At 37.9% G+C, this 122097-nt stretch overlaps 2 protein-coding genes across 12 annotated transcripts; both read right to left on the bottom strand.

The window, feature by feature from the left end:
• Nucleotides 1–3389: 3389 nt before the first annotated feature.
• On the bottom strand, nucleotides 3390–94771 carry LOC106087600 (uncharacterized). 11 transcript variants are annotated; one of them, XM_013252698.2, is made up of 29 exons: nucleotides 94728–94771; nucleotides 93487–93925; nucleotides 62356–62512; nucleotides 62044–62210; nucleotides 61384–61419; nucleotides 38063–38245; nucleotides 37702–37845; nucleotides 37489–37622; nucleotides 37082–37262; nucleotides 36622–36936; nucleotides 35737–36051; nucleotides 35018–35662; nucleotides 34759–34941; nucleotides 34389–34526; nucleotides 34146–34328; nucleotides 21211–21342; nucleotides 20384–20707; nucleotides 17436–17624; nucleotides 17059–17196; nucleotides 15782–15994; nucleotides 12574–12756; nucleotides 12377–12508; nucleotides 11897–12088; nucleotides 8006–8162; nucleotides 7774–7940; nucleotides 7538–7694; nucleotides 7301–7467; nucleotides 4748–4930; nucleotides 3390–4680 (listed from the first exon to the last, which is right to left on the bottom strand). In XM_013252698.2, the coding sequence occupies exons 2-29, from the start codon at nucleotides 93704–93706 to the stop codon at nucleotides 4493–4495; spliced, it is 5523 nt and encodes a 1840-aa protein (XP_013108152.1). In that variant the 5' UTR covers nucleotides 93707–93925; nucleotides 94728–94771; the 3' UTR covers nucleotides 3390–4492. The 11 variants fall into 11 exon arrangements, with proteins under 11 accessions (XP_013108152.1, XP_013108151.1, XP_013108155.1 ...); XM_013252697.2 differs by having other exon boundaries at nucleotides 94677–94763; XM_013252701.2 differs by lacking the exon at nucleotides 11897–12088 and having other exon boundaries at nucleotides 94677–94763.
• A 16440-nt stretch (nucleotides 94772–111211) lies between these two features.
• On the bottom strand, nucleotides 111212–113119 carry LOC106087585 (leucine-rich repeat neuronal protein 1). The gene has a single exon (XM_013252677.2). It carries the CDS (start codon nucleotides 112722–112724, stop codon nucleotides 111309–111311), a length of 1416 nt encoding a protein of 471 aa, XP_013108131.2. The 5' UTR covers nucleotides 112725–113119; the 3' UTR covers nucleotides 111212–111308.
• Between the last annotated feature and the right edge of the window lie 8978 nt (nucleotides 113120–122097).

Raw genomic sequence — 122097 nt, 5'->3', positions numbered from 1 at the left:
AGCTATACCCAATCTGAACCGATTTTTTCCAATTTTAATAGGCTTTGTCTCTCGGCCGTCTAAACGTACCTGTACCATATTTTAGGACAATCGGATGAAAATTGCGACCTGTAGTTTGTTCACAAATTAACATGGAAAGACGGACCGACAGACGGACATAGCTAAATCGAATCAGAAAGTGATTCTGAGTCGATCGGTGTATTTATCAATGGGTCTATATCTTTTCCTTTTGGGTGAAACAAACAAATGCACTAAGTTATAACACCCTGTACCACAGTAGTGGTGTCGGGTATAATAATACGAATAAAGAAAAATCTTAAATTTTGAACCAAGTTTTTTTAGTACACTTTCCGCTACCACCACACATACAAGCCGCGGTCTGAGCTAGAAATTACACTGTAGTCGAACCGTAAATCTTTTAAAGACATTTGATTCGGCCAGTCACACAACACTTTTTAATGACATCATCGAGTTTGATCTTCCAAAATTGACGAAGGGGTGGAAGAGGGGAGGAGTGAACATCATGTGAGCAGTCATACGTAGAGTTTACATACAGGAAGTCGAAGGCCCATAGAGTTAAATAGGTATTTTCTCCCCTCTCCTGTTTAACTTCTGCCTCTCTAAGTTCCCACTACCATAGATTTATAGAGGAAATTGTTGTGACAATTTTGAGAAAATCGGTTGATAAATGCGCTTGAAAAAGCTCTAGAAGTGAAAATCCGTGGGCACATATAATTGGGAGTTATATTTATATCTAAGACCCTGGAACCCGCAATTTTCATCCGATTTGGCTGAAATTTTGAACATAGCATTTCGTTATGACCTCTGTGTCAAGTACGGTCCAAATTGGCCTATAACCTGGTATAGCTCCCATTTAAACTGATCTCCCGATTTGATTTCTTGAGCCCCTGAAAGCCACAAAGTTCATCCGATTTGGCTTAAATGTTGCAAATAGCATTCTATTATTACCTTAAGTACGGTCCAAATCGGTCTAGAACCTGGTATAGCACGCATATAAACCGATCTCCCGATTTGACTTCTTGAACACCTGAAAACCACAATTTTCATCCGATTTTACCCAAATTTTGCACATGATGTCCCCTCTGACCTTTAAATACTGTGTTAAGTGCGGTCCAAATCGGTCTATAACCTGGTATAGCTGATATAGCTGAAATTTTGCACATAGCAATCTGTTATGACCTCCAACAACTGTGTTAAGTACGGTTCAAATCGATAGCATATAAATCGATCTCCCGATTTGACTTCTTGAACACCTGAAAGCCACAAATTTCATCCGATTTTACCTACATTTTGCACATGATGTCCCCTCTGACCTTCAAATACTGTGTTAAATGCGGTTCAAATTGGTCTATAACCTGGTATAGCTTCCATATAAACCGATCTCCCGATTTGACTTTTTGAGCTCCTGGAAGCCTCAATTTTTATCCGATTTGGCTTAAATTTTGCATGTAGTGTTCTCTTGTGACTTCTAACAACTATGTCATGTAAGGTCCACATCAGTCTATAACCACATGTAGCTCCCATATAGACCGAGCTCTCGATTATCCTTGTTCGGTTCGTAGAAGCTTTAATTTTGCTGGTTCGACACAAGTTTTGTATGTAGCATAAAATTATGCCCTTCAACTAAATTTAGTTTGCATAAATTTTTAACAGAATTTATGATGATGGGTTCCCAAGATTCGGCCCGGCTGAACTTAGCACGCTTTTACTTGTTTTGTTATAAAAGCATATTGGTAGTATTTACTCTATTTTGATGAACTCTTGGTCATCCTTGCCCCATAGAGTTTAGATCGAACCATATTTGGATATACCAGTTATGTTAAATGATCTTCCGATAAAAAATGTCTTGAATGATGGCCCATTACTAAGCTAGATCGAGTCTTGTTTGAATATCATTTCCATATAGGCCGATCCCCTCCTAAAAGGTCTTGAACCTATTTGCGTACGTTACAAATTCAGGACAGTAAATACGCGGCACCCCTTGCCATTTCTGCCTAAGATAGGCCACAATAAGTAAGACCGTGCTAAGTTCGGCCGGACCGAATCTTATATACCCTCCACCATGGATCGCATTTGTCGAGTTCTATGCGCGGTATCTCTTTAATTTAAATTATCGTCCGATTCGGACTATAAATGAATGCTGAACATTGTAGAAGTCATTGTGTAATATTTCAGTTCATTTGGATAAGAATTGCGCCTTGTAGGGGCTCAAGAAGCAAAATCGGGAGATGGGTTTATATGGGAGCTGTATCAAGCTATTGATCGATTCAGACCATAATAGTCACGTATGTTGAAGGTCTTGAGAGAAGCCGTTGTACAACGGATGAGAATTGCGCCCTCTAGAAGCTCAAGAAGTCAAGACACAAGATCAGTTTATATGGCAGCTATATCAAAACATAGACCGATTTAAACCATACCTTGCGCAGTTGTTGGAAGTAATAAAAAAAACAACACGTGCAAAATTTCAGTCAAATCGAACGAGAGTTGCGCCCTCTAGAGGCTCCAGAAGTCAAGACCCAAGATCGGTTTATATGACAGCTATATTAGGTTAAGTACCGATTTTCGCCATACTTAGCACAGTAATTGGAAGTCATAACAAAACACCACGTACAAAATTTCAGTCAAATCGAACGAGAATTGCACCCTCTAGAGGCTCAAGAAGTCAAGACCCAAGATCGGTTTATATGGCAGCTATATCAAAATATGGACCGATTGGGCCAATTTACAATCCCAACCTACCTACACTAATATAAAGTATTTGTACAAAATTTTAAGCGGCTAGCTTTATTCTTTCGAAAGTTAGTGTGCTTTCGACGGACATGGCTAGTTCGACTTTAAATGTCATGACGATCAAGAATATATATACTTTATGGGGTCTTAGACTAATATTTCGAGGAGTTACAATGGAGTTACCTCCATTCTATGGTGGAGGGTATAATAAAAACAACTTCGTGATTTATAGTTATGCCGACTTTATGGGAACGTTTTTAAATATTTTTCAATTTTAAAGATAAAAACTTGCCAGTTTTTATGCAAACACAAATCTATGGCATATATCATGTGCAAACCCATAAAGACTTCCTGTAACTTACCTTGCCAATACAAATTTGCCCACGAACATCCCATTAAGGAATGGAGGAAAGACTTCTTTCTTAGAAGCTATAACTTACCTTAATTTTTAATTCAATAGATGAGTTTACAGTGACAAGCGGAAACGGAAAACTCTTATAAATGTCTACAATCGTATGCTTGTGTGTGTGTATGTGTGTATTTGCAATGTATAAAAAAAGTCGTATGTTCAAAGGACAATAGGAGAAGGATCATCAACCAGCATTATTGGACTCCCTAAAATCTCAAACACATAGTCATTGTAATGGTATCGGATAAATGTGTATTGTTTGTTGTTGTTGTTGTTTTTGGTTGTTATTGTTATTTACCATATTTATTTTATATTGAAATTTTCTAAATCGTTCTTTTACTTTTACAATTTTTTTGATGTTTGTTTTTTGTTTTGTTTTGTTGGTTTTTTCGGATTTCCGGATATCGAGTATAGGGAATACAGAGAATTCCATTGGCTTTTCTTCAATTGAATGTATGTATTTCAGTATGTTTGTTTGTATTTTCATTTGATTGTTGGTGTGGTGGTGTTGTTGTTGGTGGTGGTGGTGTTACTAGATTAACTTTTCGCCTAGTTTGACTTCGAAAACATTTAAGTGAATATATGCGTGATTTGCATGAATCGATGAATGAATGACTGAAAGAATGGGCGAATGAGCGAATGAATGGAACACATCAATTATTCAAATGGTAAGCACAGCCCCCAAAAGGACTATTCTTCAGGACTTCCGAACTCTAGGCTCTAGGCAAAGTTTTCTTTGGGGGTAAAAATTCTTAGAATTCGTATAAAAAATAAGGGTCGGTGTAGCGATCAAAGGATACTGAAACGGTATAACAGGCAAATTCGTTCGTAGACATGTCGTTAGAATTTTTCTCCTGAAGTTCTGAAGCAGTAGTCCCCTTTCTACGTTGGTCTTTTGGTATTTTTTTTATGTTGGCAAATTCTAAATGAGATTAAGTTCGCAAAATGAAAACAAATTTGTAAAAATTATATAAAAAAACAATGAAATTAAATGAAATCGTCATACATAAGTTTAAGAGAGCTATATGCATGTATATGTAGAGACAGACATAGAGAGAGAGATAGCGATATAATACATAATATAATTATAGTGTAATGTCATCATTGTAATAGCAGTAGTAGTAGTAGTAGTGGTCTCACAAAAAACAGATTTACACATAAAATCCATTGTCTTGTTTACAAAGATAAATAATTTGGCTAAAAAAAGTTACTCTTGGAGTTGTGGCAAAAATCAAATCCAAAACCAAAGAAGATTGCAAAAAGTCTGATTGATCTCTTCGCAACGCATCGCATCTCCTCGATCGATCGAGAGTCTTTGGTGTTTGAAACATATCACGATTGTTTGGGATGTTGTGGTGGCGGTGCTGGCGCTGGCTTAAAGCATTGCAGCAAAAAGGCGGTATAGAGTACAAAGGCCACTGCCAAGGCTATCAGGGCATACATGAAGATGTTCAATTCGGGTTGACGGAAACGATTTTTACGAAGCCATTCCAGCACTTCGTCCTCAGACAAGAGGTCACCTTTGTCAAGAGAGAAAAAATAAAAATTTTAATTATGTATAAGCTGATGGGGCAATTGGACTTTTACCTCTGTATATGCTGGGGAATCTTCTTCTGAAGTAAACCATGGCGGGCAGTTTGGTTACACCCCATTTCTTGGCATAACGAGAATCGGCCATTTTTACAAATGTTATGTCCAAGTTATCGGTTTCACTATCAATGTTTTCTAATTTCTCCAAAGCGGCTATGGATTCTTGTTGATTGTGTTCATCTAAAACAAAGAAGAAATTGTGTTAACTTTTGATTTGACCTAAGAACAAATGGCAGAATGATTTTCCAAGAAATGCAAGAATACCAATTTATTTAGTTTGATAAAAAATTGCAAAAATTTTATATAATTTATGTTTGTCGGTTTGTTTGTTTGTTCCGTATAGACTCAAAAACGGCTGAACCGATTACCTTGAATGTTCAGAAACTGTGTAGGTTGATCTGGAAGGAAACATAGGCTATATAACTTTTTAATATCGGAAGGGGACGGACCCTCCCCCTTACCCTAAATGTACAACTAAAAAATAAAAGTGAACGGGACAATATGGGACTCAAATGAAAGGTATTTAGGAGTAGAGTACGAAATTCATATTAAAAATTGGGTCCAAGAAACTGGGGACCCGGCCTCAAATCTCCCTATAATAGGTTTATTGGACGATAATCACAATATGGGACTCGAATGAAAGGTATTCGGGAGTAGATTACGAATATGGTCAAGAAGGAGGAATATATAATTTGTTGATATTAGAAGGGGTCGGACCCTCCCCCGTTACCCCAAAAACACGACCCAAAATCAAAATGGATGGATAGGAACAATATGGGTATCAAATGAAAAGTATTAGAGAGTCGTTCAAATTTGTCATTTAATTTGAGGGTTCCTATAGACGCTCTCACCAAACGCTGCATACACCAATCATAACAATATGAGGTTCAAATGAAAGGTATATGGTTATGGACTGCGAATCTGATATCTTCACTCTCTCGGACTACCTCACTCCTAAACAGTCGATCAATCATAACGACTTAATAGGACACTGTGTAATTTAATTCATGTGAGTACACAAATAAATGTTGGCCGCCATTGCCTCAAAATTATGATGTTCTGTGTGATAGGAGGAGTTGCATCGTCGATAAGGGGCCTGCTTTTTCTAAACAAGACTCAACGAAGTGCTGCCGGGCAAGACCCCCAAACGGATTTATATGGACATATTTCTCGGCCATGGAGATGTGGGTCTTAAATGAAAGGTCTTTGGGAGTAAAGCACAAAATTGGCTTTCACTTTGGAAAATTGGAATACATTTTCAACTGAAATTAGGCAGAAATTTTCAAATTTAGAGTATTCCTCTCCAATATAACATTATCAGGACTCAGCTAGTTATTCATATAGGTGTTTTAGCCCAATCGTTTTTTATACTCTCCACCATAGGATGGGGTATACTAATTTCGTTATTCTGTTTGCAACACCTCGAAATATACGTCTGAGACCCCATAAAGTATATATATTCTTGATCGTCATGTCATTTTAAGTCGGACAGACAGACGGACGTCTGTCGAAAGCCCGCTAACTTTCGAAGGAGTAAAGCTAGCCGCTTGAAATTTTGCACAAATACTTCTTATTAGTGTAGGTCGGTTAGGATTGTAAATGGGCCATATCTGTCCATGTTTTGATATAGCTGTCATATGAACCGATCTTGGGTCTTGACTTTTTAAGCCTCTAAAGGGCGCAATTTTTATCCGATTGGAATGAAATTTTGCACGACGTGTTTTGTTAAGATATCCAATAATTGTGCCAAGTATGGTTAAAATCGGTCCATAACTTGATATAGCTGTCATATAAATCGATCTTGGATCTTGACTTCTTGAGCCTCTAGGGGGCTCAATTCTTATCCGATTGGAATGAATTTTTGCACGACGTGTTTCCCTATGACTTCCAATAACTGTGCTAAATTAGGTTCAAATCGGTCAATAACCTGATATAGCTACAATATAAACCGATCTTGAATCTTGACTTCTTGAGCCACTTGAGGGCGCAATTGGAATGAAATTTTGCACGACGTGTTTTGTGTTTATAGCCAACAACTGTGCCAAGTATGGTTGAAATCGGTCCATAATTTGATATAGCTGCCATATAAACCGATCTTGGGTCTTGACTTCTTGAGCTTCTAGAGGTCGCAATTATTATCATATTTGCCTGACATTTTTTACGACGGATACTCTCATGACCATCAACATACGTGTTTATTATGGCCTGAATCGGTCTATAGCCTGATACATTTCCCATATAAATCGATCTCTCTATTTTACTTATCGAACCCCCAAAGGGCGCAATTCTTATTCGAATTGGCTGACATTTTACACAGGTCTCCAACATATAATTTAATTGTGGAACAGGACCATATCTTGATATCGCTCTAAAAGCAAAGCAAATCTTTTCCTATATCCCTTTTTTTGCCTAAGAAGAGATGCTGGGAACGAACTCGACAAATACGATCCATGGTGGAGGGTATATAAGATTCGGCCCGGCCGAACTTAGCACGTTTTTTTCTTGTTTTACTTATTTACTTTGCTATTGCTTTTCCCTTTATATACTTACAGAAGAATACAGTGATGAATTCGTTTTCTTCCAATAATTTATCCAACATTTTGCGATTGACCTCTTCAATTTCGTTCTTGATCTCAAAGACATCCTGAGATGTCAGCCAAGTGATAATTTTGTCGTGTTGATGTAAATCACCGTCATACAATACAGGAACTTGTTTTCTAATAAAAAAGAAATAAAAAGTAGTAACAGTTAAAACTATTTACTTTAATTGACATTGTATAGAACTACCTAAAGTATACTAATGATGGTATGTTAACAACTTCATAAGTTTTGGCAGCTTCAGCACTGGCAATCTTGACAAAATCAATGCCAAACATATCAGCTTCGCCGTCAATCTCTTCTAATTCTTCCAAAATCTCTTCGCATTCCGCACAGTCCTCGTCATCTTTTTGGGAAATTTCAAACAGTTGTCCATAAATTATAGTGAACACATAGTTAATCTGCTACTAAATATGAAAACTTACAAAAGAATACCACCAATAGGGTGGACTCAGCCATAAGACGTTCCAACATGCGCTCATTGACCTCTTCAATCTCATCGGCCAATTCGCGATTATCATCATCGATCAACCACTCCAGGACAGATTGTTCATTTTGTAGATCACCCTCGAAAAGCAAAGGATTTCCATTTCTTGGAAAAACAATTCAAAATAGAGATAACTGTTGTTGTTATTGTGAATGATTGTTGACATTTACCTGAAGTACACTAAGGCGGGGAATGTTTTGATAGAATAACGTTTGGCCAGTTGTGGATCTTGGATTTTAACCATGTGTATGCCAAAGACATCACACTCGTCATCGATCAATTCCAAACCTTCCAAGATCTGATCACAAATGTTGCAATTGATTTTGTCTGCAAATCCATTTCAGGAGTAGGGGTAGATTGTTTTTCAAGTAAGATCATTATTACTATTAGAAATATTTATTCCATTGAATTAGATTAGCATGCTACAGATTGGTAGTTTTATTTGTTGATGTTGGAAAATTAGTAGATGTGAATACATATTTAGAAAACGCCAAAAATTAAGGTATTCGTTTCCAAACTAAGTTTAGTTATAAGAGATTTTTCTTTGATATAATTGATCTGATTTTATTGCTTTTTCTAATTGGATGTGTGAGTGATGCGTTTCGAAAGAAGTTTGACATTGTTTACTTTTTCGAAAGGACGCTTGATATTCTTAGCTTCACAGTAGGATTAAGAAGACATACCAAGTTCTTCATTTCTTTTTATAGCAGCTCCAAATTTTTTTTGTAGACCCTATTCATTTTAAATTTTTGATCATCCATCCATTTGACCTGAGCTATTTTCTTCCATTTATACGTTCGAAAAGTTTGTGGGCTGGAATTGTAAATGGGCCGGATTCTTCAATGATCCCTAGCCCTCAGTAAAGACGGGTTATATTCGACTTGGCATGATAAGTTTAGTAACGAGTTCCAACAGACGTTCCCGAAATGCTTATGACTAGATCATTTTATGATTGAAATACTTCGAGAACATTTATCCGTAATTAGAGACCTGATTATTTGAATATATAGAGCTAGCAATACAATATTGTATTTTGGAACAGCTCTAGATTGGAAGAGCGTATCGAAATAGATTTTGACTCAACCAATATGTAAAATTGAGGATATGACTCTCGTCAATCTGATTGTTTGGATTTGATGAAGTAGGTTCATTGGCAAATTCTGCATTCTCCTATCAAGGAAGGTGCATCATGCCGCTATCTCTACCGAACAGTCTGAAGCTAGAAACTCCGAATCTTGGTTATACCTATCGTTAGCACGTTTCATTCGTGGATACCTAAAAGCTGCATTAATTAGCCGATATCGCTGATATTTTAAACAGTGAATTGTATTTAGACTCTCTCAGCCGAGAGATTGGATTGCATTTAGATACAGCTGCCATATAGATTGTTCTGCCGATTAAGGGTCTGAAGCCCATAGATGCTTTTTTTATTACCCGATTTCACTGTAATTTGAAACAATGGGTTATTTTAGGCCTATATTAAGATATAGTTGCCATATACGCCGATCTGCCGATTAAGGATCTAAACCCATTAAAACTGCATTTATTATCTGATTTTGCTGAAATTTCACGACTTTCGACCCAAATATGGATTAGATCGAAATTTATTTAGTTATAGCTGCCGCATAGACCGATCTTCCGATTAAGGAACGGAATGAAAGAAAGAAATCGTGCGAACTCCGCGATAGTTTAAGCGTGTTTCAGGTGGAGATCTGAGAAGACTGGCAGGAAGCTTAGGGCCGCTTTGGTTTCATTTATGTAAATTCAATACTTGATTTGGTGTTTATCACACTTGTTCCCAGGTAGTCGAGGTATTTACCTTATTATACCCTCCACCATAGGATGGGGGTATACTAATTTCGTCATTCTGTGTGTAACTCCTCGAAATACTCGTCTAAGACCCCATAAAGTATATATATTCTGGATCATCATGACATTATAAGTCGAACTAGCCATGTCCGTCCGTCTGCACATCCGTCCGTCTGCCCGTCCGTCCGTCCGTCCGTCTGTCTGTCGAAAGCACGCTAACTTTCGAAGGAGTAAAGCTAGCCGCTTGAAACTTTGCACAAATACTTCTTATTAGTGTAGGTCGGTTGGTATTGTAAATGGGCTATATCGGTCCACGTTTTGATATAGCTGCCATATAAACCGATCTTGGGTCTAGACTTCTTGAGCCACTAGAGGGCACAGTTGTTATTCGATTTAGCTGAAAGTTTGAATAAGGTGTTTTATTAAGACCTTAAACAATTGTGTTAACAATGGTTCAAATCGGTTAATAACCTGATATAGCTGCCATATAAATCGATCTTGACTTCTTGAGCCTCTAGAGTGCGCCATTCTTATTCGATTGGAATGAAATTTTGCACGACGTATTTTGTTATGATATTCAATAACTGTGCCAAGTATGGTTCAAATCGGTCCATAACCTGATATAGCTGTTATATAAACCGGTCTTGACTTCTTGAGCCTCTAGAGGTCGCAGTTATTATCCGATTTGCCTGAAATTTTGTACGATGGATCCTCTCATGACCATCAATATACGTGTTTATTATGATCTGAATCGGTCTATGGCCTGATACAGCTCCCGTACAAGTCGATCTCTCTGTTTTACTTCTTGACCATCCAAAGGGCGCAATTCTTATTCGAATTGGCTGACATTTTACACAGGTCTCCAACATATAATTTAATTGTGGTCCAAACCGGCCCATATCTTGATATCGCTCTAATAGCAAAGCATATCTTATCTTATATCCTTTTTTGCCTAAGAAGAGATGCCGGGAAAAGAACTCGACAAATGCGATCCATGGCGGAGGGTATATAAGATTCGGGCCGGCCGAACTTAGCACGCTTTTACTTGTTTATATATCGTATCGTACGGATGCCATTGTAGCGCAGAGGTTTGCATGTCCGCCTATGATGCCGAACACCTGGTTTTGAATCCTGGCTAGACCATCAGAAAAAAATTTCAGCGGTGGTTTTCCCCTCCCAATGCTGGCAACATTTGTGAGGTACTATGCCATGTAAAAATTCTCTGCAAAGAGGTGTCACACTGCGGCACGCCGTTCGGACTCGGCTATAAAAAGGAGGCCTCTTATCATTGAGCTTAAACTTGAATCGGACTGCACTTATTGGTATGTGGGAAGTTTAACCCTGTTCCTTAGTGGAATGTTCATGAAAAAATTTTGCAATTTGCATATACCGTACTTTTGTATAGACCTAACATATGTGCTGCGAGAAAAATCTTTTTCGTTTGTTCTTCATAAACTATTCTTCATTTTGTCTTCAGTGTCCACGTTTATTCTTAACAACCTTGGACAAACCCAATGGCCTTAGGGTCTTTGAGTGCGGAGTTTTTCATCATAACCTATCAGAATCTTGGTAAAACAGGCTTCAGTATTGAATATATTTTCCATACAAACCTATCTCTCCAGTTGCCTACCCATGCTGAGCATGGTTTAAATTGACCAATCATCAAAAATAGTCTCCATATAGATCGATTTCCCGACTTCTTAAGCCACAATTTAATAACACTATTATGGCCTATAAGAAAGTTTCTCACAAAACCTAAGGTAAGCGGTTCGCTGGTAGGTTGCTTCAGTCTGGTTGTTTTGTTAACATTGGAACCCCTTCAAACTATAACTGTATTTATCACAAATGTTTTTCGTTTGTACCAAATATATTTCGTTTGTTCCAAAAAATACAGGAAAATCTAATGAATCCAAAAAAGAATGAATAAAAACTGTTTTCATTTTTTTGAGTCGACACACATCTAATGGAAAGCATTGTTCTTTTACACTCACACAGGCAATTGTGATAACAACCGGTGTTTTTTACATTATTTAGTTTGGACACTATTATATGTACATTAGGGAGGATTAATACGAACGACAATCAATGTTAGATCAACTGTAGGATCAATTTTGTACACTTTTTGCAGGAGCAAGTTATATGGGGGAGTGGCGAGAAGAAGTGACAGTGAAGAGTAGACATTTACATTTAGGAGAACTTTTTACAAAGACGTTTTGCATAACGAGTTATGATTGATTTCGGATTTGGAATACCTTGATTTTGGATACGTTTTCTTTTGCGCGACATATAGTTTGTGAGAAATTGTTTAGGTTTGTGGGTGTTGGTAGAGGAATTGGTACGACTGGCGGTGATTGTGGTGGTGTCATTGGTTTCGCGTTGGCTTAAAGGAGAACAAAAACTGCGGCAATAAGCAGGCGATTTTCCATCACTACGTTCGGGTGGTACTAAATTGGGTGGGTGGTGTGGCATGGCATTCATGATGAAGGGCAGTGGATGTCAAAAACATAAGTGTAAGTGAATACATTTGAGTGTTTGAGAGGGTGTGCATTGGCAAGGTAAGTGTTTGTGCAATTTTATGTGAATCAAAAATAAAATGGGGGAAAATAAATTCAAAGGTATTCAAGTGGCTTTTAAGGAAAGCCATTCGAATTTTTTCTCTTTTTTGTTTGCTTTTAAAAAAATCAAAAACCAAATTTGTTTAGAATGACAGTGAGGCATGCTTCATTACTTACAGAAATACACAGCCAAATATTGGGTTTCCTCAACCATGGTCTCCAACATTTGTCGTGTTATCAGTTCAATGCGATCTTCGGTCTTTTGTGTGATAAGCCATTGCAGAACTTCCTCCTCCTCGCCAAGTTCACCTTAAATTAATTTGTTAAAGTGTTTGTTTGTTGTTTTCGACTTGAGAGGACTTTTGGCGACTTACCTTCGAATACATTGGGAATGCCACCCTCAAAGTATACCAGGGCTGGGTAATCGTGCACACCATAACCATCGGCCACCGAAAAGTCCTTGGTCTTTACAAATGTAATGCCATGCTTGTCACAATCGTCGTCTATATTTTCCAACTCTTCCAAAACTTTGGTACATTGTTCGCAGCCATCGGAATCTGATTTCGGTTTTCCAGAAGAAAAACAACAAAAAAAAAAAACAAAGGAAGAAAAGAACAAAATTCCTTTAAAATCCTGGCAACTTGACAAGAACTTCTGGTTAATTAACATTGAAAGCCAAACATGCATTGTTGTTTACTTCACTACTGTAAAAAGGAGAAGAACATAATGGGGGCGGAACTACGGGCTACAGCAACAAGATGCCAAAAATATGTTATGCTTAACCCTTTGTGGTAGGGAAATAGAATGGACATTTTTTCACAAAAATACTTATTAAGAGGAGAAGTTGTTTCAACTTGATTTCACCTGATATAGTTATCAAGAATTCCATGAAGTAACCATAGGTGGCTAGGGCGTAAGGCAAGTTTTTTATTTAATTTCAAGTTCCTTAAAGACTCACAAAGACTTTTTATCTAAAGTTAATGTTGTACAAATTCAACCCAAATTTGGGATAATTTCCCTAATACAAATTTGAAACAAATTGTCAGGGGTCATTTTTCTAGAATCTCTTCAAATCAGCGATTTTTATTTTTATACCCTCCACCATAGGATGGGGGTATACTGATTTTGTCATTCTGTTTGTAAAAGCTCGAAATATGCGTCGGAGACCCCATAAAGTATATCTGTTCTTGATCGTCATGTCATTTTAAGTCGATCTAGCCATGTCCGTCCGACCGTTTGTCTGTCGAAAGTACGTTAATTTTCGAAGAAGTAAAGCTAACCGCTTGAAATTTTGCACAAATACTTTTTATTAGTGTAGGTTGGTTGGGATTGTAAATTGGTCAAATCGGTCCATGTTTTGATATAGCTGTCATATAAACCTATCTGGGGTCTTGACTTCTTAAGCCACTAGAGGGCGTAATTCGATTTGTCTGAAAATTTGCACGTGGTGTTTTGGAATCACTTTCAACAACTGTGCTAGGTATGATTCAAATAGGTCCATGTTTTGATATAGCTGCCATATAAATCTATCTGGGGTCTTGACTTCTTTAGCCTCTAGAGGGCGCAATTCTCATCCGATTTGTCTGAAATTTTGCACGTAGTGTTTTGTTATGATTTCCAACAATTTTGTTAATTATGATTCAAATTGGATCATAATCTGGTATAGCTATCATATAAACCGATCTTGGATCTTGATTTCTTTAGCCTCTAGAGGGTGCAATTCTCGTCCGATTTGTCTGAAATTTTGCACGTAGTATTTTGTTATGACTTCCAATAGCTGTGCTAAGAGTGGCGCAAATCGGTACATAACCTGATATAGCTGCCATATAAATCTATCTGGGGTCTTCACTTCTTTAGCCTATAGAGGGCCCAATTCTCGTCCGATTTTTCTGAAATTTTGCACGTAGTGTTTTGTTATGACTTCCAATAATTGTGTTAAGTATGATTCAAATCGGTTCATAATCTGATATAGCTGTCATATAAACCGATCTTGGATCTTGACTTCTTCAGCCTCTAGGGGGCGCAATTGTCATCCGATTTGGCAGAAATTTTGTACAACGGCTTCTGTCATGTCATTCAACCTACGTGTCTAATATGGTCTGAATCGATCAATATCTTGATACAGCTCCCATATAAACCGATCTCCTGTTTTGCTTCTTGAGCCCCTACAAGACGCAATTCTTATCCAAATGAACTTCAACATTACACAATGACTTCGACAACGTTCAGCATTCATTTATGATCCGAATCGGACTAAAACTTGATATAGCTCCAATAGCATAATAGTTCTTATTCAATATTCTTTGTTTGCCTAAAAAGAGATACCGCGCATAGAACTCAACATATGCGATTCATGGTGGAGGGTATATAAGATTCGGCCCGGCCGAACTTAGCACGCTCTTACTTGTTTTTTCTTGGAGTGGAGACCACAGTGACTCGGAGATTAGCATTATGACGCTGAACGCTTCGGTTGAAGTCTTGGCAAGAACAGTTATTCCCCACTAATGCTGGCTACATTGCATCAGTAATGTGTAAAACTTCTCTACTAAGTGGTGGCGCCTTAAGAGATGCCATTTGGATTAGACAGTAAAAGGATGACCCTTATCATTGGGATTTAACTTCAATCGGACAGTAAGTACAGAACTTATAACTTATTGATCTGAGCTTAGAAATGGCTGTGAACTGTTGTAAAGAAGGTCATAGGCTTGCAGTAACTGGTTATTATTTTAAACACAAGTCGAGATACAGGGTGTCTACAATAAATACGCCACGGACCCAATGTTCACTTCGCGTCATACAAAAGAGTAATTTTAAAATTTTACTTTGGGTCTACTTATACCCTTTATTTGGGATCCCGAATCGATTAAAAGTCCTCCTAGCCTCCCTAGACCAATGTTTGTTATGAGTTTCATTGCCTCCACTTGAATCCTTGATTGATCCATTAGCCTACTATTATAGATATCTAAAATTTCAATAACATTCAAGTTAAGATTTCAGAGTTTTTTTCATCATTTAGTTGCTTTCGTTAGTCTCTCAAAGGGTTAAGCATATTCTACAGCGTACAACATTTGGGAGGGTTTAGTTGTTGAGGATATTTAGGCCATGTCAACGAGTGGAGATTTATGTTTATGTTCCTCAAACAACACGAAACAATGAAGAATGTCTCGTCTAAGAGGGTGTGTGTGTCAGAAGTGTAGGTGTAGGCGGACATATGGACGTTAAGATTTTTTTTTGGTCTTGTTTTGGGTGGAGGATCTCAACAGAACAGTAAAAGGGTGTTGTAACAAAAAGGGTTCTGGATGCTGGAGTATTTAAGTCATGTTCATGTTGCTTATGGTTTTCTATTACACTACTCTGTCATAAGGAGTGGGGGGTGGGGGTGGTGGCGGGGATAGTACGAGCATGAAGTGGGTTGCACTGGTTGGTTGTGGCGGTGTGCGGTGTGGTGGACTGGTTGCTTGCTGGGTTGTTGGGTTGGTTGACTTAGCATTCATTCCATTTAACATGTAACATCACTTAACAACATCATCATCAACAATGACAAGGTTCACGACCATTTTCATGGCGCATTCTTTGCTGTACCGTCTTCATGTTTTGAGGCTGCCGAGGATGAGGTTGCCTTCGAGTCGCTCGAGACGTCTGCAGCCTCAGCGCCCTCGCCACCTTCCGAGCCTTCGCTGGCAAAGGCGGCTGCTGCTCCAGCTCCTGGATCTTGGCTCTGTTGTTCCTTTTCCTTTTTGAGACGGGCCTTGCGAGCTGCCTTCGAGTTGCAGATGTCGCACTGGGTTTTATTCCCTGTTTGAAGTGGTCGTCATGGTTGGGGGTCGTTGTGGTGTAGTGGTGGTGGTGGTGGTGAAGGTGGTCGGTATTGGTTTGTGTGAGTTTTTGAGTTTAAAGTCGTTGGCCAGACACAATGTTTAGGTTGTTTATATATTTCATGGTTGTCGAGTTTGAAGAGCGAGAGCGAGAGAGAGAGCGAGAGTTTTGGTGTTGTTGTTTGGTTTTGGGTTTTCAATTATGTTTTTATTTGAAAAATAAAATAAGAAATTTGTGCTTTTATAGACCTCATCATAAGCTAAAAACTTTAAGAAACCAAAAGTTACAACAAAAAATAAAACAAAACAAAACAAAAAAGAAATACAAAGGAATCGCACACAGTTGCTTCGCTTTGGCTTTGTTGGTTGTTAGTCATACTCAAATTTGTTATAACACGATAATAATTATTATTGAAGACTCTGGCCAGCTCCAACTGATTTCGCATTGCTGCCTGCTGATTAGAAACTTTTTCCCCAAAAGTTTTTTTCTTGCTTTTTGTTTTTGTTCTTTTTTGCGGAGGGGAAAATTTCTTCAAGAACTTGATGGTTAATATTGAGACAAGTTTTGTTTTTGTTAAAGATATTATTGAAATTGTTGTTGTTGTTATTATTGTTATTACCACGACATAGACGCGCACACACAAACACACACACACACTCAAAGTTGTAACCTTTTTGCGCAAAAGTGTAGCAGGGTGGTAAATGGAAAATGTTGGGCAAAGTTTCAGCAAAAACCCAAAGCATACAAAGATTGATGCTTTGAAAACTCTTTGTTAAATTGAATTTAAAGAAATTTTCGAGTTTCTAAAATGCTTTCATAGTTTGCAGAGCAAAGATTTGGATGATATAAAGTGAACGTTTAGATAAAGAACCAAAAGAGTTAAAAAACTAATTTGGAATTTCGTTTCGTTTTTCCGCTGCCCTTCTGCATTTTCCATTTTTCCTGCCACCAAAATGATTACAACCCATTCCAGTACCTCTCCTCTGACAAAGAGATACTCCCGTCTTACTCTGCTAAAGGCAATTTGTTTAAAAAAAACTTACAGAAGTACACCGCAATTGAGCCGGATTCTTCAATCAAATTCACCAGCTTGTCGCCTTCAAGATCTTCAATGACATCTCCACCTGGGTCCTTTTGCGTAAGCAACCAAGTGAGGATTTGTTCTTCTTCATAAAGATCTCCTAGAGATGGAAAAGGTAGAAAGAAAAGCACAAACAAAAAAGATGTAAAAGAAAATCAAACCAAGAATGCTTGTGGTATCATCATAAATATTTTAAATGCTTTTATGGATTATGCTATAGGCTTGTCTGGAGTTTTTTCGTTCGTTTGGTTTGCTTTTCATTTGTCTCGGCATGCAGGCAGTTAAGCAGGGCATCATCAATCATTCCAAGCTCTAACACTTGCACGCTATCACACATACCGGCGTATATGACTGGTTCCTTGGAAGTGGGCTTAAAGAAGACAATGGCTGGCAATGCGAATACGCCCAACTCCTTGGCCATTAGTTTGTCATCGATTTTAACGAAATCAATGCCAGCCTTGTCGGCCTCATCGTCAATATGCTCCACTTCGGCCAAGACACGTGGACACTGTTTGCAATCTTCACTGTCTGCAAGACAAAGGAGCACAAAAAAATAAACTGGGTTAAGGCTATTTCAAAATGAATGAATGAGGTAAACGAGTACCAAAATGCAATTATAGAAAACATCATTTATCACTATCAGTCAACTGAGTCTCAGTAGTTTTATCACAGAGCAACACACATACATAAATCGAAAACTTTAGTATTAACAAAGCTAAATATTTTTTTGATATAGGCTTAATAATATACGAGTATCTAGGTTCAAGATATTTAATATAGGAAAGATATTAAAGATTAGAAAACGTATCTGATATCCAATTGTCGGACCAAGTGTTTGGGGGACTACCCCAAAACTCCCCTAAATCGGACATATTTACCATGGCAATATGGGACTCAAATGAAAGGTATATGCAAATAAAATACGAATCTGATATCCAAATTTGGGATAAAGTTTCTGGGGGTCCACCCCTTGCCCAAAATACCCCCCCAAACAGGACAGGCAGTCTGGGGCTTAAATAAGAGGTATTTGAGTGTAGAACACGAATGTGATATCCAGATGTGGGACCAAGTGTTTGAGTTCCCGCCTAAACCCGAGAACATCCCCCAAAGAAGATAAATTTGCGACCAAAGCAATATGGGACTCAAATGAAAGGTCTTTAGAAGTAAAGCATGAATCTGATATCAATGTTCGGGAAGTGTTTATGGGGCCACCTCGACCCCATAACACCACCCAAATAAGAAGTATTTGCTGACCATTGCAATATGAGGCTCAAATAAGAGGTATTTTAAAGTAGAACACGAATCTGATATATATTTTCAAAGCCAAGTCAGTGAGTGGCCGCTCCATCCCCCAAAACACCCCTCAAACCGGTCATGTTTGCCGACTAAGGAAAAATGGAGCTCAAATGAAGGGTATTTGGGAGTAGACCATCAATCTTTCATCAACATTCGGGACCAACTGTCTAGGGGACTTCCCACCATCATAACAACCCCCAAGTAGGACGTATTTGCTCACCAAGACAATTTGGGTCTTCAAGATTGTGGAGCTCGATATTCATAGTTTTTAGGGCCCATACCCCAAAACCGGACATATTTGCTGGATTTTTCAATAAGGGGTTTTAGCGAATGGTATTTGAGATTAGAAAACGAATTTGATATCCAATTTTGAGGCCAATGGCAATATGGGGTTCAAATATATGAGAACAGAGCACGTTGCTGATATATTTCCAGGGCTTAGTGATAGGGGGACCACCCCCAAAACACCCCTAAATCGGGCCTATTTACCGACAATGTCAATGTGGTGCTTATATGAAATGTATAGGGGGAGCAGAGCAAGAATTGATACCCACTTTTGGGACCAATTTTTGTGGGTACCCCTACCCCTTTCCCAATATACCCCACAAACAGCAATTTTTTACTGACCATCGCAATATGGGGCTCAAAAAAAAAAGGTATTTTGGAGCAGAATACGAATTTGATATCCAAATGAAATGCAAATTTCGGCCATGAACATTCCACTAAGGAACAGAGCAAACTTCTCACATATCAATGAGTGCAGTCCGATTAAAGTTTTAAGCTCAATGATAAGCGGCCTCCTTTTTATAGCCGAGTCCGAATGGCGTGCCGCATAGTGACACCTCTTTGGAGAGAATTTTTACATGGCATAGTACCTCACAAATGGAGGATTAGGAGGGGAACACCACCGCTGGAAAATTTTTCTGATGATCTCGCCAGGATTCGAATCCAAGCGTTCAGCTTCATAGGCGGACATGCTAACCACTGCGCTACGGTGGCCTCCGATATCCAAATGTAGGACCATGTATTTATAGCATCACGCCTTCCCCAAAACACCCCTCAAAAGGTAAAAATTTTTCGATCATGCCAATATGTGGCTTACATGAAAGGTATATGAGATTAGAAACCGAATTTGATAACCAGTTTTGGGACCATGTGTTTGGGGGACGCCTCATCCTGCAAACTCCTCCTCAAAACCAATGGCAATATGGGGTTTCAATAAATGGTATTTGAAAGAAGAGCACGATGCTGATATTTTTTCAGGGCCTAGTGTCTGAGGGACCGCCTCACCCCCGAAGACACCCTTAAATCAGACATTATGAAAATATCGGGCTGAGAACATCCTACATCCAAACCTTAATTCGTAGACCCATAAATATCCTATGGTATTCAGATAAAGGCTTTTATATTGTTTAACTGTTAGTCAAGCGATATACTATTTTCGTAGCATGGTATATCACTAAAAGCTCTGTTATTATGGAAAATAAATATTCAAAGGAAAATTTTGCTCCATATGAAGTTAATGAAGACGCAACGAAGCGGGCCGGGTTCAGCTAGTTTTAACATAAAAATACAATACGAATCCCAATTTTTCTCTCATGGTCTAAAGTAATACCAACTCCGTAATTTTTTATTGCCTCCTAACCATATTCAAAATTCCAATTCATTTTATTTCAACTGTAATAAATTTTAATTTCAATTTGATTTCAATGGGAGTCTTTCCTAATTTCAGTAGTGATTATTTTTAAACCGTGTTCTCAATTCTAGCATATTTCCTTATTTGATGGATGATCCTATTTCATAAAAATGTTTCCACTTCATTCTCTGAAATATTATCCATTTCATGTTGCCTTAATCACAATTCAAAATATTCTTGTTTCTCATTTGGAACAAAACCTATTCAATACTTCTTCATCGCCTGCCCTTATTATTTGCCTTTGAAGAGTTCTAGCCTTATATGAACTCGCCGTTTTCTCATTTTCTATACTCACAGAATATGACCGCCAAATAATCGGAGGCCTTGCGTATCTTCTCAAACATTTTGCGATTCACTTGTTCAATGTGATCCGTCATTTCCATGTTGGCAGGGCTGGTCAACCAATCCAAGACTTCTTCTTCGTCATCGATGTCGCCATCATAGTTGATGTATTTGGTCTTGCGGAAGTATGTGATGCCGGGTGGATTACGGAAGCCATATTTCTTGGCCATCAACTTATCGTGGCATTTGACAATCTGAATACCATACTCGGTGGCCTCATCATCGATCAGTTCAATGTGACGCAATACTCGAGGAGAGTCAGGATCATCTTCTTTGTCTGCAAGGGTAACCAAAAAAAAAAAAAAAGATGTATACAATTTTAAACTCAATGTCAATGTAAAAATCATCAGAAAATTAACAGTTATTATAAACAAAATTAATTAGCTGTTGTTGTTGTTGTTGTTGCTGTTACTACTAATATTTGTTACATTTGTTCTTCTACCATCTGTTTATGTAAATTCACAGTGATGAATAAAAGAAAGACAGAGCGAGTCAGAGAACATATCAATTAGAAGAGAAGTTGGCTTGTTTAGCAGTTACAGTTCTCTTTATCTGTTTTGTTTTTGTAATTATTTTGGGAAAGGCAGAGTTTAATCTAAGAGTAGCTGTTTGGTGTTTGTTAAGCGAACGCAAGTTCTGTGAGAATTCAAAAGAAAAAAATGTTAACTGAAAAAAGGCCAGCAGAGTATTTATTTGTATTAGAATTAATTGTTTCCAAGTTATTATAGTATATTATGCGGCAACAAAATGTCCAAATTTCCATTTCGGCTCTATACTTACAGAACACTACTGCCAAAAAGTCTTTGGTGTTGATGTACTCGAATAGGGTCTCACGATCGATTAGCTCGATGGTCTCATCGGCCTTCTGTTCCAGAATCCATTGGAAGACTTCGCTACTTTTGCCGATGTCACCTAGGAGGAAAAGAATCCAGGTTATCAAGCATTCCATGGCAAAACGAATGCCGCCCTTAGGGCATTCTCTGCTTCCTAATTTTGGAAGATGTTGACAAAGAGCACAGACCAACATACCTGTATACTGCAGGGTTTAGATTTCAATCAAAAGTTTTAAACGATGTATGGGGGCTCACAGGGGGTGGGTTAGGAATGTCCGCCCTGCATTTAGTTTTCGTTCCTGGCTGTTTGCTGTTGCTGTTGTTTTTGTGTTTTTGGGTGAAATTATTTTGTTAGTTTTTGGCCTAGAGCCAAATGTGTGTGTGTGTGCGTGTGTATTTGTTTTCGTTGCTCTTAGATGTTAGGTGGGCGTTTGTTTAAAGGCTCCCAAACAATTACCTCTTGGCAAATATGTTCCATAATTTAAACAGATTTATGGTAATTGTTTAAATTTGTTTAATTTTTGCTACTTATTGTTGTATAATCGAAACAAAACAACCATTTGTGATTTCATTCTCACATTTGCTCAATGTGTGATGTTCATCACGAGTTTTATGTTGTGCAATATAAACAAAAGAATTTAGTTTTTTTTTTTTTTAATATGTTTGTAGCTGTTGGTCATAGCTGTTGGTCATTAATAAAGATATGATTTATTGTTGCCATCGTCAGGATGTACAGGTTTATTTAGTTTTCGAATTTTTGGAAGCTTCTTGGGTAAACAATCTTTGAGAAGTGAAAAACAAAAGATCAAATGTAAGCACATAAAGCCCTCCCAAAACAAAAATTTTTAGGAGTACTTGGCAAATTTCAAAAGAAATTAAATAATTTCACTTTTAGGGTCTTCTTTTTGGTATTCCATGTGACACCTTAAAATTCCAATAATTATTATTTTTGATATTCATAATATTTGTTGCTTTCGAGAAGTTGGTTCGAAATTTAAGTGTTTATACCCTACCACACCACTGTGGTACAGGGTATTATAGATTTGTGCATTTGTTTGCAACGCTAAGAAGGAGACGAGCTAGACCCATTGATAAGTATACCGATCGACTCAGAATTACGTTCTGATTCGATTTAGCCATGTCCGTCTGTCCGTCTGTGAGTCCATGTATTCTTGTAATCAGAGTGCAGGTAGTCTTTGTTGTCCAATCATTATGAAATTTTGCACATATCACTTTTTTGGTCCAAGGACAAACGCTATTGATTTTGATAGAAATCGGTTCAGATTTAGATATAGCTCCCATATATATGTATCGTCCGATTTGCATTTAAATTGCCGTAGTAAGGACAATTTTCAACCGATCTGCACAAAATTTGGCAAGGATTGTTTTGTTACCGGTCTCAACATATTTGCAAAATTTCATAGAAATCGGTTCGGATTTAGATATAGCTCCCATATATATGAATCGCCCGATTTTCACTTAAATGGCCATAGTAGCTAAAATTTCCAACCGATCTGCCCAAAACTTGGCGCGGATTGTTTTGCTACTGATCTTAACATGATTGCAAGATTCCATCAAAATCGGTTCAGATTTAGATAATGCTCCCATATATATGTATCGCCCGATTTGCACTTAAATTGCCGCAGTAAGGACAATTTTCAACTGATCTGTATCAAATTTGACACGGATTGTTTTGTTACCGATCTTAACATATCTGCAAAATTTCATCAAAATCGGTTCAGATTTGGATATAGCTCCAATATATTGGGTTGCATAAAAAGTAATTGCGGATTTTTTAAAAGAAAGTAAATGCATTTTTAATAAAACTTAGAATGAACTTTAATCAAATATACTTTTTTTACACTTTTTTTCTAAAGCAGGCTAAAAGTTACAGCTGATAACTGACAGAAGAAAGAATGCAATTACAGAGTCACAAGCTGTGAAAAAATTTGTCAACGCCGACTATATGAAAAATCCGCAATTACTTTTTGGGCAACCCAATATATGTATCGCCCGATTTGCACTTAAATGGCCCCATTAGCTACAATTTTCAAACGATCTGCACAAAACTTGGCACGGATTGTTTTGTTATCGATCGTAAAATATTTGCAAAATGTCATCAAAATCGGTTCAGATTTCAATATAGCTCCCATATATATGTATCGGCCGATTTAGACTTATAAGGTTGTAATAAACACAACTTGTAACCGATATGCACAAAATTGGGCACAGATTGTTTTGTTACTGATCTTAACATATGTACGAGATTTCATCAAAATCGGTTCAGATTAGGATGTAGCACCCATACATATTTATCGCCAGATTTGCACTTATATGGCCGTAGTAATAACAATTTTCAAACGATCTGTTTAATAGTCAGTTCAGATTTAGATATTGCTCTCATATACATATATATTTACATATTGCCCGAATTTATAATTGTAGGTTAAGTGTAGTGTTTTATATAGTCGGCTCCGCCCGACTTTTGCCTTTCCTTACTGGTTATATTTAATTTTTCTCTAGGATGTGTATAGCATTTTAATATATTAATATTGAATATTTTTTGAAAAATAATGTGTTATTTTTGTATTTTTTTACCCTCTACCATAGGATGGGGGTGTACTAATTTCGTCATTCTGTTTGTAACTACTCGAAATATTCGTCTTAGACCCCATAAAGTGTATGTATTCTTGATCGTCGCGACATTTTATGTCGATCTAGCCACGTCCGTCCGTCTGTCTGTCGAAAGCACGCTAACTTCCGAAGGAGTAATGCTAGCCGCTTGAAATTTTGCAAAAAATTGAAATTTTGCAAATATATAAGATTCGGTCCGGCCGAACTTAGCACGTTTTTACTTGTTTAATATTTGAATTTATTTTAAAGTTTTTAAGTCTTTAGTCTTATGTGTCATAGCCTTGGACCTTTAATAATTTATTTAAAACTGTCAGATTGTTGGTTGGAGAGAATTTTTACTCTCTTTAACTAATTTCGCTCTCTATTTGTTTACTTCGCTCTACCTGTCAAGGGTTCTACTGGAGATGTTCTGTGGCAATGATAATCCACTCATTTGCGACGATTTAAAAATGCTTCAATAAATTACGGTTTTTTATTTTATTGTATTGTAGTGTTGAAAAAAAAATTTTTTTTTATAAAAATCTTCTTCCGAATCAGTCACTAGAATTTTCTAATCCAAAATCGTTTAGGGGTACTTGAAAATATTTCTTTTTGTTTCTTTAGAGGGAATAGAAAGCTTTATGTTTTATTTAAAATTCTACTTAATTTTTTACAAAATTTTATAAAAAAAAGTTACATGACTTATTTCAGCGATAGTAGGAGTGTCTGAAATTGAGTCTTACAATGATTGGAGGTTGGGTGGGTGGGTGTGTGTGTTATTAATATAAAATAACGCTTGGGAACTCAGGATGTCTTTGAGTTGCCCTAGGCCAAGCGGGGAAAAGCGAAACCCCTCTTTCGAGTGGGTCTCATAGAGGGCATAATTTTAAATTATGCTTTGGTTATTAGAAAACATAATTTCGATATTTCAAAATATCGATAACAAAATCTAAACTAAAAACATATGAAAGTTCTTAAATTTGTAGGTTTCTTGCAGTTGCTTTCAAGAACTTTCATTTACAAACAAAATTAAAACTGAATATATTTAAGTTAACAAACAATTAAAAAAAAAACTTAAAAATAATAACAAATATTTTTTTTTCAAAAAAAAAAATTTATAAAAAAGTCATAACAAATTTCAAATAAACTACTAAACTAATGTATAATAATAACATAAAAAAATTTAAAAGAAATAAAATTAAGTTACAAAAAATTTTCTACCAAGCCCGTTTTAAAATTCTAAAGAATTCCTAGTTTGTTTTGCCTTAAGAAACTATGAAAAAAATTTATTCTAGATATAAAGCCTTTGGTGGGGGGCAATTCTGCGATTTGCAAGTTCTCTTAAGGAAAACATCAACAACCGCCCCATTTTCTAAACTGAGAAATGCCAAAGCGGGCGTGAAGGCAAGCGCGCAAAGGCCAAATCAAAATCAAACATTCTTCAGCGGTTTTAGAAAATGAGGCCTTAAAATAACGAGTCATGAGAAAAAAACCAAAACTCTGTTTGATTATTTACTAAAATTTGCCATGAGAGAGAGTGAGAGAGAGAGAGAGATGGTTGAGATGTATTCAAGCGAGTTTAAAATTATCTCTAGCAACAAAAGTTGAGTAGGGAAGTTAAAAGTCATAGAGTACAAAAGAGTTGTAAAAATAGAATTAAATAAAAATTTGTTTTAGAAATGAACTGCCTTCAAGTTTTGCACAAAGATTATTCTTTGAGTGTAAGCTAGCAAAAATGCTTAGAATTTGTATGACAAAGAGCAAAGTGAGCATGGCGGTGACGGTTGTGGTGGTGGTGGTGGTGTAGTTGTTGTTGATTGACTGAGTAGCGGTGGTGGTGGTGGTGGAGACGTTGGCGGATATGCTCAGCAGTTTCCGTTTTTATTTTTTTTGGGGGGGGCGTTAGTAGAGTAGTAGTAGTGAGTCGATCGGCGGGCTTCTGCATACGCACATACACACGTTATAAAGTAGTGATAGTTTGGTCGAGAAGTAAGTCCCACGAAGCGGCTTTTTTGGCGTTTGATTTTGATTTGCATTTGAATTTGAGGAGATATAACGAAGCATGATATTGTTAACGATTTTGGTTCTTATTTTGGGATGAAACGAAAAAAACTCTTGCTTTGTTTTGGTGTGGTGAGGTGTTCTAGAGATATGAAAAAAATTTAGGTTTGCTCTTTAAATTTTTTTTGAGGGGGGTTGGGGCTTGCAATTTGCTAGCGTAAGTGCAAGCAAATTTATTTCATTCTTAGTCAGTCGAAACGTTTCTTGCCGCCTACAGCGAGATATCCTGAAAAATTAGGTCATACAAATGTTTTAGTCGTTTGTGCAAATAATTTATGCCTACAAAAGAGAAGAGAGAGAAAAAAGGAAAAAAAATATTCAGGAAAAGACAGAAAATTGTACTAATTTAGGGGGTAATAAAGCTACAATTTTGCTATTTTTTTTTTTTAATTTTTTGGGGGGTTTATAGTTGGGAGACATTAATTATTTGTGTTTTTTTTTTTTGAGTATGACAATTTTTTTTTTTTGTTTGACAAGGGGGTGGGGGGTCATTACATTAAACATAGTTGATAACTACTACCATACAAGGAATTTACTAAGTTCAGATTCGAACGTACCGGTTCTGACATTTAATTTGTCCTCATTTTTAGCAAGAGTCTTTTTCGAGGCTTTGGCTGAAGCGGTTTTGACGCTGGCGGCAGGGGCAGGCTTAGCATCGGGCTTCTTGGCAGTGGCTTTGCGGCTGCTGGCATAGGAGACCTTGACCAATTTTTGTTTGCTCTTATCATCATCGTCATCATCATCATCATCATCGTCGTCATCATGGTCATCATCATCATCGTCGTCATCATCATCATCATCTTCATCACTTTCTACTACAGCCTTCTTGGAGGCCTTTCCGCTGGCTTTCTTGGCGCCTGCAGCCTTTTTGCCTTTAGCCGAGCTGGAGCTCTTGGGGGTGCTTTTGATGGGGGTCGAGTCGGGTTTGCCAAATTGGAAGTTGCCAGGTTGTGGGCGTTTGTCATCACCCGCATTGCCTTGTCCTATTCTTTGGGCAGTCATTTTAGGAACTTTGGTTGACTTTTCCAATTTTGTTGGACAGCATTGGAATGGTTGGAACTGATCGGGCACCGAATTGCCACGCTTAGCTGAACGGCCCTCATGACCCAATCCAACATAGAAACAATCGTCATCTGTGCACAAACAAACAAAAACATTTTGTCAGATTCAAGTTCAATTCAAGTCATCATTATCATCATCAAATCAACGTCATCAACATTAATGCAAAAAATAGTTTAAAAAAAGTGGAAATAGAAGTAGAAGAAGAAGATGTTGTTGTTAAACAAAAATTACAAAATTACAAATTTCAGAGAATTCTCAATACAATTCTCTGTTGTTTAATTTTTTTTTATTTTTTTTTATAGACAAAGAAAAGTTAGTAAATTTTTTTTATTTTTGAAAATTATTTTTTTTTTTTTATAAAAAACAAAACAAATATTTTTTTGCATTTACAAAATTATTATTAAAAAAAAAATTAAAGCGTGCTGTTTTGTAAAAAATTTTCTTCGTTCTTATTAAAGGTAACGTATTTTGTTTACTGTAACTTTAAGCTCTCAAGCCTCCGCCTATGGGGGAGACAGAGCCTTACAGGGAAAGAGCGAAAGAGAGAGCGAGAGAAAGAGAGGACTATGAAAAAAATATTCAACAAAAACTTATAACTGACAAAATGCTTTTGATGCTGACAAATTTTTTTGGTTTTTTTTACAATTCAAGGTCTTTTTTAAAGGCTAAAATGTTTACAATGTTTACTTCGTTTGAAAAAAAATCATGTTTTTTTTTGTTACAAAAATACGACTTAAATCCCAATTTAATAACAATACATGGCAATTGTTTGCTTTTGAAGGCTTCTTTTTCGCTTATTGTAACCTAAATGCTTACAAGAGACAATTAAAAAAAAATTCAGTTTACGATAAATAATTAATTTTTTTAAATGGTTGTTTTTGTTCGATTATTCAAATTAATGAGCATTTGGATTTTTTTTGTTTTTTTGTTTGTTAATTTTTTTAATTTTTTTTATATAAATAAATATTTCTCAAAACAAAACATTGTGTCAGCTATGTTTCTGATTTCTTTTTTTTTTTTGATTATTCTTTGAAATTATTATTTTCTTACAATTTTTTTTAATTTTTTCTAGGTTAGTTGTGTTCACTTTTTGCTGCTTATTCTTACAAACATTTATACAGTTAGTGCTTGAAACGAATAGTGTTGTCAGGGTGAGGGGGTGTTAGCATGCATAGTTTTCAGGGTTGTTTTTAAGATTATAAATCGCAGGGTTTTGGCAGGACATTTTCGACAAAGGAGACACAGTGTCGCTAAGGTTTCCTAATTCAAACCTGTTTTGACAAACACCTTTTTCCCGAGTGTAGAGTAAAAAGTGCTCTATGGGCTGATAATTATTAGATTTGACTAACACCTGTTCATGGGTTGGATTACATTTTATTTTTTTTTATTTTATTTTTGACTAACCATTTTTTCCGGGTGTATAAAACAATTCTATCTTGCCTTTACCGTACATTTTTATTTTTTTTTATTTTATTTTATTTTATCTAATTTTATTTTATTTTATTTTATTTTATTTTATTTTAATTTTTTTGAGTTTTATTTTATTTTATTTTATTTTATTTTTGATTAACCATTTTTCCGGGTGTAAAAAAATTTTATCTTGCCTTTACCGTACATTTTTATTTTTGTTTGTTTTAATTTTTTCCAACCTTATTTTGATTAACCCTTTTTATTTTTGAGTGTACTAGTGTTTAAAGTATCGCCGGCGGAGTGATATCTCTTTTCGTTTTTCCATACGTCCGACAAGAACGCCAATGCGACATGCAACGCATTTCCGTTTCCATATCTGCGTGCCTGCTTTAAGCAAATCCCCAAAGAAGATAAATATTTTATTGCTATATTCTTGTGCATCCCTTGCCGAGGGTCGAGTGTGAGGCAAATTTGTCAACAGCAATAAAGTGAATTGTTTTCCGTCTTTACTACTATCGTAAAAGTGTATGGGTCGTTTATGTCTCGCATATCCCCAAAACTTTCAAGGTAAATAATATTTTACTTTAACATCCTTTGGCTTTATTAAATATTAAATTAAATATTTCTGTTGCTGTATTTGTCTTTTCAACATTTTGGTTTTTACGATGGTCAGGAAATTTGGGATTTTCACCAACAACAACAAGAAAAATAACAAAACGAGAAAAAACCAAAAATAATTTTTTCTTGTGTTGGAGTGTTGAAAGAAAATTCGTGCAAAAAATATTCGAGTAATCGGTTTATATGGCAGCTATATCCAAATCTGGAGCGATTTGGGCCAAGTTGCAGAAAAATGTCAAACAGCCTAAGACAAATCAATGTCAACATTTTTGGCAAAATCGGACATTAAATGCGCCTTTTATGGACCCAAAACCTTGAATCGAGAGATCGGTCTATATGATACCTATATCCAAATCATTACCGATCAGGACCAAATTGGAGAAGGATGTCGAATGGCTTAACCTAACTCACTGTCCCAAATTTCGGCGACATCGGACAATAAATACGCATTTTATGGGCCCAAAACCTTGAATCGAGAGATCGGTCTATATGACAGCTATATCCAAATATGGACCGATCTAGGCCTAACACAACTCACTATCCCAAATTTCGGCGTCATCGGACAAAATCTTATGGACCCAAAATCTTAAATCGAGAGATCGGTCTATATGGCAGCTATATCCAAATCTGAACCGATCTGGGCCAAATTGGAGAAAGATATAGAAGGGTCAAACACAACTCACTGTCCTAAATTTCAACAAAATTGGATAATAAATGTTGCTTTTATGGGCCTAAGACCCTTAATCAGCGGATCGGACTATATGGGGGCTATATCCTGATGTAGTGCCATATAGCCCATCTTCGAACTTAAGCTGCTTATGGACAAAAAAAGAATCTGTGCAAAGTTTAGGCTCAATATCTCTATTTTTAAAGACTGCAGAGTGATTTCAACAGACAGACGGACGGACAAGTCTAGATTGTCTTAGATTTTTACTCTGATCAAGAATATATATACTTTATAGGGTCGGAAATGGGTATTTCGATGTGTTGCAAACGGTATGACAAAATGAATACACCCCCATCCTTCGTTGGTGGGTATAACAAATATTTAATTATACAAAAGTTCGTTTTTCTTCAAATATTATGAATCCAGTGCTAGGATCATGGGTTCTTCTCGAATCCAAATTGTTAAAGTTGTATTTCTATTTAGTTATTTGCTTGTAAATATATGTGTACCATATCCGATGCATTGTTAAAGTCCCACAGGATTCATTTGTGAATCAACTTTTACTTAATTTGTATATAAGATTTTTACTCCACTGCCAAAGACTTTTTATTGGAGACCCATATTGTTCTGATCGTTTTACGTGTAAATTTTGGGGAGTTTTCGGCGCACAAGTGGGCACCTGACACCTTGTTCCACAAATCTTTGTCTTATTCGAACTTTACTTCTAAAGACCTTTTATTTAAGTCGCAGATTTTGCCTATGGTTTTGGGAACTTGAGCGGACTCCCTGACACTGCACATAAATTTGGATATCAGCTTCATACTCTACCTTAAATACATTCCATTTGACACTCATATTGAACTGATTGTGTTTTTAGCTGGGGCGTGTCCCCCCACCCACCTACTTGACCTCAAAGTCTTATATCACATCTGCAATCAAAAATTCGCTTAAATCGACCCACCCAAAAAAATTGAGGTTCAAAAGGCCTCAAGGATTTTAAATATTGGTGTCGCGAATTTGCGGCCATTTGTGTAAACAGTTTCGTTTGCATAGCAATGCCATCTCTTTGTTTTACCCATACTTTGTAGCAGTCTCCACCCACACAAGACAAATATTGCTACAGTATGTGTGTGCATGTGTGTGCTGACCTAGTAACATGACATTTCGTATTGATATTGGTGCATATTGGCAAAACATTGCCAACTTTATGGAAAAAAAAAACCCAAAATGGATATCATTACCCTTTCCAAACATACAGCAACTAATGGAGAGCTGAATCATGGATGAAATTAAATATTTAATAATATTTTAATCTATCTCTACTCTAGAACTTAATTCCTTAAGCCAACAATATGGTCTTGACGACATTTTCATACAAGATTGTATTCTTGCCTTCAGACTATGGCCAGTAATAGTTGAACATCGTAATAAGGTTATTATTGATTTATTTTCATTTTTATTGTTGTAGTATATCTCTAGGTTCATAAGAAAGTAATCATGCATATGCATTACTGTTCTTGCCTTAAACGACTTGTACTTGCTTAAAAAAAGAGTTATTTTTCTTTTTGTGTAAAAATCCAATATTTTTTTAAAGTGCCCAAAAAGTACTTCACTGATTACACTCGAAAAAAATGCGTCAAAACCTGCCACTATGTGCCTTTTACTTATTATTCAGATAGAAGAAGAAAAGTGTATAGAATATGATAAGGAAATAAGAGTTGGTGTATATCAACCTGGGTATCGATTTCAAGTGCTGGAGGTAGAGGGTAAAAAAGTATTCAAAATCATTACCAAAGCTTTTCAAACTTTGCAAATGGAAAAACTCTACAGGTGGTTTGTAGTGGTTGTTGGTTTTCAAATTAAACTCAAAAAAATAAATCAAAAAGTAAAATATAGTTCTACTATAGTTAAACAATAACACCATTAACAATAAAATAAAAACCTTGACGTATGCTGTACCTATGACGTTTATTCGCAAAAATTCTTGCCAAATTTTGTCTTTTGAAAATCAGTCTTAGAGCGAGCGAGCGAGCGTTAGAGAGTTTGAAAAATAGAAGGAACGTTTGAAGTTATAGTTGAAATTGTTTTCGTACATATAGAGAAAGAGAGCGTACGCGCTTGAGAGAAGAGAGAGCATTTTGTTTGTTTCTTTGCTAGTTTTTCGTATTGTCGTATTTCACATAATTGTGCAGTTTATCGTTGTCAAATGCTATAAAAATTAGAGCCAAGAAACTAATGCCATTATTTTGGGTAGACTATGATTTAAAATTTTTAAAGCGCCGAAAATTAACATTCTCAGTACCTCTACTGCAATTACACAATAAAAAAGTTCAAATCATAATTTTCAATTGGAATGGTGTGCGGCGGTGATGTGATAATCATTTGATTGCAAAAAATATACGAGAGGTTGGGGTGTGGGTCAATGAAAAGGGTCGGGTTCATTGAGAGAGGGAGAGAGAGTATTTTTTTAAAACTCTCCCAAGATTCTTTAACATAGCTTCTTGTTCTTTTTTCTGTTCTGGTTAGGGTCTTTTGAAGAACATTTGTATGGTTTTTTTTTTCTTTTGTTTCGAAATGTATTTTTTTTTAGTCCCTGCATCATGTGTTAATGGTTAAGGACATTTTGGTGATAATGAGAGTGCATATGAAGTGGACAGAAATTGCTTACTCCTTTGATTGATTAACCACTGCAGTACACGGTCTTCGTTTTTGAGATTACCTGTAAAATAAGAGAAAGAGAGAGAGAGGAGAGGGTTTTTGGATTAATTTTGTATAAAAGTTTATGAAAGAGAATGACAGCAGGAATTTTTCCCTAGGATGTGATAAGTTTAAGGAGAGATGAAAACACTTTCCAAATGACAATAAAAGTACAAAAATTTAAATAAAGTAATAATAAAAAAATTTTCATTTTGTTGTTGGAATTTAATTCACCTTAGACCAATGGGGTTTTGTTTTATTTAGGATAAAAAAAAAAACAATATAAGAAAAGTTCAGGCGAAATGCAATGTCGCAAAATGTATTGGGAGGAATAAAGTGTTCGCTATTTTAGCCTAGACTAGGGCATTTTCGGACTGCTTCCACCTACTCTTTAATTAGTGAGCAGTGCAATGGTAGATGCATGCCCTTCGACTGAAACTTTGCACTGCTCACTAATTAGTGAGTAGGGTGAAGCATGTCCAAAGCAGTCCATAGAAGTGCTTAGTAAGATAGAAATCGCGATCACTGTAGTCTGCACAGTGCATTCTGCGACACCACATTTGCCTAAACTTGTTTGAGCGTTGTTATTTTGCTACTCTGTTCTTAAAAGAAACAACAAGTCAAAGCGTGATAAGTTCGGCCGGGCCGAATCTTTTATATCCTCCACCATGGATCACATTTGTCGAGCTCTTTCCACAGTATCTCTTTTTAGGAAAACAAAGAATAAAAGGAAAGAATTGCTATGTTATTGGAGCAATATCAAGTTATGGTTCATTTCGGACCATAATGGAATTGAATATTGGAGACCATAGTAGAAGTCATAGTGTAAAATTACAGCCAAATCTAGTAGAAATGGAACACTTTAGGTGCTGAAGAAGTAAAATAGGGAGATCGGTTTATAGGGGAGCTGTATTAGGCTATAAACCGATTCATACAACATCATGAGAGAAGGTCATGAGAGAATCCATTGTGCAAAATTTCAGCCAAATCGGATAATAATTACGCCGCCTAGAGGCTCAAGAAGTCAAGATCCCAGATCGATTTATATGGCAGCTATATCAGGTCATGAAGCGATTTGAAACGTACACAGTTGTTGGAAGTCATAACAAAACACCTCATGCAAATATTCAGTCCAGTCTGATAGGAATTGCGCCCTCTAGTGGCTCAAGAAGTCAAGATTCAAGATCGGTTTATATGGCAGCTATATCAGGTTATGGACCAATTTGGACCATACTTAGCACAGCTGTTGGAAATAATAACAAAACACGTCGTGCCAAATTTCAGCGAAATCGGATAATAAATGTGGCTTAAATGGCCCTAAAACCTTAAATCGGATGATCGGTTATATGGGGTATATATCAAGATACAGTCCAATATAACCCATTTTCAAACACTTTAAAATGTTTCCTTTCTAATCTATTTCAACTTAAGGCCCGGTATGCAACTCAAGCGAAATTGTCGGTAACAAACTCATGGTGCCAAAAAACTAAGCATTCGTTTGCCCAATCTGTCAGACTTTTTTGCTGATAAACTATGCCTATATCAAAATGAATTATAAAATCATTTGTTTTCTAGCCATGGAACTGAAAAAAAAAATACCCAATGCTTCCAATGTCACCCTGTTACACAAAGCAAACTGAAAATTTCAGATAGAACATGTCAATGCAACGAAAATTTGAGCTGCGTACCACTCTTAATAGTGAACTTGTTTTTCCGTGGCGCTATTATGATTAAAATTGCGTTTATAGACTTACCGTCATACATGATTGGAACGCCGGTCTCATAGTAGACCAAAGCGGGGAAAGCAAAGATGCCGATTTCATGGGCCAACTTGACATCATTGGATTTGACAAATTGAATGCCATGCTTGTCGGTATCATCATCGATGTTTTCCAATTCTTCCAAAATATCAGAACAAGATTCACATTTGTCGTCATCTGATAAACACAAAAAAGGCTATTAACTCTATCTTAGGAAAATTATTGTTGTATACTTACAGAAGAATACGGCCAAATGTTCAACATCATTGATAAGAACTTGCAAAGTCTTGCGATCAACGGATTCAATGACATCAGCAGTGGATTCGTGCAATTCGAGGACCCATTCCAAGATTTCTTCTTCCTTCATTAAATCACCTTAAAGCAGTGAATAATAAAATTAATAGTTTTAATGGATTCCCTGGGAAGATTCACAACTTCCTTTTTCCGAATACTGAAATGCTTCCTCTAGGTGACCGGTTAAAAAGCCCAACGGACATAAAGCCCAAATTGCTTTTGGCGTAATTACCGTCTAAAAGGATGAGGCTCCCGTGTGACTGGTCACCCTTCCCCTGTTTATGAATTCAAATGCCGTGGCATCTCTACTTACCAGTATAAATCGTTCTGAATTTATGTCTATAGAAAGCCAAGGCAGGCAAAGAAGCCAAATCGTATTCCTTTTGGATATCATCATCGGAAGTCTTAATGAAATCAATGTCCTTTTCTTCGCATTCATCATCGATATTTTCCAATTCATTCAAAATCTTTTGGGCTTTCTTGTCGCCTTCGGCATCTGGAATTTTTGAATACACAAACAAAACACTAGTCAATAGGTCCAGTTACCAAAATAGAGCAAATGTTGAACTTACAAAAGAATACAACAACATGATCATTTTCGGCCAAAATCTTGTCCAACATCTTAACGTTGACCTCCTCAATTTTGCCGGGAATCTCCAAAGTGTCCTCATCGGTGATCCAGGCCAAGACTTCATCTTCATCCTCCAAATCGCCAGTGAAGAGCAAAGGATCACGATTCCTGAAGAACACCAATTGGGGATAGATCTTGATGTTGTGCTTCTTGGCAATGTTGGTGTCCTCGGTGGTGACAAAAATGATGCCGGTCTCATCCAGTTCATCGTCAATGGTCTCCAAGGTGGCCAGGGTCTTGTCGCATTTCTCACCAGGCTCACAGGGGCCGGTGAAGAAGACCACAACATATTCGTGATCATTGATGAGATTGGCGAGAATCTCATCGGTGACCTCCTCAATGGTGGCGGTCTTCTTTTGCAAGATCAGCCATTCCAAGACTTCGTCCTCGTTCATCAAATCGCCTTCGTACATGGCGGGTATCTTGTTTTCGTAGTAGATCAGGGCAGGCAAGTGGTCAAGACCATATTCCTTGGCCTCGGCAGTGTTGTCAATGCGCACAATGACAATGCCTTCCTTTTCCAATTCATCGTCAATGTTTTCCAATTCATTTAAAATGCGAATGTCCTGTTTGTCATCTTTGTCATCTGGGCAGAAAGTGTTCGAGAGACATTAGGACATCGTATTGTGTCTTCTTGGTTTCAAGAATATATATACTTACAAAAGATTACAGCCAAATGTTCAGTGCTCTCAACCAATTTGTCTTTCATCTCATCGGTGACTTCGGGAATTTCGGAATAACGCTTTTGATGGACCAACCAGCCCAACAATTCATCCTCCTTCATGAGATCACCTTCGTAGACATGGGGAATGCCGCGTTCGTATAAGACAATGCTGGGAATTTCATCGATACCCCATTCCTTGGCCTCGCTGTCATCGTCGATCTTGACAAAGGCAATGTCATTTTGATCGCATTCATCATCGATGTTCTCCAATTCGGCCAAGACTTTTTGGGATTTCTTTTGATCCTTGTCGTCTGCGATGCAAAAAATTAACAAATTATATTATGTAGGGGTAACCATAGGAGATGTTTAAGTTATTCCACTTGTGATCCTAGCCAACATTGGGTTTGAAACTGTTTCTATTCGATTTCTAGTCTTGTGACAGCAGCCCTAACCTCGGTTTTGTGAAATCACTTCCCTAGTCTTATTAATGCATGTTATTTGAAAAGACCAAAAGATTTTTGAAAAAAGTTAGATTTTAGATCTGGCCTTGGGGCCAGGTTAGTCATCATCCACAACATCAAAATTATTTCATTATATGAGAATATTTACAGAGCGATATGCAAAAAGAGAAAAGCAAGCCACATCCATTGAGAGCCCTTTTAGAATTTGACAACAGCAATAGGTGAAAGAAAATCCCATATGAACTCATGGGAATACTACCTTCGAAGGTAACTAGCAATCTTTGAGTAGGAAATCCAATTTTCGTTTGAAATTCTATGACAATTCCGCATTGGGCTTCAAGCTAGCGGATATAGCAGAAATTGCAGCATTTTCGGATTAGACAACTGTTGGTTAACCCAAATGTGTAGCACTTCACTTACAAAATAGCACTGCAACATGTGGCATCTTTTCTATAATCAAATCCAACATTTCATCGGTGATGTCCTCAATCTGATCGGAACTGGTCTGCTCTTCGAGCCACTTCAGGAGTTTCTCTTCGTCCTGCAGGTTGCCCTCGTATATGGTTGGAATGCCTTTTTCAAAGTAAATCAATTTAGGAACTGATTCAATGCCATATTCGATGGCCTCCTCGGCATTGTCCATCTTCACGAATGTAATGCCCAATTGGTCGCATTCGTCATCGATGTTCTCCAATTCTTCCAAAACCCTTTCGGATTTCTCATCGTTGTTGTCATCTACAGTAGAAGAAGAAGAACGAAAATTGGTAGTAGTGAAGAAGAAGAGAAGCTGTGGTATAAATTCTAGCACGAGTATCATTCCCATTGGAATGGAGGGATGGGGTGCTAGGCTTGTAAGATATTCTCGTTTATGCATATTTACAGAATAGAACCGCCAAGACGCGGCCTTCTTTGACCATTTTGTCCAACATTTCATCGGTGACATCTTCGATCTCGTCGTGTTCCAGTTGGGAGACCAACCAATGTAGGATTTGTTCCTCGTCCATAAGGTCGCCGTCGTAAATGTTAGGAATTTGTTTTTCGAAATAAACAATGGCCGGAATCTGTGGATGAATACACAGGAAAATTAGACGAACAACAAAAGTATTCAAGGCAGGTAGGAAGATGGAATGGCGTAGCTCGGCAGGCAGTGCAGAAAACGGTCATTCTTTCCACTGCAATTCCATTTCCTTTTGGTCTCTTTGGTTTCATCTGCTCTGCTTTTCTCTCTCCTCTTATGCCAACTGGTCCACCTTCTTCCCCCACCTTGGTTTTAGCTGCAATATTTACCGAATCGATTCCGTATTCTTCTGCGGTCTTGGCATCATCAATCTTCACAAATTGAATGCCATGCTTGTCGCAGTCGTCGTCGATTTGTTCTAGCTCTTCCAAAACGGTCATAGAATCATCATTGCCATGATCATCTACAAGAGAGGGAGTTCAATTAAAATGCTCTACTATCGGGGGTGTGGGGGAGTGATGTTTTGTGGGATTGTGGCTTACAGAATAAAACTACCAGATTATCGATGTTGCTGATCAGTGTGGCCAAGGTCTTGGGGGTGACATCCTCAATGACATCATCCTCATCGCCAGTTGATTTGTTCTGCACCAACCATTCCAGGACATCCTCTTCGCGAGAGAGTTCACCTACATGGGATCAAAGATAACACACGGTATCAATGTGTTTTGTTTTTTTTTTGACTTTAGGAATGGGTGCGTGGCAAAAGAGAGAGAGAGTTGTTGTATGTGTGAGTGCGTGGGGATAAACGATTATGGGCGTGGGAGTTTGTTTTGTGAGAGTGGGATTGAGACAAAGAGAGAGTATGCGTACGCCTTTAGATTGTCGGCGAACCGCATGCATTACCTTCATAAATAATGGGTGTCTGATGTCGGTAGTAGACCAAGGCAGGCAAACCTCCCAGGTTGTATTCCTCAGCCAATGCTTCATCATGGATCTTCACAAAACCAATGCCCAGCTGGTCGGCCTCATCATCGATGTTCTCCAATTCCTGCAAGGCCTTGGCACATTTGCGGCATTGGGGCTTATCTGGTTATCGATGATGATCATTGCGTTATCGATGACGAAGATAGAAAAACGAAGAAAACATGGTTGAAGTTTTGTTTTCTGTGTTCATGCTTTCGTGCAGTTTTGTTCCAAAGAAAATATGTTTAACATAAACAGGGTACAATTTTCGCTCTATGGGTGTTTTGTAATTTCAAAGCAGGCTTACTGTTTGTTTTTTTTTTTTTTTTACTGTACAGAGAATATTCTTGGGGCCCCAGGGAGGCTCTATACTTCTCCTTTGGGGTAAACAAGTAATGCACATATGTACATATAGGCAATCTAACTACACCAATACATACATAAATAAATTTAAGAACTCAACTTAAAAGGACATGCAACATGCATTCTACATCAACTCTATATACAACATTTAACAAGTCAGGTGGGAGATACCATTTAATATTTCTTTTGCAAGGATTTATGTACATTGGAAGTTATGGTTTGAGTTGGAATTTAGAAGGAACTTTCTGGCAGTATTTTTGGGAAAATGAAAGAGTTTAGCTTCTCTTCTCTTGAAATTTGAACTTATTTGCATTTGATGTGATATATTTCGAATTTAATTTTCAATCAGGTATGTGTGAAAAATTTGTATGAAAATTGCTTTTTAACTTAAAAATCTTAAAAAATTATTAAAAATATTTAAAAAAAATTTTAATATTTTTTTGAAATACCAAACAAATAAATTTTTCAACAATATATACACTCGTTAGATTTCTTTGTTGATAGAATGAACAATTCATAAAATTTCAGGTTATCATATAAGTAAACAATCGAAAATCTAATATATGTGGCAGCGAAAATTCAAAATTGGTAAAGACCTTGAAAGGATAAGCCTACAGTTTCTATGGGTTGGAGAAAGTTCAAGTTGATCGCTCAGTCCAATGACTTGAAACATACTTCAAGACTAAGGGAGCTGATGACCAACGATTCGCCAATACGCAGTCATCAGGGAAGATCTCAGACAAAACTAAGGGAATTTAGGATATATGCAATGTTAACGCAGTACTTGGCAGCAACTTTGGATAGCCTTAGGGCCTATAAGATGGCCTTAAGAAAGTTCAAGTGTCAGGATTTAGTCAACTTTAAAAAAAGCGCTCACTGACGTGAAAGACATTTCAAGACGCGGATGAAAATGGATTCGTCGATACACTGCCAAATTAAAGTGCCTCTATAAAAGCAGTGGGAACATAACCAATTAATATCCGTTTCTCCATTGGACTAATATTTGAGGAGTTATAAGTATTTTAAGTTACATACTAAAAAAAGTGTTAATTTTTGATGAAATTTCTTTTCAGGAAAGGTACATTAGTAAATTTTACTTCCAACTCTACATTGAATGTCATGAGTTTTATCCCGAGTTGTTATAGTAAAACGTTATTGCAGCAGCAAGCCTTTGTGGCCTTTGATCTGATAGGTACTAGGCCTTGTTTACTGCTTGTATGAAATTCGTCTATATAACCCCATTCTGGAAATGAATTAAAGAAGATTTTGTATTGATGATCAATATAGGGTGTACCCAATTACAATCTTCAACTCTGCTTGAAGCTGAGTGTCCAGTTATGGGGTATGGGTGACATGAAGGAAAACAAGGCGTAAAGACTAAGTTGTACGTTGTTCCCCAGTGATTGGGTCTATGCCCTGAAACGACCTTGCTCCCGAAATGAAGCTTGTCAAGGATAGCTGCCACCACATGCAGTTCGTGGCTACAACAACAATCGGCTTTCAAGCCATCAATCTAAAAAAATTGGATTGGCGGTATCTTTCCTTTTGCTATATTTTTTATAGCCACCACCATAGGATATACTGATCTAGTCTTTCCGTTTGTAAGACCTCCAAATACTGTGCCAAATTTCAGCAAAATTGGATAATAAATGTGGCTTTTATCGGCCTAAGACCCTAAATCAGCGGATCGGTCTATGGCAGTTATATCCAAATTTGGTCCGATCTAGGCCAAATTAACGAAGGATGTTGAAAGATTGAACACAACTCACTGTCCCCAATTTCTACAAAATCGCATAATAAATGTGCCTTTTTATGGGCCAAAGACCCTTAATCGGAGGATCTGAACCGATCTGGGCCAAATTGACAAATTGGATAATAAATGTGGCTTTTATGGGGCTAAGACCCTAAATCGGAGAATCGGTCTATTTGCAGCTATATCCAAATCTGGACCGATCCACGCCAAATGAACGGAGGATGTAAAAGGGCCTAACACAACTCACTGTGCCAACTTTCAGCAAAATTGGATAATAAATGTGGCTTTTATGGGCCTACGACCCTAATTCAGCGGATCGGTCTATATAGCAGCTATATCAAAATCTAGACCGATTTGGGCCAAAATAACGAAGGATGTTAAAGGGCCTGACACAACTCACTGTCCCAAATTTCAGCAAAATCGGATAATAAATGTGGCTTTTTCGGGCCTAAGGCCCTAAATCGGCCGATCGGTATATATGGGGGCTATACCAAGATATAGTCCGATATAGCCCATCTTCGAACTTAACCTGCTTAAAACCACTATTTCAAAATTTATTTGAAATTTGTTAAGTTTTTGACACTATTTTTAGCAGAAAATTATTTTCATTCAAAGTCTTTTTGGTTTTTATTTATGGACTTTTGTTTCCTTTGAAGTTCAGTGATATGCCATCTAATCCATTGAGAATTTGTCCCTGACCAAGTGATTTGTCTTGTCTAATTTTAACATGAAATTCTTTGGCTAGCATGGAATTCCATTGAAAATCACATTTTAGTAATTATCACTTAGGGTCTCAATGTTCAGAGAGAGGGAGAGAGAGAGAGCCTAGAGTCTTGTACTGACCAAGGAATTAAATTTAGATAATGTCCCAAAAAGCTTTCTCTCGCGCTCTCTCCCTCTTTCGCGATCAAAAGCTTTTTTGTGACAATTCCTTATTCACCACAGAAGAAAAGAAATAAACGTTTAAAGATTAAACTGCAATTTGGGATTTTTAAACATTTTTTCCACATTTAAAATGTTTGAAACTATTTTTTCGTTTCCTTCACCTTTGGAATGAATGGCTGATTTAAAATGCATTCAATATTTCTTTGACAAGTTATTGAAATATTCATGGCGTCCCAGTGGCGTCCATCACTTCCATTGTTTGGGACGTTTGTTGGTCTCAAGTAGTTGCTGGCCCAGTGCCATTTCATTTCATAAAATGAAAATTTATTTTGTTGCAAACTTTTATTTGCGATTTCTGTGTGCTTACCAGCAACTAAAAGACGACAAAGAGTTTTAGTGATGCTGGGAGGGACGGTCGGTCGGTTGGTCGTTCGGTCGCTCCGTCATCCGCTGATGATTGTTTGCCTATGAAAATGAAATTTTTTTTGCGAAGCGTATACCAACAAATGCTGTTGGGAAATAAAACGTCACACAGCAAAGAGAGAGAGAGCAGATATGGATGGGGTGAGCAGCAAGCACAGTTACCTGGGTTCGTGGCCCGACAATCACTCATTCCGACCAATCCATATGCGAAAGAAGACATTTATGAAATTAGTCATTTTATGATTATTGTCTGTAATAGACAGACGCTGGGTTCATTCGACCCACTGACTGACAGACGGAAAGACTTTAGGGTGTATGCTTGGTCAAGCGTTTAGAGGGACACTTGAGCAAAGTAATAAAATTGTGAATGCTTCATAGTTGTGGCACTGGGTTTGGGGACTTTTCAATTTTGGCTATGACTCAGCCTTGAACATTCTATGAGTTGTCCACCTTCTTTTCTGCTTAGAGTATTGTCAAAGGGTGGGGGGAGGGGGGTATGTATTTTCGCACTTGTCTCAATCATTTCATTTCATCTCGCACAGCCTTTTCCATTGCAATTTTTCAGTCACATCGTTCGCCGTTTTATGCATCATTGGAGGCGGGCGACAAGTTTACTTGTGGTCGGTCCATAGTTTATGGCTATGACTTGTAATAGAAATAGTTGGCCATAACATTTTGTTTTTGCTTAAATTTTAGTGCTGTTTTGGAGGTTTAATTTTTCGTGCTGAATATGTGTTTGTATGCAACCTTGAGGCAAAAACGAGAAAATAAATGTTTTTATCATTGGCTGGCCAAGTGGCTATTCTGATGAATTACATACGTTTTTACGTAAAAATGTTCTTTTTTTCTGCTCTCGTTGAGTAGTAGAAAACGAAGCAAAAAAAAAGGGAAAAATGAAAAAGATGAGTGTCAGTGCCAACGACAGCAGAATATATCAACTCATGTATGCACATATACACACAAGCATACAATACACACAAACTAATATATAGTGTACGCATACGTATACTATCTGTGTTGACCACAAATCTTATGGCTTTAATATTTGCTATTCACTTCTTCTCCAACATACACTCAAGCAAAAGTTTCCATACAAATTATATTTGCCCCCTCCCACACAACAGGGTTGATTGGTGTGTGTGTGTGTGTGTGTGTGTGTGTGTGTGTGCTGGAACATTGTTTCAAGTTCAACGCCTCGTTCGTTGAGGCCAGAGGCCTTAAGTTGTTTTGCTGTAGTTTGTGAAGGTGGACATTGAACAACATGCCAAGAAGCTATGTCACATTTCATGGTTTTGAAATTGTGGCATTTTACTTCCCATGGAATTTACGTCACTTTGAATTTTATGACATAAATTAGGCTGACCATCAAATGATTAACCATGCCTTGTGCCGAAGATACGAGTCAGTGTGTTTAAAAATACATTTATTTGAAATAAAATACTTAGGCCTATTTTATATTAGTATTTACACCTATGGTACAAATCGCTTGATTTAGAAAACGTGTGCACTCAAATCACAACACACGAAAAACTCACGTCTAGCGAGATTTTCGTGGCTCGCGGTTTCCTTGTGTGCTGTAGATTTTCTGGTGAGCAGTAATTTTCTCGTGATTGACGTTGTGAGCTCTCAAGACCACTAACGCACCAAAGTCCTTATGTCACCTGCGACCACTGTATTGTGTTTGATTCTCACTCACGAATTACGGGATTCTGGGTGAATCACCACCATTACAAGCAAAGCTCTAGTACAGTACAATGTTAGGGAGTTCAAAGAGAACTCAATGTTGAAATTTCCCTCAAATTAGTTTATAAACACGCCCTTCATATACAATAGGTGTATATGGGAGTTATTCAATGTTGTGGATCGGTTTCGACCAGCTTATACAAATCTACCTTCTAATAAAAATTTGCCACTACAAGACTAGCTTGAGAACAAAAAGTCGGCTTTCGACTAATCGATCAATCGATTGTAAAAACAAAACAAGTAAAAAGGCGTTAAGTTCGGAAGGGCCGAACTTTGGATATCCACCACCTCGGGTATATATGTAAACCACCTTTCACCAAAATCCGGTGAAAATGGCATACCTTATGTTCCATAGCAGTTTTATCGAAACATATTCAGATTTGGACCAAATACTAATAGGTAAAAGTGATTGTTCAATTGTGCATAACAAAATATTTGTGTTTACGACACGGATGTCGAAAAGCCTAACACAGTGTCACTGTGTCAAATTTCAGTGAAATCGGATTATAAATGCGCCTTTTATGGGACCAAGACTTTAAATCTAGATATCGGTCAACATGGCACCTATATCCAAATCTGCACCAATTTGGGGCAAATTGCAGAAAAATGTCAAAAAGCCTAACACAACGCACTGCCCCAAATCTCGGCGAATTCGGACAATAAATGCGCTTTTTATGGGCCCAAATCCTTATATCGAGGGATCGGTCATTGATTGAAGAAAGACGTCGAAGAGCCTAACACAACTCACTGTCTCAAATATCGGCAAAATCGAACAATAAATGCGCCTTTTATGGCCCCAAAACCTAAAACCGAGAGATTGGTCTATATGACAGCTATATCCAAATCTTTACCCATTTGTGCCATATTGCAGAAGTATGTCAAGGGGCTTAACATAACTCACTGTCCTAAATTTTGGCGACATCGGACAATAAATGCTACTTTTAAAGGCCCAAAACCTTAAATCTAGAGATCGGTCTATAAAGCAGCTATATCCAAATCTTAACCGAACAGGGCCGAATTGAAGAGAAGTCGATGGGCCTAAGACAACTGACTGTTCCAAACTATCAGCAAAATCGGATGATAAATGTGGCATTAATGGGCCTAAGAATGGGTCTATATGGCAGCTATATCCAAATCTGGACCTATCTGAGGCAAATTGACGAGGGATGTCTTGGGCCTAACACAACTCACTGTCCCAAATTTCAGCAAAATCGGATAATAAATGTGGCTTTTATGGGCCTAAGACCCTAAATCGGAGGATCGGTCTATATGGGGGCTATATCAAGATATAGTCCGATATAGCCCATCTTCGAACTTAACCTGCTTATGGACAAAAAAAGAATCTGTGCAAAATTTCAGTTCAATATCTCTATTTTTAAAGACTGTAGCATGATTTCAACAGACAGACGGCTAGATCGTCTTAGATTTTTACGCTGATCAAGAATATATATAATTTAGGGTCGGAAATGGATATTTCAATGTGTTGCAAACGGAATGACAAAATGAATATACCCGTCCTTCGGTGGTGGGTATAAAAAGCATGCGCCTAAGAAAACGCCCTTTTGCTTCATAAAGTTGGAGGCCACCTCGATTTTTAGTTAATATCAATGAATTTTTATATAAAATGGTGTATAATTAATCCTAAATTTAAGTTTTCGTTCTTAATTTTTTCCATTCCTGATATTTTTCATTGTCATAGTTCGCTTTTGCAATTTTTATGCCCTACACCACTACTGTGGTATAGGGTGTTATAACTTAGTGCATTTGTTTATAACACCCAAAAGGAAGAGAGATAGACCCATTGATAAGTATACCGATCGACTCAGAACCACTTTCTGATTCGATTTAGCTATGTCCGTCTGTCCGTCTGTCTGCCGGTCCGTCTGTCTGTCCGTCTGTCTGTCCGTCTGTCTGTCCGTCTGTCTGTCTGTCCATCTGTACAAACTACAGGTCGCAATTTTCATTCGATCGTCTTAAAATTTGATACAGGCATCTTTTTCGGCCTAGAGACGAAGCCTATTAAAATTTGGAAAGAATCGGTTCAGATTTGGATATTGCTCCATATATATATATTCGTCCGATTTGCAGCAATAATACAATAAAATGATCATTTGTTAACCGATTCTCTCGAAATTTGGCAGGAATGATTTTCTTATGACTCTCGACATTACTGCCGAATTTCATAGAAATCGGTTCTCATATATATATATATGTATATAAATATCGCCCGATTTTCACTCCTAGAGCCATCGCAAGCGCATTTATTATCCAATCTTCCCAAAACTTTGTACAACGCCTTCCTCGACGATTATCATAATATCTGAGAAGTTTGCTCGAAATCGGTTCAGATTTGGATATAGCTCACATATACATGTTCGTCCGATTTGCAGCAATAATGCTTAGTGCATTGTCATTTGTTAACCGATTCTCTCGAAATTTGACAGGAAAATTTTTTTTCGTATTTCATAGAAATCGGTTCAGATTTAGATATAGCTCTCATATATATATATATATATATATATATATATATATATATATATATATATATATATATATATATATATATATATATATATATATATATATATATATATATATATATATATATATATATCGCCCGATTTTTACTCCGAGAGCCATTGCAAGCGCAAATCTTTGTACCGCCTTCCTCGACGACTTCCACGATATCTAAGAAGTTTGCTCTTAATCCGTTCAGATTTAGACAAAAGCTCCCATATATATGTTCCTTCCAGATCGTACCAAATTTGGATATAGCTGGCATATAGACCGATCTCGCAATTTAAGGTCTTGGCCCCATAAAAGGCGCATTATTATCCAATTTAGCTGAAATTTTAAACAGTGACTTATATTAGAGTTTTCGACATCCGTGTCCTATATGGTTCAGATTGGTCTAAAAAGACCAATATTAATGCAAAATTGAACAGTGACTTGTATTTATTAGGCCACTCAATGTCCGTGCCTATTTTGGTCAAAATCGGACCATATTTGGATATAGCTGCTATGGGTGCGTAAATAATGCATTTTTCACCGGATTATGATGAAAGGTGATTTCCATATATATCCGAGGTGGTGGGTATCCACAGTTCAGCCCCGCCGAACACAAAGCCCTTTTATTCCCTTCATCATAGGATGGGGGTATACTAATTTCGTCATTCTGTTTCTAACACCTCGAAATATGCATCTAAGACCCCATAAAGTATATATATTCTTGATTGTCGTGACATTTTAAGTCAAACTAGCCATGTCCGTCCGTCTGTCCGTCGGTCCGTCGTTCTGTCTGTCGAAAGCACGCCAATTTTCGAAGGAGTAAAGCTAGGCGCTTGAAATTTTGCACAAATACTTTTTATAAGTGTAGGTCGGTTGGGATTGTAAATGGGCCAAATCGATTTATGCTTTGATATAGCAGCCATATAAACCGATCTTGGGTCTTGACTTGTTGGGCCCCTAGGGCGCAATTCCTATCCGATTTGGCAGAAATTTTGCATGACCGATTTGACTGACATTTTGCACGCAGTGGTTTGATGTCACTTCCAACAACTGTGTCAAATAAGGTTCAAATCGGTTCATAATCTGATATAGCTGCCATATAAACCGATCTGGGGACTTGACATTTTGAGCTTCTAGAGGGCGCCGATTTGGCAGAAATTTTGCATGAGGTGTTTTGATATGGCTTCCAATAACTGTGCTAAGTATGGCACAAATCGGTTCATAATCTGGTATAGCTGCCATATAATCTGATCTGAGGACTTGACTTCTTGAGCCTCTAGAGGACGCAACTCCTATCCGATTTGGCAAAATTTTTGCATGAAGTTTTTTTGATATGGCTTCCAATAACTGTGTTAAGTATGGCGCAAATGGGTACATAACCTTATATAGCTGCCTTATAAACCGATCTGGGATCTTGACTTCTTGAGCCTCTAGAGGGCGCAATTCTCAATTGTGTACAACGGCTTCTCTCATGACCTTCAACATACGTGTCCAATATGGTCTAAATCGATCTATGGCTTGATACAGCTCCCATATAAACCGATCTCCCGATTTTGTTTTTTTTTTTATTTTTTCATTTTGCGTTTTTTTGCTTGCGCCATTATGTGGCTTTTGCGAATTTAACATTTTTCTTCTAGCTGAGCAGAGTAACGTTACATTTTTGTTTTTGCAATTTAATCGCTTTAACATTTCATAAATATCCTTGATCTCTTCTTTGTTTTCACGATCTTTCAAATCCCAAATTTTGTTATCTTTTGCTATATTATTGCTTTCAATACTAATTTGCTCTATTAATTTTTTTTTTGGGAGCCGTTTTGCTTCCTTCAACAATCCCATTGTGCAGGGGCTGAGCGAACGAACCCAATTATAATAATATATATGTCATAAAATTCATCTTGATGGAATCACTGACCCCTTTGTTTTAAAGCTTTTGCACACCAACCTACCCAAAAAGGGTTCAAGTGGCGTTTTTGCTGCATGCAAAACCATAACTGGCCACAACCCTCTCTCTCACACAGCCGAGACACTGGCTTAATAAGCGGAACAATTTATCAAAGACAAATTAAACCCATTTCTTAATTATTTAATGCAATTTTTGGGGCAAAAGTTTTCGTTTGGCAAAATGTGGAAAAGAAAAAACACAATGGGACACAATGTAATGTTCAATTATTTATTTTTCACCACCACTGTAATGATGGTCGTTATGGTCGAATTATTTTGTTGGCCTTCGATTTCGGTTGAGCTGGAGGGTAAACTTTGAAAAACCAATCTCTGGGCTGAAAGCCCAATTAATCAAGGACATTTCGACATTTGTTCTTAGTTTCTGTATTTGTGTCTGTCTGTCCGTCCATGGGTTGGTTTCTTTGTTTTCTTTGTAAGCGAATGATAAAGGTTTATTTTTGTTTGCTAACAGCCATAAGTACATCAATGACAACTTTTTCCAAAGATTGTCATGTAGCCAAGAGTTGTTCTCCTTCCTTATGTGAAACTTGAAAGTTTTCTCAGGTTGTTGATGGCAGGTAAGTTACGGTAGGGTCTAGGGCAGGCACAGGTAAGCAAGACAGCAATCAGCCCCAAAGGGTCCCCAAAGGTTGCAGAAAAGTAGAGAGAAAGTGGCGATGAAAGCATTTCGCAGCAGGCTTTAAATTGGGAAGGCATGCCACCATCCATCCATGCTTCACTTGGGTGGGCTCAAGGGGGTGACTGGCGAAAGTATGCCAAACAGATGCCGACATTCACCGCAGAAAAGGTAACAATTTTCATGGGAAAATATTGCACTGCCTGTGTAGTAGGTGGTAGGTGATAGCTTCCGCCTACTGCTGCCTCCCCATCTAAGGTTTTTATTCATTTTCAGTATTTTTATATAAATCCAGAAAATTTCTAATATTTTCAAGCCCACAAGAAACTTTTATGATATACCACTATAGCAGCCGCCTGTGCCCCCCTTGTGGTTCTGCCTTGTCTTTGGATGGCATTGAAAAGCGTTTGGAGGAGATTTTTGTGTAAAACAAAAAAAAAATGTGTGCTTTTTTGTAATGAAATCAAACTAATTAAGGCTGAAACACATGTGCATGACCCATATTCTCGCTGTTGGCCTCTGGTGACTGGCTGCTAGTGTGCCAGCCTGGCAGTGGCTTCTCTTCTATACGCTGTTAACCTCAAAACATTTCAGAAACTATTCGCACAACGTTCAGTTAGTTCACTCATGGAAAAACACATCACTCAGCCGAGCAGGCTGACTGTGAGTGCCTGATAAAGTGTGAGAGAGTGAGTGACTGTATGTGTATGTGTGTGTGCAGTTTAAAAACAAATACATTTAGACATCATCATCCATTTTAACTCTCTCTCACTGGATGTGAATCTGAGTGTGCTGTTTGTTGTTTTTTTTTTTTTTTTTTTTGGGGCGGGAGGGCATTTGCTTTAGTGTGGCTGCATTTGTGGTCGTTTTCTTGTTTGATTTTCGGTTTTGTTTAAATTTAAAACATTTCAAAATCCCTCGAAAGAAAAAATGTTGCTCCGCACGACAATTGCTGCCTGCCGCCTGCCTATCTTTCAGAATCGCAATATTGAAATAAAATTTTGTCGAACAATCATTTTGGCCACAAATACCAAGACATTTATTTTATTGTTGCTGCCATTGCTGCCATTTGGTTTGTTATTGCCCCTGTCGGTGTTGTTGCTATTGTTGTCATCTATATCTGCTTTCGCTTAATGTATAGCAATGTTGTTGTATTTGTTTAGTGTGTTTGTTGTTATTTTCGTCTATTTTTACCATCAATTGTAGGTGGCAAACAGATTTTGTGTCTATAGATATAAACATCCATCTATCCATCCATCCGTCCATCCATTCGTTCGCTCGTTCGTCCAACCCAACGACCATTTCGCGATGTATGCTTAGATTTAAGACAAAACAAACGGTAGCAATTCAAATATCTTTTGCCCAGCCGGATGGCGAGTGTATTCAGACAAACAGACGTATGGATGGACGGACGCACAATGAACTGAGTACACAATGGCAATTTGTTTTGTCTGATGTACGTAACGGAACGCCAACTACAAAGGTCCCAACCCAACCCTGCATGAAATCGTTTTCTTCAGACTAGCAAAACATGGTGGTCGTTGAAAATCTTAAATTGTATGCTTCTTTGTTTAGTTTAAAATCGAGGCGAAGACAAATGCGTTTTGTGTTCTTCTTTTGTTTGCACTGATTCGAGGCGAGTGTTGAAAATTTATCGATTTTCAATGAATTTGTTAAGACACATTTAAATTACAATGCAAAAATATTGATCGAAAGTTGAAAAATCACAACATCTGAAATGTGTTTTTTTGTTTCCTAGAAGCCAATTACAGATGGATGTTGGTTTCAAGGTGTGTTACCTAAATAAATTAGGACCATTACCGAAAGTAAAATGAGAAATCAAACAAAAAAAAAAATTGTAGTACAAAATATAATAAAGAAAACAAATAAATTTTTTCCTTAAGAAAATTAAAAAAAAAAGTTTAAAAAACTTGCATCGACTTCCAACAGTAAAATGTGTACTCAATTGCCCCAAATATATCGGTCCTAAACTGGAGAATTACAATTGCCATAAAGGGCGATTTTGTAAGAGATATAGACAAGTTAAAAAAAGCTTGAATTTATAGTACGGCCCATATATTTTAATGTTTGAAGATTATTTCATGGAAATGTTGACCGCGACTACGCCTCAAATGGTCCATACGCTTAGTTCAATTTAGGCGTACTCTTTCCAAACATTTCGGCTGGTATCTCACAAATAAATGCTTCAATGTTGTCTTCCAATGCGTCAATTGAAGTGGTCATGCGAGTCAAGCTCTTGCATTTTGGGCAAACAAAGTTTTCATCCCACGGTAGCGCTCACCATTCATAGTTACATTACGATTCGCATTATCTTTGAAGAAGTACGGTCCAATGATGCCACCAGCCTATAAACCGCAACAAACTGTGACTTTTTCTGGATGCATTGGTAGCTCTGGCAATGCTTCTGGCTGATCTTCCCCACAAAATCGACAATTCTGCTTATTTACGTACCCATTGAGCCAAAAATGAGATTAGTCGTAAAATGGATGGGGTGCGCGATGAACGCAGCACGCATTTGGATAGTAAAATTCAATAATTTGCAAGCGTTGTTCGTTTGTAAGACGATTCATGGTTAAATTATAAACCAAACTGAAGATGGTGGACAGTGAAACAAATTACGAAACATGCGGGAGCTGTTTAAACTAGTGTTGCCAATAAGATAATAGCTAAAAAGTAACCCTTTACATTGATGACGTGGTATATGGTCTTGCGAGGCGCATATTGTGCATGATTTCGTTGAAATGTGACTTCTTTTTTAAAGTCTTGAGCCGATACAGAAAGTATATAATAACCAATCTTGCTTAAATTTGTGCCGAAGGGTCGAAATCCATGTCAAAGGATACTAAAAGTACTCTCTCCTTAGGGAAGATGTGGTTTTAGTACCATTTCCTTTCGAAAAGGTTAGTTTTAGTACCCTTACCTTTCGGAAGGGATAGTTTTAATAGCCTTTCCTTTAGGAAGGAGTAGGTTTAGTCCCCTTTCCTTTAGGAACGAGTAGAATGTCAATACCCTTTCCTTTAGGAGGAGTAGTTTTAATACTTCATCCATTGGGAATGGGAAGGTTTAGTACCCCTTCCTTTGGGAAAGGGTAGGTTTTGTATCCATTCCATTGGGAATGGGTACATTAAGTACCCTTTCCTTTGGCAATGGGTAGTTTTAGTACCCCATATATTGGGAATAGGAAGTTTAAGCAACCTTTCCTTCAGGAAGGGGTAGTTCTAGTACCCTTCACTTAAGGAAGGGGTAGTTTTAGTACCCTTTTCTTAGAGAAGGCGTAGTTTTAGTGTCCTTTTTTTTAGGAAGGGGTAGTTTTTGTACCCTTTCTTTAAGGAAGGGGTAGTTTTTGTACCCTTTCCTTAAGGAAGGGGTAGCTTTAGTACCTTTTTCTTTAAGTAAGGGGTAGTTTTAGTAGCGGCGGTGGAGCATTAGCATTTGGAGAGGAAACTCTCCTAATGCTGGCAATATTTGTGAGGTACTATGTAACAACTTCTCCCCAGAGAGGTGTCACACTGCGGCACGCTGTTCGGGCTTGGCTATAAAAAGGAGGCCCCTTATCATTGACCTTTAATTTGAATAGCGCTGCACTCATTCATATGTGAGAAATTTGCCCCTGTTCTTTAGTAGAATGTTCATGGCAAAATTTGCAAAATTTGCATTTGCAGTTTTAGTACCCTTTCTTCTATGTTTAGTTGTAGTTTTAGTACCCCTTCCATTGGGAAGGGGTAGTTTTAGTACCCTTTCCTTCAGGAAGGGGTAGTTCTAGTACCCTTTCCTTCAGGAAGGGGTAGTTCTAGTACCCTTCCCTTAAGGAAGGGGTAATTTTAGTACCCTTTTCTTAAGGAAGCGGTAGTTTTAGAGTCCTTTCTTTAAGGAAGGGGTAGTTTTAGTGTCCTTTCTTTAAGGAAGGGGTAGTTTTTGTACCCCTTTGTTAAGGAAGGAGTAGTTTTAGTGTACTTTCTTTAGGGCAGTTTTAGTACCCTTTCTTTTATGAAAGACTAGTTTTAGTATCCTCTCTATTAGGAACGACTAGTTTATGTAGTCGAAGAACCCTTTCCTATGAAATGGGTAGTTTTAGTACAGCTCCATTGGGAATGGGAAGTTTAAGTAACCCTTCCTTGGGACATGGGTAGTTTTAGTACCACTTCCTTTGGTAAAGGGTAGGTTTGGTATCCCTTCCTTTGGGAATGGGCAGATTAAGTACGCTTTCCTTTGGCAATGGGTATTTTTAGTACCCCTTTCATTGGGAATAGGAAGTTTTTCCAGTGGGAAGGGGTAGTTTTAGTACCCCTTCCATAGGGAAGGGGTAGTTTTATTACCCTTTCCTTCAGGAAGGGGTAGTTCTAGTACCCTACCCTTAAGGAAGGGGTAGTTTTAGTACCTTTTTCTTTGAGTAAGGGGTAGTTTTAGTATCCCTTCCTTTGGGAAAGGGTAAGTTTGGTATCCCTTAATTTGAGAATGGGTCGATTAAGTACCCTTTCCTTTGGCAATGGGTAATTTTAGTACCCCTTCCATTGGGAATTGGAACTTTTAGTAACTCTAGCTTTGGGAATGGGTAGTTTTAGTACTCCTTCCATTGGAAAGGGGTAGTTTTAGTATCCTTTCCTTCAGGAAGGGGTAAATTTAGTACCCTTTACTTAAGGAAGGGGTAGTTTTAGTGTCTTTTCTTTAAGAAAGGGCAGTTTTAGTACCTTTCCTTAAGGAAGGGGTAGTTTTTGTACCCTTTCCTTAAGGAAAGGCTAGTTTTAGTATATTTTTCTTTAAGGAAGGGGTAGTTTTAGTGTCCTTTCTTTAAGGAAGGGGTAGTTTTAGTACCCTTTCTTTTATGAAAGACTAGTTTTAGTACCCTCTCTATTAGGAACGACTAGTTTAAGTAGTCTAAGTACCCTTTCCTTTGAAATGGGTAGTTTTAGTAGAGCTTCCATTTGGAATGGGAAGTTTAAGTAACCCTTCTTTGGGACATGGGTAGTTTTAGTACCACTTCCTTTGGCAAAGGGTAGGTTTAGTAACCCTTCCTTTGGGAATGGGTAATTTTAGTACCCCTTCCATTGGGAAGGGGTAGTTTGAGTACCCTTTCCTTCAGGAAGGGATAGTTCTAGTACCCTTTCCTTAAGGAAGGGGTAGTTTTAGTACCCTTTTCTTAAGGAAAGGGTAGTTTTAGTGTCATTTCTTTAAGAAAGGGGTAGTTTTAGTACACCATTCTTTCTATCGTTTGTCATGAATCTTAAAAATTTGCAAATATTAATTGGTAATTTTTGCAAACGAATTGCTTGTGAGCACAACTATTAAGAATCGTTATGCATTCCTACCTTCCTTCATTATGCATGTATTCTCTGCCTTTCGAAAGCTCTTTTCTACAATTATGAAACGTTCTCGTCTTTTTGTTTGTAAATTTTACATTTTCCAAGAATGTTAGGGATCTATACCAAGAATGCCCTTCTCCCATATGGCCTCTTTCAATTTCAGTGCAGTGCAAGGTTTATGAAACATTTTTTTTTTGCTTTTGTCTTTCATATGCTTGCAGCTTGTTCACTTGATTTGTTATATTTCTGTTATGGAAAAGATAATTTCTGCCCGCCTCTGTCTTTTGCATTCAATTTGCACTGCAGGTTTGTGGGTGGCTGAAGGCGGGCGGCGTGTCATATTCTAAAGGGAAGTTATGTAAATTGTGTTTGTGTGGGCGCCAGTAGTGAAAGACTTTGAGAAGCGTTTAACATCTGTAGCAACGTGTGTTTTGTGTTTCCTTAACAACAATTCTAACACCCGTTGTTGAACTTTTGTTTTTAAATTGTTCTATGTGTGTCCGTCCATCCCCCCGATGCGTCTGCCTGATGTCCGTCCGTCTGGTGTCTGTCTATTGGCCATTGCGAATGTAACAAATGTGTGTCTTCATTTTCTAATTTTAATTTCAAAACTAAACAATTTGTTAAAACAAATGTACGATGGATGTGTTATTTTTTTCGTTTTTTTTTTATTGAGGGGAAAAAATGTAGAGATTGTTGTTCTTGGTTTCCTTTATTTGATTTTACTTTCTGGGCATCTTTGCTGTAATATAGTTGATGCACAATGGGTTAAATTCGTATAAAAAATAACTCATTAAAAAAATTTGTGTAGACAATTTAATCGAACTTTAAATTTGTCTTCCTCTCTCCCCGAATTTCAGTTGTTGTGTAAGTAATGGTTATACTCTACACCACTACTGTGGTACAGGGTATTATAACTTAGTGAATTAGTTTGTTACACCCAAAAGGAAGAGAGATAGACTAATTGATAAGTATATCGATCGACTCGGAATCACTTTCTGATTCGATTTAGCTATGCCCGTCTGTCTGTCTGTCCACGTTAATTTGTGTACAAAGTACAGGTTGCAGTTTTCATCCGATCGTCTAAAAATTTGGTACATGCATGTTTTTCGGCCTAGAGACGAAGCCTATTGAAATTGGAAAAAATCGGTTCAGATTTGGATATAGCTCCCATATGTATGTTCGTCCGATTTTCAGTAATAATTCAATAAAATGGTCATTAGCTAACCGATTCTCTCGAAATTCGACAGGAGGAAATTTTTTATGACTCTCGACATTACCGGTGAATTTCATGGAAATCGGTTCAGATTTAGATACAGCTTTCATATATGTATGTATATAAATATCGCCCGATTTCACTCCTAGAGCCACTGCAAGTGCATTTGTTGACCAATTTTCCCAAAGCTTCGTACAACGCTTTCCTCGACGACGGTCACAGTATCTGAGAAGTTTCCTCGAAATCGGTTCAGATTTAGATATAGCTCCCACATATATGTTCGTCAGATTTTGGGTAATTTGCAATAATGTTGTCATTTGTCAACCGTAGTTATTACAGTTTGAACATATTAGCTTGCCGAGGTCCATTAAAACTGGTTTAGAATTGGATGTAGCTCCCACATTGTACTTATAGGTAGGTGTAGGGTATTATACAGTCGGCACCGCCCGACTTTTGCCCTACCTTACTGGTTTTCAGTTACGTTTTTATTGTTCTGACATTACATTACCATTTACCCACAGAAATCTCTTTCACCTAAAAATATTCCTCTGGCCGAATTGCTTGCAGTGACACATTTTTTAAATCGGTTTTTGTCTTAACGCGGGCCAATTTGGGACATTAACAATTAAAACCAACCTAATATGGACTGTGCATATGTGTGGAAAATTTTGAGCGGCTGACTTAATTCTTTCAAAAGTTTGCCTATTATCGACCGACAGACGGAAGTACATCGACTAATCGGCTTGGAGATGCATATTTGGTAATGGGCTTTTAAGATTTCATACGACTTTTTATTACGTTACGAGTTTGTTACGTTTAAAATGTGTAAAGTAGAGTCACATTTACGTCATTCTATGTTATGTCTACGTTACGTTGTATTACTTTACGTTTTTTTCGTTATTTTCATCAACTCTGAGAAACTTAATTTAATCAGACAAAACTTTCACTGTTACAGTAAAATTCAACATCAATTTTCACATCTTGTTAACAAATCTGTTGAACTTCACTTCCCATTGTATTTTGCACTCTGTGCCATCTGCAAAGAACTCCGAAGGCGTGAAACAACATTGGAATAGGATAACAAACCAGAAGCATTAGCAATACCAACCGCCAACACCCTAAGGGCACTTTGTTTGGATATTCGACGCTGGCAGCCAATACCAATTTAAATATTTACATATCACTCAGTGGGTGATAGAATAATGAGATACGCAAGCATTCGAACCAAACCGAGCTGAAGTGCATTACGATGCAATTCTGCTCAATAAGACAATGGGCGAGTGCACAGCCATGTCGATTTCCTCGCGTTGCTTTGGCAGTCTCTTCAATCCTTTTCGACTGAATGATTGACTGAATGACTGACTGAATGACTGACTGCCTGACTAAATATCATCATTTCGCAGATTATAAAGTAAATATAGATTGTCTTCTGGCTATTGTTGGCGAAGAAGAATGAATAGCTGCTGAATTTACTCTAGACCAGAATGCCTTGCAGCAACAATAACAGCGACAACGACGCCGACTATGGGAACGGTGGTGGTGGTTCTAATGAAGCAGCAGCATTGCCGTCGCTAGAAGAGGGCCAACGTTAGTAGATTGGCATTTCATTTCATGATTATTGTCGAAATTGGTGTTGCCATGGGAGAATCTAAAAATATGTGTGTTGTTGTGCTTTCGGCCTTTACTTCACTTCACTCTGTGATAATGTGTAGCTGATATACATATCCACATATTCACATGCGAGGCTGGCCATGTTCATATATTTATTTGTACGTTGTACGTATGGTGTCCGTCTCCGTCACCTCTTGTATGTGGACCCATATGACATTGTACAGATATAGTAGCTGTGCATGTTTTACTACATTTTGTACATATGTATGAAAATTTGAAATGAACAACACAACATTGGGTCAAAATCTCAGACGGCAACGTAATCATCGTGGGGTGACCACACACATAGTATCGGCAACAATGTTTCCCTAATTTCAAAGGAGGAAACCACCGAGATCACCATGCAGTGAACCACAAAGCAAAAAGTCATCATTGTTGGATCTGAGCAATAACAGCCATCTCTGCCATGAAAGGCCGAAAGGAAAGAAAGAAAGCAACACGCACTCACAATAAAACCAATAAAGCAAAGAAAATAACATTCAGTTTATGAAACGTTTTTTTTGGGGAAACTCCCTTCCCCCACCCCACCCCTCAACTCAACTACAAACTGTTTCAGACTGCTCCTCAAACCCTATGGCACTATTCATTGGTTTTAATGCTATGGACAAAATTTAATGAATTTCTATAAAAATTGAGTCGCTCTTTATCGGTTTGCCAACCAAAATAGACCGAAGGACTCATTGACCGTTAGGCTGACTCTAGTTTCCAATGAATTTCCTCACGTTTCAGGACTTTTGCATGTGTTTTGGTTTGCTAATCACGAAACTCTAGGCAAACTTATTGTTTATGCATTCAATTTTTATTTCATCGGCTTGGAAGCTAGAGCTTGGAGATAGGACTGGTCCCTGCCACATTGACCGCACACTTTTGGGGACTTTGGATAAATGGGGTTAGGGTGAGTGGGTCTGAAAGCAGCATTAACAACAAAATTGAATATTGGTGATATTGCTGCTGGTCTTGATGCTCCCCAAAACGGCCTTCCACACAGAGTTTGTGGCTAAGAAAACCATTTTCCAAATGGCATACTTATATATTCAGAAAAAAGCACGAGTATAAAAACATTGCTGCGATAGTAAAATGTAATGACTTACAGATCCCCAAAAAGGTGCGACATTTATTCTCTATGGAAAATATGGCCAACAAAGACGAATTTTAAATGTGATTTTTGGGGCTCAAGCAAAAGGCTCATATCTGTGCCAAAGTATCGAAAAGTGTTGTTATGCTATGACACAGCGTTGTTTTGGAAACTCTTCAATTGCCACTTATTGTCCTTGCAAAAACTAGGGTAGGAACTTGAAATTCTGAAATTTATGATTGGATTTTATAAACATTTCCGAGGCGACATGTACTAAAATCATGCTCGCTATACAGTGGGATAATGTTTTGTTTAATGTAAATAAAGTGTTTGAAGTACCAAAATTTCTAGGAATACACCGAGCATTGTTATCATTGAATATTTTAATTGACCGTTTAAGAAACCGACAAGATATGGTTTAACTTAAAATATGACAAAAAGAACTTACAACCCGATTACTATATTTATTTCAAAAGGTCAATTGGTCACCGCAATAAAATAAAATAAAACAAAAAAAAAAATAAATAAATAAAAATAAAATAAAATAAAATAAAATAAAATAAAATAAAATAAAATAAAATAAAATAAAATAAAATAAAAAAAATATAAAATAAAATAAAAAAAATATAAAATAAAATAAAAAATGCATAATTTATGCTCCATAGCAGCTATATCGAAATAAGTTCCGATTTGGATGAAATACTAATTGGTACAAGTCTTTTATCAATTGTGTGTAACAAAATATTGGTCTGTTTAGTAGCTATATCTAAAAATAAACCGATCTGAACCCTATATGACATGGATGTCGAAAATCCTAATATAAGTCACTGCGTCAATTTCAATGAAATCGGATTAAAAATGTGCCTTTTATGGGGCAAAGAATTTAAATCGAGATATTGGTCTTCATGGCAGCTATATCCAAATCTGGACCGATTTCGGCCAAGTTGCAGAAATATGTCGAAAAGCCTAACACAACGCACTGTCCCAAATCTCGGCGAAATCGGTCAATAAATGCGCCTTTTATGACCCCAAAAACCATAAATCGAGAGATCGGTCTATATGGCAGCTATATTCAAATCCGCACCGATCTAGAACAAGTCGAAGAGGAATGTCGAAGGGCCCAACATAACTCACTGTCCCAAATTTCGGCGAACTCGGACAATAAATGCGCCTTTTACGGGCGCAAGACTTTAAATCGAGAGATCGGTCTATATGGCAGCTATATTCAAATCTGGACCGATCTGGGCCAAATTGAAGAAAGATGTCGAAGGGTCTAGCGCAACTCACTGTCCCAAATTTCAGCAAAATCGGATAATAATTGTGGCTTTTATGGGCATAAGACCTTAAATCGGTGGACCGATCAATTTGGAAGATATATCCAAATCTGAACCGATCTGGGCCAAATTGAAAAAGGATGTCGAAGGGCCAAACACAACTCAATGTCCCAATTTCAGCAAAATTGGATAATAATTGTGGCTTTTGTGGGCATAAGACCTTAAATCGGCGAATCGATCAATATCGCAGATATACCCAAATCTGAACCGATCTGTGCCAAATTGAAAAAGAATGTCGAAGGGCTAAACACAACTCAATGTCCCAATTTCAGCAAAATCGGATAATAATTGTGGCTTTTTTGGGCATAAGACCCTAAATCGTCGGATCGGTCTATATGACAGCTATATTCAAATCTGAATCGATCTGAAACAAATTGACGAAGGATGTCGAGGGGCCTTACACAACTTACTGTCCCAAATTTCAGCAAAATCGGATGACAATTGTGGCTCTTATGGGCCTAAGACCCTAAATCGGCGAATCGCTCTATATGGGGACTATATCAAGATATAGTCCGGTATAGCCCATCTTCGAACTCAACCTGCTTATGGACAAAAATGGGAATCTGTGCAAAGTTTCAGCTCAATATCTCTATTTTTAAAGACTGTAGCTCGATTTCAACGAACAGACGGACGGACATAGCTAGATCGTCTAAGATTTTGACGCTGATCAAGAATATATACACCTTGTAGGGTCGGAAATGGATATTTCGATGTGTTGCAAACAGAATGACAAAATGAATATACCCCCATCCTTCGGTGGTGGGTATTAAAAGGAAATTGTTAATATATAAAAGATACATCTTTGGTAGGGAATGTTTTTATACCCTCCACCATAGGATGGGGGTATACTAATTTCGTCATTTTGTTTGTAACTACGCGAGATATTAGTCTGAGACCCTATTAAGTATACGTATTCTTGATTGTCATGTCATTTTATGTCGATTTAGCCATGTCCGTCCGTCTGTCTGTAGAGAGCACGCTAACTTTCGAAGGAGTAAAGTTAGCCGCTTGAAATTTTGCACAAATACTTCTTATATTGGTCATGGTTAGCTATATTGGTCCACATTTTGATATAGCTGCCATATAAACCTATCTGGGTCTTGAATTCTTGAACCACTAGAGGATGCAATTATTATCCGATTTGGCTGAAATTTTGCACGACGTGTTTTGTTATGGCTTCCAACAACTGTGTTAAGAATAGTTCAAATCGGTCCATAACCTGATATAGCTGTCGTATAAACCGATCTGGAATCTTGACTTCTTGAGCCTCTAAAGGGCGCAAGTATTACCCGATTTGGCTGAAATGCTGCATGACATGTTTTGTTATGACTTCCAACAACTGTATTAAGAATGGTTCAAATCGGTCCATAACCTGATATAGCTGCCATATAAACCGATCTGCGGTTTTGACTTCTTGAGCCTCTAAAGAGCGCAAGTGTTATCCGGTTTGGTTTTTACTTGTTTAAATTTATTACCAATTGAAACTGATATAAAATAATTTTTTATATATCCACAAACATTACCTTTATTAATTTTTGTTAAAAATTGGTGATTATGAGTTTTGTTCTTTTTATTATTAAGTTTTTCATTATTTTTGTAGTTTTTACATAAATGACACATGGTCACCTCAAAGGCAAACCCATGGCAATTCATGCCCGCCTAATGTTGGCTGATTGAAATTTCATTTTCGAAAGATATCACATTTGAAATGACAACCCAAAAGTGAAACGATGTCAGTTTGATGTGTTGCATTTGGATAAGTAAAAAGGTTCGGCTATTTGATCATGCAGACTGAGGGATAGAGACACATACATAGGCAGGTAGATAGTGACAGAGAGAGAGGCATATAGTGGAAAAGATATAGCGGCAGTTACAAAGCCTAGAGAAATGCTTAGCTCAAGATTGAAGTTAGTAGCAAACATGGGCAATTTCACTCTACCCTAGATGACATGTCTACAAGTCAACAACTCTTAATGTGGTTTTACACTACGTTACAGCTTGCCACTAACTTGAATTTAAAGCCAAAAAAAAACAAATAAATGTAAAGATTCCCATTGTAAGGAAATGTGAGGAAGCTACACTGTGAACAAATGACAGCTTCTACGGTATGTACAGATAACATGGGTGATTTGTTTGGAAGAGGCGCGCAAGATAGTCAGAGGAAGAAGAAGACTACAGCTACATAGAACAGCTTATTCCATTTTTTGTTGAGGGAATAAGGGAAACAAGGGAATGGGTTTTCGCAATTCAAATGAAAAAGGAAGAAGGGCGATTTACTCGATGTGAAAGTAGAAAAAAGAAAACAAATCAAATCAATTCAATTCAAATCAATCAATGGAACAATTTGGGGAATGGGGTTCAGAGGTGGTGATGACTTAAACCCAAACTTACCCATAACCCTGGGAGGACAAGTAGCGTGATCAGGACCTGTGTGATCAATTCGAATAAATGAATAGAGTTGGTCAGATTGTTACACTTGGTTTGGTTGTTTTTGTTTTTTATTTTTTTGCTTTGTTCTTAAACGAGTTGTTGGTTGAACATCACATTTCTTTTTTTTTTTTTTTTAGTTTCATTTATTCTCTTCTCTGACATTTAAATTAAGTTTCAGTGTAGGGGTGTCTTTTGTCTTTTTTGTTTTGTAGAGAGAAGTAAAGTTAGTCACAAAACTATAAACTGGGTTAATTGTTTTAATTGCAAGTGTTTGTGTAAGAGTAGGATAGAGACAGTTAGAGAGAGAGAAAGCTATCTCTGTGATATTCATTCATTTTTTGTTGGGTTTTGGCTGTTCTAAAAATGTTGGCTTAGTTGTTTTTTTTTTGGAGAACTTATTCGTTTTAGTCACAACTCTATATACCGAACTCTAAAGAAGAAACTGCAACTGCTTTACAAGTTCTTCACTTCTAAAATGGATTTTGCTTTTAAACCTCAATAATTTTGTTTTTTTTTTCATTTTTTGATTTGTAAAGAAGAAGTCCTTCACTGACATTAAACAAAAGAAACATGGAAACAAGAGAAAGAGAGAGAGAGAGTGATAGAACAGGAAGTACTTACAGAACAGCACAGCTACAAAATCGGTGTCTTCGATGATTTTCAATAGAATTTTGGCATTGACTTCTTCGATGCGATCGGGCAAGTCCATGGCTTCCAATGAGGTGAGGAAATCAAGAACACCCTCTTCGTCCATCAGATCGCCATCATAGATAATTGGTTCCTTTTCCCTGTATGTGATAGATTGCATGGCAGAGAGTGAGAGAGATGGCCATTTTAATGAGAAGTATAGTATACTCGTATTCTTAAGACTTTAAGCCCTTTACGTTTCATCGTTATAACATTTTTGTAGTTTTTGTTAAAGCTGAAGATTACCTGAAATATGTAAGTGCTGGGAAATTTTTGATACCGTATTGTTTCGCTAAACGTTTGTCGTTGATTTTAACGAAATCCACACCGAAGGAATCGGTGTCATCGTCGATTTTTTCGAGTTCGGCTAACACTTTATCACAAGTAACACAGCTTCGGGCATCTGCAACATAAGAAAAGGAAAGACAAAGGGGATTAGAGTATATTTTGGAATATTAAGAAAATGATATTTTTGAAAATGAAGCTAGTCAAATGCGATTAAGTAACAAAGTGCGGATAGATCCACTCCATTGAATGAGAGGCTGATAACAATCCATATTTAAGCCATCATTAGACAGATTTTATATACATATGTTATATTCTAGAGCATCGTATAATTGCATTTTAAATTCTTCTATATTAATGAGTGCAGTCCGATAAAATTTTTATCACAATGGTTAGGGACCTTTTTTATGCCAAATCCGAACTAGGTGCCGTTTAGCGACATCACCTTGTAAAGATGTTTTATATGACTGGATACTTTCCGATATGGAGGGCACGGTCGCTTTCCGGGCCCTCCAATCCCAAAAACTTCCGTCTCCCCAAAATCTTTTCGATTTGGACAATATGAGGCTCAAATAAAAGGGTTTTAACTGTAGAGATTGCAATGCAAATTTTTTGACCATGAACAATACGCTAAGGAGTGCTGTCCGATTCAATTTTAAGCTCAATGATAAGGGGTCTCCTTTTTATAGCCGAGTCCGAACGGCGAGCCGCAGTGCGGCAGCTCTTTGGGAAAAAGTTCTTACATGGCAAAGTACCTCACAAATGTAGCCAGCATTAGTGAGGGGATAAACCAAATGCAAATTCTTGCAAATTTGCCCATGAACATTCCACCAAGGAACAGGGACAAACTTCTCACATATCAATGAGTGCAGTCCGATTCAAGTTTAAGCTCAATGATAAGGGGCCTCCTTTTTATAGCCGAGTCCGCAAGGTGTGTCGCATTGTGACACCTCTTTTGAGATGAAGTTTTTACCTGGCATAGTACCTCACAAATGTCGCCAGTATTAGGAGGGGTTAACCACCGCTGAAAATTTTTCTGATGTTCACGCCGGGGTTTGAACCCAGGCGTTTATCGTCATAGGCGAGCATGCTAACCTTTGCGCTACGGTGGTCACCGGTGGTATTAAGATTGGCGGTATGAAATTTAGCACAAGGAAATTACACCCTAAATCCAAAGTGAAAATATGCCCAAAAAGTATGTGGAGAACAACAACAACATTTTTGGAGCCCATTTTGGTTTTTTTGGGACCTTTTTCTTGTAGTTATTGGGGACAATTTGGGTTTTCCTCAAACCAATCTAAACTTTTCCAATTAAATTGAGGATAAATAATATGTAGGGCACGCGATGTATGGCAAGTCATACTCTTTTTTATGCCCCTTGTTTCAATCATTGTTGAGATAGCAACGAATGAACATGTGCAGTGGTATACCAATCGTTTTTCTGTTTTTATTTTAAAAACAATAATTTTGATTGATTAAACGCATGGAAGGTATAAAATAGTAATTAAATTTTCTTACTTCATATTTACTTTTGCAAAACACCTATCTTTCAGTCTAAAAATGGTGGTTTACATATTGAGAGAATTACAAATACTTCAAGAGAGTATTTCACGGCGAAGCCTCTACGGTGCTATTTGCTTTTTTGTAAAAAATTTAACATTACTAAAACACAAGTAAAAAGGCGTTAAGTTCGGCCGGCCGAACTTTGGATACCCACCACCTCGGGCATATATGTAACCTTTCATCAAAATCCGATGAAAATTGCATACCTTATGTCCCATAGTAGTTATAACGAAATATGTTCAGATTTGGACCAAATACTAATAAGTACAAGTCATTGTTCCATTGTGTATAACAAAATATTGGTCTTTTTAGTAGCTATATCTACAAATAAATTGATCTGAACCATATACAACATGGATGTCGAAAAGCCTAACATTAGTCACTGTGTCAAATTTCAGTGAAATCGGATTATAAATGCGCCTTTTATGGGGCCAAGACATTAAATCGAGACATCGGTCCACATGGCAGCTATATCCAAATCTGGACCGATTTGGCCCAAAGTTGCAGAAAAATTACGAAAAGCCTAACACAACGCACCGCCCCAAATCTCGGCGAAATCGGACAATAAATTGCGGCTTCCATGGCCACAAGATGTCAAATCGGGTGATCTTGTTATATGAGAGCTATATTAGATTAAAGACCCATTTCAACCGTAGTTGGCACGGTTATTGGACGTCGTAACAGAACACTACATTCAAAATTTCAGCCCAATCGGATAACAACTGGGGCTTCTAGAGGCCAAATATGTCAAAACTAGAGATAAGTTTATATGAGAGCTATATCTAAATCTGAACCAATATGGCCTATTTGCAATCCCCAATGACCTACATTGATTAGATGTTTCTGCGCAACATATCAAACAGCTGGCTTTATGCGCTCGACCGTTATCATAATATCGACAGACGGACTGACGGACATGGCTAGATCGTCATAAAATGTCCAGACGATCTAGAATATATGGGGTCGCAGATCTTTATTTCGAGGTGTTACAAATGGAATGACTAGGTTAATATACCCCCATCCTATGGTGGTGGGTATAATAATGAGATATGCCTATGTATATATATGAAAGCTTTATCTAAATCTGAAACCTCCTTTTCTTTCCATTTGGATTCCAATAAGCAAAATTCGAAATATTATGGAGATCGCTTAACGATAACTCGTGCCGACTTGACGTCCAAAGGGGGTTATAGTGCTTGCTAATGAATTCAGTTACGGATTTCAGGTCCTGCATGACATTAGTATACAAAGCAAACACTGTTTGTTTGTCCCGAGTAGACTCAAAAACGGCTGAAGCGATGTTCATGAATTTCTAACAGATGGTAGAGTTTGGCCCTCCGGTGAAAATAGAGTACCTCATTTTGTGATATTCGCGAGGGGGACAGACCCTCCTCCTAAGCTTAATTTTCAAAAACGCTAAATCTTGAGATTGAGGCATCAGTTTAAGCGAAATGTATGCTAGGGTGGCCCAAAAACACAAACTTTGGGCTCAAATAACCATGGGGGACGCCCTACCCCAAAACCCACCCAAACGGATATTGAGTTTTTTTTAGAAGCCCCTTCTAAAACCCCCCCTAAATGATTAAAGGTTTCCTTAAAATTTCGTACAAATAGCTAACCATAACCACCTTCTGGCTTTTTTGTTGAATTTGTACGATTAGAATTTGCTCACAATGTACTTAATATTGCAACTCAATTAAATGTGACTTGAAGGCAAGTGCCTGGCAACATATTTTGATAAATTGAGATGAATAGATTCTATTAAGATCTACAAATTGAGAAACACACCACTGCGCTAAGACAATGCAAAACGTGTGGGGGGGGGGGGGGGGGGGGGGAGAACACCACCCACCACAATAAGACATTGGGGAAATTATAAATTGTCCACACCCCATTAAAACAATCAGATTAGAATATAAATATTGCAAAAGTTTATCTGCGATGAAGATCGCAGCCTTAAACCTCAAATTCATAGGAAATGTCCTCATTATTGTGTTGCCTTTTTCAGTTCAATTGGAGGTAGGCCACGGAAATGTTTACGCCATGAATAGTAGGACAGCATAGAAGAGAAGAGAAGAGAATACAGGGAAATTGGATGATTTATGAGCAACCTGGCAGAGCACAATTAATTTACACGTGTTCGCGCAAATAGAAGATGCGAAACGAATTGGCGAATGGTGAATGGCAAAGTGGCACCTCCAACAGATTCCTGTCGCACTGAATCATAAACATTGCCACCACCACCGACAGCTGGTAGAAGGGAATGTGGGGAGCCCGGTGGGTGAAGCAAGCCAAAGCAATGACATGGTCTATGCCTTGGTCTTGGGTGTCGTCTTCATCCTAGTCACCATCACCATCATCATCATCATCACTGCCATCATCATCGTCATTGTGCTTCTTAACAGCTGCGCTGCCGCCAAGAACAATGACATAATTCTCAATTTATTTTGAATGAATGAAAACGTACATTTTTATTATTAATTGATGAACTTTTTTTACATTTCTATTCATGGTGTTTTTGTTTTCGTTTTTGTTGCGCCATCTTCCCATATTCCGGTGTGGACCACCACTACCACCGTCGAGCCCATCATTCGCCTTGTCCTTTTGCTGCTTTTGGTGTCATTACGAAACAGTCATAACCACTGAGCTATGAAAATGAATCAAAAATCAGCATTTCAGATTTCAAATTTGAGATGTGAGGAGCAACAGTTCGAGATGCGACAGCTATGAGTCGGCAGTAGGCTCACCAACACCACCAACACAACCGTCACCACTACCATCAGCATCAGCATCAACGCCAATGAAACCGCTTGCTGATCACAAACTTGTTGATTTTTTGATTCATAAAAATATTTGAGATGGATGTATGGATGGATGAAAGAATGAATGAATGGTTGGATGGATGGATTATGGGCCACTTGTAACAGTGGGCCCATTATTTGAGCACCTCTAATGAGGAGCTGCTGATGATGATGAGTAGGCTGCTGTTCATGTTGATGTGATGACTGCAACAGCCAGCGTGAGCGGCACTGGCTTGGCTCTGGTGTTTGCTCTTGTCGTTCGGCTGCCTTTTCTTCTTCAAATTAAGACAGAATGGCAAAATTAAATGAATACCCTTCACCTCCCATACGCCATAAGATAGACAATCATTTTGATTAATATGCAAATGTATGCTTGTACTAATCGACCTACACTCACTCATACACACGCACTCACACTTTATCTACACAAGCCAGCAAATACCAAGTGTGCATGTGTTGGCATGCAATGTTTGGTATTCATATTTATTCACGGGCGCAAATTCTCACACATACAAATACGTTTTGTAGGTGAAAGTACACATGTCGTGCTGTTTGGTGGTGCTGGCGACGGTGATGGTGGTCATGTAGTTGAGGAATGCCTTCACACAATTCGAAATGAATGAGGAACCGAAATAATGTAAATACGGGCATAAAACATTCGAATAAACATTTAAGCAGAAGGCTGCGGGAACATGGAAGAAATGGAGAGAAAGAGAGAGAGAGCAAGACAAGGTGGTTATGATTCAGGATCAAAAGCTAGAGGTGCAGTTGGAGGTGTTCATAATAAATAAAAACAACATTTTATAGCTACTCACACATCACAGCTTGGCCGTCTATCCTATGTCCGTGTTCTTATATATAAAAACATATGCATATGTGTGTGTGTGTTTTGTTGTTTTACTTAGTACATATGAATATTTACCCACAAAAACATATGAATTATGCAGATCTTTGTTTCATACATATTTATATATTATTTTGTTTATATTACCATATGCACACTTCCAACCACCTGAATGCGGACATAGTGCGAGTATGGTATTTACATTGAATAGCAGTTCCTGGGTCAATAATACTATAAGAGGAGCATGGGTTTGAAATTACATAGCAAAACAATTTAGTAATGAATTTCTTTATGGCCATAAATATTGAAAATAACTGAGCGCCATGAAACTTGTTCGTGATTTCATTTGTACTATGACTACTTGAAGAAAATTATTTAAAGAAAAGTTGATTAAAGATAAGTTAATGTTAAGCAAAGACAATGGAATGAACTTTTGCATATTTTTTCATTATTAGGTTATGATTTTGCCCATTCAAATTTTCATCATCTATTAAATAAAATTGTTTATTTGTTGTCGGGTTGATTGCTTGTTCCGTATAGACTAAACAACGGCTGAACCGATTATTTTTTAAAATTTTCACAGATTGTGTAGGACGATGTAGAAGGAGTGTCCCTGGTGCTTTCGGAGCAGGGTCCGCCCAAAATTAAGAGATATCCGAGTGGGACAATATGAGACTCATATGAAAGATATCAATCAAAAAAGCGGTGCAGGTGCCGTCCAGCCCCAAAAACCATAAAAAAAACACCCCAAATAGATATGCTTTAAAAAGAAGATAGCCTCCCAAACCAAGAAATTTTAGGGACTTCACGGCTTTTCCCTATAAAATTTGCTTTCAAAAATTGTCCCCATAGATCAATATGCCCGTTTGGGGGCTTTATGACACATGTTTCTAAATTTTGATATCGGATTCATACTGGACTCTCCAGTACCTTTCATTTGAGTTCTTCGCAAACGTATGTGTTCCTAATATTATTTGAAAGGTTTCAGTAAATCCAACGCATATGATGGTTATCAAACCAATATTTCAGGTACAATAAACAGTCAGAGCATTTCATATCAAACTCTAAATCCAACTAAGTTTCGATATGGACCTAAAGTAAAGTTTTAAGCCGCCACGACATTTAGTTTTTTATGGGAGCACTAAATAGTAATCTAAGCAGATTTGTAAATATATAAAAAAAGGTCATCCACTATTGAGATGGCACAGATCCATGAATTTAAGTAAGAATTATTTCAGAACGCACCTTATTCGCCAGATTTAATTCCCTAGGATTATTTTTTGTTTCCAAACTAAAAAAAGTAAAAAAAGGACGAACTTTAGATACCCACCAACTCGGGTACACATGTAAACCACCTTTCGTCATAATCCGGTGAAATGCATAATGTAAGCACCCATAGCTGCTTTATTGATATATGGTCCGATTTGGACCAAATTGGACACGGATATTGAGTGGTCTATTAAGTACAAGACATTGTTCAATTATGTTAAACCAAATATTGGTGTTTTTGTAAGACCGATCTGAACCATATACGACACGAATATCGAAAAGCCTAACATAAGTCACTGTGTCATATTTCAGCGAAATCGGATTATAAATGTGCCTTTTATTTGGCCAAGACTATAAATCGAGAGATCGGTTTATATGGCAGCTATATCAAAATCTGAACCAATCTGGACCAAATTGAAGAGGGCTGACGAAGGGCCTGTAACAACTCACTGTCCCAAATGTCGACGAAAAATGAGAATAAATGTGCCTTTATTGGCCGAAAACCTTAAATCGAGAGATCGGTCTTTATGGCAGCTATATCCAAATCTGGACCGATCTAAGCCAAATTGCAGAATGTTGTCGAAGAACCTAACGCAACTCACTGATCCAAATTTCTGCGAAATCAGATAATAAATGCGCCTTTTATGGGCCCAAAACCTTATATCGAGAGGTCGGTTTTAATGGCAGCTTTATCCAAATCTAGACTGATCTGGGCCAAATTGAAGAAGGATGTTGAAAGGACTAACACAACTCACTGTCCCAAATGTAGGCAAAATCGTACAATCAATGCGCCTTTTATTGGCCCATAACCATAAATCGAGAGATCGGTCTATATGGCAGGTATATCCAAATTTAGACCGATCTGAGCCATATTGAAGAAGAATGTCGAGGGGCCTTACACAACTCACTGCTCCAAATTTAGGCGAAATTGGAAAATAAATGCGCCTTCCACGGGCCCAAGACCTTAAATCGTGAGATCGGTCTATATGGCAACTATATCCAAATCTAGACCGATCTAGGCCATATTGCAGGAAGATGTCGAGGAGCCTAATACAACTCACTGTCCCAAACTTCGGCGAGATCGGAGAACAAATGCGCCTTTAATGAGTCCAAAACCTTATATCAAGAGATCGGTCTATATGGCAGCTATATCCAAATCTGGACTGATCTGGGCCAAATTGAAGAAGGATGAAAGGCCTAACACAACTCACGTTCCAAATTTTAGTGAAATCGTACAATAAACTCGCCTCTTATAGGCCCATAACCTTAAATCGAGAAATCGGTTTATATGGTAGCTATATCTAAATCTGACCTAACACAATTCACTGTCCCAAATTTCACGCAAAAGCGTGATTTCAACAGACAGATGGACGCGTACATGCTAACCTCTGCGCCATGGTGGCTTCCAATGCTCCTTTATGGAATGCTTGTGGGAAAATTTGCGTTTATTTATCAGCTCAGGAAGTACAGTCAAATATAATTGTAACCCAATATGGACTATAATTGGTGTGTTGTTGAAAATTTCAGCAAAATCGGATGAATACTACCAGTTTTAGAGCTAAATGTATTAAATCGGGAGATCTGTCTATGGGAGATCTTTATTAGTTTGATCTCATTTAACCCGTTTATGATCTTAAACTGTATATATGGAAATAATTCGGAACTCTTTTTAAATTTCAGATTAACATCTTTGTTTTGTAAGTGTGATTAAAGCTCATTGGTATGTAGGTGACGTATTTCCCTTAGTTGTAATTGGAGTATCTTATATACATACATACATAAAAAAAAATATGAAACATTCAGCAAGAATAGTGGGCTTCAAAAAGCTCTCTCCACCTAATTTTACCGCTTGTCAACTGCTTAACTTTATCGTGGCGTATACGTACTCCACTATCACTTTGGATAACTCATACGACACCCAGTCCATGTAAGCAATTTTAAGTAAGACTTGAATTGGTTCAACATTCGCAAAGAACGGAACAATTTGATAAGAAAAATGTGAATGGAATAAAAACGAATTGTCTAAAACAAATTTATTAAATTTAGCAAAAAAAAAAACTTTCTTCATATCACTCTTTAAAATTTTTTCAATGGGAAAAATATTCCATACCTCTTTAAAGTCAAAATTTTGATAACATATGGTATCTTGGGGTCTTAGGCCCTTAAAAGCCACATTTATTATCCAATTTTGATGAAATTCGGAACAGTGGGCTGTGTAAGGTCCTTCGACACACTTCTTCAATTTGGCTCAGATCGGTCCAGATTTCGATATAGCTGCCATATAGACCGATCTCTCGATTTAAGGTTTTGGACCCATAAAAGTCACATTTACTGTCCGATGTCGCCGAAATTTGGGACAGTAAGTTGTGTTTAGCCCCTCGATATACTTCTGCAATATGGCCCAGTTCGGTCCAGATTTAGAAATAGCTAGCATATAGACTGATCTCTCGATTTAAGGTTTTGGGCCCATAAAAGGCGCATTTATTGTCCGATGTCGCCGAAATTTCGGACAGTGAGTTGAATAAGGCCCTTCGACTTCATTCTTCAATTTGACCTAGATCGGTCCAGATTTGAATATAACTCCCATATAGACCGATCTCTCGATTTAAAGTCCGATGTCTCCGACATTTGGAACAGTAAGTTGTGTTATTCTTATTCAATTTTCCTCAGATCGGTCCAGATTTGGATTTATCTGCCTTATAGACCGATATCTCGATTTAAAGTCTTGGCCCCATAAAAGGCACATTTATAATCCGATTTCACTGAAAATTGACACATTGACCTATGTTAGGATTTTCGACATCCGTGCCGTATATGGTTCATATCGTTTTATTTTTAGATATAGCTACTTAAAAGGCCAATGTTTTTTTAATACACAATTTTGAACAATGACTTGTACTTATTAGTATATGGTCCAAATCGGAACATATTTCGATATAGCTGCTCTGGGACATAGGGTATGCATTTTTCACCGGATTTTGACGAAAGGTGGTTTACATATATACCCGAGGTGGTGAGAGTTAAAAGTACGGCCCGACCGAAATTAACGCCTTTTTACTTGTTTTACGATAGTCAGCTCACAATAAAAAAAAAACTTTACGTGGTTTTACTTGCTGATAATCATTTTGTAACTCCCATAAATTTCACCTAGAAAAGCCTGAATGGTGTCCAAACTTTGTCACACGCTTTTTATCATCACAAAATAAAAGCCAAAGACCTTATTTGAGAATATGTCATATTCGCTATGAAATTTTAAAGCGATTTAAAGAATATTCTATCCCTTTGCCTTTGGAGAGCAACTTATTAGGTTTGAGGATTTCAGTTGTGCATAGGTGCTTTTTATTAAAGTAGGTCAGTTGATATGATAAAAGGACACAACTAGCCATGTTTAGGTGTGGATTCCGATTTGATTCTTTGAGGCTCTAATTATTGTTTTTGACTGGTGTATGACCCTCCACATATACCTTTCTTCCGAATAGTCTTTGTGAGCAGCTGGTGGACACAATTCTTATCCGATTCGGATGAATTTTGTTCAACTCTCCTTATGCTTATGCTACTTTGGTATACACGGTTAAAAAACTCATTAAGTTTACCCAAGTCAATGGGACTTTGAATTGCTCAAAATGGTTTTTTTCTTAAAAGAATTTTCACATGGAGCTCTATGGTGGCCGTGGAGGTCTTGTCAAATCATCATTTATTTCATCCACAATTTAAGTTGGCCCAAAAAAAAAAAAAACCCTCAATTTCGCTTTTTCTTAATTTTTCTGTTTGGGTTTTGCAATTAAACCCACACAATAATCTCTAAATATTTCCCCCTTTAAGACCCCGTCGACATGCGTCAGGAAATCTTTGTCAATACAAGCCAATACATTTAGTTTTGTGTTTCCGGCAAGTACACGAACATTTCTAGAGGCACTTATGTTTTCTACGGACATTAGCAGTCAGTTTTGACAAGCCCCAGCATTACAAGTTTTTGCAACCATAATTGACCGTTTTTCTCTTTTGTTCAACCTTCGGCTACGCAACAACACCCTTTGTTATGGTTTTTCGTGGCTTACCATGTTATTTATTGGGAAGGACGAAAGAAAAACAAGAACGAACCAACAATTTGGAGGCCTGCCTTCGGAGGTAGCTTCCAAGCAGTGCGTTAGTCAACCTGGCCTGGTTTGGCCATCATTAATATGGCTTATAGTTCTAATCCATAATTGGTGTGTTTCTACTTTCTTCTTTCCTAATCTATCCTTAATCTGATGACGTAGAGTGTTTAAGTTTTAGGGTCGAATGGTTGGTCGGTCGGTCGTTGGGTTGGTCGTTTGGTTGGTACGTAGGTAGTTTACGATGCATATGTTCACCTCATGTTTATTTTATACGTCTTTGCCTTTGTCGTCCGTCCGTCCGTCTTTGCTACTTTCCTTTTTGCCCCATTCATTTTTATGTTTATTTAACACCCGTCGCCGTTGTCGTCTTTGCCTTCGATGTCTTCTTAGCTACGATGAAGATGATGGTGTGATGGTAATGGTGCGGTGGTGTTTGTGAGGCCGGTGCGTATGTTTTCCCTTTTTGTGTTGTGTTGTTGTCTTGCCATTGGAGAGTGAGTGCAAGAGAGAGCACAATTTTTATAGGGGTTCCAATCAATTTCTCTTAAAAACGAGTCTAAAAAACATGCCAACACACACACACATACGCACACCTTGTTCTACTCAGTTATGTGTGTGCACATACATATTCATATCTTTTTGCTTTTGCTTTTGTTTTTGTGGCAGTTGTTGTGTTCCTTCTTGTTCGTTAAATTAAGAAATATTTTTAAATAGGTTAAGATATAGGCCCCTAAGAAACCTTGTTGCCTTTTCCTGCTGCTTTTTATGTTATTCACCGCCGCCGACGCCGCAGCCACCGCCACCGCCACTGACGTCGCCAGCTGCCACACAACTGTTTATAATGTTGTTGTTGTTGGTGTTGTTGCGAAATATTACATTGTTGCCAGTTGTGATTTATATGCATTAATTAAGGGGGAAAAAGGCAATGACAGCAACCTATCTAAAAACGACTTCGCAATGACCTAAGCGAGCTGATGCGGCTGGCTGATGCCGTGGCTGTGGCTATGTGGCGTTGGCTGTTGCTGCCGCCACTGCCACTGATGATGATGAGACCGATGATGGGGATTCTAAGTAATTTAAGACATTAGACAATATTTTTCTGGCGGTTATATGTTTGGAAAATGGCGGGCATATTTTAATTTCGTTTGTGTTTTTTGTTATTTTCGGGTTTTTTGCTTTTGGCACAATGGGAGCTTTTGTTTCACGCTCGCAAATATGTTGCGTGAGTGGGTGGCTGGCTGCTGGTTGCCTAGGAGATTTGAGATTTTCATATACACCACAGAGCGAGTATAACACAGCGAGTGTCATAATTAATTATCAAACTTTGAACGCACATGTTTTTAAGATGCGGATTAAATGCCACTACCCACCACCAACCCATTACCAGTTGCGGCACCAGCAGCCGTAACAGCAGCAGAAGCAGCTGAATTTCTCTGAAATATGGACGGGACATTATCGAATATTTAGCTTCCTTAATAATTTATGAGCTGCCGCTGAGCGACTACACCTGCGGCCATGTGGCTGACTATTTGCCTATATGGGCTATGAGCAATGGGTAGGAGTTTCATCTCCATATCAAATGAATGGCCATATTTCACACAAAAACCGTTGTGTGTGGACTGTGAATTAATGCACCACAATGAAATTGCTATTAATTTGTTGCAATTAATTGTTGGCCAAAGGGAGGACAACTGTGAAAGACTCCCATCCGGCCATTCCCTTTGGCATTTGAATTTCATATGTGTAAAAAGGATTGCCTTGCAAATGATTAATCGATTGATTGATGGCTTATGATGATTTTCCAGTTGAGTATTTTTAGAGGTTTTTGAAAAATGAAATTGCTTGCTCTTGTTGGCCCTGGTTGCTTTTTGCAGCCTCACACATGTGCTAATATTGAACATGGGTCAAGGTCATTTATAACACAACAGCACTTTGCATAATAAACAGTTCGAGTTTTTACTTCTTTTCATCCCATATTGCCATTTAGATATACATGCATATTTTTGGTTTAAAAGATGTTAATGCAAATTTTGCAATGAACTGAGAAATTTGAAAATATGATTGATTATGCTTTGTTTTGGGGGAAGCTAAGGCGTCAGCTAAGTTTGAGTTCGAGCTTACTGCCATACCCATACAGCTACTGAGAGCTACGTTAAGAAAAAGCTTTCTCCTGAAATAGTTCAGTTGTGATTGTACAATAATATTGGAAATTTTCCCGCCAACATGCGATCAAAAGAACAGCGCGGACACTAATCTCATAGCAAAAGCTGCTATCCGATTCAAATTTTGGTCAATGATGACTTTTTCAGAACTTAGCCAATTACCATCCGATTTAGCTGAAACCCTCTCCCTATCCGATTTTAAGAACATCCATGGCCGCTGTTATTGTCCGCTTTAACTAGCATTTTATGTGTATTATATTTTATTATGACTTAAGTATTGTATGAATTGTCCACAAACCTGATTTAGCTCCCATATGAGGCGACATGTCCGTCCGTCCGTCTGTCTGTTGAAATCACACTACAGTCTTTAACAAGTAAAAGCGTGCTAAGTACGGCCATGCCAAATCTTATATACTCTCCACCATGCATCGCATCAAAAAAAGGACAAAAGAAAAGATTTGGTATGGTTCGGTTTGGACCACAATTAAATTATATGTTGGAGACCTATGTAAAATGTCAGCCAATTCGAGTAAGAATTGCGCCCTTTGGGGGCTCAAATAGTAATAAAGAGAAATCGATTTATGTGGGAGCTGCATCAGGCTATAGACCGATTCAGAACATAATAAACATGTATGTTGACGGACATGTGAGGATCGGTCGTACAAAATTTCAGGCAAATCGGATAATAATTGTGACCTCTAGAGGCTCAAGAAGTCAAGATCCCAGATCGGTTTATATGGCAGCTATATCAGGTTATGAACCGATTTAAACCTTATTTAGCACAGATGTTGAAAGTCATAACAAAATATGTCATGCAAAATTTCAGCCAAATTGGATAGGAATTGCGCATTCTAGAAGCTCAAGAAGTCAAGCCCCCAGATCGGTTTATATGGCAGCTATAGCAGGTTATGGACCGATTTAAACCATACACAGTTGTTGGAAGTAATTGCGAAACACGTGGTGCGGATAAGAATTGCGCCCTCTGGAGGCTCAAGAAGTCAAGACCCAAGATCGGTTTACATACGGACGGATGGACGGACATGGCTATATCGACAAAAAATGTCACGAAGATCAAGAATATATATGCTTTATGGGGTCTCAGACGAATATTTCGAGTATTTACAAACAGAATAACGAACTTGGGGTATACTAAGTTCTCTATGCTCGAGGGTATAAAAATAGAGATATTGAGCTGAAACTTTGCACATATTCCTTTTTTTTGCCCATAAGCAGGTTAAGTTCGAAGATGGGCTATATCGGACTATATCTTGATATAGCCCCTATGTAGACCGATCCGCCGATTTAGGGTCTTAGGCCCATAAAGACTTCATTTATTATCCGATTTTGCTGAAATTTGGGACAGTGAGTTGTGTTGGGCTAGTCCTTCTTCAATTTGGCCCAGATCGTTCCAGATTTGGATATAGCTGCCATATAGACTGATCTCCCGATTTTAGGTTGTGGTTTCATAAATGGCGCATTTATTGTCCGATGTCGCCGAAATTTGAGACAGTGAGTTATATTAGGCCGCTCGACATCTTTCTGCAATATGGCACAAATCGGTTTAGATTTGGATAAGGTTTTGTGCCCATAGAAGGCGAATTTATTGTCCGGTGAGTTGTGTTAGGTCCTTCAATGTGGCCCAGATCGATCTGGATTTGGATATAGCTGTCATATAGACCGATCTCTCGATATAAGGTTTTGGGGCCATAAAAGGCGCATTTATTGTCCGATATCGCCAAAATATGCGATAGTAAGTTGCGTTAGGCTCTTCGACAACTCTCTGCAATTTGGTCCAGACCGGTCCAGATTTGGGTTTAGCTGCCATATAGACCGATCTCTCGATTTAAGGTTTTGTGCCCATAAAAGGCGAATCACATGTCTGCTTTCGCCAAAACTTGGGACGATGAGTTGTGTTAGGTTCTTCAATATTTTTCTTCAATTTGGCCCAGATCGATCCAGATTTGGATATAGCACCCATATGGATATAGCAGCCTATCGCTCGATTAAGGGTCTGAAGTTCAAATAAGGTTTATTTATTATTGTTAAAATTTCAGTGATTTCGCTGAAATTTGAAACAGAGGGTTATCTTGAGCCTCCTGATATCTGTCCTAAATATGGATCAAATCGGACTTTATTTAGGTATAGCTGCCATATAGACCGATCTCCAGATAAAGGGTCTAAAGTCCATAAAAGTTTTTTTTTTAATAGATTTCGCTGAAATTGGAAACGTTGAGTAGTTTTACGCTTCCTAACATAGGACCCAAATATGGTTCAGATCAGACTATATTTTGATATAGCTGCCATATAGACCGATCTCCCGATTAACGGTCTGAAGCCCATAAAAGCTTTATTTATACCCCGATTTCGCTGAAATTTGAAACAGTGGGTAGTCTTAGTTCTCCCGAAATCCGTCCCAAATATGGTTCGGATAGGACTATATTTAGATGTAGCTGTAATAATCATGCGATTTATCTGGCCTAGAATTTAAATCTAAAGTTCAATCTACATATATGTGAGCTGTATTCAAATATGATCTCACCTGAACCACACTCGTCTCAGATGTTAAAGGTTCGAAAACGGACATGGCTAAATCGTCTTTGATTTGTACGATCATCATAAATTTATTAACTTTATAGGCTGGAAAATGAATATGTCGACATTGTCCTTTGTTGTAAAATTGCATTTGTTGCGATAGGCCTTTCACCATGGAGTGCAGGTACGGAGTTAAAAAAGTCCATTTCTCTGCACTAAATAGTTACAAAAAATTAATTTTTTTTGCAGTTAAATTATAGTGGCTTAAGAACTATCTGTTTGAGGTCTCATAAAGCTAAAGTCTGCTGGTAAAATAATCCACTTTCTTACAGTTTATTTCTATTTATGTACAAAATTCATTCTGGTTAGTTCCTCCAGTTCGGCCTTGGCGAACATATATTGCCTTGACCTTTTTCGCCATTATTACTGTACATTCTATCATCTCACATTTCCTTGTTTCCTACTCGGTCGGTCATCTGTTTGATACCCACGCTTTTAATTTAGGTTTTTTTTTGTGTATTTGATTCACTGGAATTTAGACATCTACTTGCTCAAAATAATAATAAATTCGATTAAGTGATTTTGACAGCTTTGATTGATTGTTATTTGGTTCTGTAAAACAGATGCCAACATGTGAATTACTGTCAGTTACATAAAGTTAACTGCATGTAAAAAAATCCCCTTGGCAGATGGAAAGATTATGGTTTGCAGCTTTAAGTAACGTAATGTTTTTGTCATATTTATACCCTACACCACCACTGTGGTACAGGGTATTATAGATTTGTGCATTTGTTTGCAACGCTAAAAAGGAGAAGAGCTAGACCCAACGATAAGTATACGGATTGGCTTAGAATAACTTCCTGATTTGATTTAGCTATGACTGTTTGTCTGTCTATACATTCTTGTAATCCAGGTACAGGTCGCATTTTTGGTCCAAGGACAAACGCTATTGATTTTGAAAAAAATCGGTTCAGATTTAGATATAGCTCCCATATATATCTTTCATTCGATATGGCTTTTTATAGCTGTAGAAGCCACAATTTTGGTACGATCCTTACAAAATTTAGCACAAAGTATTTTTTTTTTTTTGATGTCCCAATATTTGTGCCAAATTTCATTCAAATCGGTACAGATTTAGATATAGCTTCCATATATATCTTTCAACCGAAATGCCCTTTTAAAGCTGTAGGAGCCACAATTTTGAACCGATCTTTACCAAATTTGGCAAGAAGTGCTTTTTGTCACGTCCCAATATGTGTGCAAAATTTCATCTTTATCGGTTTAGATTTAGATATAGCTCCCATGTATAGCTTTCATCCGATTTTACCTATTAAGGCTGTGGAAGGCAAAATTTTGGTCCGATCTTTACCAAATTTGACACGAAGTGCTTTTTGTGACGTCCCAATATGTGTGAAAAATTTCATTCAAATCGGTACAGATTTAGATATAGCTCCCATATATATATTTCATCCGATATGCCCTTTTCAAGCTGTAGGAGCCACAATTTTGAACCGATCTTTACCAAATTTGACACGAAATGCTTTTTGTGACGTCCCAATATGTGTGCAAAATTTCATCATAATCGGTTCAGATTTAGATATAGCTCCCATGTATAACTTTCATCCGATATGCCCTTTTAAAACTGTAGTAGCCACAACTTTGGTCCGATCTTTACAAAATTTGGCATGAGCCGTTTTATTCAACGTCCTCATATGTGTGCAAAGTTTCATATAGATCGGTCCAGATTTAGATATAGCTCCCATATATATTTTTCATCCGATATGGCCTTTTAGGGCTGTAGAAGACACAATTTTCGTCCGATCTCCACAAAATTTTTCACGAGATGTTTTAATTGACATCCCAATTCGTGTGCAAAATTTCATCATAATCGATTTAGGTAAAACTCCCATTTATATCTTTTATGCGTTTCGACTTTTAAGGCTGTAGAAGCTACAATTTTCGTACTATCGTAAGAAAATCCTACAAGATTCTATTCGATATTTCAATAGGAATGCAAAATTATAGTCCGACTAAATTTGGTTATAAGTGCTATATATTAAAAGTATTACGTAGACTCGGTGGTGTAGGGTATTATAAAGTCGGCTCCGCCCGACTTTTGCCTTTCTTTACTGGTTTTCTTTATGAGTTTTCATTTTTTTAGCGTTTGCCTAATGGCTATTGAAAAGGGAGTTTAATATGACGTATACGCCGAAATGACCACAAGTTAAAGAATGAAATAAAAATTGGAAATTTTGTGAGGTCATATACAGCAGATGCTAAACAAGTGTAAATCGTTGTAGGTTAGGCACATGTGTAGGTTACAATTTTAAATATTTTATGCTTTCCGCCAAATCATGCATTTGTTATTTGGTCTGTTTTTGATTGGAAATCTGCCATTTAAGGCTTTATTTTTATTTAAACTTGTAGGAGAAGAATGTTGTTGATTAGAGAGCTGTAGGGGAATATGCATGAATTAAGACTTTTTAGATTTACAATATATATGAGCCCCTAGAAGGCGGAATTATTTTCTAATTCGCTTGAAGGGTTTCACTCTAAATATTGTTGTGACATTCAGCATACTTGGCTAGCATGGCTTAAATCAGTCGATAATCTTATAGATCCCATATAAGGGCCTAATCTGCCTATAGAAAATCGTTTAAAGATCTTGAAAATGGAATGCAATCCAAGGAGCATATAAAATTCAGCCTGTTCGAACTAAACACGCCCTTGCTTGTTTCTAACCTTTTCATCCATTCTAACAACATTACTTAGCCAACGCAGCCGTTGTATTTTGATGCGTGTAACAATGCTATCGTCGTCATACAGCTCTTGGTTCAGACGTCGTCTATGTTCTCCATTAACGCAAACTGGTCCATCAATTTTACTAAAAATCTTTCTCTCAAACACTCCAAGCACTGCTTCGTCTACTTTCACAAGTACCCATGATTTGGAACCACATAAAAACACGGATAGTATCAGTGTCTTTTATAGTGTAATCTTCGGTGGAATATTGATATGAAATCAACTAAAGCCTATGTTGACTACTTTGGAATGTGTCGGTCCTTGCGAACAAGTAGAGCTTCTGATATGCTCCACCTTAGGACTAACTTCGTTATTCCGTTTGTTACACCTTCCAATATTGATCTAAGACCATATATACTTATTATCGGCGTAATTTCTCAGTTGATTTGGTGATACCCATGTATTTTGTTCTACAGACTCGACGGTCACCATTTTTATATGACGTTGTTCAAGCATATATAAAACGATTCCAGCGGAAATGTATTGAAGAGAAACAGTAAATCCCCTAAATTCTATAATATGGGAGATTATTCTGGGTATAAAATTTGTTTTATTAACTCTCATATTATGCCTTTCCTATATTTCCTTTGTTTCTCTTTAGGTTTTTGCGTATACTTAATATAAATTCGTCATTTAAATTAATATAACCAATACGACATACAACTATAAATTTAAGTAATTTATTATTTTCAACCGCATATGTTATGAAACACAAATTTGTGTCCCAAAATTATTTATTTACTTTTGGCTGCTTTGAAAACAGTGATTCATAATGGAGGAAGGTATATAAGATACAACCAAAACTATTTTAATTATCTACTAAACGTGTTCATTATAATCTCGAGGCCCAAACTGAAGGCGAATAACAAGAAAATCTCTATCAAAATAAAGCATTGTGGTTCTTTTTTGTACCCACCACCGAAGGATGGTGGTATATCTATTTTGTTATTCCGTTTGCAACACATCGAAATATCCATTTCCGACCCTATAAAGTATTCTTGATCAGCGTATAAATCTAAGACCATCTGGACATGTCCGTCCGTCTGTCCTTCTGTCTGTTGAAATCACTTTACAGTCTTTAAAAATAGAGCTATTGAGCTGAAGCTTTTCACAGATTCTTTTTTTGTCCATAAGCAGGTTAAGTTCGAAGATGGGCTATATTGGACTATATCTTGATATAGCCCCCATATAGACCGATCCTCCGATTTAGGGTCTTAGGCCCATAAAAGCCACATTTATCATCCAATTTCGGGACAGTGAGTTGTGTTATGCCCCTCGACATCCTTCATTAATTTAGCACAGATCGGTCCAGATTTCGATATTGCTGCCATATGGACCAATCCTCCGATTTAGGGTCTTAGGCCCATTAAAGTCACATTTTTTATTCGATTTTGCTGAAATTTGGGACAGTCAGTTGTCTTAGGCACTTTGACATCCTCCGCTAATTTGGCCCAGATCGGTTCTGATTTGGATATAACTGTCATATTGACCGATTCTTTGATTCAGGGTCCTAGGCCCATAAAAGTCACATTTATTATCCGATTTTGCTGAAATTGGGGACAGAGAGTCGAGTTAAGCCCTTTGATATCTTTCTTCAATTTGGCTAAGATCGGTTCAGATTTGGATATAGCTGTCATATAGACCGATCCTCCGATTTAGGGTCTTAGGCCCATAAATGCCACATTTATTATCCGATTTTGCTGAAATTCGGGACAGTGAGTTGTCTTAGGCCTTTCGACGTCCTCCGTCAATACAGCTCAGATCGATTCAAATTTGGATATAGCTGCCATATAGACCGATCCTCCGATTTAGGGTCTTAGGCCGATTTCAAATCATGACTTCATGAGCCCTACAGGGTGCAATTCTTATCCCATTCGGCTGAAATTTTGCATTTTTATACCCACCACCATAAGATAGGAGGTATATTCATTTGGTCATTCCGTTTGCAACACATCGTTATATCAATTTCGAAACCTTCAAAGTATATATATTTCGGATCGTCGCAAATTTCTAAGACGATTTAACGATGTGCGTGAGTCTGTCCGTCCGTCTGTTGTAATCACTTTAGAGCCTTCAAAAATTGAGATATTGAGTTGAAATTTGACACAGATACGTCTTTTTGATGCACGCTAGTTAAGTTCTTGGACGGGCTAATCGGACCATATTTGGATATAGCTGCTATATAGACCGATTTCCCGATAAAGGGTCTATAAATGCTTTATTTTAATCCGACTTTGCTTAAATTTAAAAAAGTGAGTAGTAGTACGCCTCCCGACATCCGACCCAAATATGGTTCAGATCGGACTATATTTAGATATAGCTGCCATATAGACCGATCTCCCGATAAGGGGTCTGAAGCCCATAAAAGCTCTATTTTTTACCCGATTTCGCTGATATTTGAAACATTAAGTAGTTTTAGGTCACCCACCATCCGTCCCAAATATGGTAAAGATCGGACCATATTTAAATATAGCTGTCATATAGACCGATGTGCCGATTAAGGGTCTGAGGCTCATAAAAGCTTTATTTATTACCAGATTTTGTTGAAATTTTAAATAAAAATTTGAACAGTGACTTATACTTATGGGACCACTCAATATCCGTGTCGAATTCGAGTGTATAAGTTATCAAATTTTTACCGGATTGTGACAAAAGGGGGTTTTCATATATACCCGAGGTGGTGGGTATCCAAAGTTCGGCCCGGCCGAACTTAATGTCTTTTTACTTGTTCGTTTTGAGACAATGCGAAATGTCTATCAGTGTTATAACATAATCCATAGTTTATTCTTGATCATTGAGATTGACCGATCTTGAATAATTCGTCCATAAGTATAGGGAATTGCAAATGGGTTAAATTGGTTCATATTTGCCCAGAACCTTAGCAGACTTATCTGATTTGTTTGAAATTGTATATGTAAAGTACATGATGTGGTATATAGAACTTGCTCCTCATAGGATAAAATTTATGTTAAGTCTTCAGGCCAACCATTAAGGGTTTACTTAGCAAAAGTTAAGAAGTTTTCTTGGAAATAGATTGCATTAAGATTTCAATGCATCACAAATGTGCTACATATTAAAGGCTATTCTTTGGCTCGATTGTTTTTTGTTTATTCACTCGACAAAACATTGATAATTTTGCCTTAATTAGCCATGCCATTTGCATATGAAATCTTTTAATATTCCTACGTTCATGGATTATCTTTAACCTTTGAAAAATTCCAGAAAAAGCTTCCAAGCTAAATGCACGCCACCATTGTACCATATTAAGAGCACACAAATACATAACACCCACATGCGCTTACACACACAAACGCAGACGGACACGTGTCTGACTGCCTGCTTGATGCATGTACAGCTCAAATTAAAGACTCATTCAAAAAGCCCACACACGAACACACACACACAAGTATCATAGCTGGCAGCCCCTATGCCCCAGCCCATACATTTTACGAGAGGGAGGGTCAGCGTATAAGTGATATTAATTGACAATTTCAATTAATATTACTTATCCGCCCAATTATGTGCAAATGATGCAGATTTTGTGAAATTAATTACGCCGCCTATTATATCGGTAATTATTTTGATTCTCCGCAAATCAATAAATACCTGACAAAAGGACATGAATATTGATAAAACGGATGAATGGGGCTTTAATGACAACAAAACAGAAAAAAAAAAAAACACTTAAGAGGAACAAAGGTGAAATTTACATTTCGCAATTGCCCCGCTCCCCGTCTCCTTATTATCCGCCAAGTACAAAATGTGTAGCTAAACCATGTCAAACCTTGACAATTTTGCTATCTTTATGCTTCTACACAACAAAACCGCAGCAACAAAAGAATTGAGAGCTACATGATGAGGTTAATGTTGATGAAGATGTTCATGATGTTGATGATGATGATGAGGGCTGATGAGGATAATATAGCCTGAATGAATGTCTCCGCAGATAGAATTTAATGTCAAGGAACCAACCACATTAAGCCAAATGATAGCGAGGCCAAGCAGCAAAAGAAGAGAAGCCTCACCCAGCAGCTCTTTGCTATTTGAAGAGTGTGGAGGGCGGTGGCTGGTAGCCTTGCAAGCAACGCAACATCAAGGATTATGCAGTCACACAATAACTGAATGAGTTTGCCAGTTTGCATGGCTTACAGGCTGGTCGACCGACCGACCTTAAGTTGGTTGCTTTTGTGGCAAATGTTTTTAAATTCCGTTCGCCTAAAGACCGAGCAAGTCGTCGCCATTGTTGGCTAGCCTAAGAAGAAATTGTTTTCAATAAACATGAAATAGATTAGAAATTAGATATGCATGTATGTGTTGAGGTGTAGCCAAACAGCACACTCAGACATACATGCATGCATATATAAACCAATTTATGTCGAAGTTGTAAAAGAAAATAAATTGAAATATAAAAAATTTAAAATTGTTTATAATGCTCCCGAGGAGAAATGCTCAGTGGAAAAACAAAAGCGAATAAGAAGAAGAAAATATGCCATAAACAGAAAATTGCGAAAAACAACCTGCCAACTTATTTACAATTTTAATCAAGTGTCATATCTTTTACATTTATTCTTTTTAATTAAAAAGCCAACCAAACTCATCGTATTTCGCCATACAACGAGTATACAGTTGTCACACTTCAAAAAACCCCCATAACAGCACAAAAATGAGACATTGAGTGGTTGGTATAGTTGCCTTGTCGACCGCCTGTTTTCTGCCGTTTGCCGCCTCTTCGGTCATAAGTTGTCAAATGAAACAGAAATCAGAGTTCCAGAGGATTGCAACTTGTATGCCATTAAACATTAATGTGTAATGTTTAATTAAAGTTAATTGTACGTATGTACATTTATTTGGCAATGACGAGCCGAGATGGGATGACGGGATGGGACAGCACCACTCTCTGTGGCCCATTGCGGCGAGTGATATGATGCGACTCAAACGGAACACTGGAGATTAAAAACCTCATTTCCGTTTTTAAGGCTTAAAGTACGTACTTGAGCGCAAGAGATCTGAGGAGATTTGTTAATTTAAAGTTGTTGATGTTGGGAATTTGCTTGCGTTAATTTTTGTTCTCTCTTGTAGTTGATGTTGCTTCCCACCCTCAAAGAAATAAGTTTAATGTAACATTTTAAATGAAATAATGGTTTAAATGTTTTTTTCTTTTCATTGGTGGCATTTCTAAGCCAAATTGCATAGTATTTTGGTTTCAGGGTTATCGGAGCGTATACGCAACATGACTTTTTATTTAATGTGAAGTATACGCTACGGAGGCCAACATAGCTTTGTTGATAGAGCGTGGGGATACCAAAGTCGACTTTCGACTAATCGATTCGTCGAATTTTTGTTTAAAAAATTCGAAAAGTCAAAGTCGACTTTCAATGATTAAAAAGTCGAATAGTCGAAAAAAGAGCTGCACAGAGAAAATAAAAGCTGCACAGAGATTTTAGTCTATAATTTTGCCAGCCCCATTTTCTTGGCATGGTAAAGTTATATTCCAAGCCACAGATGAATCGAACAATATTTTATAGTAGCTCCCATATAAGGATACATTTCACAAATACGGATTTTTTCACCGAATTTAGCGAAGTCTAGATGGAATATAGAATAGAAAGACTGCGATTTGGTGATTTACTTTTTATTTGGTCTGTTTACTTTTTACAGGCAAACAAAAGATAATGGATAAGAATTGCTATGTTATTGGAGCTACATCAGATTATCCACTGATTCTGTCCATACTTGGTTTGGATGGTGAAGATCATTTTAGAAGTCATTGTCGTTGTTGAAGAAAACTAGGAATTCATTGTACAAAATTTCAGCCAAATCGGATAAGTATTGCACTCTCGAGAGGCTCAAGAATTATAATCGGGAGATCAGTTTATATGGAAGCCAGATGAAGTTTTTGTTCTATACGGGTCATACTTACCACATCTATTTAATATCATAGAAAACGTCATGGTACAAAATATCAGGGAGGCCACCGTAGCGCAGAGGTTAGCATTTCCACCTATGACGCTGAACGCCTGGGTTCGAATCCTGGCGACTTCATCAGAAAACAAGTAAAAGCGAGCTAAGTTCGGCCGGGCTGAATCTTATATACCCTCCACCATTGATCGCATTTGTCAAGTTCTTTTCCCGTGTCTCTTTTTAGACAAACAAAAGATAAAAGAAAAGAATTGCTTTGTAGAAGTCTATGTGTAAAATTTCAGCGAAATCGATTAAGAATTGGGCCACTTAGGGGCTCAAAAAGTAAAACAAGGAGATCGGTTTATAGGACAGCTTCAAGAAGTCACGATCCAAGATCGGTTTATATGGCAGCTACATCAAAACATGGACCGATATGGCCCATTTACAATCCCAACCGACCTACACTTATGAGAAGTATTTGTGCAAAACTTCAAGCGGCTAGCTTTACTCCTTCGAAAGTTAGCGTGCTTTCAACAGACAGGCGGATGGACGGACGGGCAGACGGACGGACATGGCTAAATCGACTTAAAATACCATGATGATCAAGAATATATATATACTTTAAAGGGTCTTAGACGAATATTTCGAGGAAATTAGTATACCCCCACCCTATGGAGGAGGGTATAAAAATTTAAAGCTGTGGTTTTCCCCTCCTAATATTGGCAACATTTCCGAGTTATTACGCCATGTAAAGCTTCTCTCCAAAAAGGTATCGCACTGCGGCACACCGTTTGGACTCTGCTATAAAAAGGTTGTCCCTTATCATTGAGCTTAAATTTGTATCGAACTGCACTCATTGATATGTGAGAAGTTTGCCACTGTTCCCTAATGGAATGTTCATGGGCAAATTTTGCAATTTTTACAACAAATCAGGCAAGTCCAATAATGATTGCGCTTTCTTGAGGCTTAAGAAATCAAATCGGAAGATCGGTTTTTAAGGCAACTATATCAAAACATGGACCTATTGGGCCCAATTACAATACGAACCGACCTGCACTAATAAGAAGTATTTGTGCAAAATTTCAAGTATTTAGATTTACTCTTTCGAAAGATAGAGCCTTTCGACAGAGAGACAGATGGAAAATCGGACGGACATGGCTAAATCTATGTATATGTATTTCAATGAATCTGTGTTTGTAAGTTTGTTCCATTTAGAATGGCTGAACCGATTTTCTTTCACATATTGTGAAGGTTCGTCTGGAGGGAACAATAGCCCATATAATTTTTTGATGTCTGCAGGGGTAGGACCCTCCCTCTTATACAAAAAACTCCACCCAAAATTAAAGGTGAATACGAATAGCGTATAAGAATATGGTATTACAAATTGGGTCCAAGTTACCAGGGGGACGCCACCGCACCAAAACAACTCCCGAGCGGACATGTTAACGGACCATGAAAATTTAGGAGTAGAGCACAAAACTTATGGCCTCATTCGGGAGCAAGTGTATGGGGGCTGTCCAACCTCCATAAAACACCCAAAGCGAAAAACTCCCTTAAACAGACATATTAATTGATCATGAAAATCTGGGATTCAAATTAAGGGTTTTTCGTAGTGAAGTACGAATCTGATAACAAATTTTGAATCTGAGTATCTGTAGACTTCGAAACCCCTCATGACAGACATACTGGCCAATCATAATAGTATGGTAGTGAAATGAAAGGTATTCGCAAGAAGAATGCGACTATGATAGTTAATTTTGGTCCAAGGATCTGGGAGGAGGTCCTCATTCTAGAAGCAGTGCAAGTAGAATACGAAAGTCCAAGTTTGTGCTTAACGGTTAGAAGGGAAGGTGTAAAAAAATCACACAGAATCAAAAACTATTGGAGAGTAGGTTACCTATGGTAAATGAATAAATCTGAATGGTATTCAGATTGAATCGAATGCAAGGAACTATGCAGAGTTTCATCAAAATCGACAAAACCGGCGAGACCATCAGAGAACATTTCAGCGGTGGCTTTCTCCTCCTAATGCTGGCAACATTTGTGAGGTAATATGTCATGTAAAACTTCTCTCCGTAGAGGTGTCGCACTGCGGCACGCCGTTCGGACTCGGCTATGAAAAGGAGGCCCCTTATCACTGATAATTAAACACTGTTATGTACATCGATCGAGTTAGAATCACCTATTGATTCGAAATAGCCATGTGCGTCTGTCTGTCCGTCAATGTCTTGTGATCTCATCCATATAAAGCTTCCATGTACATCGAGCATTTGATATGTCAACGCATTTGCTCAAAAATACTTGGTATAAATTTTTATTTGTTATAAGATCCACATCTCTAATTGAAAATCGCTGTTTTTTGGAAGATGTATCCAAATTTGAAACTATTTTGGGGCGGTAAGAGGGGTTCCAATAAATGACCCTTTAAGAAGTTCAAGGATAACTGTTTGAGAATTGAATAAGTTTGTGAAATTAAATTGGATAAAAACTAGCTTTGTCGTCGACACCATCCTTCTGAAGGGTGAAAATCCCACTTTTCTAAATCTCCACACTACCGTTATTTCTTAACTCAAATTCAAGCCGCTTCAATTTGTACTTCTTTATCTTAGCTGTCAGAAAAGAAAAGAATGTAGCGACTGGCAACCAAAAAAAAAAAAAAAAAAAAAAAATACAAAAAACAATTGAAATTTTAGTTTTATTTTCTGTAACAGTCATCTACAATAATTTAATGTCTACAACCCATTTGTAATCACTATACTGTTCTACTGTGCGTATGAGTGTTATGAAGTTGCATGACAATAATAAAATTAAGTATACGTTGCTGGAACTGAGTTGTTTCTTCATCGAAGAAACTTGAGCAGTCAAGCTGGAAACGAACTTTTAAAATGTATGCAAGCATATGCCAAACACATTTATACCCTACACCACTACACATCCACTAAGGAACAGGGGCAAACTTATCACATATCAATAAGTGCAGGTGCAAGGTGCAAGTTTTATGATAAGGGGCCTCATTTTTATAGCCGAGTCCGAACGGCGTGCCGTCGTTCTGTGGTACAGGGTATTATAACTTAATGAATTAGTTGTTAACACCTAAAAGGACGAGAGAAAGACCCATTGACAAGTATACCGATCGACTCAGTATCACTTTCTGATTCGATTTAGCTATGCCCGTCTATCTGTCCGACCGTCCATCTGTCTGTCTGTTCATGGTAATTCGTGTACAAAGTGCAGTTCGCAATTTTCTTTAAATTTTGAACGGACATCTTTTTTGGCCTAGAGACGAAGCCTATTGAAATTGAAAAAAACGGTTCGGCTTTGAATACAAGTCGCCGATTTGGACTAATACTGCAAAAGTATCGTCATTTGTGAACCGATTCTCAAGAAATTTGCTTCAAGGGGTTTTCTTATGAGTCTCTTTACTGGTGAATTTGATAGAAATCGGTTCAGATACAGATATGCAAATGCAAATGTTGCCCATGAACATTCCACTAAGGAACAGGAGCAAACTTCTCACATATCAATGAGTCCAGTCAAGTTTAAGCTCTATGACAAGGGGCCTCCCTTTTATAGCCGAGTCCGAACGGCGTGCCGCAGTGCGACACCTCTTTGGAGAGAAGTTTTACATGGCATAGTACTTCACAAATGTTGCCAGCATTAGGAGGGAAAAACCACCGTTGAAATTTTTTTATGGTCTCGGCAGGATTCGAATCCAGGCGTTCAGCGTCATAGGCGGACATGCTAACCTCTGCGCTACGGTGGCCTCCGTACAGATACAGATATAGCTCTCATATATATCTATCGCCCGATTTCAACTTCTAGAGTCTTTGCAAGCGCATGTATCAACCAATCTTCTCAAAACTTTGCACCAAACATGCGGATTTTGTTCGAAATCTGTTCAGATTTGGCTATAGCTCTCGTATATATATTCATTCGATTTGAACTAATGCTGCAATAGTATCGTCATTTGTGAACTGATTCTGATAAGAGACTGCCATAGCACAAGGGAGTCTTCTTATGAGCCTCGACATTACTGGAGAATTTGATAGAAATCGGTTCAGATACAGATACGGATTTTGGTCGAAATCAGTTTAGATTTGGATATAGCCCTAGTATAAATGCACGTCCAATTTGGACTAATATGGCAATAACGTGGTCATTTGTTAACCGATTCATTTGGGACATCAAATTGTGGTAGGCCCTTTGACATCCTTCGTCAGTTTGGCCCAGATCGGTCCAGATTTGGTTATAGCTGCCATATAGACCGATCCTCCGATTTAGGGTCTTAGGCCCATAAAAGCCACATTTATTATCGGATTTTGCTGAAATTTGGAACAGTGAGTTGTGTTAGGCCATTCGACATCCTTGACCCGGATCGGTACAGATTTGGTTATAGCTGCCATTTAGGACAGTCAGTTGTGTTAGGCTCTTCTTCATGCTCAGATCGGTCCAGATTTGAATATAGCTGCCATGGAGACCGAAATCTTGGCCCAAAAGAAGGCGCATTTATAATCTGATTTAACTGAAATTTGACACAGTGACTTATATTAGGCTTTTCTACATCCATGTTGTTTATGGTTCAGATCAGTTTATTTTTAGATATGGCTACTAAATAGACCAATATTTAGTTAAACACAATTGAACAATGACTTGTACTTATTAGTATTTGGTCCAAATCGGAACATATTTTGATATAATTACTATGGGACATAAGGTATGCAATTTTCACCGGATTTTGATGAAAGTTGGTTTACATATATACCCGACCGAACTTAACGCCTTTTTACTTGTCTATAACTCCCATAGTATGTCCGGATTTTGATCGAAATTCTACATTTGAAATTTAAGTAAATTTTAGTCTCGACGACTTTACTTGCATACCCCATGTAGTGTAGGGTTGCTAAAGTTCGTCTTCGCACCACTTTAGCCCGTCCTTACTTGTTTTTTAATATAACAAAAAAATTTCAACATATTTTCGGTGCCTGACTAGTTTTGCAAGAATTCAATGAAATCTCCACTTTTGTTGCCATAACTAAGTTTTAGTCTTGTTTTTAAGACAACAAGCTTATTTACTTATGTCAAATTGATTTAAGCAACTTCTTGCGACACCTACTATCAAGTTTGTGCCACTTTGTGATGCACAATGCTTAAAGCTGATTTGAGCTCATACATATTTCTCTTGATGCTGATCTTATTCTGTGTGTTTGTGTGTGTGTGTGGAGTTTTTTTGGTTGGCTCATAATATATTTAATGGTTGACTCTTGGGCCATTCCATCTTCTTAAATAATCCACATAAATAATTTTTATTGGTTGGAGCAAATGTGCGTACATTTAATGAAAGTTATTTCACTCGATTGTCAAAGAGCATAAGAGAGGAGATGGCAGGCTGACTGCTGCCACTACCACTGCTGCTGCAGCAGATATGAAGAGCACTTAAGCAAATTTATTTGAGTTGTTTTACCAAACAATAGGCAGTAAATTCATAATATTACTTCAATTTTATTAGCATTCTTGCCAATCCAAATAATTACCCAAGACGCCCAGACAGGCTGTGGGATGATGCTGATGCTGATGGTAATGATGGTGAACCACATGGACAGCCACAGATTATATGCAGAGCCCTGGGGCGGCTTCTTCTAAGCCACCATGGGCAATAGGCTTTTAATAACAACAACATCATTATCATTTTGATATGCCATTTCGCTGCCGTTGCCGTTGCCGTTGTTCTATGTGGGTTAGATTCTCATTTACTTAGCCCTGATTTTCTTGGAATCCCTTTCAAAGTCTCTTTTAATTCTTCTCATGTTGCCCATGGGGAATTATTGCTGCCTCGACACGATAATGAATTCTGATCTGACACACAGAGAAAGAAAGCTTTTGAGTACTTTTATCCTCTGAGTTTGGGTCGTGAAGAGGCTTTTTGTCAACCTGTCAAATCTCAATGAAATTGAAGTCATAACCTCTGGAATGTTGCTAAGAAGTCAGTAAGGCGGCATCAGCATCAGCATCAGCTTAAGCATCGGCACAAGTCAGACTGTCTATCTTGGCCTGCGTTTAGAAGCAGCAACAAGGCAAGAAAAACAGCGTCAAGCGCCTATTCATTATTAATTTCATTTTCGTGCCATAGAAAATGAAAAGCCACCACACACAAACGGGACGGATGTGAAATGGAATGTGAAAATAGAGTAAAACAACGAAAGACGCCAACAGCAAAAAAATGAAATAAAAGAAAAACAAGCCAAGCTGACAGTAGCACAATTTCAGCACTTGTTGCTGTCCCATTTATGTGTCGTCGTCGTCCCGCTGCTTTTGCTGTTTTGTTGTGCTGCTGCTGTTGTGTTGCGGTCCGCATGTTCAACCAAAATTCACTTTGAATACTCGCACGTCTTTCATCACAATTCCAATGTATAGCCGCCAAATAGAACACAGGCAGTGTGTAGCTGATATAGCTGACTGCCTGTCAGACGCACCTCTTGTTGTGTGTAGATGTGTGTGTGTGTGTGTGTATGTGTGTCTGTGCATACCTTACTCTTAAAACATTTGAAGAATAAATATTTTTTTTTTTATTGCGGCCATTGTTGTTGTCGTTGTTTTAATCTTTTGTCCCATATACCAAATCTGAGCAACTGTTCGATAACACAGCACAGCACAGAACAGAATAGAGCAGGGCATAGTAGAGTAGAGTAGAGTAGAGTAGAGAGAGGAAAAAAAAAAGAATTTTGTACTTCCGTCCGTTTATTTGAGTGTCCGTCCGGTCTATCCTATGTCCGTCCGTCTGTCGGTAAATATTCAAAATAGAAAGAAATAAATAAACACAAAAACCGAGTAGACCAAGAGCTAGAAACACAAAAGAGAACTTGCTTGCCTTTCCACTTGAGCAGTCTCTTCTTTTATATAATCAGGCAAAAAAGAAACGAAAGGAAGGCAAAAGAACAAAAAAAAGAAAAACTTTTTATAAAAAAAAAACGCAAATCAAAAGAAAAGGTGAAGATGAGTGGGTGGTGGTTGGCTGGTGTGCCTGGATGAGGTTCAAATGGGATTATACGACGACTAAGACGAAGACGACAACGACTACAATGATGATAATGATGCATGAATGGCTGTTGCTTGGGACTACTTACACCAGAATACCGCTACATAATCCTTGTCGGCTAATAGCTTCTCCAATTGCTTGGCAGAGACTTCTTCGATGACGGCTTCGGGTTCAACAGGTGCAGCTGGAGCTGAGTTAGCGCTCGGTGATCCTTTTTTGTTAGCACAATTCACATTTTCGGGGAGGCTCAGCACAAACAGTGAACATATGACCAAAGTCAGTAAAGATTTTAAACGCGGAAAATGCATTTTATGCTCCTCAGAACGTAAGAACTAAATTCGTTATTCTTTCTTCTTCTTCTTCTCCTCTTCTTTCTTTCTTCTTCTTCTTCTTTTATTTCAATTCGTTTCCAAATCAAATCATAGAAAGAACTTAATTTCACTCGAACGAGAAATGAAATTCATCGGCGAAAAGTTTTAACGCAAAAAAACTCAGGTTGGGGGGAAATGAAATAAAAACTAAAAAAACTAAGAAAATGCCAAGAATTAAAAAAAAAATTTCACTTTTTATTTAAAATTTTTTTAAAACTAATCTCTCGCTGTTTCGTAGTTTCATTAGCAGTGGTGAAATTTGGCGGTGGTGAGTATTAGCTTTTTCACCTCATTTTCACACTTGGCGTTCGTTTTAGCGCATTCGATTCTTATTTTTGTGTTGATTTCTTCAATATTCTATTCTTTTGAAATTTTTTTTTGTTTTTTTTTTTGTTGTTTGCCTTTGGTGAATTAATTTTTTTTGTCGAATCTTCGCTTTGGTGAAAATTTTCAAATTTTTCTCAAGAGATTTTTGTTGTTTTGCTCATTATCTATAGCACTCGGGCAGACACAGACACAAACACAAAAAAAGATCTTCAATCGCCTATAGCACACCACTATGTGAGTACGCTTGTTTGTTTGTATGTATGGGTCTATCTAATATATATTTTTAGAATCGTTTCGCCAGAAAAATTTAGATTTCTTAGCATATACATATCACACGCAAAGACATACATTCAAATATACATATTTATTTTTTCTTCTTTTTTATATAGAAATCCTACTGAAAGTAGCTATTTCATCCAATTTCTTTTCATTAGCTATTATATGTATATTTTGCATGTATATCTATGGACGCCTTATATATATATTATTGTGTTATGTTTCTTTCAGTTGCTCTCAATATCCGTCTTTGAGTTCTTTGGGGTTTTTTTTCTTAATTTTTTTCTTTTTTCCAAATATTCACAAAATTCTTCCGCGGACTAATTCAATTCGTTATATCTTCTCTTCTTTTCACTTTTAGTTTGTTCTACTCCGTGCAGAGGTCCGCTCGCAACTGACCAATTTTATTTAAATTTAATAAAATTTCGCCAAAGCTTTTTGGGACACTCCACTATTCACCTCAAGGAGTGTTGAAAAGTTTTCATGTTAGTCAAAATCTGCAACTTTATTTCCCAATGCGCAGCCTCCAACCATTATGATCTTCTTTGTGTCTCTTGTGTTTACTGGTATGCTCTCTGTTTGTCTTTTCCTTACCCACACATTCTCTCTCTCTCTCTCTCACTCTCTCTCTATCGGTTTTTCTCTCTTAATGTGAGCACATAAAATCGCGGGCATGTAATAAACAGCATTTTTCATTTTTGTGAATTGTTTGTAAACAAAATTGGAAAACTGCATCTTATGGGAGCACCGAAATGCATTCCTTCGTACTCGCTCAGCAGACAGACATCGTGTAGGCAAGAAAAATTATATTCGGAAATAGTTGTATGCTTTAATTTTCGTCTTTTTCGTTTCAATGCTAATTGATCTTGAATGGGTGTTGTTTTTCATATCGTATATGGCTACACAGGACAACAAAATGTAATGATTGCTGGACATTAGACATAATTCAAATATTGGGTTGCCCAAAAAGTAATTGCGGATTTTTCATATAGTCGGCGTTGACAAATTTTTTTACAGCTTGTGACTCTGTAATTGCATTCTTTCTTTTGTCAGTTATCAGCTGTTACTTTTAGCTTGCTTTAGAAAAAAGTGTAAAAAAAGTATATTTTATTAAAGTTCATTCTAAGTTTTATTAAAAATGCATTTACTTTCTTTTAAAAAATCCGCAATTACTTTTTGGGCAACCCAATATGGAAATATTTTTCCATCATAATCAATTTATTGAAAAGTATGGAATATTATATCTCAAATCACTATATGAAAACCAGTAAGGAAGGGCAAAAGTCGGGCGGTGCCGAGTGTATAATTCCCTACACCTACCCTATAAGTACAATGTGGGACTTATATCCAATTCTGAACTAATTTTGATGGACCTCGGTGAGCAAATATGTTCAAACTATAAAAACTACGGTTGACAAATGACAACACTATGGCAAATTACCCAAAATCTGAGGAACATATATATGGGAGCTATATCTAATTCTAAACCGATTTCGAGCAAACTTCTCAGATAATTTGGTGGTCGTTGAGGAAAGCGTTGTGCAAAATTTTGGCATGATTGGCAAAACAATGCGCTTGCAGTGGCTCTTGGTGTGGAAATCTGGCGATATACATATATGACAGCTATATCTAAATCTGAGCCGTTTTCTATGAAATTCGCCAGTAATATTGACAGTCATAAGAAAATCCTTCCTGCAAAATTTCGACAGAATCGGTAAACAAACGAGCACTTTTTTGCAATATTTTTCAAAATCGGACGAACATATATATGAGAGCTATACCTTAATCTGAACCGAGAGTCGGGAGTCAAAAGAAAAATTCATCCTGTCGCATTTTGAGGGAATCGGTTTACAAATGACTATTTTATTGAATTACTAGCCGAGCCGGGTCCGCTCCGCTGCGCCTTCTTTAACCCTCAAATATCTTTTTAGGTTGGGGACACTTTGTCCTAAATGCGGATATCGAATTCGTGCCGAATCCTGGCGAGAACATCGGACAAAGCGGTGTTTATCCCCTCTTAATGTTGGCGACATTTCAGAGGTATGCCATGCATGGTAATTTTCCCCAAAGAGGTGTCGCACTGCCTGACGCTCGGTTCGGACTCGACTATAAAAAAAGGTCCCTTATCATTGAGTTTAAACTTGAATCGGAAAGCACTCATTGATGTGTGAGAATTTGTTTTTGGGGTAAGGGGGAGGGTCCACCTTCACCCGATATATAAATCGGTTCAGGCAAGTATCATATGGTCATAATGGGTCTGATGACGTCTTTGAGAGGTGGCGTGAGTTTTGGGGTTGGAGCGGCCCGATGGGTACTTAGACTCAAATTGTAATGGCATATTCGTATTCTACCGTCCAATACCTTTTATTTGATACCTATATTGTTCCGGTCGGTTCACTTTTGTTTTTGGGTTGTGTTTTGACATAAGGGGAGGGTCCGTCCCCCTTCCCATACCGAAAAATTATATAATCTATATTTCTTTCCACACCAATCTACACAAAATGCGACAATTTCGAGAAAATCTGTTCTGCCGTTTTCAGTCTATACGGATCAATCAAACCAAGTCCTTTATATCCGTGATTGGCTAGTGTGCCTATTTTGGGTGTTTTTGTGGGGGTGGGGTGACCCCCTCTATATTTCAACATGAGTTTGTATACCAGACTCGTTATCTACTCCCACATACTTTTCATTTGATACCCATATTGTCCTTATCGGTCAACTTTTGATTTTGGGTGGTGTTTTTGGGGTAACGGTGGAGGGTCCGCCCCCTCCCGTTATCAATAAATTATAAAGCCTATTCCTACTTCGTGACCATATTCGTAATCTACTCCCGAATACCTTTCATTTGAGTCCCATATTGTCATGATCGTCAAATAAACCTATTTTAAGGGGTTTTGGGGCTGGGGCGGCCCCCTAGGTACTTGGACCCAACTTTTATTATGAAATTCGTACTCTACTTTTGCATACCTTTCATTTGAATCCCATATTGTCCCGATCGGTCTACTTTTATTTTTGGGTAGTACTTTTGGGGTAAGGGGAGTGTCCCCTGTGTCATTTTATAAAGTACTGGTTGAGCCGCGACCGCTCCGCTGCGCCTTCTTTTACTTTATATAGAACAAAAGTTTCCTTGGAATATTTATTTTCGACAATTAAAGATCTTTCAGTGAAATACAATTCTACGAAAATAGTATATCGCTTGACTAAAAGTTTAACAATATAAGTGCCTTTATCTGAATCCCATATGATCTTTATTATTAGACGAATTTAACTTTGGATGTAAGGTGTACTCCATTCTTAAAATACTTTAATTCAGCCTGCTACTCTCATGATATCTGATTTAGTGGTGTTTTCGGAGGTGAGGTGGTCCCCCAGACACTTGGCCCTGAAAAAATATCAGGATCGTGCTCTTCTTTCAAAAACCATTTATTTAAACCCCATATTGTCATTGGTTTAGGGGAGTTTACAGGAAAGTGGGTATCAATTTTTGCTCTACCCCCCCATAACTTTCATTTAATCTCCACATTGACATGGGCGGTAAATATGGCCGATTTAGGGGTGTTTTGGGAATTGGGGTGGGCCCCCAAACACTAAGCCCGGAAAATATATATGAGCAACGTGCTCGTATATCTCATATATCTATATATCATTTATTTGAACCCCATATTTTGGGAAAGGGGTTGACCCTCAGAAAATTGGTCCCGAAAGTGGGCATGTCAATGTGGGAAAGCCCCACATTGACATGGTCGGTAAATATGCCTGATTTAGGGGTGTTTTGGGGTGTGGGGTGGTCCCCCAAATTCTAAGCCCTGAAAATATATCACCAATGTGCTCTATTCTCATATATCTATATATCATTTATTTGAATCCCATATTGTCATTGCCCTCAAAATTGGATATCAAATTTATTTTCTAATCTCATTTTAACTCCTTATTGCAAAAGTTTACAAATATGTCTGGTTTGGGGTATTGGACCTAAAAACTATGAATATTTAGTTCCACTCTCTTTAAGACCCAAATTGTCTTGGTGAGCAAATACGTCCTAGTTGGGGGTTGTTTTGGTGGTGGGACAGTTGGTTCCTAATGTTGATATCAGATACGTGGTCTACTCCCAAAAACCTTTAATTTGAGCCCCATATTTCTATAGTCGGCAAACATTACCGGCTTGGGGGGTGTTTTGGGGGATGGACGGCCACTCAGTGAGTTGGTCTTGAAAATATATATCAGATTCGTGTTCTACTCTCAAATACCTCTTATTTGAGCCTCATATTGCAATGGTCAGCAAATACTTCCTATTTGGGTGGTGTTATGGGGGTAGGGTGGCCCCATAGACACTTTTCCCGAACATTAATATCAGATTCGTGCTTTACTCCCAAAAACCTTTCATTTGAGCCCCATATCGCTATGGTCGTAAATTTGTCCCCTTTGGGGGATGTTTTTCTTAAGAGACGGCCCCCCAAACTCTTGGTCCCATATTTTGATATCAGATTCGTGTTCTACACTCAGGTGTTCTACAGTAGGTTACTATAAGAGAGCACACAAAATTTTGCTTAAATCGCACCACTCATTTCCGCGATGTGGTGTTTCTCAAAATAAGGGTTAGGGGGAGGGTCCGTCCCCCCTTCAGAGATCAGACAATGTAGTACCCTATTTTCACCACGTGATCATTATGCACCATCTGTGAAAATTTCAAGAAAATCGGTTCATCCGTTTCTGAGTCTATAAGGAACACACAAACAAACAAACACAAATTGATTTTTTTACCCTCCACCATAGGATAGGGGTATACTAATTTCGTCATTTTGTTTGTTACACCTCGAAATATGCGTCTGAGACCCCATAAAGTATATATATTTTTGATCGTCATGTCATTTTAAGTCGATCTAGCCATGTCCGTCGGTCTTTCCGTCCGTCTGTCCGTTCGTCTGTCCATCCGTCTATCCGTCCGTCTGTCTATCCATCTGTCCGTTCGTCTGTCCGTCCGTATGTTCATCCGACTGTCCGTCCGTCCGTCCGTCCGTCTGTCCGTCCGTCCGTCTGTCCGTCCGTCTGTCCGTCCGTCTGTCCGTCCGTCTGTCCGTCCGTCTGTCCGTCCGTCTGTCCGTCCGTCTGTCCGTCCGTCTGTCCGTCCGTCTGTCCGTCCGTCTGTCCGTCCGTCTGTCCGTCCGTCTGTCCGTCCGTCTGTCCGTCCGTCGGTCTGTCCGTCCGTCTATCCGTCCGTCTGTCCGTCCGTCTGTCTGTCGAAAGCACGCTTGTTTTCGAAGGATTAAAGCTAGCCGCTTGAAATTTGGCACAAATACTAGTTATTAGTGTAAATGATTGTAAATGGGCCAAATCGGTTCATATTTTGATTTATATGATGATTATTTACTTGAGCCTCTAGAGGGCGCAAATTTCGAACTTAGCACGCTCTTACTTATTATATATAAGGTATATTTAATATACTCCATTTGTAAATGAAGGACATAAATATAACATTAATTATAGAACAACCTTTTAATTCTTTAAAACAAACATTTAAATTTGTTTTTTGGTATTTTTATATTTATAGACTATTTGTTTATTAAAAAAACAGAAATTTTCCACGCATCTGTTAAGGTAGAATACAATCAAACACAAAGTCTATTTTTGTATACACAAGTAATGAAATGAACAAAATAATGGTGTTTATTCAGAAAAAAAAAAATATATTGACAACATTGTTCATATCCAGCATCTGGGTAAACACTCGGAGTTTTGCCCATTTGTACTAATTTTTCCGTGAGTCATCAACCCTTTTCCATTTTTTTCAATTATAAGATTAAGGGATTTATAATCCTAAAGTCTAAATTTTGCAAAATATATAATACATCGAATTGTTCTTTAAACACAATAAAATTTTTGTAAGACGAATGGAGATATTAACTCTTTGATCATTTCATTTGTTAGGTATACATGAGTGTGTGTGTGTGTGTGTTTTTTTTTTATTTATCTCTCTTTTTTTAGCAAAATGTTTGGACAACCTTGTGTTTCTTTGCAACAAACAAAGTCATAACTTTGCTTCACATGGATTTTTTGATTTTCTAAATAATCCATTTCCGCCGCTGTATATATCGAGCGATTGAAACACAAAACACACTCAATTTTTCAATTGTCTAGATAATAGCGAAAAGAATAAAAATCGTTTAAATATCGTGGAGCGTTGCAAATCTCTTTCACATTCCACGTTTTTGCATAAACAGAAAAGCATTTTCCATTACCTCAGGCATTCGGTTCAAACAAAATGTTTATCTATTTTTTCCCCCGTTTTATTTTCTTTTTGTAGTTTTTAATTTGATTAAAATGTAGCGAAATAGTTCTTCACATGCAAAATAGGAAAACATTTTTGAAGATATATGTTTGTATAGTTTTCAAAATAAGCACTAGAGAATGTGAATGATGTGGTAGATATAATCAAGCAAGAGTATTTATATTCATTTCTTCCGTATAGCATAGGCGTCCAAATGGCTAAAATGATTTTTTGCACAGCTAGTTTTTATGGATTTTGATCTGGAAGAATAATTAGCGAATAAAATGTCTGGCATCGTAGTTAGGGCCATCATATGGTATGTGTCATATGGCACCTAACCATTTTAGCTGGCAATTTCTAAAGAGAAAAATTGTAATGGGGATTTTTATGCTAGTTTTGAAAAAGAGAACGTGCACTTGTCACGAAAGTCATTAAAAACAGTTTTTCTCAATCAATTAAATCAATTAAATTTGTTACAGATATAATAAGAAGCAAACACTTATGGCAGGTCACTGTCTGATCAACAAAAACAAGTAAAATGACGTAAAATTGCATACCTTATGTCCCATAGCAATTATATCGAAATATGTTCCGATTCGGACCAAATACTAATAAGTACAAGTCATTGGTCTTTTTAGTAGCTATATCTAAAAATAAACCGATCTGAACCATATACGACATGGATGACGAAAAGCCTAACATAAGTCATTGTGTCTAATTTCAGTGATATCGGATAACAAATGCGACTTTTATGGGGCCAAGACATTAAATCGAGATATCGGTCTACATGACGATTAAGAAGGACGTCGAAGAGCCTAAAACAACTCACTGTCTCAAATTTCGGCAAAATTGGACAATAATTGGCCTTTTTATGGCCCCAAAACCTTAAATTGAGAAATCGGTCTATATGGCAGCTATATTCAAATCTGGACCGATCTGGGCCAAATTGACGAAGAATGTCGATGGGCTTAAGGGAACTCACTGTCCCAAATTTCAGCAAAATCGGAAAATAAATGTGGCTTTTATGGGCCTAAAATCCAAAATCGGAGGATCGGTCTATATGGCAGCTATATCCAAATCTGGACCGATCTGAGCCAAATTGACGAAGGATGTCGAAGGGCCCAATACAACCACTGTACCAAAATTCAGCAAAATCGAGAAATCGGTCTATATGGCCGCTATATTCAAATCTGGACCGATTTGGGCCAAATTGAAGAAGGACGTCGAAGAGCCTAACACAACTCACTGTCTGAATTTTCGGCAAAATTGAACAATATATGCCCCTTTTATGGCCCCAGAACCTAAAACCAAGAGATCATTCTATATGGCAGCTATATCCAAGTCTGGACCGATCTTTGTCTGGACCGATCTTTGTCTGGACCGATCTTGCATGGTACCTCACAAATGTTGCCAGCATTACGAGGGGACAACCACCGCTGAAAATTTTTTCTGATGGTGTCACCAAGATTTGAACCCAGGCGTTCAGCGTCGTTCAGGCGGACATGCTAACCTCTGTGCTACGGTGGTCCGGATATTGAAACCCGGTAAGTGTACAAATTGACTCCAATTATTGGGTTGCCCAAAAAGTAATTGCGGATTTTTTAATAGAAAGTAAATGCATTTTTAATAAAACTTAGAATGAACTTTAATCAAATATACTTTTTTTACACTTTTTTTCTAAAGCAGGCTAAAAGTAACAGCTGATAACTGACAGAAGAAAGAATGCAATTACAGAGTCACAAGCTGTGAAAAAAATTGTCAACGCCGACTATATGAAAAATCCGCAATTACTTTTTGGGCAACCCATATTTGCTGAGTCGATCTAGCCGGGCGTCTGTCGGACCCGTTTAGGGTGCAAGCAAACATTTTTCAATTTAAATACAAAAATTTATTAAAAATTTGATTTCCACAGAAAAATTTCATCACTATTGAATAGTTTCGTTAAAATTTTATTTTCTGTTTTAAAAGGGCGTGAAAAGTTTTTCACTTCTTCAAGAAGCTTTTTTTTCTGTTTTTTCTCCCATTGTTAATGACTTCAGACATCGTGTGAAAGGAGAGTACTAAGGAGGCCACTCTCAAAACGATACAAAAACATATCATTTATCACTTGGCAACATTTTGAAACGATTTCCTAATCATCAGCTTAAATCTGCACAAAATGAGAAATGCAATATTGAGGCAGAGTGTGCTTCAAATGTAGATTGCTTGAATTAAATGTTGACAAGCTTTTAAATTCAATACCCAGCAGCAGCAGTACTTTTGGTTTAATGCCTTAAACACACATTCGGTTTCTGTTTGCACTCTCATTCAATAAGGGCTTGTGAACCTTAACCCATTTCGCCCTTTTTGTTTGTTTGGCAGGCAGCACACAAATGTGTGACACCTTTTAAAATTGTGCCCCCCGCCGCAGCTGCCAGCGCCACATTTTCAATTGGGGATTTGGGGGTGTTGGTTGGCCTGAGTTACTGACTGAGTGAGTGTGGCATGTCTAAGCCTAAAATGACATTTTTAAAGGAAATAAAAAAGAGGGTAGGTCGTGGGTAGGGCAGGCTGTTTTCGAGTTCATTTGTTTTGTTTCGGTGACAATTCGAATACAACAATTTAAACCACAAGGATTACTTGTGACAGATATTCCATTTCTTGGCGAGGTATCCTTGGCAGACAGGCGCCTGGCCGAGCTGGAGCCATGTAGGAGACCGCCCCATAAATTTCAAGTAGAGCAATTAGGGCATATTCCAGAGAATTTAATGCATTTAATAAATTTTCCTCTGGTTAGCAGCAGATTTTTCCCCCTCACCGTTGGTCGTTGGTTGCGCCCGAAATTGAAACATATTGCCGCTGTGAATCTTCATTTGGGTGGCAACCAGTTAGCTGGGGCAGCCTGAGAGAGCTGTGTCTCAGCTCGACAGCTATCTGACAGCCCGGCAGTGGAGTTACTTGAGCATATTTAGCATCTGTAATTTCCCTCTTCTTATTGCTGTTGTTCTTCCTCTTAGTATCATAAATTTCAAATGCAAAAGAAGTTGAAATGGCACATCGCGACAAAATGTTAGTCTGGAGACTACTTTTATTATCAATTTTTTATTCCTTACACGAGTAGGGTATAGGGGGACGGAGAGCGAATGGGTGGATAAGGGAATATTTTAATGAGCATCAACCATCATCGTTGATGCCAACTAACCAAGCCAAAGGCTTATTGGGGGTAAGTTGGTGGAAGTGGTTTCGCATGGCCTTGGGTTACTGGAATGGTTAGACAGTTAATTATCGCTTGGGGATTACTGGTATGACTTTTGTGTGTCCGTTTATCACTGTGTTTGTGTGTGTGTGTGTATGGGACTTTTTGTTTTCTTATTTTCTTTGCTTTTGCTGCCATTTATGTTTATGAGTTAAACAGATTTATGCTAAACGTCAGATATTAACGTAATCCGAAGATATGGCCAAGCCACACACATACAGACACCGAGCATGAATGGCATATTCAGTTTGTTCATTGAACTGGAATCTGTCCTTGCCAGGATAACGGACTGAAATTTCCCCAGAGAGATTTAAGATGAATGGCTATTGACATGCAGAAGGTAAAGAAGTCTAAATTCATGGTATTTCATGGATTTACAAAGACTTGTTGACAACATAAATAGCTTTAGCAGCAAATTGCTCTAAGAGATCTTAAACAACTTGTGGATTAGTCACAAAATTCTGAAATTCCCTTGAAGGTTTGAAAAAATTACAACTTTCACCGACTAGATAAATTCGTTTATGAGTAATATTGACACTTAAAATGCTTAACTTTAAGAAAAGTTTTTTTTTTTTTTTTGATGGTCTGGAGCCGAACAATAACTGATTTTATAATTTATTTCAAGACCGAATAAATTTAGCGAAAAATGTGTAAAATGTTTTTGGGGCTACAACTATATATCCGTTATGCAAAGTCAATAAAGTCAATTTTTTATATACAAGACGGATCTTCAAAGTAGCCAGCCTAACAACAACAAGTAAGTGCGTGCTAAGTTCGGCAGGGGCCAAATCTTATATACCTTCCACCATGGATCACAATTGTCGAGTTCTTTGCGCGGTATCTCTTTTAAGGTAAATACAGAATATTGAACAAGAACTGATGCTATAGGAGCTATATCGAGTTGTATTCCGATACGGACCATAAATGAATGCTGAACATTGTAGAAGTCTTTGTGTAATATTTCAGTTCATTCAATTGCGCCTTGTAGGGGTCAAGAAGCAAAATCGGGAGATAGGTTTGTATGGGAGATGTATCAAGTTATTGATCGATTCAGACCATATAAGACACGGCTATGAGAGAAGCAGTTGTACAAAATTTCTTCCAAATCGAATGAGAATTGCGCCCTCTAGAGGCTCAAGAAGTCAAGACCCAAGATTGGTTTATATGGCAGCTATATCAGGTTAGGTACCGAGTTGCGCCATACTTAGCACAGTTATTGTAAGTCATAACAAAACATCTTATGCAAAATTTTAGCCAAATCCGATGATATAAACCAAGATTGGTTTATATGGCAGCTATATCAAAATATGGACCGATTGGGCCCATTTACAATCCCGACCGACCTACTCGAATAAAAAGTGTTTGTGCAAAATTTCAAGCGCCTAGCTTTACTCCTTCTAAGTTTGCGTGCTTTCGACAGACAGACGGACGGACAAACGGACAGACAAACGGGCGGACATGGCTAGATCGACTAAAAATGGCATGACGATCAAGAACATATATACTATATATATATAAAACATATTTTTTAGAAGGTGGCTATGTTTTCGAAGGTTCACAAAAGTATTTATTTTCATACTTCTACCGCTATCTTTGCATCAGTTCAACTATTTACTTTGTTATCGCAAGTCCTATTTTGTTAAAACTTTTTACCAAATTGCTTAATTTTGAATGTAGCTGCCAATTTTTTTTTTTCGCGTAACCAACACCCATGGGATTTCCCCTATATATGCAGTGCATTGCGTTGGCAATCAGGAAAGTTGGAGGGGGGAAAGAGGTAGTAGTGTTCATTCATATTAGTCTTAAATTTCAGAACTTCAATGTCGGTGGAAAAGACATTTGCCGGAAGTCGATTCCACATACGAATGGTTCGGGCGAAAAATTAATTTTCTCGATAATGCATGGCCAATCAATTGTAAAACTGGTGTGAGTTCCTGGCAAGTCTTGTATTCCTGGTGAACATCCTAACGTCAGGGATAAGGAGACGAATATCCCTGGAACAAACGCCATGAAAATAACGATAGAGCAATACAACGCTACCCATATTCCGACGAAGTTCAAGGAAAACAATAGAGTTGGATACCCTGCTCTCCGTTGAACCCGTTCAAGTAGCTCCAAGAATGATTTTAGAGCTCCTGCCTATGGTGGTGCAAGCTATATGGGAGCTATATCCAAATCCGAACCGATATGACCCATTTGAAATCCCCAATGACCTACATCAATATTAATTATCTGTGCAAAATTTCAAGTGGCTAGCATTCACACATTCGATCGCTATCGTGATTTCGACAGACGGACGGACGGACGGACAGACATGGCTAGTTCGACTCAGAATGTCGATACGATCAAGAATATAAATACTTTATGGGGTCCTAGTTCAATATTTCGAGGTGATTTGTATATCCCCTTCCTATGGGTATAAAAACCGTTTTTGCCACACCACAGTTTGCTATAATGATAAACACAATTTGGTGCACACGTATTTTTAGTAGCTATAAAAATGGCAAGAACACAGCCATAGACCAAAAGTTGCTAAATTCATTGGAAACGCCACAAAAGCAACTGTATGAATAGGAAAAAACTTAAAATATGTTCTTTATCTAATAATCGTTTATATTTTGACACTTTTCTGAGTATCAAGAGTGCACAACAAGCCGTTTACTGGCTTAGGTATATGCCCATAGCGGCATGGTACGAGTTTCCGCACCCTCTTTTCATTCTAACCTATCCGAGCCCACCAACGTATTTTGCAATATTTTTATTGAAAAATGTTATCAGCTGTTTATTATTCTGTGTCTTGCAATTAAATCGCAAAATATACCAACAGCGACAGCGTTGATATTTGTAATTGTTTGAAAATTTTGTTATTTTCATTTAAAAAATTAATTGATTCAATCATTTTTTTGCTTAAGAAAATTCAATTAAGGACTATTTTTCCCCTTTCAAGAAAAATGTTTGCTGAAAATGGCAAACACTGTCTGCTGTTATTGTAGCAGTAGTTCTGCTATTGTAGCTGTATTTCTGCTATTACAGCAAAAAAAAAAAAAAAAAAAAAAAATTTGCGCCTGAAAATTCCATTAGGGAACAGTGGCAAAGTTCTCACATATCAATGAGTGCATTCCGATTCAAGTTTTAAGCTCAACAATAAAATGCCTCCTTTTTATAGCCGAGTCCGAACGGCGTGCCGCAGTGCGACAGCTCTTTGGAGAGAAGTTTAACATGGCATAGTACCTCACAAATGTTGCCTGCATTAGGAGGGGAAAACCACGTTGGCAATTTTTTTTGATGGTCTCGCCAGGATTCGAACCCAGGCGTTCAGCGTCATAGGCGGACAGGCTAACCTCTACGCTACAGTGGCCTTCGCTATTACAGCAGTAGTACTGCAATTTCAGAGTAACAGGTTTACAGCAGAAAAGTTTGTTGTTTGCTGAAAATTGCTGCTGCTTAATTATAAAGGGGATGTTAGATGAGAAAATAGAATACAAATGTAAATGTGTGTCTCAGTGGATGTTTATTATCGCCACTGATAGTAAATTTAGTTACAAAAGTCCATGCCAGTCATGTGCATATTAGCAGAGCAACAACAAAAAAATGCGAGCTAGCTCTGCCACATTTCGAAATGTATACCAATGAATGGATCAGGTAGCTTTTTTGCTGTAATTTTCGAAATCAAAACAAGTAACAGGCAATCCTAACAATTAGCATACAAATTTTTTTTCAGCAGGATTTGTTAGTTGGAATGGCAGTAAGAAATGTTTGCTAATACAGCAGCCCTATGTTAGCTGAAACAGCAGTAATGTCTGCTTAGCAAACATTTTTGCTGTTTTGAATAACAACTTTAGTTGAGTGAAGGAAAAGAGATTTCAAAGCCTCATACGTCCCTCATTTCCACAAATATATAGCAAATCCATGTCAGTCGGTTCTACGTGTCGGACTAACCCGATGGAGTCCTTCAGCGACCAAGGCCTGCCGCCTTAGTGCACAACAAACTGCTACTACAACAATAACAACAAATCTTTAAGGCACCACTACCCGACACCTGAAATTTTTGGAGAATCCCTTCTGGAAGTTTTTTTACGGATGGCCACGGACCTTTGCCCAAACACCTCAAGTTCATGTTCCAGGTACTCGTCTGTGTAAAAAATATAGAAAATAATTACAATTTTCAAAAAAATTATATCATAAAAATATTAATAAAATTTTTTTAAAATTTCATTAATTTTTTTAATTGATCCAATTTAAAAATTGATTGAAAAATTGACAATTTCATTCGGTTTTATACCCTCCACCCTAGTATGGGGGTATATTAATTTCGTTATTCTGTTTGTAACACCTCGAAATATGCGTCTAAGACCCCATAAAGTATATATATTCTTGATCGTCATGTCATTTTAAGTCGATCTAGCCATGTCCGTCCGTCGGTCTGTCGAAAGCACGCTAACTTTCGAAAGATTGAAGCTAGCCGCTTGAAATTTTGTATAAATACTTTTTATTCATGTAGGTCAGTTAGGATTGTAAATGGGCCAAATCGGTCCATGTTTTGATATAGCTGCCTTATAAACCGATCTTGGATCTTGATTTCTTGAGGCTCTAGAGGGCGCAATTCTCGTCCGACTTGACTGAAATTTTGCACGTGGTGTTTTGGTATCACTTTACAACTGTGTTAAGTATGATATAAATCGGTGCATAATTTGGTATAGCTGCCATGTAGACCGATCTTGGATCTTGACTTCTTGAGCCGCTGGAGGGCGCAATTCTCATCCGATTTGCTTTAAATTTAGCATGGCGTGTTTTGTTATGAATTCTAACAACTGTGCTGAGTATGGTCTTAATCGGTGTATAACCTGATATAGCTGCCATTTAAACTGGAAACTTGACTTCTTGAGCCTGTAGAGGGCGCAATTCTATTTTCGATTTGGCAGAAATTTTGTATAACGTTTTCTGTCATGACCTTTAACATACGTGTCTAATATGGTCTGAATCGATCTATGGCTTGATACAGCTCCCATGTAAACCTTTCTCCCGATTTTGCTTCCTGACCCTTTACAAGGCGCAATTCTTATCCGAATGAACTGAAATATTACACAATGAATTCTACAATGTTCAGCATTCATTTATGGTCCGAATCGGACTATAACTTGATACAGCTCCAATAGCATAACAGTTCTAATTCAATATTCTTATATTCTATATTTGCCTAAAAAGAGACACCGCGCATAGAACTCGACAAATGCGATCTGTGGTGGAGGGTATATAAGATTCGGCCGGGCCGAACTTAGCACGCTCTTACTTGTTTTTTTTTTTTTTTTTTTTGATTTAGCTGTTTTTATACCCACCACAGAAGGTTGGGGGTATATTCATTTTTTCATTCCGTTTGCAAAACATCGAAATATCTATTTCCGACCCTACAAGGTGAATATATTCTTGATCAGCGTAAAAGTCTAAGATGATCTAGCCATGTCCGTCCGTCTGTTCGTCTGTCCGTCTTTCTATTGAAATCACGCTACAGTCTTTAAAAATAGAGATATTGAGCTGAAACTTTGCACAGATTCTTTTTTGTCCATAAGCAGGTTAAGTTCGGAGATGGACTATATCTTGATACAGCCCCCATATAGACCGATCCGCCGATTTAGGGTCTTAGACCCATAAAAGCCACATTTATTATCCGGATGTGCTGAAATTCCGGACAGTGTGTTGTGTTGGGCCCTTCGAGATTCTTCGTCAATTTGGCCCAGATAGGTCCAGATTTGGATATAGCTGCCATATAGACCGATCCTCCGATTTGGGGTCTTACGCCCATAAAAGCCACTTTTATTATCCGATTTTGCTTAAACTTTAAGACAGTGAGTTGTCTTAGGCCTATCGACATCCACCTTTAATTTGGCCCAGATGGGTTCAGATTTGGATATAGCTGTCATATAGACAGATCCTCCGATTTGGGGTCTTAGGACAATAAAAGCCACATTTATTATCCGATTTTGATGAAATTTGGGACAGTGAGTTGTGTTAGGCCTAGCGACATCCTTCTTTAATTTGGCCTTGATCGGTTCAGATTTGGATATAGCCCCCATATAGACCGATCCTCCGATTTAGGGTCTTAGGCCCATAAAAGTCACATTTATTATCCGATTTTGCTGAAATTTTGGGACAGTGAGTTGTCTTAGGCCCTTCGATATTCTTCATCAATTTGGCTCAGATCGGTGTAAATTTGAATATACCTGCTATATAGACAGATCCTCCGATTTAGGGTCTTAGGCCCATAAAAGCCACATTTATTACCTTATTTTGCTGAATTTTGGGACAGGGAGTTGTCTTAGGCCTATCGACATCCTTCTTCAATATGACCCTGATCGGTTCGGATATGGATATAGCTGCCATATAGACCGATCTCTCGATTTAAGGTTTTGGGCCTATAAAAGGGGCATTTATGGTCCGATTTTGCCGAAATTTGAGACAGTGAGTCGTCTTAGGCTTTTCGACGTTCTTCTTCAATTTGGCTCAGATGGGTCCAAATTTGGATATAGCTGCCATGTAGACCGATATCTCGATTTCAAGTCTTGGCCCCATAAAAGGCGCTTTTATACTCCGATTTCACTTAAATTTGCCACAGTGACTTAAGTTAGGCTTTTCGACATCCGTGTCGTATATGGTTCAGATCGGTTCATTTTTTGATATAGCCACTAAAAAGGCACATATTTTTTTATACACAATTGAACAATGAATTGAAATTATTAGTATTTGGTTCAAATCTGAACATATTTCGATATAACTGCTATGAGACATGAGGTATGCAATTTTCACCGGATTTTGATGATTGGTTGACATATATACCCGAGGTGGTGGGTGTCCAAAGTTCATCCCGGCCGAACTTAACACCTTTTTAGTTGTTCATTTGACCATTGCCTCCAAATATATTTATAACTAATGTGAGTTGCAGCAAACCATTTTGATCAAGCTAATCAGTCTTTCCATGAATTTGATAACAAACCTTCTGGCATAGTCTATTGGCGTACTCTAGTCTTGTACTTTTTGCCTTTCCAGTCTATGGCCAAATGCTTGATATCAATTTTCAGGGAAATAAAAAAGGTTCTTGCGAAGAGATTTTCTCAAGAAATTTGTGTATATGCAAAAGATTTGGAAAAACTTTTTTGTCAGATTCATTTTTTGGCATAAACAAAAATCACATTCTTATTTTCTATATAAAAAACATCTATTTTTAGGCGCGCATTTCAGTAGGTTGTTTTCGTCTTCGTTTTGGTTTTTTTTTTTTTTTTTTTGGTCTAATACATCATCGGAGGGTAAACACTAAATACGTATGCTCAATTTTTGTTTTTATTTATCAAGTAGAAAGAAGATAATGCACAAACACTTAAAGCTAAATTTATTTATGTACTATAGATTGTGTGTGTTTTTATAATGGCTGAATACAATAACAATTAGTAATACTCCTGACGATTCGGCATAATCGTTACTCGAGAATATGGACTGCCGGGCCCCACCTTGCGTCGCATTGTCACCTTTCCGTACGGCCTTAGACACATCACAATCCAGTAGATACAAACCGAGCAGAGAACTATCAAAGCCAAGATGATTAGGCCATACACCCAACGGGGCCAACGTTCACAGCTGAATGCATTGGGATCGGCCGAGGTCAAGAGGATGCCACGCAGCCGTGAGGGCTTAAAGCAGCGGCCATTCGTCTCCAAGGCCAGATCTTTGAGCCAGACTAATTTGCAGTTGCAATGTAGCTGCATACCTTGTAGATCCAGCGAGGACAGTTGGAAAAATACCGGAGCAAGAGTGGCATTGAAAGTGCGCAGGCCAGTACCGCGAAATATCATCGAGTGTAGATGGGGGGGCCTGGTGGCATTCTCACCAAAGGCATGGCCATGTACTGTGGCCAGACCGCGACTATTCTGAAAGCTGACCTTCTCCAACGAGTGCAGTGGCACAAAGGCATTCTCCTCAAGGGTGTGCAGACGGGGCATATCCTCCATATAAAGTTCATGGATTTGCATCAAACGCTTGCTGTCATTCTCGCTGAGGGTCAGAAAGAGGTTTTCGCTCAAATCGATTTTTTCCAAGGAGGATGGCAAATGTTCGGGAACTTCTGTTAGCCCATTACGTCTCAGATCTAATTCCTTGAGCACAACTTGCTGTGGCAACGTCAGATTGGCCAAGTTGCAGGCCTCCAATTTGAGCGCCCTTAGCTTGACGTTGAGCCCATAGTTCTGATAGAAATCCAATTCCTGAATGCCTTCGCTTTGGTTCAGCTGACGATTCCAGGACAAGGAAAGAGACTCCAATGTTTTGAGGGGTGAAAAGATCTGGAAACTCAACTGGTGCAGGTTGTTGTGGGACAAGTCAAGCACCAGCAGATAGCCCAGACCCTCAAAGGCGTTTGCTTCAATGGATTGAATGCTATTCCAGCCCAGATATAGCTCCTGTAAATTGCCCACGTTGATGAAGTTGCGACTCGAAAGCGAGGAAATATTGTTGTGCATTAAATTCAGCAAGCGCAGCGTGTCACTGGAAAGCATGGGCACTCGTCGCAACGAGTTCCAGGTTAGGTCGACACGATCGGCATACAAGGGCAACATTTCGGAAAAGTCCTCAGTGTTGAGATTCTTGAAACTGCAGTCAATATGCACCACACGCAAACCCCAGGGTGGGGAATTTTCGTTAATGCATTCGCAGGACTTGCGAGTGTTCTTGTGTTGTTCGGGATAGCAGAACCTTTCCACCTCAATGTACTCGCTAAAATCCAAAGCCTCTCCGGAAGCCATACCCAAGGCCATCACCGCCACCGCCACCACCATCAGGCATAATTCCATTTTGGACTTAGTCACCATAACTGGGGGATGATTCAATTTTAGTGCTGTCTTTTTGTTCGTTCTTTGATTAACTTTTTTATTCACGCAATTCCGATAAAAGTGTGCCGTTTAAGTTGAGTTACGTTTATGCTTCTGCTTGTTCGTCTTTTTGCGCCTCTGTGTGGCCGGTACTCTGTAGTGGCCTCCTCCACCTGCTGGGGAAATATAATCAATACTAATGTTCGGTTCAGCCATTCCAATACCTAAGAGCCATTCATTCATTCCATCCATAGCATTTTCCATTGATGGCCTTATCTTATCTTGGCTGGTTATTTCTCGATAAGTTTAGCGTCGCTTGCCATTGTTGTGGCCCTGCAACCCATCCCTGCCAAACACCCAGCGTCACAGTACAACTCAGTTCAGTTCAAAAGACCGAAGAAAACTTCCAGGCTGCTTTTCGAGGTGCAGCGGTGAGCGTTCGCAGCTTTTTTGTGGCATACTGTGGCAGGTAGTCCCTCTCTTTTATGGGTCTGCTTGGCTTTGTTTTGTTTATATGCTGTGTCTTATCGCACCTGCAGTTACTTGATCTACCAACGCACCAGTAACAGCGGCAAAAGCAGGCCGTTCAAATCGAATCAACCAACGTCGAAATGATTAGAATTTAAGCGCGCTCCACCGCCCTAGCCGCCACCAAACCCACCGAGGAAGAATCATAAAAAAGTATTTACGTTAAACGGCGCAAAACATTGTTCTTTTTTTGGGTTTGTTTTTGGTGTTGTTTTGTGACTTTTTTGTGCCTTTTTGTTTGCCTTCAACTCATAAATGAGGGTGGATGTAAGATCGGGGGGCGGTGGCCTTGTTATTGTTGTGGACCATGTTCCAATTCTCCAGGGGATTACAGACAATGACACAATCTTCTCCATTCAAAGTGGTGGTGTGTAGTTGCTGGTTGGCAGTGTGGCAGTGTGTGGCCGAGGACATTTCACAACGAACAATTTTTTTATGCATTTTTTGTGGTTGTTTTTAAATTTCAATTTTGTTATGTCTGTTATCGCCTCACAATTTCCTTTTAAAATTTCCCCTGGAAATGGTGTAAAAAATGTCTAAGATTATTTTTGAAAGTTGACAGTGGAATTGCTGTCATAAACCCTTTAATCTTTAGTGTGGCAAATGTGTGTTATTTTACCCGTTCTTATGGTGTTTTCCGCAACAACAACAGCAGCAACAACGACAAGAACATTTGTCCAATAAAATCTAATGGATTCCCCAGTGCTGAGTTATATACGAGCAAGTGAGTGGCTTTAGTACACTCAACATATTTGTATACTGGGTCGTATCACATGTGGGGTGTTTAAAGAGCACTGTAACTGGTACGACTAAAAAATTGCAGATAAGTCACTTTACATAAAATTTCGTCAACATTTTTTGTTTGCTTCCCTTTCGAGACGAGCTCAATGATCGGAGATGCAAAGGGAAAAGGAAAGCCAAAGATAGCAACACACACCAACCACTATGGGACGCGTTTCGACTTTTCAACCATATTAGGTGTGATGGCTTCAAAGGCCTTGCGTTGGTATGTTTTATTTGAATCGAATTAATTGCGAAAACGCATCTATGATACAATTACCACATTACCCAACACTCGACAACCCTGTCTATTAGCTGTACTTTTCCTAATGCATGTATTTTTGTGTAATGACAGACATTCTTTCTGTGACAAATTACACTTCCACCGTACTACACATGATTTTGTGCATCTGTTGGAAGTTGTATTGATGGCCTCGAACGCTAAGACGACGGCAATGGCTCAACATTTTGCCAAAACTTTCCAAATTGGCAATGATAAACAAACATAAACGGAATTTTTACACCCACCACCATAGAAAGGGGGAAAGTCATTCCGTAACAACTCGAAATATTGATCTAGGTCCCCAGAAAGTATATATATTCTTGATCGTCTCGACATTCTGAGTCGATCTAGCCATGACCGTCCGGCTGTCGAAATCACTATAGCGATCGAACGCGTAAAGCAAGCTATTTGAAATTTTGCATAGATACTTTATATTGATGTAGGTGATTGCAAATGAGCCTTATCGGTTCAGATTTGGATAAAGCTCCCATCAAAAACCGATCTCCCGAATGGACTTCTTGAGCCCCTGCAAACCTCAATTTTCCCTCCATATGGCTGAAATTTTGCGCATAGTGTTCTGTTATGATTTCCGACAAATATGCCAAGTTCGGTCTAAATCGGTCTATAACCTCTTATAGCTCCCATATAAACCGATCTACCGATTTGACTTCTTGAGCTCCTGGAAGCCTCAAATTTTGTTCGATTTGGCTGAAATTTTGTACATTGTGTTCTGTTATAACTTCCAAGAACTGCGCCAAGTACGGTCCAAATCGGTCTATAGCCAGATATAGCTCCCACATTTTGCAGAATCTATGGTGGTGGATTCCCAAGATTCGGCCCGGCCGAACTTAGCACGCTTTCACTTGTTATACCCTCCACCATAGGATGGGGTATATGTCATTTTAAGTCGATCTAGCTATGTTCGTCCGTCTGCCGTCCGTCCGTCCGTCTGTCTGTCGAAAGCACGCTTACTTTCGAAGGAGTAGAGGCCTAGGCGCTTGAAATTTTGCACGAATATTTTTTTTTTAGTGTAGGTCGGTTGGGATTGTAAATGGACCTAATCGGTCCATGTTTTGATATCTGCCATATAAACCGATCTTGGGTCTTGACTTCTTGAGCCTCTAGAGGGCGCAATTCTCATCCGATTTGACTGAGATTTTGCACGTGGTGTTTTGGTATCACTTTCAACAACAGCGATAAGTATGGTTCAATTGGGTCAATGTTTTGATATATAACTGCAATATAAACTGGTCTTGGGTCTTGACTTCTTAAGCCTCTAGAGGGCGCAATTCTCGTCCGATTTGACTGAAATTTTGCATGTCGTGTTTTGGTGTCACTTCCAACAACTGTGTTGAGTACTATTCAAATCGGTTAATAATCTGTTATAGTTGCCATATAAACCAATCTTGGGTCTTGACTTCTTGAGCCTCCAGAGGGTTCAATTCTCGTCCGATTTGACTGAAATTTTGCATGTCGTGTTTTTGTATCATTTCCAACAACTGTGCTTAGTATGGTTTAAATGGGTCAATGTTTTGATATAGCTGCCATATAAACTGGTCTTGGGTCTTGACTTCTTGAGCCTCTAGAGGGCGCAATTCTCATCCGATTTGACTGAAATTTTGCATGTCGTGTTTTGGTGTCACTTCCAACAACTGTGTTGAGTACGATTCAAATCGGTTCATAATCTGGTATAGGTGCCATATAAACCGATCTTGGGTCTTGACTTCTTGAGTATCTAGAGGGCGCAATTCTCGTCCGGTTTGACTCAAATTGTGCACGCAGTGTTTTGGTGTCACTTCCAACAACTGTGTTAAGCATGGTTTAAATCGGTTCATTACCTGGTATGGCTGCCATATAAACCGATCTGGTATCTTGATTTCTTCTCTAGCCTCTAGAGGGCGCACTTCTCGTTCGACTGAAATGAAATTTTGCACGACGTGTTTCGCTATGGCTTCCAACAACTGTGCTAAATTAGGTTCAAATCGGTTCATAACCTGTTATACCTGCCATATAAACCGGTTATGGGTCTTGACTTATTGAGCCTCTAGAGGTCGCAATTCCTATCCGATTTGGTTGAAATTTTGCATTACGTATTTTCTTATAACTTTTAACAACTGTGCCAAATAAGGTTCAAATCAGTTCATAACCTGATATAGCTGTCATATAAACCGATCTGGGATCTTGATTTCTTGAGTATCTAGAGGTCGCAATTATTATCCGATTTGGCTGAAATTTTGCATGATGTATTTTATTCTTACTTTCAACAACTGTGTCAAATAAGGTTCAAATCGGTCCATAACCTGATATAGCTGCCATATAAACCGATCTGGGATCTTGACTTCTTTAGCCTCTAGAGGTCGCAATTATTATTCGATTTGCCTGAAATTTTGTACGACGGATTCTCTCATGACCATCAGCATACGTGTTTATTATGGTCTAAATCGGTCTATAGCCCGATACAGCTCCCATGTAAATCGATCTCTCTATTTTACTTCTTAAGCCCCCAAAGGGTGCAATTCTTATTCGAATTGGCTGACAAAGATAAAGACAAAATTCGATCTTTGATCCCACATTAATGAAACTTTGGATTTTGTTGTTAAAATCAGAAGCTCGATTTAGATTTTGAACCCTTGGATTCTAGGACAAAAGTACTTAAAATTTTTCGTAGATAACTATATGGACAACCGCCAAAAATTTGGCAACCCTAGTTTAAATCGCCGTTTTGTAGGTGAGGTTGGGTGGCAACTCTGACGCTTGACTGCTAATTTTTGTATAACGCTTGTTTTCTACTCTCAAATAACTTTCATGCAAGTCCCATCTTGTAGCGATCAGTCTATTGGGAACCCAGAGACTTGTGTTCTAACTTGGAATTTCCCACCTCCAGGTTAGCTGTAGAGCATGAATCTGTCATTGAAATGTTGGCCCACCCCATCTCCCAAACAGACATATTTAACCGATTGTGCCAATATGGGAATCAAATGGAAGGTCATTTGAGCTAAGGTGAGAATCGGAATCAAAGTTTGGGTCAGAATATCCGATAAACACCCCAACTGGCATAAACTCCCAAAACATTACCGAGTAGAGCTGGCAAACCAATGGTATTCAATCCACTCAAAAATATGCATATTTTCAAAGAGTGCACGCAAAAACGAGTACCTGGATACGAGTATCGTAAAAAAAGCCAAACTTCATTTCAGCTGGCAACAACTGGGGATTTTAGATGTGCAAGAAGTTAAATATACAAAATTGCTTTACAGCACACAAAAAATTAAATCCACACCTTTATCAAATTTGCTTCATATTAACTACCAAATCCCCATATTAAGAATATCAAGAAAGTTCTCTCTCTTGTAATACAAAGGATGTACAAATTGTATGGTTTTAACAGTTTTTGGCTGCACTTGAAGTTCTCCATTTAAATGTTTTTAAAATTTAGATAAACTATTTTAGTTGATTATCTCAACATGCTCTCTTTAAATGCAAAGTTCTGGTACGCTCAATTTAGTAATTTGCCATGGCTAAATGTTTGCACAAAAGTGTTGTTAATGAACTCTGGTTGTAATACAGTTCCGTCCAGTCCAGTGCGGATGAAACCTTTGCACTTTAAATCTAATTTACATTCAAAATGTGGTTTAAGCTGCAATGCCACTCAACTCGGACCTCGGTGCTGTGAAAATGCCAAGCCCATGTTAATTATGTAAAAACAAATTCTTTCATGAAATGCATTTTCAGCAAAATATTTCCATTTCCTTAGTCATTCATGTGGATTGTCTGATTTTAAACGATGCCTGATTAAATTCCAAAAAAACAAAAACAAAAACAAAAAAGGACAGACCAACACAATGGCTTGATGTAGTCGTTGTCTTATCCTTCATTGCTTCAAGTGATGGAAGATTTAACATTACAATGTTGTTGTTGTTGTTGCTGTCGGTGTTGTTGTCGGCGTTGGTGTTCGAGCAATGCTGTCCTGGTGTTCTAGCAATGCTTTATTTCTATTTTGTGGTTGAGAAAATTTTGTGCAACTCATTGTAAGCAACACAAAAAGCATTTTATAAAATGTCGAGGACATTTGCAAAAAAAAAAACAAAAACAACAACAAAACAACTGAATGAAGGAATTGGTCAGAGTCAACCTCGACTAGGGTATATCCTTACCGCAACAAAATTTTCATTGATGACAAACAAGCATTTGCCTTAACAATGTGTGCTAGATTTAGATTTGCCAGATGCAATGCAGTGGGTTTTCTCTCTGAACACATCGAACAAATAACTTACGGTGTTTATGGTAAGAGTAGTATGTTGATCTTTATTTTAGCTTACACTATCGTTGATTTCGATATGTAGTTGGACAAACTTTTAAGGTCATGTTAAATCTTTTAAATGAAATATTTCAACTTTATTATTTTATATAACAAATAGCGTGTGTTTCGGGTTGCCAAAACTTGGGTACTAAAACACAAAGGCAATTGTACAAGTAAAAAGGCGTTAGGTTTGGCCGGGCCGAATTTTGGATAGCCACCACCTTGGGTATATATGTAAGCCACCTTTTGTCATAATCCGGTGAAAAATGCCTAATTTAAGCCCCTGAAGCAGCTTTATCGAAATATGATCCAAATTCTACACGGATATTGAGAGGTGTAACAAGTACAAGACATTGTTCAATTTTGTAGAACAAAATATTGATCTTTGTGGTAGCCATATCCAAATATAGACCGATCTGACACGGATTTCAAAAAGCCTAACATAAGTCACTGTGTCAAATTTCAACGAAATCGGATTATAAATGCCTTTTATGGGATCAAGACTTTAAATCGTGAAATCGGTCTATATGACAGCTATATCCAAATCTGAACTGATCTGGGCCAAATTGACGAAGGATGTCGCAGGGCCTTACACAACTCACTATCCCAAATTACGGCGAAATCGGGCCAAGTCTTTAAATCGAGAGATCGGTCTATATGACAGCTGTATCCAAATCTGAACCGATTGGGGCCAAATTAAAGAGGTATATCGAAGGGCCTAACACAACTCACTGTCCCAAATTTCTGCGAAATGCGCCTTTAATGGGCCCAAAACTTAAAATTGAGAGATCGGTCTATATGGCAGCTATATCTAAATCTGAATCGATCTGTGCCATATTCCAGGAAGATGTCGAGGGGCCTTACTTAACTCACTGTCCCAAATTTCGGCGAAATTGGGAAATAAGTGCGCCTTTTATGGGCCCAAGAGCTTATATCGAGAGATCGGTCTATATGGCAGCTATATCCAAATTTGTACCGATCGAATACAAATTAAAGAAGGATGTTGACTGTCCTAACACAACTCACTGTCCCAAATTTTGGCAAAATCGGACAATAAATGCGCCTTTTATGAGCCCAAAACCTTAAATCGTGAGATCGGACTATATGGCAGCTTTATCCAAATCTGGACCGATCTGGGCCAAATTAAAGAAGGATATCGAAGGACCTTATACAACCCACTGTCCCCAATTTCAGCAAAATCGGATAATAAATGTGGCTTTTATGGGTCTAAGACCCTAAATCGTCGGATCGGTTTATATGGGGTCTATATCAAGATATAGTCCGATATAGCCCGTCTTCGAACAGACAAATGGACGGACATGGCTAGATCGTCTAAGATTTTTACGCTGATCAATAATATATATACTTTATAGGGTCGGAAATGGACATTTTGATGTGTTGCATACGGAATGGCAAAATAAATATACCCCCATCCTTCGGTGGTACATGATCACCATACAAATCTAAGACGATCTAGACATCTCCGTCCGTCTGTCCCCCTGTTCGTCTGTCTGTTGAAATCACGCTGCAGTCTTCAAAAATATAGATATTGAGCTGTAACATTGCACAGATTCTTTGTTTGTCCATAAGCAGGTTAAGTTCGAAGATGGACTATATCGGACTATATCTTGATATAGCCCCCATATAGACCGATCCGCCTATCCGCCGATTTAAGGTCTTAGGCCAATAAAATACACATTTGGTATTAGATTTTGCTGAAATTTGGGACAGCTCTTTGACATCCTTCGTAAATTTGGACCAGATCGGTCCAGATTTGGATAAAGCTGCCATATAGACCGATCCTCCGATTTAGGGTCTTAGGCCAATAAAAGCCACATTTATTATCCAATTTTGCTGAAATTTCGGACAGTGAGTTGTGTGGGACCCAATGAAATCCACATTTATTATTCGATTTTGCTGAACTTTGGGACAGTGATTTGTATTAGGCTTTTTGACATCCTTCGTAAATTTGGCCCAGATCGGTCCAGATTTGGATATAGCTGCCAATTAGACCGATCTCTCGATTTAAGGTTTTGGGGCTATAAAAGGCGCATTTATTGTCCGATGTCGCCGAAATTTAGGACAGGGAGTTAAGTATAGCCCCTTGACATACTTCTGCAATATGGCACAGATCAGTCCAGATTTGGATATAGCCGCCATATAGACCGATTTCTAGATTTAAGGTTTTGAGCCCATAAAACCGCATTTATTGTCCGATGTCCCCAAAATTTGGAAAAGTAAGTTTTGTTCGGCCCTTCGCCATTCATCTTCAATTTGGCTCAGATCCGTCCAGATTTGGATATAGCTACCATATAGACCGATCTCTCGATTTACGGTCTTAGGACCATAAAAGGCGCAGTTATTGTCCGATTTCACTGAAAGTTGACACAGTGACTTATGTTGGGCTTTTCGACATCCATGTCGTATATGATTCAGATCGGTTTATTTTTAGATATAGCTACTAAAAAGACTAATATTTTGTTATACACAATTGAACAATGACTTGTACTTAATAGTATTTTGTCCAAATCGGATCATATTTCCATTTAACTCCTATGGGACATAAGGTATGCAATATTCACCGGATTTTGACGGGAGGTGGTTTACATATATACCCTAGGTGGTGGGTATCCAAAGTTCGGCCCGGCCGAACTTAACGCCTTTTTACTTGTTTTTATAGCTCTCGAGATATTCGATTTAAAATTTTGTTTTGAAATGTTTGGCAGACTTTTTTCCACTTTTTATATTCTCCATGCAGGTGTTAGCCGTATTATGGTTGCCGAAAGAGGATTGAGTCCACGCTAGTCATTATGCTTTCCTATTACTTACAAGTTTCTAACTGACAGGAATCTAAAAACGTAACTTGACAGTGAACCAACAATTTGGAAATATATGAGAATTGATGGATTGTGACAAGCTCTCAGTAACTCAGTTCTGTCATATTCCTAGGCCGTTAGGTTACTTATATTCTAAATTCTGTATCGTATAGATCCCAAAATTTGATTAGGCAAATTGTTCATAGGGTTAACAAAAGTTCAGACATACCTGCCCTTACACAATGTGATCTATTTGGGAATAAGCCCAACAAATTTTAGACGTTTTTGTTGACAATGAGCCACTTGTCCGCTTTCCATCTAACTAAGCCACATCTTGTTACTATGACACAATTAGAAATGCTGACACAAGTGTGCCTAATGATATCCGCCTAAATTTACCTTGCAAAAAATCCAGAAGGCTGACGAAAGATGACGCCTGATTATTTGTAGCCAGTGCCGGAATGTTGGCGCTTCCTTTCTACTTCCTCCTGTGCAATTAATTGGAAACCCCCTGTCACACAAGCAGCCTGCAGGCCAGCGACCAGTCAAAAGCCCATCACAAGCACATCTAAACAAATATAAAAGCAAAAACACACACACACACACAGAGACACACACAAAAAGCTGTGCACCGTGACGTATGGGTGCTGAGTGTTTTCTCTAATG

The sequence above is a fragment of the Stomoxys calcitrans genome, chromosome 5 (assembly GCF_963082655.1).
Source record: "Stomoxys calcitrans chromosome 5, idStoCalc2.1, whole genome shotgun sequence".
Taxonomy (NCBI): Eukaryota; Metazoa; Arthropoda; class Insecta; order Diptera; family Muscidae; genus Stomoxys; species Stomoxys calcitrans.
This window is presented reverse-complemented; position numbering and strand designations above follow the sequence as displayed.

Excerpts from the sequence above, each read along its gene's own strand:
- LOC106087600 (XM_013252698.2), bottom strand. The coding sequence starts at position 93,706 with ATGCATTTTCCGCGTTTAAAATCTTTACTGACTTTGGTCATATGTTCA. Across the intron at positions 37,263-37,488 it reads AAGAATACGGAATCGATTCG|ATTCCGGCCATTGTTTATTT; the intron begins GTAAATATTGCA and ends ATTCATCCACAG. Across the intron at positions 7,941-8,005 it reads CCCGCCTTAGTGTACTTCAG|AAATGGAAATCCTTTGCTTT; the intron begins GTAAATGTCAAC and ends TGTTTTTCCAAG.
- LOC106087585 (XM_013252677.2), bottom strand. The coding sequence starts at position 112,724 with ATGGTGACTAAGTCCAAAATGGAATTATGCCTGATGGTGGTGGCGGTG.